This window comes from Scyliorhinus torazame, chromosome 18 (assembly GCF_047496885.1).
Source record: "Scyliorhinus torazame isolate Kashiwa2021f chromosome 18, sScyTor2.1, whole genome shotgun sequence".
NCBI lineage: Eukaryota > Metazoa > Chordata > Chondrichthyes > Carcharhiniformes > Scyliorhinidae > Scyliorhinus > Scyliorhinus torazame.
In genome coordinates, this window is record NC_092724.1 from 148,375,873 (window position 1) to 148,500,923 (window position 125,051).

A 125,051-nucleotide genomic window follows, 5' to 3' on the forward strand; every position below is an offset into this window, starting at 1 on the left:
CAGAAGCAAGTTGCATGTCAATTTTGGAACTGAGGTTTGTTTGTCATGCCTGCAGTCCAGAGGGAAGCAGAAGTTACAGGAGAGAACAGAGGCTGAGTGTCAACCTGTGTCCAAGACTGAACTGGAGAGCAAGAGCCATAGTACGCTAGTCAAGTCCTGACCCTGTCTTTGATAAGTCTAAATCTAAAACCTATTAAAGAATTCCTGAGTTACTCTGCCAAACTGTCTACTGATGCCTAAATTAAAGTCTCAAATGACCACAAGGTTAGATTTTAAGTTCAAATAATACCTAGAAGTTCAAATAATACCTCACATTGGGAACAAAGGTTTCAGCTGCCGTTTGGAACTTCCAATCTAAACCTCTTCATCTCCTTTTCCACCTTGAAGAGCCTTCTCACTATCCATCTGTTGACCAGACTTTCAGTCACCCTCCTAATCTCTTTTTCCTGATTTTGTGTTTGTTCCCTAGTGTTTGTGAAACACCCTGGGATTTTGCCATATGTTAAAGCAACTGCAGAAATGTAGTGTGAGGTGTGGTGATGCAAGGCAGGCTAATTATTGGTCAGCATGGAAATAATTTGCAGAAATGTTTGCTCCTAATCATTAGTTGAAATTTGTACACCTTGGTGGTGTTTTTGTTTTATATTTGCATAGTGTGAACCAAAAACACAAACGCTCCTTATGGTAATATTCAACAATTAATTTTGGGTTTATTTGCCTCCTGATCTCATCACATTGTTGAGTGGTAGCTAGATACAATATGTTAAACCAGCAATAACAAGTATTGATGGGCAATACACACCACAAACTGCATAATCTCCTGGAAGAGGCAAAGAAAATGGAGAAAAATCTCAATGCACAGAAAATTCTGGGGAGTTTCGATATGACTATAATTAAATAAATCAAGCAATGCATCGGGAGGCTTCTCAAAATCCCAACCACAGCAGCAACTGGTCTTTTATCACTGGAAATGCCTTCTTCTGTCAGGAGCTGATTGGGCAGGACTATACCACAGATTGTGGGAGCCCAGTGTAATGTGAAATGGGGGTCCCAAGCCTGCAGCCGAACCAGCTCAGCTATTTTTCCAGAGGTGACCTCTTGATTAGCTGCTTCTGGTCTCACCGTCCAATAAAGGATGGCAGATGGGATGGAGATTCTGCGAGTGCAACCTGAGGGCAAGTGGCTCTAAGCCTGGAATCTCACCAGCACCTTATCAAGGGCAATTTGGGAACGGCAATAAATGTTGGCCAGCGAAGCCCACCTCCCATGAATTAATTTTTTAAAAATGTTCCTACAAATGTAGTGCAGACTTCTTAAACTTCATTCAGGAGAACATTTTTTGATGGAGCAGTTCTAGATTTAGTTTTAGGAAATGAAGCTGAACAGATGGAAGGGATACCAATGGGAAAATATTTTGATGGTGATAGTGATCAGAATTCAATTTTAATTATGGAAAAGGACAAAGACAATAAAACATTTTATATGATTTAAAAGCAAAGTGCTGGAAAAACCCAGCAGGCCTGGTAGCATCTGTGGAGAGAGAATAAAGTTAATAATTTGAATCCGATATGGCTCTTCAGAACTGAAGAGGATTAAAAATGTGTTGGGTTTTATGTTGTTGAAAGCGGGGGCAGGGGTGTCAGATTGATCAAAAGGGAAAGTCAGGGATAGTTTATAGTGCGGAAGAGATTAAATACTCATGGTGTGTTGGAAAAAAGGGGAAAGAGAATGATAAGTAAAGAATGGTAAGTTTGTAAAGAAACAAAGCATTGGTCCAGAGTTGGTGTTAATAGTAGAATAAAGGTCAGCATTGTCTGAAAGCAAAAAGTTGACAATAAGATACAAACTGGGAGTGGGAGAGTTTGGTTCGGGGGGAGGGGAATGTAAATGAAAATTGTAAGACAGAGTTCATGGTCTGAATTTGTTCAACTTGAGTCCAGCAGGCTGTAAATTGACTAATTGGTTCAGGAAAAAGGAAGGCATGTTGGAAGTGCCGTGGTGGAAGGTAGCATCATCAGAACAGATGTGGCGGAAGAAATGGAAGAATGGGATGGAGTCCTTTCAGGAAGCAGGGTGCAAGGCAGTGTAGTTGGGATAACTGCAGGAATTGGTGGGCTTTTAAGGAATATTGGTTGAGAGCCTATCCCCCAAAGATGGAGACAAATAAAGTCAAGGAAGAGAATCAAAGTGTTGGAGATGGGCCATGTGAAGATGAGAGAAGGGGGGGGGGTGGGGGAGTGGGGGTAATTGGAAGTAAAAAGATTATTTTTTCACATTCTGGCCGAGAGACGGAAGTGGCAATGATGGTCATCCATGTACCAGGAAAAGAGTTGTGTGAAGGGGCCTGTGTAGAAGTGGAACAAGGAATGATAGACATACCCCACAAAACGCAGGCATAATGGGGGCCCATGTGGCAATTTAATTATACTTTCAATTTAGTTATTTGTACTTTCTTTTCATAATACAGTCTATTCTACATTGGGGAGGCAAAACTGGGTGACCACCTTGTGGTATGCCTCTGCTCTGTCCGTAAACATGACCCTGACCTCCCTGCAGTTTGTCACTGATGCACGATCAATAACTCCAGAAGCGAGATTGGAGACAATTGAAGGCTTTAATACGCTAGATGTTTCCCCCAGCAGCGCAGGTACAGAAGAAAGCTGCTAAGGCGGCACGGGCTCTTATACCCTGCCTTGCAGGGCGGAGCTAACATACAGGCTTAACCAATGGGAACAAGTACATTCTCCACCAATGGTATTCCGGCATTACCAGGTACCGTAATCCTTCTAACCACATTCACCCCCTGTTAAAAAAGAGTCCGGCGGGGGTGGTGGCTTCGTATTACAACATGGTAAAGTGGTAGAAGTTACAGCTATGAAAGTACTGTAATACCTCCGTACAGCGTTTTGCCTTATTACATCTTAACTATTTACAACAGTAATGTACATTTCAAAATGAAGCAATTAGTCGACCGGGGCCCCTAGTCGTCCTCTGCGATCGTCGTAGCTTTGGTGGTGATGTCAGTGGAGGTTCGGGCGTCTGTGATTCCGGGAGCGTGGTTTCGGCTTCTGTGGCAGCTTCATTACCCCTAGACGGGGCCGGTGGAAGGACCGATTGACCTGGGAAGGGGGCGGCTGTGGGGTGCGCCGGTGGGCGGGAGGGCCTAGACGGGGCCAGTGGAAGAACCGATCTACCTGGGAAGGGGGCGGCTGTGGGGTGCGCCGGTGGGAGGGAAGGTGGGATTGTGGCGGAGGTGTGGGGATACAGCGGACCAGGTCCCGTAGGGAGACCGTATCCTGTCGGCCGTTGGGGTAAGCCACGTAGGCGTACTGAGGGTTAGTGTGGAGGAGATGGACCCTCTCGACCAATGGGTCCGATTTGTGCGCCCGCACGTGTTATGGAACGTGTTATGTTATACGTGAGCAGGATGGGTCCGGGAGCTGCCAGCCAGGTCGGGAGCGATGTCCCAGAGGAGGACTTCCTGGGGAAGACAAGGAGACTTTCGTGAGGTGTTTTTGGTTGGTCCTGGTACAGAGCAGTGACCAGATGGAGTGGAGGGCATCCGGGAGGACTTCCTGCCAGCGGGAGACTGGGAGATTCCTGGACCGCAGGGCCAGTAGGACAGTCTTCCAGACCGTTCCGTTCTCCCTCTCTACCTGTCCGTTTCCCCGGGGGTTGTAACTGGTCGTCCTGCTCGAGGCAATGCCCTTGCTGAGCAGGAATTGACGCAGTTCGTCGCTCATAAAAGACGTGTATGTACGCTCACTGTGTATGTAGGCGGGGAAACCGAACAGCGTAAAGATACTATGGAGGGCTTTTATGACGGTGGTTGCGGTCATATCGGGGCAGGGGATGGTGAATGGGAACCGGGAGTACTCGTCAATCACGTTCAGGAAGTACGTGTTGCGGTCGGTGGAGGGGAGGGGGCCTGTGAAATCCATACTGAGGCGTTCAAAGGGACGGGAAGCCTTTCTCAGGTGCGCATTCTCTGGCCTGTAGAAGTGCGGCTTGCACTCCGTGCAGATTTGGCAATTCCTGGTGGCTGTCCTGACCTCCTCGATGGAGTAGGGCAGGTTGCGGGTCTTGATGAAGTGGAAAAATCGAGTGACCCCTGGGTGGCAGAGGTCCTCGTGGAGGGCTCGGAGGCGGTCCACTTGTGCGTTGGTACATGTGCCGCGGGATAGGTCATCAGGAGGCTTCCCGGGACGATACAAGATCTCATAGTTGTAGGTGGAGAGTTCGATCCTCCACCGTAAGATCTTGTCATTTTTTATCTTGCCCCGCTGTGCATTATCGAACATGAAAGCAACCGACCGTTGGTCAGTGAGGAGAGTGAATCTCCTGCCGGCCAGGTAATGCCTCCAATGTCGCACAGCTTCTACTATGGCCTGGGCCTCCTTTTCGACTGAGGAGTGGCGGATTTTGGAAGCATGGAGGTACCCATGGTGCGAGGTGCGAGAAGGCCACGGGTCTGCCCGCTTGGTTGAGGGTGGCCGCCAGAGCTATGCCGGACACGTCGCTCTCGACCTGGAAGGGGAGGGACTCGTCGATGGCGTGCATTGTGGCCTTTGCTTTGATGCGGCTGAAGGCCTGGCGGGCCTCTATCGACAGAGGAAAAACTGTGGATTGGATCAGTGGACAGGCTTTGTCCGCATAGTTGGGGACCCACTGGGCATAGTAGGAAAAAAAACCTAGGCAGCGCTACAGGGCCTTGGAGCAGTGCGGGAGGGGGAACTCCACAAGGGGGCGCATGCGTTCAGGGTCGAGGCCTATAACTCCATTACGCACTACGTAGCCGAGGATGGCTAGGCGGTCGGTGCTGAACACGCATTTATCCTTGTTATACGTGAGGTTAAGGGTTTTTGCGGTCTGGAGGAATTTTCGGAGGTTGGTGTCGTGGTCCTGCTGGTCGTGGCCGCAGATGGTGACATTATCGAGGTACGGGAATGTGGCCCGTAAACCATACCGGTCAACCATTCGGTCCATCTCTCGTTGGAAGACCGAGACCCCATTAATGACAACGAAGGGAACCCTTAAGAAGTGGTAGAACCGCCCATCTGCTTCGAAAGGAGTGTATTTGCGGTCATTAGTGCAGATGGGGCGCTGGCAGTAGGTGGACTTAAGCTCCACCGTGGAAAAGATCTTGTATTGCGTGATCCTGTTGACCAGGTCGGATATGCGGGGGAGAGGGTACGCGTCAAGCTGCATAAACCTGTTGATGGTCTGACTGTAGTCAATGACCATCCTATGCTTTTCCCCGGTCTTTACAACCACTACTTGAGCTCTCCAGGGGCTGTTGCTATCCTCAATGACACCTTCCCTCAGTAACCGTTGGACCTCTGACCTAATAAAGATCCGGTCCTGGGCACTGTACCATCTGCTCCTGGTGGCGGCTGGTTTGCAATCCGGGGTGAGGTTCGCAAACAGGGAAGGCGGATCGACCTTGAGGGTCGCGAGGCCGCAGACAGTGAGGTGGGGTATAGGGCCGCCGAATTTGAAAGTTAGACTTTGGAGGTTGCACTGAAAATCCAACCCTAGGAGTGTGGCCGCGCAGAGGTGGGGAAGGACGTAGAGTCGGTAGTTTTTGAACTCCCTTCCCTGGATCGTGAGGTTAGCTGCACAAAACCCCTTGACCTCGACTGAGTGAGATGCGGAATACAGGGCGATTTTTTGATTAACTGGGTGGACGGGGAGAGAACAGCGCCTTACCGTATCGGGGTGTATGAATCTCTCCGTGCTCCCAGAGTCGATTAGGCAGGACATTTCATGCCCATTGATAAGCTCCGTCGTCGTCGGAGCAGTCAAGAGTGTTCGGGGCCGAGACTGGTCCAGGGTCACTGAGGCTAATTGTGGCAGCAGTTGGATGTTCTCTTGGGGTGGTGTGTGGTCAGCCGAACTGGGGTCCTGGGAGTCCATCCAAGATGGCAGCGTCCACTGGTCGCACATGGCTGGGGGTGCACAAAATGGCGGCACCCATCCATCGCACGTGGCGTCCTTGGGACAAGATGGCAGCGCCCGGAGGCCACACGTGGCCCTGGAGGAGGAAGATAGTGGCGCCCGCTGGCCGCACGGGGTCCGTGGAGAGAGTTGTGGTGGCGGTCCGTATTCGCCTCCGGAGACCGCAGCGACCGCCCTGACCTAGCATACCGACTTGAAGTGGCCCTTTTTGCCACATCCCTTGCAGATGGATGAACGAGCCGGACAGCGCTGTCAGGGGTGCTTGGCTTGCCCGCAAAAATAGCAGCGGGGCCCCCCGGGGTTGCCAGGCCGTCTCGCAGCACAAGCTTGTGGGGGGGTGGGAGATGCCTCGGGGTCGATATCTCGGGACGGCCGAAAACACACCCACGGGAGAACAGAAACTACAAATTCTGCACTCGAGCCCAGAAATCTACACCCTCATCGGTCAATAACTCCAGAAGCGAGATTGGAGACAATTGAAGGCTTTAATACGCTAGATGTTTCCTCCAGCAGCGCAGGTACAGAAGAAAGCTGCTGAGGCGGCACGGGCTCTTATACCCCGCCTTGCAGGGCGGAGCTAACATACATGCTTAACCAATAGGAACAAGTACATTCTCCACCAATGGTATTCCGGCATTACCAGGTACCGTAATCCTTCTAACACAGACGACCACAATCACTTCCGTCCATCCCCTTGCTCTCATGCTCAAATTTCTCTCCTCTCCCCAATGCAAACTGGAGGAGCAGCACCTCATCTTCTAATTAGGCACTTTACAGCCTTCTGAAGTCAACATTGAGTTCAACAACTTCAGAATATGAACTCTGTCCTCCATTTTGATCCCTCACCCCCAGAGTGTGTGTTTGTATCTTGTTTTCATGCTTTTGCTTTCAGACTTTGCTGACCTGTAACATCTATTCTTGACCAATGCTTTGTTTATTTGCTCCTGTAATAAAACAGCTAATTTTCAGTAATCTATGTTTGTATTTTGGGATGTAAGGTATGGATAAGGTGTAAGAATGGGTTTACATTTTAGACAGTTAATGTTAAACAAAGATGCTTGCATGTCTGTAGGTTTGGGTTTAATTTCAAACAGTGTCTGCATTGCAATGAGAGATTTTATGATGTGAAAGTAAACAGAGCTTAAAGAAGGACTAGGCTGTTGCTTAGCAACCAGGGACCACATAGAACAAGAATTTGAACAGGTCCTGGTGGGTGAAGTTAAAGTAAACAGCAGAGAATGTGCTTTGAGTTAAAGAGACAGATGCGGTTATCAGTTTTAAAGTGGAGATGCCAGTGATTTGAAGTAATCCTAAAATTGGTGACCTTAAGATGGCCTTTGAAGCAGTGGTGTTCTGTTGGCATGGCTGAGTACCTGACAGATTGTGTGGAAGCTTGAATGCACGTGGCAATTCAAGAGAGAGGAATACGGAAAGGAGGGATTGAAATTGTGGAAGTGGATCTGTGGTGAAGGCATCAGAAAGGAAGTGTTGTTTTGGAGAAGAATCTTTTCGAGAGTGGAGTTTGGAAACACTTGTGTGGAAGCCAGAGTTCCAGTGAGACCAGTTGACTCACAGTGTGAGAAGCATCTGGGGAGATTTGGTGAGAAATCCACAGATGTTGTATTGGGTGGTGTCTACCACATGGTTTCAGATTGAGGTGTGCCTGACCACAGTTGGCCTGTTGGTTTACAGGAACTATGGACTTACTGAGAGCGATAAGATAAAAAAACCTGTGTACATCTGTTACCGTATAGATGCGGTGAAGTAGATTTTAAAAACAAAAACATTTTATTTAAGGCATTTTTGAATATATATATATATATATATAAAATCACAAAAATACAAAAGCCAACTGCAGCTCCAGGTAACAATCAACCCCCTACCCCATCCCACCTCCTGCACCCCACCAGCAACAACATCCACCTACCTTGCTGCCACCCTGGTACCCGCCTCCCTTTTCCAACTTATCGCCCACCCCTCCAAACAAAAAGTAAACACCCTTGCTGACGACTCAATACTCCTTAATACAGCCTTCTTCCACCCCTCGAATGGTGCACTTAATGTTTTCCAAATGCTGAAACTCTGCCACATCGCTCACCTATACCCTGCCTTTGGCAGCGCTGGGTACTGCCAACACAGCAAAATCCGTGTCTCAGCTATCAGGGAGGAAAAGCCCTGGACGCTGGCCTCTCTCCCCAAATATATTCCCGGATATTCTGACACTCCAAATATCGCCACGTCTAGACTCGGAGCTACTTCTACCCCCAAAATAAAGATTACATCTGAAAATCTCCTTCTACACCCCCTCAACCTTGGACATGCTCAAACATATGTACATGGATCACCGGCACCCCCGCACACCACCCACATCTATCCTCCAGCCCCGAAAAGAACCAACTCATCCTGGACACCATCATGTGGGCTCTATGCACCATGCTAAATTGGATAAGACTTAGCCTAGCACATGACAGGGGCGCATTCACCCTTCGCAGAGCTTCCCTACACACTCCGGCCCCCAACAACCACCCCCCCCCCCCCAACTCCTCCTCCCACTTGCGCGTGACCCTCTCCACAGGAGCACACACCCTCTTCATCAGCTCCCGGGATGAAATAGTATTGTATCATAATCAATCTTCATGTTTAATATGTATTTTATTATTTTGTTAAAAAGCTAATTGGCTGCCCTGTGACTCTGCTCATCCATATTTCTGAAAAAATAAAGGTTAGTCTATTGAGCCAGGGTTCCATTCTGGGACTTTCTTGCCTATCAGTAACATCAGCTGGGATCATAACAGCAGTGCTATTACCACTCCCTTTACTTTTTGTTTCATGATATTTTTGGTATTTAACCTCCTCTGCCCTCTAACCTATCCCTTACTTCCATTTTGTTCCACTTTGACATTGCTCCCCCTTTTTAAAACTTCATAAAACCCATCACATTTCCTGTACTCTTCAGTTCCAAAGAAGAGTCATATTGGACTTGAAGCATTTCTCTCTGCACTGAGAACAGACCTGTTGAGTTTTTCCAGCACTATCTGTTGTTACTTCAGATCTCCAACAGCTGCAGTATTTCATTTTTAATTAGAGAATTATATTGTAGAAAGGCCAATTTTACTAAGCTGAGTTGTGAGTTGGCAAAAGTAGATGAGAAACAGCTACTTTAAAGTAAATCAGTGTCAGAGCAGTGGAAGGCATTCAAGCTAGAATATAGAGGGTTCAGAACAATCATGTTGTCCCCCCAAAAATGAATGGAATTCTAAATGATCACCCCACCCCATTGAAGTTAAAGAGCATAAAGAATAGGATAACTCAAAAAAGGGATGAGATGGAGAAATATTGCAGAAAGTCCAGAGAAATATAGAACATGCAAAGGTGAAATTGAAAGGAAGTTAAGAGTGCATAGAGTGGGCTTGAAAAAATATTAGTAGGTAAAATCAAGGAAAGGGCAAATATGTTTTATAAATAAGGTCAGGTGACTAAGACCTCACTATATATTTTCATATATATATATATATATACAAATAAGCTTATGGATATTTCTAATATTTTAAAAACTGGACAAAGATGTTTCAAAATAGCTAAAGCTAAAGCTAAAGCTATTGTTTGTCTGTGACCCTCGAACAAAAGGGGCTACCATGGAGTAGCGCCTTATTATTGCACCTTATTATCCCTGAAGAGACACTAACAACCCCCTGTGGGCTGCAGAGACCAAATTCAAGGAGAACGTTACCAATGCCATCTACATTTCATAAGCCAGGCCTGGTCAACCGGAACCTATTCGTATGCTGAACCGTCCTTTCAAGTCTTAATGGTTTGAACATTTAACCATCTTGCAAACCCAGATGGAGCACACACAGCCTTTGTCAAGGACAACGGGTGCCATACGATCGCGCCCGACCGGGGGACGCGACAAGGCCATTAAATCTCATGAGACGCCTCTTGCGAGATTTGTGACACTTGAGATGCCTTGTGAGACTTTAAAAAAAATTTAGAATACCCAATTAAAGGGAAATTTAGCATGGTCAATCCACCTACCCTGCACATCTTTTTGGGTTGTGGGGATGAAATCCATGCAGACACGAGTTTGAATTTGCAAACTCCACATGGGCAGTGACCTGGGGCCGGAATCAAACCTAGTCCCTCGGCACCGTGAGCCAGCAGTGCTAACCACTGCGCCACCATGCTGCCCTAACTAGCGAGATGTAACAAGATCTCACGAGACTTCGTGATCTGGATCTCGCCCACATTGTGTGGGATCGAGATTTGCATATTTAAGTGAGCATATATTTAAATATATCTGCACAGAGTCTGCCAAGGCCCAGGATCAAATGCTCATGCATGGAAGACCTTCATGTGGTGCCCTTTAGCACTGCTCCACACAAACATGAACCAGGCATTACGGTACCTGGAGGGGCGTACCCCGGCCTGGGTTATCAATGTCTGGCAATGGTGGAACCTTGGCACTCCTGCTGCCACCCAGGCACCTTGGTATTGCCAGCCTGGCACTGCCACCTGAACACCCTGGCAGTGACATCTGGGCACATTGCTATTGCCACCTTGCACTGCCAGGGTGCCCAGGTGGCTCTGGAAGGGGCAGCAATACCCAGGTGGAAGGCTGTTCTTGCCAGGGTCGGGCCTAGGGGTGTCCTGCCCTTATGAGGTGTGGCGAACAGGGCTTGAGGACCCCCTGACAAGTAAATTGGGGCCTGGAGGGGTGGGGGGTTGTCTAGAGGCCATGGTGAGGATTTGAGCGATCTGTGCAGCATTTAAAATAGGCGCCCCGATCCGGTGGGGATTTGAGAGACCTGGGCAGCATTTAAAATAGGCGCCCCGATCTCTACCTGTACCGAGGAGCAGTGCAGGAAATGAACGTAAGTGCAGCCCGGAGGGGTGTTCCTCGCCAAAGCCAGAAAGAGTCCCGCTTGATAGCGGGGTCGCTCTTGGCGCCAAACACCCCGCTAAACTCACCCAAAACGGGACTCTTTTTTTTCTGTTTAATCACACTCACTGTGAAGAGTTGGAAGTCATGTGACATGAACCTCTAGCTGGTAGGACAAATTATATTGTCTTGCTGTATTGCAAAGCTCCGTCTATCATTTTATCATCCAAAGTAGCAGCACAGGAAATTTGCACTGCTCAGATTGAATACCTGGCCACATCTACACTGTTTCAGCTGGAAACTACATTTATGCATGCTTATCTCATGTGAAGTCAACGCCACTGGAAAAGTGAATCATACAGTATCGGTTTTCAACCTACCAGTCTCCATGAAGGAATACCGTAAGATGACATTGGAATATCATTAAAATGAGACGAGGCTGCTCGTCAAAGAGGAAAATGTTGTCCAAGCACTTTCTACAAAAAGAAAGACATTTGTATAGCACCTTTCCCAATTAAAGCACATTCCAAAATGCTTTTAGCCAATTAGTTTAAAAAAAAAGAATTCTTTGGCATTTCGCAATCTCTACTGTGCAATAGTTCACGTTAACGTGCATTGAAGAGACATGTTTCGCTACAACTTCCGTTGCATCTCCAAACTTCATGTGCGAACCAGTTTGCCACGAATCTGTCCAGACGAACTCCTGACTTTATAGCCCTTAACCCACCACTCTCCCTCCCTCTGGCTCCGTAAATGATTTAATTTATAAATATTGAACAGCGTTGTGGCAACTCAAAACGTGTGTCTCTCGCCTCCAGGACTGTGGATGTATTTTGTTTTGCCGGTGGTGTGTGTGTGTGACCCATTCACTAGACCTGTCGCCCATCAATCATTGCTGTTTACTGCGGACTCCCTCCCGGATGTCCTGTGCTGTTCATGTTGCGAGACGGCTCTGCAGTGCTGTCCAGGTAATGCTGCCCCGTCCCCGGCAGGAAGATGTTGCCCTGTGTGTTGTTGGAGGGGGGTAGCGTGGTGCAGGATGGTTTGGCTGGGGGTGCAGGGCGATGTTGGAGTGTGTGGCAGCCGCTGCTACATTGTATCGCAATGTCGCGCGCGGCGACTGGATACACGGAGCAGGCGCGAGGCTCCCCGGCCCAGGCCCCGCCCCCGGCCGCCGCCTATTGGTCCAAGCCTCTTGCCGACCGGTCCACGTGGGCGGGGCTTTGCGTCCGATTGGCCCAGCGCGCCGCCAGTCAAAGGGACGCAGGGGGAGGGCGTGGCGGATTGGCGAAGAAGGGGCTACAAAGTAGCGGCGCGCGGGGGCCCCGGCTCGCTACAGTCAGCCTGCGGTTTGGTGCATTGTGATTATCGGAGAGCGCAGCTCAGCAGCAGCGTCCGACCCGGCCGCAGCGGCACCGCCGGCCCTGTCAGCCGGGATCCTGCTCCAAAACCTGGCCGTTGTGGCCTGGGCCGCCTGCGGAGAGCTTGACCGTGACTTTCACACTTGACTGGCTGCTGCGATGCTCGGGGGAAGGGGGGCAGTTTAACACGTGCTGGGGGATTTGCTGCATGCTGGAGTTAAAACGTGCGCCTTGCGAGCGATTATATAAATCGTCAGCCCGCGTTACTGATCGAAATCTATAATCTGTGCACCCGGATCCATTGCCCTGCAGGATTTGTGCTCCTCAGCACTTAACTGTCAATAACTAGTCAGCCGTCTGAAGGTGAGGGAACTATATTTATAGAGTTTTATTTTAATAACTCAGACATTCTTTTAAGATAACGAGAAACGGTCGCGATTTCTGAAGCTGTTGGGGTTTTCTCCCCGTGTGGCATGTGGACCTTGGTTTCAAACCTGTTTGAAATTCGTTTCAAACCCTGGTCACCTTTTACCTTGAGACATCTTTATTTCTTATGGGGTAGTGGCCTACAAGTCCCTGTCAATCCTCTTCAACTCAGTAAAATCGTTTTTTTATACATAGTGGCAGTCACCTTGCCTCAATTGATGAGAGTCAGAAGTTAGTGGGTTCAAGTAGCACACTAGGCCTCAAGTAATCTGCACTGTGGGAGTTGATGTCCAGAGGTGCTGTTCCTCACACATGAGATGTTTAGTTCAGACCCTCACTCGTCTGTTCGGGTAGGCATGGTCGGTCCTACTGAATTAAATAGTAGCTGGTTCTGTGTCCAGTGCAATATTCCACCCTCAATCATTACCACTAAACTAGATTAACTGGGCATTTTATCTTATTTTGGATCTTCCTGCTTTGAAAAAGTCAGCCATATTTGTCTAAACAGCTACTTGTGATTCTTCGCAATTTATTGTAATATGAAGTACTTTGGTGTTCAAATGTTATATTTATCTTTTATTTAAATTTATTTTGTTTTACCACTGCGAAATAAGAGGTGGTTGGTTCTTTAACTTTTTCAGCCTTTTGGAACAGGTGTAACTGATTTGTAATGTAAATTTTTTGGCTAATTGAGAGAAAAAGTTCTTAAGTTTGTGGTCCAATCTTTTGTACCTATGTTGAGCCCTCTAGTGTCCTTGTGTGTTTTGGTGGTTAACTACCACCTTGTATGATCTTGAGCAGGGAGGGTCTCCAGGTTTAATCTCTGGTTTATATTGAACAGCAATCGCAGCCAGGGTGCTGGTAGGGCAGCACATTTGACCTCCATTTTGCTGTGAGGCAGGGAGGTGGCTATCTGCCCTGTAATCTTGCTGAAAGTGTGTGGGCAACATCAAGTCGACTGATTCTCTTCTAGTGGTGAAGCTAACACTTATGCGAGGAATGGAATTAACTATGTGATGGTCTCAGTACAAAAAGAGGATAGTCGCCCTATTGAGTCCATGCCAAGTCTGCAAGAGCAATTTAGCTTGTCACACTCTGCTGCCCTTTCCCTGAACCCTTTGGAAAGCCCTGATTGAATTTGCCTCTATCACCCTCTCAGGGCATTCCAGTCACCACGTGCTGTATAAAGGAAATTGTTCCTTTTGATGTCTTGGACCTTTTCCCATTCGCCTTAAAGTTGTCTCATAGAATTGTTTTACAGTGCAGAAGGAGGCCATTCGGCCCATCGAGTCTGCACCGGCTCTTGGAAAGGGCACCCTTCCCAAGATCAACACTGCCACCCTATCCCCATAACCCAGTAACCCCACACAACACTAAGGGCAATTTTGGACACTAAGGACAATTTATCATGGCCAATCCACCTAACCTGCACATCTTTGGACTGTGGGAGGAAACCGGAGCACCCGGAGGAAACCCACGCACACACTGGGAGGATGTGCAGACTCCGCACAGACAGTGACCCAAGCTGGAATCGAACCTGGGACCCTGGAGCTGTGAAGCAATTGTGCTACCACAAGGCTACCGTGCTGCCCTCGCCTGTATCTGGACCATTTCACCAATGAGAGTTCCTTGGACGACACAGTGGTTAGCACTGCTGCCTCACGGCGCAGAGGACCTGGGTTCGATCCTGGCCCTGTGTCACTTTTCCTGTGGAGTTTGCACATTCTCCCCGTGTTTACATGGGTCTCATTCCCACAACCCAAAGAATTGCAGGGCATGTTGATTGGCCACGCTAAATTGCCTCTTAATTGGAAAAAAAATAATTGCGTACTCTAAATGATTTCTCGCTTTCTACTGTCCAGATGCCTCATGATTTTCAATGCCTCTATCAAATCTCCCCCTCTACCTTTTCGAATCCGAACAATCCCAGCTTCCCCAAACTATCCATGTAACTAAAACCCCTCATTCCTGGAATTGTTCACGCACATTTTCTCTGCACCCTCTCCAATGGCTGTTTCCTCTAAAATTTTAATTTGGCACAAACCTTTGCCTTCAATGGCGATGCAGGTGGGTGTGGTGGTTGAGGAAAGAAAATGCATTGCTTTCTTCAGTTTCCCTTTTGGAAGGGAGATGTGTGAACCACTGATGGGAAAAATGCGTTTGACTATATTTATTGAACAAATCAAACTGATACAGAACTGATTTCCCCTTTTAAAAAAAGGAAATGGTTGAACTGGAGATTAAGAATTGAATAAGATGAAGGGGAAGAGAGTGGATATGAGTATTTGACAGGAGGGATGTGTTCTACTGTTTGATTCCTGTACTATACAGTTGTTGTTCCCCATTCTTATCAATTTTTTCCTCAAAGCTTTGGAGTTATATCTGATTGCTTTGAGCAGTGGAATCTTTAGCTATTTGGAAATCCCAGTGAGCTCTGAGTGTTGGCTGAAGTAATGGAAAGCTGGAAAATAAGCTATGACTAATAATAATTAATAATAACGGAATGCAGCAAATCATTTGGTTCAATTTTTTCTAAACAGTGTCCCAAAGTATGTGGATTTATAAAGCTGATTTTGGGAACTGTTCGATCTTATCTAGAGGTGTATGGCTTGGGTGACGTTCTATGCAGTTTTATTTTTCTCGATTTAGCCTTGTGCCCAGCTGAGAAGGCAGGTAGGCAACTTGTTTGGGAATCTCTGCCGGTATTTATTTGAAATTAGTTGTCGGAGGGTGCACAAGAATCGCCTGGGATGAGTTTTCCTGCAGATAAGGCATGGTCTCCACTCCATGCTTTGTGATAGTTCAGGAGAGCAGCAGTATAGGTGAGCCTATGCATTGCAATATTGGTACACAGCATCTTGAATATTGTACCTTAGTTCAAATTGGACTTCAAATTAATGTTGCTTGTATCAGTGGTTATTGTGCAGAGTGTAGTATCATTGTAGAGCTTTTCAATAAAGAATTTCTTACATTTCTTATATCAATGATCACTGCTCGTCAGATTTTTATGCAACCAAAATGTTTGGTGCATATTTGTATGGAGAACTTCAACTCAGTAGCTTGTTATTTTATATAGAAGCAAAAAGGATATTGAAGGCTATTAACACAAGATATTGAATAAATTGTTGAGACTTGTTTGGGCTTGTTTTCTCTGGTTCAGGGAATAATCTAATGTTTCTTAAAGAAAATATGTTTGTAATACATTTCAAATTGTTCATTTACACATTCCTTCATACATTGCTTCCCCTATCTCAGTTATTAACTTCACCTCCGAACGTTTTGTTCACTCAACTTTGGTCTCCGACCTCCTTCAGTAGCAAGTTCTCAGCTGTCTGCTTCCTGTGTGTCTCAACTGTAAACAAGTTCTTGTCGATCGTACCTCAGTCCGCTTCTCTAGCCTCACTGCCTCTGTTTCTCTCCTCTGTGAATTGTCTTGGGACATTGTTCTTCATACTGTGGATGTTAGGAAATGGAAAATGCTGAAAATACTCAGCAGGTGAGGCAGCATCAGTGGACAGAGCAACATTAATACTTTTCTGGCAAATGCATAGTCATTGATTTGAAACACTAACTGCTTTCATGGTGCCTCTCCACCTGATCTTTGTACATTCTCCATTGCTCTCATTCTGGTCCCATACACAACCACCAATGTTTTTGTTACACCAAAGCCTTTAGACGTTTGGATTCTACTCTCCAAATTCCTACACTCCACCTCCTTTCTCAGTTTTGAAAACGTCTGAAAAATCACCAAACGTTTTCTCACCCCTTCTGATTTCTGCTTTCCTGGTTTAGTCTGTATTTCTTTTACATCAAATCTTTGAAGTGCTTTTGTCTTTTCCTCTGTTATGGGCGAGGCGTTTTCAGAACCCCAAAATGTATCATGGAGTTCAACCAACCTCACCCTTTAATGTATTTGTTGCTTTTCCTGGTACACGGCTTTTTCCCTAGGTGTGGGATTACAATTATGGACACGTGGGTTTTTAAACACAAAACACTGTTTATCCATGAACTCAACTTAACATCTTAAATAAACATTGGATCTCTTAACACCCCTTACTTCAAAGATAACTCAGAAAATATTGCAACAGTAAATAACTCTTTAAAATGTTCCTTCAAACTTCCAAGAGACTTAACACCTTTTAAACAGTATCGCATCAGCTTAAAGGATATATATAGTTTCTGTAGAATGGCAGAGATATATTAGCTTGGTTGCCTTCAGCTCCAGCAAAACAGCCAGGCACTTTTAAACTGCTCTCAGCAAAAACAGCCAGGCATTTTTCAAACTGAAACTAAAAACCTGCAAAACACAGACTGCAAAATGGCTGACCTGAGCTGAGCTCCACCCACTCTATGACATCACTGTTTTCTTAAAGGTACATTGCTTACACATCCATTTCTTAAAGGCACTCTTGCATGACACCTCTTTTCCCCCCCCACCCCCCAGAAAAAAAAACCCCATCAACTTCAAGATGGTTTCATTTTTCACTTTTGCACCATCCACTAAGAAATGCACACAGTAAATATACATTTTCATTTAAAGAAAACAACACACGCAAACAGGTATAATAATATAGTCCATTTTTCTTTGTTCTTCTTCCTCCAACCAAAATCCTTCTCGATTGACAGTCTCTTTGAACAAAGTCTCTGCACGATCCATCCATTCCTCTACTTCTCGGCATTTCTCTTTAGAATCAGATACTTTAGTTCAATCTGACCACAGAGTCCCTTGCAATTCTCCAATACAGGAGCATTTGTGATCACCGCTTTCAGGCAGTCAAATGCCTGTTGAAAGTCTGCTGTCCATTGAATTTTTTTACGTTTCTTCAGCAATTCCATTAGTGGAGTAATCACGCCACAAAACTTTTGCACAGCTGTTCGATCAAATCCACTCATGCTAAGAAATCGCATTATTTCCCGTCGTCTTGAGGGTATCAGAAACTCCACATGGAAAGTGATTCGGGCTTCTCCAAGTTCACTTTCGGCTAGGTTAATCACCAAACCCGCCTCCTGAAGTCGATTGAAGAACTCCTTACGATGTTTTAAAGGTTCTTTCTATGTCTGGAAGTTGGAAATAAAAGCAGATTGTCCCACTTTCTCAATGCAATCCTTCAATGGTGGGACAGGATAAGAGTCTGTTCTTGTAACTGCATTCACCTTTCTATAGTTCTCACACAACCGTTGGGTACCGTCTTGTTTAGGTACCATCAATATGGGTGCGCTCCATTGGCTGCAACCCACTTCAATTATGCCATTCTTCAGCATACTCTCAATCTTTCTGTTAACCTGTGCCAATTTTAAAGGATTAAGTCTATATGGATGTTGTTTGATAGGAACAGCATTTCTCACATCTACATCATGTATAGCCATTTTAGTACTTAGCAATTTATCTCTACAAACTTGCCTGTGTGATATCAATAACTCTTTCAGGTCAGTTTGTTTTTCCTCTGGAAGGTAATATAACAATTCATCCCAATTTTTAAGAACATCCTCATTTTCCAATTTAATTTGAGGTATGTCAAATTCACAGTCATCTGGATTTGGTTTGTCACTTTGAGTTAGAATCATTAAAACCTCCTTTTTCTCTCCTTCCCTTTCAAAGTACCTTTTAAGCATATTCACATGACACACTCGGTGAGTCTTCCTTCTATCTGGTGTTTTTACCACATAATTCACATTTAATTTCCTTTCAATCTGATACGGTCCACAAAACCTAGCTTTTAAAGGCTCCCCTACCACTGGTAACAACACTAAAACTTTTATCTCCAATGGCAAAACTACGATCTTTGGATTTCTTGTCCGCTACCCGTTTCATCACATTTTGTGCAACTTTCAAATATTGTCCAGCCAATTCACCTGCTCTATTTAATCGTTCCCTAAAATTTGACACTTAATCCAATAGTGTAATTTCCGATTTCTCACCCACCAATTTTTCCTTAATCAATTTAAGTGGTCCTCTTACCTCATGACCACAAATTCGTTCAAAAGGACTAGATTTGGTAGACTCATTAGGTGCATCCCTAAATTGCAAACAATGCGAATGGAATTCCTTTATCCCAAACCTCTGGACAATCTTGACAATACGCCCTCAACATTGTCTTTAATGTCTGATGCCACATTTCTAACGCTCTCTGCGATTCTGGATGGTACGCAGTTTATTTAAATTGTTTTATTCCTAAGCTATTCATAACTTCTTTGAATAACTTTGAAGTAAAATTCGTTCCTTGATCCTATTGAATTTCTGTGGGTAGTCCATATCTAGTAAAGAATTTAAGTAACTCCTCCACAATCCTTTTAGCTGTAATGTTATGTACTGGAATGGCCTCTGGAAACCTAGTAGACACATCCATTACAGTCAAAAGATATTGATTCGGACTTCCGGTGGCGGCAATGAGTGAGTGAGCCGCACATTTGGGGGCTCTCACTCCGGCGGGATTTGAGGACCTGGTTCCCCGGCTTTGCGGGGCTGTGAAAGGACGGCCACGGGGGGCTAAGGAGCGAGCAGAGCTGCATGGAACTGCGGGAGAGCAGAAAGCAGCGCAAACGGATGGGACAAAGACAAGGTGCAGGGGAAGCTGACCCGGCAGCAAAGATGGCGGACCTCGGACCCGGCGATCCAGGAAGGGCTGGAAAACATGCTGCAGGTGATAAAGAGCAGTTTTGAGTCGTTGAAGCGGGATAACTTGGACCCACTTCACAAGGCAGTGGATCAGCTGAACCAGAGACTGGATGCCCAGGACGAAAAAGTTAAGGAGCTGGGGCAGGTGGTGGAGGAGCAGGCGGACGCGCAGACTATTGCTGCGCTAGATGTCGACGGGTTGAAGGAGAGACCGAGAAGACTGCTGGACAGAGTAGAGGAGCTGGAAAATAGAGCCCGTAGACAAAATCTGAGGATCATCGGCCTCCCGGAGGGGGCGGAGGGAGCTGATGCCACAGCGTTCGTGGCGGACCTGTTGATGCAGCTGATGGGGGCTAAAGCCTGTCCGCGATCGCGGAGCTGGAGGGGGCACACAGAGTACAGGCAAGACAGGTGCGTCCGGGGGGCACCCCTGTCCGATGGTGATTAGGTGCCACATGTTTGTGGAGAAGGAGCGGGTGCTGCAGTGGGCTAAGAGCAGCACGTGGAATAACAGTGTCCTTCGCATTTACCAGGACCTAAGCCAGGAGGTGGCCAGGCGGCAAGCAGCCTTTAAACACGTTAAGGAGGTGTTGTTCAAAAAGCACGTGAAGTTTGGTCTGCTCTTCCCGGCCCGTCTTTGGGTTACGCATCAGGGTTAACACCACTACTTCTCCGAGCCCGAAGAAGCGATGGACTTTGAGGGATCAGGGGCTGGTCTTGAAAAAAGGACCCATGGACACAAGCTAGGGTCCGAGAATTACTGGTTGAAGGGACGCCTACTGTGCCTGGACTGCAGGTCGACTGTGTACTGCTTTAAAGGTGCCTTGTGGTGCAGCCTCTCGTTGCTGTTTGATGTTTACATCTTGTTTGATCTTTCCCATCTTCGTGAGACTGCTCCAGTGGGTCGGAGTGGGGGATGGTGTGCTGAGGAGTGGGGAGATGAGGTTGGGGAAACAATGGAAGTGAGACAAGGGGGCGCCGGAGCGATGAGTCACCGGGCTAGCAGATTGGCTAGTCAAGGGAGTTGGGCGGGGGGGGGGGGGGAGAAAGAATACAGCCAGTGAATGGCGGGGGCGGGGTTATCAGTGGATGTTGCTGGGGGAGGGGGGGGGGGAAAGAGTTATTTTGCTGATGTGGGGGGGGGGGTCTGAAGTAGGTAATGGGAAGAAGGTCGGGGGTGGAGGCAGCCAAGAGGCGAGCCAGGAATGGCACGGCGCATGGGCCGGGGGTGCGCTCAAGAAAGGTTATGGCTGACCGGGGGCGGGGGGGGGGGGGGGGGGGGGGGGGGGGCTGCGCTCCCCCAACCAGGCTGATCACCTGGAATGTCCGGGGACTAAATGGGCCAGTTAAAAGGGCACGTGTGTTCGCGCATTTGCAGGCTCTAAAGGCGGACGTAATTATGTTGCAGGAGATACTCTGAAAGTCTGACCAGACTAGGCTAAGGAAGAGCTGGATCAGCCAGGTCTTCCACTCTGACTTGGATTCTAAGTCCAGGGGGGGGGTAGCAATTATGATTAATAAGCGGGTTCAGTTTGAGGCGGAGGGCGTGGTCGCAGACGGCGGGGGCAGATTCCTTATGGTAAGGGGAAAGCTGGAGGGGAGGAGAGTGATGCTGGTGAACATGTATGCGCCGAACTGGGACGACGCAGACTTTATCAAAAGAGTGTTGGGGAAGATCCTGGACCTAGACTCGCGTAAGTTGATAATGGGGGGGGGGACATTAATACGGTCCTTGACCCGGGGCTGTACCGGTCATGTCCCAAAACTGGCAGACTCCCAGCAATGGCAAGGGAGCTCAAAGGGTTCATGGAGAAAATGGGGGCTGTGGACCCATAAGAGAGCCAGACAGCCGACTGGAAGGGGCTACTCGTTTTATTCGCATGTTCATAAAGTCTATTCTAGGATTGATTATTTTATCGTGAGCAGGGACTGTGTAGGGGAGGTAAAGAATACGGAATACTCGACAATCACTATCTCGGACCATGCCCCACACTGGGTGGACCTGCAGGTCGGGCGGGGGGGGGGGGGGGAGGGGGGAATTACCAATGCCTGCAATATAGGTTAGATGTAGGACTGTTGTCGGAGGAGGGGGATATGTGAGGGACTTCGGAAGTGTATGCAAAACTACTTGCAGGTGAATGATACGGGGGAGGTTTCAGCAGCGCCCCTATGGGAGGCGCTGAAGGCAGTAGTGAGGGGGGAGCTGATCTCAATTTGGGCTCACAGGGTCAGGGCGGACAGATCAGAAATGGACAGATTGATTAGGGAAATTCACCGGATAGATGAGGAGCATGCGGGGTCCCCGGGGGAGGACCTACTCCGGGAGAGACTGAGATTGCAGGCGGAACTGGGGGTGCTATCCACGAGTAGGGCCGTGGAACAACTTAGGAAGGCGAGGGGAGTGGTGTATGAGCATGGGGAGAAGGTCAGTAGATTGCTAGCGCAGCAACTCCGGAAAAGGGAGGCGGCCAGGGAAATAAGTAGAGTGGTTGATGGGGAGGGGAGCAGAGTGGAGGACCCGGCAGGACTGAATAAGGTATTTCGGGACTTCTATAGTAAGCTGTACAATTCAGAACCCCCGGAAGAGCCGGAGGAGATGAAAGGGTTCCTGGATGGACTAACCTTCCCAAAAGTAGACAGGGGACTAGTGGACGGGCTGGGGCCCCCGATTAGAGCGGTGGAGGTATTGGGGGGGGGCCTAAAGGCCATGCAGTCGGGGAAAGCCCCGGGACCGGATGGATACCCAGTAGAGTATTACAAGAAGTTCTTGGAGATAGTGGGACCGGTCCTGACAAGGGTTTTTAATGAGGCAAGGGACAGAGGGACCCTGCCACCGACGATGTCGCAAGCCACCACCTCGCTGATACTGAAGCGGGACAAGGACTGGGAATCCTGTGGGTCATACAGGCCAATCTCCCTGATCAATGTGGATGCCAAGGTCCTGGCGATTAGAATTGAGGACTGCGTACCGGAGGTGATTGGGGACGATCAGACAGGGTTTGTGAAAGGCAGGCAGCTGACAGCTAACTTGAGAAGATTGCTTAATGTGATCATGCCCCCGACTGGCAAGGAGGTGGAGGTAGTGGTGGCAATGGATGCTGAGAAGGCCTTCGACTGGGTGGAGTGGGGCTATTTGTGGGAGGTGCTTGGACGGTTTGGGGAGGGACTGGTTAATTGGGTCAGACTATTTTACCAGGCCCCAAAAGCTAGCGTTAGGACGAACAGGATAATGTCCGATTAATTCGGACACCGTGGGACCAGACAGGGGTGCCCACTCTCCCCGTTGCTGTTCGCGCTGGCCATAGAGCCGTTGGCGATGGCGTTGAGAGCTGCGAAGGGGTGGAAGGGAATGACAAGGGGGGGGGGGGGGGGGTGGAACATAGGGTGTGTCTCTATGCGGAAGACCTGCTCCTGTACGTGTCTGACCCACTGGCCGGGATGGAAAATATAGTGGAAACATTGAGGAAGTTCGGCTGGTTTTCAAAGTACAAATTAAATATGGCCAAGAGTGAGATGTTTGTGGTGCAGGCAAGGGGCCAGGAGAATAGACTGAAGGAGCTGCCATTTTGGCTGGTGGAGGAATGTTTCCAGTACTTGGGGATACAGATGGCAAGAGACTGGGGCAGGTTGCATAAGTTAAATTTGACTAGGGTGGTGGAACAAGTGAAGAGGGAGCTTCGGAGATGGGATGCACCCCCGCTGTTACTGGCGGGGAGGGTGTAGACTGTAAAGATGACAATCCTCCCTAGATTTCTGTTCATTTTCCAGTGCCTCCCGATCTTTATCCCACGGTCCTTCTTCAAAAGGACTGGCAAGATCGTCATGAGCTTTCTCTGGGCAGGAAAATCCCCGTGGGTGAAGAAGGCGATGCTTGAAAAGAGCCGCAGCGAGGGGGGACTGGCATTGCCGAGTCTGATCAACTACTACTGGGCGGCTAACATAGTCATGATAAGGAAGTGGATGGTGGATACGGGGTCTATCTGGGTGCGAGTGGAGGCGGCTTCGTGCAGGGGCACCAGTTTGGCAGCCCTGGTCACGGCTCCCTTACTGCTGTCGCCGGCCAGGTACTCCACCAGCCTGGTTGTGGGGGTGGCCCTGCGGATATGGGGCCAGCGGAGGAGGCATGTGGGAGGGGGGGGCATCTGTCTGGGCTCCAGTATGTGATAACCATCGATTCGCCCCCGGGAACATGGATGGAGGGTTTTGAACATGGCGGCGGGTGGGGGTGGGGAGGGTGGGCGATATGTTCCTGGAGGGGAGCTTTGCGAGTTTGAGGGGCTTGGAGGAGAAATTTGGGCTGGTAAGGGGAAATGACTTTAGGTACTTACAGGTGCAGGACTTTGTACGCAGGCAGGTCCCATCCTTCCCACGCCTCCCGCCAATCGGGATCCAGGACAGAATAGTCTCTAGAGGAGAAGGAGGAGAGGGTAGAGTCTCTGATATCTACAAGGTGCTCATGAAGGGGGAAGAGTCCCAGGCGGTGGAACTGAAACTCAAATGGGAGGAGGAGTTTGGCGGGGAGATGGAGGACGGGCTGTGGGCGGAAGCACTGAGTAAGGTAAACTCAACTGCAACATGTGCCAGGCTCGGCCTGATTCAATTTAAGGTCGTTCACTGGGCCCACATGACGGTAGCTCGGATGAGCAAATTCTTTGGGGTAGAGGACAAGTGCGTTAGATGCGCGGGAGGACCAGCGAACCATGTTCACATGTTTTGAGTCCAGGGGTCGCAAGTTTCGGAAGACCCGGGAGTCCAGGGGGAAAAAGAGGCAGATGTTCTGGCCTTTGCTGCCCTAATAGCCCGGCGGCGAATACTGCTGGCATGGAGGGACTCAACCCCCAAGACCGAACTATGGCTTTCGGACATGTCAAGTTTTCTGGGTGTGTTTAAAAAAAAAAAAAAAAAAAAAAAAAAAAAAAAAAAAAAAAAAAAATTACCTTCGCCTTGAGGGGATCTGTACTGGGATTCGCCCGAAGGTGGCAACCAGTCATCGACTTCTTTGCGGGAAAGTGAACGTTAGCGGGGTGGGATGGGTGGGGGAAGAGTAGAGTAGGAGGGATAAATAGGCAGGTAGTGTCTAGGGGAGAGGAGTGGGCATGTGCAGTATGGTTTGATTGAAGTGTTGGTTTTATATTGATGTTTGCACATTTCTGTTATCTGTAACTGTTTACAATGCCAAAAAATACTCAATAAAATTGTTAAAAAACAAATATTGATTCCCACTTTTTTGTTTTAGGAAGCGGTCCTACACAATCGATTAGGACCTTTTTTAGGACCCTTGTAAAAGGTTCTTCAAATGCTGGAATGGGTATTAAGGGTGCTGGTTTTATCACTGCTTGAGGTTTCCCTATCACTTGACATGTGTGACACGATTGACAAAATTTAACTACCTCTTTATGTAGTCCAGGCCAATAAAAATGTTTCTGGATTTTAGCCTGAGTTTTCCTAATTCCCAAATGACCTCCCACTGGTACCTCGTGCAACTCTCAACACCTCCTTTCTATACCCTACCGGCAATACTAGATGAACTTCTGCCCACTTTTCATCTGCCTGCATATGTACAGGTCTCCATTTTCTCATTAAGACATCATTTTTACGGTAATAACACTCTGGTATACTCTTAGATTCCTCTTCCGTATATGCTTTCTGATATATCCATTTTACTTCTACATCTTTCTATTGTAACTCCGCCAATTTTCCTGAACTAAAAATATCCGCCTCATCCTCCACCTATTCTTGTTCTTTTTCAATCATCTGATCAAAAATCGTTTCTGATAATTGCACTTCAACTTCATCTTCACTCTTTTTGATTTTTCCTCTTGTCTTAACCTGTGACTTTGCAACCTTGTTACTACACAATCCGGAAAAATCCTAGGATATTCGTCCTTCCAACACTTCAGTTGTATGATTTTCCACTGGCTTATCAACCACAGTAGGCATCACTCCCACCTGCGATCCAGCTATATCATTATCCAAGATAAACTGTATTCCTGGACAAGATAGTTTATCTATTACTCCTACCACTTCACCACTCTTCACTGGACTTTCCAACCTTCCGTTTATATAACGGTACGCTACTCCTCTCACCCTGAATTCCACATATCACCACCTTTTCTGGCAACATTCTTTCCAAACTACATAATTCCTCCTCTCTTATCATTTAAAGATTGACTAGCCCCTGTATCTCTTAAAATTGTGACTTCTTTACCTGCTCCTCCTGATACACATGAGTAAACTTTACCCACACAAGTAAATTCTTTAAAGACACCTGGCACCTTCTTATCAATCACTTCTTAACAGTCTGTACAATCTTTTGCACCTCCTTCACTTCACTTGGGCTTTCCTTTACCACTTTAACAAACCCCACTGTCTTATCCTGTTTTACCACATCTGCCTTCTCAGTGCTTTTCTTCAACCACCAACACCGTGATATTACATGGCCTAGTTTATTACAGTGAAAACATTTGAAACTTTTCTTTTCCACCCTCCTGGATTTCCTTTTTAATCTGAGGTACACTCTCTTTATTGTCTCCCATCAGATCACCTTTACCTTTACCACTTGAGTATTTCTCATGTCCCCAGTTTCTATCCCTCACAGGCTGAAACTGATGTCGGAAACCAATCTTTGATTTATGAACTAATTCATAATCATCTGCCATTTCCGCTGCTAATTTTGCAGTTTTAACCCTCTGTTCTTCCACATGAGTTCTCACTACATCAGGAATTGAATTTTTAAACTCCTCCAAAAGTATAATTTCTCTGAGAGCTTCATACGTTTGGTCTATTTTCAAAGCCCTTATCCACGTATCAAAATTACTCTTGAGCCTTTCAAACTCCATGTATGTTTGACCAAATTCTTTCTTTAAATTTCTAAACCTTTGTCTGTAAGCTTCAGGCACTAGCTCATATGCACTTAAGATGGATTTCTTCACCTCCTCATATGTTCCAGATACCTCCTCCGGTAGTGATGCAAACACTTCACTGGCTCTACCTACCAGCTTTGTTTGAATCAGTAATACCCACATCTCCTGTGGCCATTTCATTTGTTTAGCTACCTTCTCAAATGAAATGAAAAAGGCTTCCACTTCCTTCTCGTCAAACCTTGGCAATGCTTGGACATATTTAAATAGATTCCCACCAAGCCTTCGACTATGACTCTCTTTCTCACCAACCTCATCACGATCATCCAACTGTACGTTTCCCTTTACGTCTGCCAATTTTAACTGATTGTCATGTTTCATGGCCATTTTCTGAAGTTCAAACTCGCTCTCTTTATCTTTGTTCTGATCGGGCTATTTCTTTTCTCCTTCTCTGTCCTTTCCTTTTTCCTCTCTCTTTCTCTTTCTTTTTCCTCTCACTCTCGTATTCCAGCCGCTTGAATTCTTTCTGATGTTTAGCACAGGGATAAATCGCTGGCTTTGAAAGCAGACCAAGGCAGGCCAGCGGCACGGTTCAAATCACGTAACAGCCTCCCCGAACAGGCGCCGCGACTAGGGGCTTTTCACAGTAACTTCATTTGAAGCCTACTTATGACAATGAGCCATTTTCATTTCATTTCATTTGTTTAATTTGCAACTGAATTTTTGCCATTTCCAATGAGTCAAACTCTATCTCCGGCAACTTTAAATGCTTAACCACTGCCATAATTACCTAATCTTTTCGCGTTTTGTCAGGTAATGTTAACTGCAATGTTCTTGCCAAATCTAACAGTCTGCTTTTCGTTTCTGTCCGTAAGGCACTACGTGTGACATTCTCCACTCCCAAAAACTTCTGAGCCTCTGAAAGAGCCATTGTTCACAACACTCTCCCCGCTTAAACTAAAAACCACACCAGAAAAGCAACAATCCTTCAGTGTCTTTAAGTTCACAAAAGCTAATCCAATAGATAGACCTTTATCCCGGACGAGCCCCCAATTGTTATGGGCGAGGCATTTTCAGAACCCCAAAATGTATCATGGAGTTCAACCAACCTCACCCTTTAATGTATTTGTTGCTTTTCCTGGCACACTGCTTTTTCCCCAGGTGTGGGATTACAATTATGGACACGTGGGTTTTTAAACACAAAACATTGTTTATTCCATGAACTCAACTTAACATCTTAAATAAACATTGGATCTCTTAACACCCCTTACTTCAAAGATAACTCAGAAAATATTGCAACAGTAAATAACTCTTTAAAATGTTCCTTCAAACTTCCAAGAGACTTAACACCTTTTAAACAGTATCACATCAGCTTAAAGGATATATATAGTTTCTGTAGAATGGCAGAGATATATTAGCTTGGTTGCCTTCAGCTCCAGCAAAACAGCCAGGCACTTTTAAACTGCTCTCAGCAAAAACAGCCAGGCACTTTTCAAACTGAAACTAAAAACCTGCAAAACACAGACTGCAAAATGGCTGACCTGAGCTGAGCTCCACCCACTCTATGACATCACTGTTTTCTTAAAGGTACATTGCTTACACATCCATTTTTTTAAAGGCACTCTTGCATGACACCTCATTGATGGTGATGAAGAACAAGTGAATATTTTGGTTTGGGACTCTATTAGATTTGGGACACTTTTTTTCAAGCAATTTCTGATTTTAACGTTCAGCGTAACTGATTAAATAATTTCAACCTGAATAAAAGGAATAGCAGTTTAAAACAAACAGGCAATTTTTAAAATTAATAAATTGTGACTCTTTTTCTCTCTCTCTCTCTCTCTCTCTCTCTCTCTCTCTCTCTCTCTTGCCCCTCTTCCCGGTCTCCTTTTTTCCCCTCCCCAACACGCACAAGTAACTCTCGTTTCATAAATCCTGGAATTCTTCTACTTTTAATTCGTACATGGAGACGAGAATCCGTAGTTGGGAAATTGGAAAGAGAATATTGGAAGTGACTGAGATTTGACCAATATCTGATGTACATTGATAATAGTTATTCGGAAGAAATACCTATTGAGGGAGCTGTCTGTTTAAATCAATGGTTCTCAATATGGGTTCTGTGGAGACTCTCCAGCAATTTCACAAAATAATCAATAATGCTTCTGCTGAACATATTTTACAACAGTGCCATTACATACCACACAACAATTAGTTTCAGATAGGATTAATTTTATTAGCATTTATGATGGTTAGCATGGATGAAGCCTCTTGTTGCTTTTGCTTTGAAAACTCTGCAGTTTTCATTTAGCTTCTGGGGTGGTGCTTTGATCCTGACAAGAACAAGCAAAAGAAGTGGCGGCTAGAGGTGGGGCTGGCATAGCGGGTGAGGTGAGAGTGATGTGCGCATATAGTGGCTACACACAGTGGACTGAATGTCTTACCCAGAAGGGGAGCACACTTGGAGCAGCATGAAAATTGGCAGTTGATGGGTAATGTGTGAGTGCTTCTGCTACTATTCTCCATTTTTGGGATGAGACAGGCGATTGTAAATTTTAGACCTTTTTGTCATGGAAAGAAAAGCATAGATTTAGCTCGTGTTAGTGCAGCATTTTTTCTTGCTAGAGTGGATTCCCAAAGATACTATTATTAAAATATACTGTGCAACATTTTCATATTTTGATGAGGGGGTGGGTGGTATGTGATTAATCTATCCTTCAACCAAAAAATTGAGAACCATTTTTAAGCCATTGGTCTGAACCTCACTGTGTATATCAGTGTCTATCAATTATCAGCATTTAGTAACATTCTGATATAGTGTGCTTATAGCTATCTGGTTAAGCCTTTTCAGTTAAGTGGGTGGTGTTCTGCTGCAAGCAGCAGTGAATTGAACCATATGATTCATCAAGGATCGTGAATCATCAAGGATCAAAAATCATGACATTTAGTGAAATAACAAAATGTGGAAGCTCTGAGCAAGTCGTGCAGCATCTGTGGAGAGTGAGAGAAGAGTTAATGTTTCAGGACGCTTGCCTTTTATTAGAATTGGACGATGTCTGGATGAACAGCTTTTGGAGAAGTACAAAGCCAGTGTTGCTTAGTGATTTAGAGCACAGAAGCAATGGACTAAAAGGGTGATAGTGCAGTGCAGATGATGGGACAAGTGAAAAAACCCAAAGGTGGGTATAATGGAGTATAAATGATGGAGATATAAATAAGCAGGGGATAGCAAGCATGGTAAATCTGGTGAATTGGAGAGATTGTCAATGCTCCAAGGAAAGCGGATCACAATCCTAGTCGTGTATCGAAAGAGAATTCCCATTCATTAAATTTAATTCAAAATTGCATTGAACAGAAATTTGATTGTTCACATAGTTTTCTGATCAGACATGCAGCAGTTATTGTGCAAATAAATATACATTACCATTATATCTTGTGGAATAACATTTTCCTTTGTTAAGCAATAACATTGAGACTTTTCATGTAGAAATTAGCAGATTTAAATTCCTCTTTTTACCCATGCATTTTGATGTCGTGGGCTAATTATTGATATCTGAAACTTGTACACATAATTTAAAAACTGAAAAGAAACCAATTGCAATCCAACATTCCAATTCTCATGTTTTAATGGTCGGTTTTAGAACGTAGCAGAGAGATTGCCATGGCTGGTTTTCAATAGTACATGATTTATACACAAAAGAAAACTCTCTGCAATTCCTCTTATCGCTGCCTGGGTTCATGAAAAAAATAAATGTTTCTCTCATTGTGGTTTTGTGTAGCCCCTCAAGATTGCAGCAACCCTAACATGATTGGCCTCTTAAAACCTTAATGTGACTTAAAGATAAAGTTATTCCTTATCTAGAAATGGGGAACATAAAATAATTCACATTTCACGTTTCTTTTAAAAATAGTGAGCTGTCATGTTCTTCAATTGTATACTAGGAGTAAATGAAAGGTTGTGTATTATGCATATTCGAAGATGATGACTCTCTTCTGTCCTGTGGCAAATTTATCCCAATTTGGAAATGAACGGCATTCACTATTTTTAAATGTTAAGTTCATGTTACGTTGCTCAATTTGAAGTACTGTATTGCTTCAATTTAAAATAAAAAAACAAATTCATCCACATTGAAAGAGCTTCTGGGTCAGGAATCTCATCTTGGAGTGAACGGAAGGATCAGTTTGAAAGGATATAGATATTACTTGAGTGAAATACTGTTGTAGTAATTTAAAAATGGAACATTAGAACATCAGTCGAAATAGCATTGCATGATGATATTGGGAAATGTACTCTAGTGAATTGTCAGACAAGCGTGCACAACTTGTAAGGCTTTTAAGCAAATTAATTCAAAAGTAATCACTTGGAATGGCACAATGCAGCATTTTTACATATTGGTTGTGTATAGGGTAAAGGAAGCAAGAGGTAAACTAATTTAAAGATATGTTTACTTATTTAAAGAGTTTACAGCCATCAGTAAATTTATGGAGTGAGGTAACAAAGTGTGGAAAATATAACATGAATCCTCTCAAAGCGAATCGATATATAGCTAAACTCTAAAGGCTGGCATCTTAAATAAAATAAATAATTGAAATTGGAAAATATGGTGGCTAGCATATATTAAGAGGAGAGTTGTGAGAAAGGAGCAGATGCCATGGGGAAATAAAGGGGAATATTAGTTTGAAAACTGAATGTTACATCAAATTCAGCAAGTAAATTGGATGTAGAACTGTGGAACTTTGAATCGGCCAAATTGTCTGTCTTGTCAATATCTCGGCTGTGATCTTTTCCTGACCTGTCATCTGATATTTGAACATGTTCACGTTGTGTTTTTGTGTGATGCTTGAAAATAGTGTGAACGAATGACTCCCATTGATCCTTTACCCACTCTCCTGTCACGTGAGGGAGATATTAGAAAATTGGGGCCAGAAATGAGGCCACAATGTGGCAGACAATTTGAGGATTAAGCAGACTGAGGGGGGAAAAAAACCTACTCACAGAGTCCAAGGGATACGTCCACACCTGACTGCGTTACATTGTCCCATTGAGACGTAAACGCGTTAGTGGGAATTCGCGGGATGGCCTGATTCAGCAAGGATGATTCACTAGAGATCCATTGTCTTTTGGGACCCTTATGCCTGATCAACCATTAGCCCATTACATAGTTTGATGGTCTCTTTGTCTGCCAGTGGGAGGTTATAGATCGTTTCATATCAATAGCATGGCTCTGTTCTTTAGCATCACTGGGATTTGTTATCAGACAACCAAGATAACCAGAGGAGCTGGGTGGAGCTTGGAGAAAGAAAGATAGAATGCTGTTCTGAACAGTTAGGAGAAGGCTTTGGCAGTCGACCAAAAATGTCATGAAAGTTGCCACTGAGGTATGCTTTGGAAAAGGGTTCAGAACGAATGTCCGTACCAAAAGAAAAACTGCTTTGTAAATGCAAGTATTGCCATTGTCTGCCTGTGAAAGTCGCATGAGAGCTGCATGTTCTGTTACTGTTGTTTAATGGGAACAAATGTGTTAAGGTTAAGAAACTGCATGTAATCTGTTATTGTTAGAGTTGAAGTTTTAATATTGATTTTTCTTTTAATAAAGTTGATTTTTAAAATATCCGAGCCCTATTTCTTAAATGATCACTTTTGGAACATATTGATCTTTCCGCACTGTCGTAAGACTTGGTTATGGCTCTGGTCTAGTCTCTTAGCCACTGTTAAGAGCTGACTAGGCGTCCGTGACACTCCATAGTTTCCCAACCTTTCAGTGGTATGATTTGAAAGATGATTAGGATCTCGGCCTCATTTTTGCACATGAATCCTTGTATTTATGAAGATAATCTGTTTGGCTGTTCAAAAATGGGCTGAATTTAAAATGGGCTGAATGGCCTTCTTCTGCACTGTAAATTCTATGAAAACTTAATCAATACGTTGCTCTATTTAGTGACTAATCTATTGGATTTATTTTCCTAGTGATTGATTTTGAAAGCACCGCACTTCTAGCTACTTCATTGTTGTGTTTTTATTTCATAGTCTTCAAAATTGTCTCCCTGCAGCTTTTTGCATTTAATTTGCATTTCTTAGTTACAACGTTTGCACCCATCTGGTCGATTACATGCAACTCCCAGTCTTTAGAGAACCTCTGTATTCTTTAAAAGAAGCAAATTATTTAAAAACAGAAACATAATTCCCCTTTTTCTTGTCTATTTTTTGTCATTTTAGTGAGTATCGATATCTCTCTGGCTTGAGTGAAGAATTAAAGATCCCGACCTCTGAGAATGGACTTTGTAAAATTAAAATCAATATTTTTTATGAAAGGAAATACTTTTGGGTTGGAGAGTGTGTATTCTTTTTACATAGCTGTTAATTGATGCAGATTCAAAGGCTCAGCAAGCTCTCTCAAACAGCAGTGCAATAAATGACCAATTCATCTGTTGTGGTGATGATACCTGTGCCATATGTCTCTTCAGAGACTTGGACAATCTACAGCAGGCACCTTAAAAGCACTGGGGAAGAACACCTGTGGTCCCTTCGCAAGATCCTCCAAATCTTGTGCCAAGGGAAATGGTCTAAAAGCAGTGTCTTCTCCCAAACCAAAATGCCAGCATCGACACTTTAATCACTTGAAACCAGCTCTGCCCGGTGGGACATGTCGTTTGTTTGTCTGACATCAGACTCCCGAAGCAACTGCTCTATTCGGAACCCATTGCAGCAGGATACTCCAACGCGAACAACAGCAATGCTTTTGGGATGTCCTCCAAAGGATTGCTGAAGAGATCTAAGCTACCTGCTGACACATGACCAACCAGAATTGAGAAGTTTAATTCGCAAACGTGCCGAGAACATGCAAAGGTGAAGTTGAGGCATCGGACGGCGAGCATGCAAACCCCCCAACAGCACCTCGAACCAGCCCTGCATGTGCCGGAGTCTGTCGATCGTGTACTGAACTTATCAATCGTTTTCAAACCTATTGAACCGAAGTGGAACAAAGTCGCCCTCAATCCTTTTTTAAAAAAAAAATATAGTTTTAGAGTACCCAATTATTCTTTTTTTCCAATTAAGGGGCAATTTTTAGCATGACCAATCCACCTAACCTGCACATCTTTGGGTTGTGTGGGGTGAAACCCACGCAGACACGGGGAGAATATGCAAACTCCACACGGGCCGGGATCGAACCTGGGCCCTCTGCGCTGTGACGCAGCAGTGCTAACCACTGTGCCACCATGCCGCCCACAAGTTGTCCTCAATCCTGTGGGATTGCAAAAGCGGGAAAAGAAGGTGGTGAGTAGTCTTTACAGCACAGAAACAGATTGTTCGATCCAACTGATCTATACAAACCTCCCCCACCCGATTTCATCTCCCCATCAATAAATGCTTCTGTTCCTTCCGCATGTTTAAATGCATCAAATGCTATTTGCTGCGGTAGTGACTTTTGACCTTCTGAATGGGAAAAATAGAAAATTGTATATTTGCTTTATGGTTGCTGGTTATCTGACAGAAGACCTGCATCAGAGGCTCAATGAGAGATGGTTCGTTCGCGAGCCCTTTCAGATGAGTTCCACTTGAAATATTGAGTGAGAAATCTGTAAATCAACAAAAGAATGACCTTGAGGCAAGCAGAAGGCCAAAGGCCAATAGTTGGGATTTGAAAGTGCAGGAAGGGTTGTTTTTCCCCAGGGGTGGATACAGAAGGAGATCAGGTTGGGGTATGAAAGTGATTGTGGGTACAGAATGATACAAGGAAGTGAAAAGAGATGGCCTTACCTACGAGTGATATGGGTTAAACAGCTGGTTTGTGATGCAGAACAGTGTCAGCAGCGCGGGTTCAATTCCCGTACCGGCCTCCCCGAACAGGCGCCGGAATGTGGCGAATTGGGGCTTTTCACAGTAACTTCATTGAAGCCTACTTGTGACAATCAGCTATTATTATTATTATTCTGAGATTAGCAAGACCAAGGCTGGCTGTGAATTTGGATTGGGGAGGTTTTCAGGATGGAGAGATTAAAAGAGGATAGCAAATTAAAAAATTTTTTTTTTTTTTTAAATTTGGAGTACCTAGATTTTATTTTCCAATTCCGGAGCAATTTAGCGTGGCCAATCCACCTAACCTGCATATCTTTGGGCTGTGGGGGTGAAACCTACGCAGACATGGGGAGAATGTGCAAACTCCACACGGACTGGGATTCAAACCCGGGTCCGCAGTCCTAGTGCTATCCACTACGCCACATGCCGCCCCAAAGAGGATAGCAAATTGAGGAGATTGAGAGCATAATGAATTAAGTGGAGAATGACATATTGAGAATGAGAAATCGTTGGTGCAGACGCTGAGGGAGGGAGACCAGTGAACATATCTTGGTAACAATTTTTATTGGACTCAAGTTGGTGATGCTGTAATTTTTTGGGGGGGATTGAGATGAGGCACGGAACAAGACAAGATAGTGAAAGGAAAACTAGGTGCCAGAGGAGTACGGGGGTGAGGCTATGCCGATATTTGGTGATTAAGTGCCACGCTAGCACCACAAGCCTTGTTTGGGTTAAGTGGTGGAACTTAGCCAGGTTTCCCATAAGGCCGTAATGTTGAGGCAGTATTGTCAATACATTCATGAATTGCAAGGGCGTTGTTCCCAAGTGAGTTGAGGAGGGGGGGGGGGGGGGGGGGGGGGAGGAGGGGAGGAGAGAGAGAGAGAGAAAAAACAAAGAGATATGAGAATCCATAGTGTCGGCAGTGAATTGGACAGGAAGGAGATTTACCAGATTAACCCCCAATAGTGTAAAGGTCGATGAGAAAGTGGGATGGGGCAGTCGAGGTTATTGCTCAAATTAATCCTAAAAAAATGAAGAATAATGGGCTTTATTTGTTTTACTTGCAGCAATTCACAGACTGCTGTTGTACAGTATCGTGTTTGTGCCACATGTCCAGGCATTTTGCAATTTGATCAGTTTTAGATGTTCCTACTTGTCTCCCTTCTTGCAGTCAGGTGACCTCTGAAACATTTGTTTTAAGTTTGGCACTTCTATGTTTTAAGTATCTGGTGTTTGTAAAGTTGTTAATGAATGTAGTAAAAAGATTGCTATCAAACACGTGTGAATGTCAGAAAGTCTTTACAAGTGAGATTAATTTTGATCTCGATGAGACATCGACAGTATGGAAACATCATTATTTTCCAGCTTTTAAAGTCACTATGTGTTTTTTCAGAATCCCCAAAGGATTTCTTTATTTCTCTTCAGCTCATTGCTATCTGTCTGGCTCCCATAAGTAGCCAGCTGTTATGAATTTACCATGGGTTGAAAACATGACCTGGTTTTGAATTGGTCAAGTGTTCATCTTTGCCTTGTCTTTTTGATTTGGGAATGATTTGAATAGTTTCTGCAACATTTTCTCCATGTGGAGAGCTCTCCCATACACACTATTCCTAAAACACTTGCACCCAGATTAATCCCAGTGCTTATGTTGTGAAATCTGGAGAGTTTGAACTGTTGTTCCAAACCTGCCGATCAACATCCAAGTCGCTGCTCCTAACCTGGTCTTCTCTACATTGGGGAGACTAGGCACAGACTGGATGACTGCTTAGTGGAACGTCTTCTCGGTCAGCAGGCAAGTCTCCCTGTCGCTTTACATTTCAACTCCGCACCTTGCTCTCATGCCCACATGCCTGCTGCAGTTACGTTGGGAATAATTTGGCTAGACTCAAGTAATTAACCAAGATGTTATTGCAATTACAACTACAATTTTTCCTCAAATGAAGGGATTCAAAATGGATTTACTAAAACATACACAACAGCACTGAAGAAGTTACTGTACTCAAAATGTCTGACTGGAGAGGCAACAACACCTCTTCCGATTAGGCATGTTACAACCTTCTGGACTCAGTCTGAACATTTTTCTCCATCTTGACCCCTTTTTAAATTTTTTGTTTCCTTTGTTGCCCCAATGCAATTCACTCGTTCTTTAGTTTTTGCTTGGACTGAGCACTGAACTTTGTTCTCCTATTAATACTTTCTGCTATCTCACCTTTATGCTACTATCAGCACCTTCTTTAGTTCTTAATGCTACCATTAACAGTCCCTTTGCCTTGTGTCCATGACATCTTTGTCTGTCTCTCCTTGACTCTCGTCTATCCCTGACCTTCTATTCTGCTCCACCTCCACCACCCCCTTCGCCAACCATATAATCCATCACATTTCTGCCCTTCAGCTCTGAAGAAGAATTGTACGGGCTCCCGATGTTAACTCTGGTTCTCTCTCCACGGATGCTGTTAGACCTGCTGAGTTTATCTAGTATATTCTGTTTTTATTTCATATTTCTAGCATCTATGGTATTTTGCTTTTATGGAAGTTTTTTATACTGACTGCTTCTGAAAATAAAATCAAGACGGGTCTGCTGGACTGGGTGCATAGCTGCAACATGCAATCTTTATCATTTTTCAGGCTGCTTGCCTTGGTGGCAGGCATTGCACTAACATATCAAAAAGATTAACTGCATTTTGTAAGTGAGAACTAACTTGGCCTTGATTCTTTTCTTAAACACTTTGATTCCACTTTCTGGCCCTTTCTTCGGCAGAGCAACCACAAATGTGTGAACAAATGTAATACTTTGTGTATTTTTATTTTCTCTTTTAAATATCCCCACCACTATTCTTCCACACTTCTCCTTTCATTATATTGAAGCACAACTTCTGTACTCGGAATGTGCCCTGTGCATTTTTCTGCTATACAATTAACTTCATGAGGTGACATGATTTCTAAATTGATATTGGCCTTAAGTAAAATCTGGATTTGTGCAAACCGATCAGTTGTAGATAGTCTTTTCAAACAGTCAGACTGAAGTAGCTAAATAAATATTGAATATTAGTATGTTTGTAAAAGGAGTATCTTGTTCTCATTCCGATTTATGTTGGCGAAAAATCTGTCCATGCTATTCATATAGTCATCATAATTACCCTTCATTCCCATAGATGGGTGCACTGAATTTGGTCCAAGTTCCAGAATTGACGGAACAAGTTAATTATATTGTAAAATTAATTATGCTATAGCTAATTTAGTCTTTTTTTTTTTTGCTGTTTAAAAGTACATTGTGCAATTTTTACTTTGCTTTAGGACTCTACTAAGGTTTATTTAATGATGTGATGGATATGCTTCAGTAGCTGAAAAATGATGAGATTTAAGTGTCTATACATGGTAATTGGTCAGACATTTTGAGTACAGTAACTTCAGTGCTGCTGTGTATGTTTTAGTAAATCCATTTTGAATCCCTTCAATTGAGGAAAAATTGTAGTTGTAATTGCAATAACATCTTGCTAATTACTTGGGTCTAGCCAAATTATTGCCAGCATAACCGCCTTGGCATAAACTGCTGCTCGTGACATTTCTTAAAAAAATACAATAGCGAGATGTTTCGATCCGAAGTTGTAATGAAGAGAAGGCCAAAAACCTCTGGTACAAAAGATTGCAGTTTAATAGTATTAGATATGACTTTTCAATAGGGGGTTCAGTGTAGAATGTGATAGCTCGTTTCTATTATTCTACATCTTGTAGAGATGTGGGGAAAATGTATGGCCACAGTTGTCATGACTCTTTGCCAATCAGACTAAATTCTTTGACTTAAATCAGTGCATATAGTTGGACCTAATACTCAGAGGTGTTAATCCCTATGGGAGATGCCAAACCATGCCCCCTTTTTCATGTTAATAGCTGCAATATTCCATTATATTTAAAGGTTCCACAACCAATGGGTGAGGGGATAGAGTGGTGGGTAAGTGGATGAGGGGGTAGGGTGAGGGATGATGTGAAACTCAATGACTGGCTGGTAACAATGAAAGAAACCAAGTCTTTTCTTCCAGACAGAATTTTATTCCAATCCACGTAAAACTCCATCCCAGATAATCATCACCTGTTGGCACTTCATATGCACCCACTGATGCACTTAATCGTTAACCTAATTATTAACTTATTGACTATTAACACTATCCGAACGGGGTGGGTGGAGGGGGGAGCATAATAAGAACTGGTGTTAATCCAACTTTTCCTGGATAACTTCAATCAGAAGCCAGCTGAGCTCTCAGACTTTAAACTTACTTTCTCAGGGTTGCAGGGGAATTGCCCATCGGATGTCCAAACCTCCTGGGCAACTTCTCCGTAGTCATTGCATGGGAACATCCGAAGGGTCCCCAGCATATCATTGCGATGGGGAATACTTTTAGGGTTCGGCCATCTGGGGATTGGAAGTAGTGTGACTACTTGTGACTCCTCTCTGCTACTCACCTTGGTTAATTTCTGCATTTCAAGTGCTCTAATCCTCAAGATAGGAATACATTGCTAAGTTTGACTGGGTTCAGTGGAAGATCGTTTCACAGAAAAATGGTGCATGCTCCGGTTGAAAAAATGAAATAGCAATTGGCAAAAGAAAAACATTAACGCTGTGTCTTAACTCGACTAACATTGTGAGTAAATGTTATATCTATTTGGTACACTGTGATCACTTGGTATGGCACTGTTATTGCAAAGAGAATAAGGTTAGCTCAACCTTGTATTGATTAGTTCATTGTACTGCTAGTGGGAACTAATTTAGCTCATTAAATTTTTTGTGTTTTAGTTATGCACCATGCCTATAGTAGACAAGTTGAAAGAAGCCCTGAAGCCTGGGAGGAAATATTCTACTGATGAAGGTGACCTCAACAAACTGCTTGCAGCTTCAGCAAAGAAGGTTCTTCTTGAGAAAATTGAATTTGAGCCTGCCAGCAAGAACTTTTCCTGTCAGTTAGAAACCCTGAAGAGTAAATATGTCATTTTGAACGCAAAAGCTGAAGGGGCAACTGGCCAGAAAAATGCTTGTTCCACCCCAACAAAAAAACAAAGTATGTATATCCAACCTATTTGATTACCATTTTATGACTAAGTGCATCATGAGGTTCAGTGAATGTGGTGGGCATGGGTGTCTAATATGGCTTTGAGCCTCTACAAGGCTTAACGTCTCAGCAGCCAAAATGCTTTTTACCACTCTCGTTATTTTCTTTGTTTCCCACACAAGCGGGCAACATTTACCATTGTTCCCCAAAAGGAAAATTATAAAACCTCCTGTGCTTGAAACCCCATCACATAAATTTGTGTAGGACGCATCACGATAAACTGAGTTTCAAGTGCCTAAGGCCACCTAAAACCAGGAACTTCAAAACACACTCCTGCATTTTTAGTTTGACCAACGCTTTATTTGCTCTTATTATGTCTTCCACTTTGGGATCATTCATTTTTGTACTCCACTCTAAGACATCAAAACTCACGTCCGGTCTAGTCTGTCTACCTAACCAGTTCAGTTGCCCAATTAAACTTCGAAGTTGCACTTTTGAAACCATTGCGTCTTTTTGTGAAACTCTGCCACGACTAATTGCTATTGGGCTGATGCTTTCCAAATAAGATTGCTGACGTAAAGTTGCCCCTAACTTAGTCTGTCCAATTTCCAGTCCAACATATTTAAATGCACCGGAAGCCTGACTTCCAACCCTGAATTCTTTCCTCAAACCAGAGATTACAATAGCTTCAAAATCACTAGTCCCACCCCACAAAAAATCATTGACATTGCATCATAAAAATGCCAGAAAAATTTCCTTTATAGTGCCAGTAGAACATTGCAGGATCTGCTTTCAACTGGCAACAGCCTAACTTTAACAAAACTGACCTTACCGAAAAATACCAGACTCTAGATGCATCATTTAATCCATATACACATTTGTTCAACTTGCAGAGTATCCCTTCTGTGTTAGCTGCTTCTTTAGGAGGACAGAGAAAAATGTCTCTGGAGCTGATGCCCCTGCAAAAAGGCAGCTTTTATATCTCTAGATTTGCATTCCCATGCCTTTGTGGCTAATAGAGCCAAGAAGATCTTTAAAATAACCTTTCCTGCTGTCGGTGAATCTACCCTTAAATCCTGATCTTCTAAGTTTTCTTCAAATCTCCTTGCCACAAGCCTGGCCTTTGCCTTACAAGTTCCATCCGGAAGAACCTTTTCCATGCAAATCCACCTGTGGGATAGAGCTCTTTGTCCCCTATCCGGTACTTCCGTGTATACCCCAAATTCACTCCAACTATGCAATTCTTGCTGTTTAGCTTCTTTAATAACTTTTTCATCTAATTTATTTGAAGCCACCAAAATCTCACGTGCATGTGGGCTTCTACTCCTATTAGTATTTGTAGACTTACTCGTGTTCCGAGATCTTGATATACTACGTCCCCTCTCCCGCCTGGTATCTCGTTCTGTACTGCTACTGCTTGATCTTTCCCTTCTGCTGTGGGATGCCCTTTCAATAGTTCCTGCGGACCTGTTCACTATCCAGTTCACTATCCAATGTACTATCTGAACTGGCACTGCGTTTCTGTGCCCCCCATTTTTGAACTTCGTTTTCCCAATCCATTGTCTTGACTCCTTCCCCTGAATGCTGTACATTCAACCAATGTTTATGCTTTCCAGTGGCCTTCCCTGCTCTACTAATAACAGTTGCATCCTTCCATTGACTAGACCCTTCAGGCAAGTATGTCACTTTTGTACCAACTGTTGGCAGTTGCCTTTTCGGAAAAATGGCCTGTTCTAATTCACCAGAAGTGTTGTGTTCCTCCACAGAAACCCTGTCTATCTCAGTTAATTGGTCCTCATAGTTCTGTAACACATGCGTACCAGATGACTCTGGTTCCTCGTCATGTCTGTCTGCTCTGTCTAAGTTTGAAAATTTGTAATCTGTACCCATTATCCTTGATGAATGTACCCGAACAGTTTGATTACCATGTTGCAAAATAATTGTTTTGCCATCTATGCCTATGATCTTCCCTGGGCCTTTCCATTCATTTGAATTGTCACTCTTCTAGTATACCATGCCTCCTTGCTGAAAAACGGCATCTGATGGCTGTACGTTATGTCTTAAAGCTCTGCGAATTCTTTCAGAGACTTCTGCTTCCAAAAAAGCTTTTCTACTGCGATATAATGCATTTAAATGTTCAGCAAAACCAGAGCTAATTGTAGTCCCCTCCCAAGCTGGAGGCTGGTCATCCAAAATGGACGGAATTTTAGGATTTCTACCAAACACTAATTGATAAGGACTGTAGCCTCCAACCATCTGCAATGAATTTTTTGCATGTACTGCCCATGCTAAAGCTGAAATTAGCCTGCAGTTTGGTCGATCTGCCAAAATTTTCTGAAGCATGTCATCAATGACAGTATGATTTCTTTCACAGACACCATTACTAAATGGGCTTTCTGCAGCCATATTCATTACTCTGATATTCATGTTTTCACACATCTCTAAACTCATCATTAGCAAATTCTCCCCCATTGTCCGTAAGGAATTTTGCCGGTGGACCCATTCCTGTCCCTATCGATTTGATCCAGAATGACTCTCTTTTCTTTACTTCGTACAATCGTTGATTGACTAAATCTGGTTGCTAAATCTACAAAATGCAAAATAAATATATTATTTGCTTTATCCCAGATCTTAAGGTCCATGGCCACAATGTCGTTAAAATCCCTGGCCAAAGGTAGGGTTACTATCTGTCGTGCTGGTGTCCTTCTGTACTTCCTACAAACTTCACAGCGGTCACTAACCTATTCTATCAGTTTAGTATAGTCGTCATCCCTTACCCCCTGCATTCTTTAATAAATTTTTCAGCCTCCGAAGTGACGGATGTGCAAATTGCCTATGCAGTTTTAATACCACAAGCTTTTTATCAGCTAAAGTCCCATTTTCAACTGCCATTAACACATCCTTTTTTTTTTTTAATGAATATTTTATTGAAAATTTTTGGTCAACCAACACAGTACATTGTGCATCCTTTACACAATATTATAACAACACAAATAACAATGACCTATTTTATAAACAGAAAATGAATAAATAATAAATCACAAAAATGAAAACTAACCCTAATTGGCAACTGCCTTATCACAAGTAACACTATCCAAAAATATAATTTAACAGTCCAATATATAATTATCTGTAGCAACGACCTATACATATTATACAGTATATATTAACAACCCTGAGAGTCCTTCTGGTTCCTCCTCCCCCCCCCCCCCCCCTCTCTCTCTCTCTCTTCCCCCCCCCCGATCCTGGGCTGCTGCTGCTGCCTTTTTTCCATTCCATCTATCTTTCTGCGAGGTATTCGACGAACGGTTGCCACCGCCTGGTGAACCCTTAAGCCGACCCCCTTAGGATGAACTTAATCCGCTCTAGCTTTATAAACCCTGCCATGTCATTTATCCAGGTCTCCACCCCCGGGGGCTTGGCTTCTTTCCACATTAGCAATATCCTACGCCGGGCTGCTAGGGACGCAAAGGCCAAAACATCGGCCTCTCTCGCCTCCTGCACTCCCGGCTCTTGTGCAACCCCAAATATAGCCAACCCCCAGCTTGGTTCGACCCGGACCCCCACTACTTTTGAAAGCACCTTTGTCACCCCCATCCAAAACCCCTGTAGTGCCGGGCATGACCAAAACATATGGGTATGATTCGCTGGGCTTCTCGAGCACCTCGCACACCTATCCTCCACCCCAAAAAATTTACTGAGTCGTGCTCCAGTCATATGCGCCCTGTGTAATACCTTAAACTGAATCAGGCTTAGCCTGGCACACGAGGACGACGAGTTTACCCTGCTTAGGGCATCTGCCCACAGCCCCTCCTCGATCTCCTCCCCCAGCTCTTCTTCCCATTTCCCTTTTAGTTCATCTACCATAGTCTCCCCTTCGTCCCTCATTTCCCTATATATATCTGACACCGTACCATCCCCCACCCATGTCTTTGAGATCACTCTGTCCTGCACCTCTTGTGTCGGGAGCTGCGGGAATTCCCTCACCTGTTGCCTCGCAAAAGCCCTCAGTTGCATATACCTGAATGCATTCCCTTGGGGCAACCCATATTTCTCGGTCAGCGCTCCCAGACTCGCGAACTTCCCATCCACAAACAGATCTTTCAGTTGCGTTATTCCTGCTCTTTGCCACATTCCATATCCCCCATCCATTCCCCCCGGGGCAAACCTATGGTTGTTTCTTATCGGGGACCCCCCCAAGGCTCCAGTCTTTCCCCTATGCCGTCTCCACTGTCCCCAAATCTTCAGTGTAGCCACCACCACCGGGCTTGTGGTGTAGTTCCTCGGTGAGAACGGCAATGGGGCTGTCACCATAGCCTGTAGGCTAGTCACCCTACAGGACGCCCTCTCTAATCTCTCCCACGCCGCTCCCTCCTCCTCTCCCATCCACTTACTCACCATTGAAATATTAGCGGCCCAATAATACTCACTTAGGCTCGGTAGTGCCAGCCCCCCCCTATCCCTGCTACGCTGTAAGAATCCCTTCCTCACTCTCGGGGTCTTCCCGGCCCACACAAAACCCATGATGCTCTTTTCGATCCTTTTAAAAAAAGCCTTCGTGATCACCACCGGGAGGCACTGAAACACAAAGAGGAATCTCGGGAGGACCACCATCTTAACCGCCTGCACCCTCCCTGCCAGTGACAGGGATAGCATATCCCATCTCTTGAAATCCTCCTCCATTTGTTCCACCAACCGCGTTAAATTTAACCTATGCAATGTGCCCCAATTCTTGGCTATCTGGATCCCCAGGTAACGAAAGTCCCTTGTTACCTCCCTCAACGGTAGGTCCTCTATTTCTCTACTCTGCTCCCCTGGATGCACCACAAACAACTCACTTTTCCCCATGTTCAATTTATACCCTGAAAAATCCCCAAACTCCCCAAGTATCCGCATTATTTCTGGCATCCCCTCCGCCGGGTCTGCCACATATAGTAACAAATCGTCCGCATACAAAGATACCCGGTGTTCTTCTCCTCTAAGTACTCCCCTCCACTTCTTGGAACCCCTCAACGCTATCGCCAGGGGCTCAATCGCCAGTGCAAACAATAATGGGGACAGAGGGCATCCCTGCCTTGTCCCTCTATGGAGCCGAAAATATGCCGATCCCCGTCCATTCGTGACCACGCTCGCCATCGGGGCCCTATACAACAGCTGCAACAATCTAACATATCCCTCTCCAAAACCAAATCTCCTCAACATCTCCCACAAATAATCCCACTCCACTCTATCAAATGCTTTCTCGGCATCCATCGCCACTACTATCTCCATTTCCCCCTCTGGTGGGGGCATCATCATTACCCCTAACAGCCTCCGTATATTCGTGTTCAGCTGTCTCTCCTTCACAAACCCAGTTTGGTCCTCGTGGACCACCCCCGGGACACATTCCTCTATTCTCATTGCCATTACCTTGGCCAGGATCTTGGCATCTACATTTAGGAGGGAAATAGGTCAAGAGGACCCGCATTGTAGTGGGTCCTTTTCCTTCTTTAAGAGAAGCGATATCGTTGCTTCAGACATAGTCGGGGGCAGTTGTCCCCTTTCCTTTGCCTCATTAAAGGTCCTCGTCAATACCGGGGTGAGCAAGTACACATATTTTCTATAGAATTCGACTGGGAATCCATCTGGTCCCGGGGCCTTTCCCGCCTGCATGCTCCTAATTCCTTTCACCACTTCTTCTACCCCGATCTGTGCTCCCAGTCCTACCCTTTCCTGCTCTTCCACCTTGGGAAATTCCAGCCGATCCAAAAAGCCCATCATTCTCTCCCTCCCATCCGGGGGTTGAGCTTCATATAATTTTTTATAAAATGTCTTGAACACTCCATTCACTCTCTCCGCTCCCCGCTCCATCTCTCCTTTCTCATCCCATACTCCCCCTATTTCCCTCGCTGCTCCCCTTTTCCTCAAAAGGTGTGCCAGCAACCTGCTCGCCTTCTCCCCATATTCGTACTGTACACCCTGTGCCTTCGTCCATTGTGCCTCTGCAGTGCCCGTAGTCAGCAAGTCAAATTCTACATGTAGCCTTTGCCTTTCCCTGTACAGTCCCTCCTCCGGTGCTTCCGCATATTGTCTGTCCACCCTCAAAAGTTCTTGCAGCAACCGCTCCCGTTCCTTACTCTCCTGCTTCCCTTTATGCACCCTTTTTGATATCAGCTCCCCTCTCACCACCGCCTTCAGCGCCTCCCAGACCACTCCCACCTGGACCTCCCCATTATCATTGAGTTCCAAATACTTTTCAATGCACCCCCTCACCCTTAGACACACCCCCTCATCTGCCATTAGTCCCATGTCCATTCTCCAGGGTGGGCGCCCTCCTGTTTCCTCCCCTATCTCCAAGTCTACCCAGTGTGGAGCGTGATCCGAAATGGCTATAGCCGTATACTCCGTTCCCCTCACCTTCGGGATCAACGCCCTTCCCAGCACAAAAAAGTCTATTCGCGAGTAGACTTTATGGACATAGGAGAAAAACGAGAACTCCTTACCCCTAGGTCTGCTAAATCTCCACGGGTCTACACCTCCCATCTGCTCCATAAAATCTTTAAGTACCTTGGCTGCTGCCGGCCTCCTTCCAGTCCTGGACTTCGACCTATCCAGCCCTGGTTCCAACACCGTATTAAAATCTCCCCCCATTATCAGCTTTCCCATCTCTAGGTCCGGAATGTGTCCTAGCATCCGCCTCATAAAATTGGCATCATCCCAGTTCGGGGCATATACGTTTACCAAAACCACTGTCTCCCCCTGTAGTTTGCCACTCACCATCACGTATCTGCCCCCGTTATCCGCCACTATAGTCTTTGCCTCGAACATTACCCGCTTCCCCACTAATATAGCCACCCCCCTGTTTTTCGCATCTAGCCCCGAATGGAACACCTGCCCCACCCATCCTTTGCGTAGCCTAACCTGGTCTATCAGTTTCAGGTGCGTTTCCTGTAACATAACCACATCTGCCTTAAGTTTCTTAAGGTGTGCGAGTACCCGTGCCCTCTTTATCGGCCCGTTCAGCCCTCTCACGTTCCACGTGATCAGCCGGGTTGGGGGGCTACCCCCCCCCTTGTCGATTAGCCATCCCCTTTTTCCAGCTCCTCGCCCGGTTCCCACGCAGCTGTATCTCCCCCAGGCGGTGCCCCCCCCCCCCCCCCCCCCCCCGCCCATCCCCTCCCATACCAGCTCCCCCCGCTAGCGTAATTACTCCCCCCATGTTGCTCCCAGAAGTCAGCAAACTCTGGCCGACCTCGGCGTGACCTCGGCTCGCACCGTGCGACGCCCCCTCCTTCCTGCTTCTCTATTCCCGCCATGATTATCATAGCACGGGAACCAAGCCCGCGCTTCTCCCTTGGCCCCGCCCCCAATGGCCAACGCCCCATCTCCTCCACCTCCCCTCCCCCCATCACCACCTGTGGAAGAGAGAAAAGTTACCACATCGCAGGATTAGTACATAAAACTCCTCTTTTCCCCCCTTTTTAACCCCCCCCACATTCGCCCCACCACTCTGTTCAAACGTTCTTTTTAATAACCCGCTCATTCCAGTTTTTCTTCCACAATAAAAGTCCACGCTTCATCCGCCGTCTCAAAGTAGTGGTGCCTTCCTCGATATGTGACCCACAGTCTTGCCGGTTGCAGCATTCCAAATTTTATCTTCTTTTTATGAAGCACCGCCTTGGCCCGATTAAAGCTCGCCCTCCTTCTCGCCACCTCCGCACTCCAGTCTTGATAAACGCGGATCACCACGTTCTCCCATTTACTGCTCCGAGTTTTCTTTGCCCATCTAAGGACCATTTCTTTATCCTTAAAATGGAGGAATCTCACCACTATGGCTCTGGGAATTTCTCCTGCTCTCGGTCCTCGCGCCATCACTCGGTATGCTCCGTCCACCTCCAACGGACCCGCCGGGGCCTCCGCTCCCATTAACGAGTGCAGCATCGTGCTCACATATGCCCCGACGTCCGCTCCCTCCACACCTTCAGGAAGACCAAGAATCCTCAGGTTGTTCCTCCTTGCATTGTTCTCCAGTGCCTCCAACCTTTCCACACATCGTTTCTGATGTGCCTCATGCATCTCCGTCTTCACCACCAGGCCCTGTATGTCGTCCTCATTCTCGGCTGCCTTTGCCTTCACGACCCGAAGCTCCCGCTCCTGGGTCTTTTGTTCCTCCTTTAGCCCTTCGATCGCCTGTAGTATCGGGGCCAACAGCTCTTTCTTCATTTCCTTTTTGAGCTCTTCCACACAGCATTTCAAGAACTCTTGTTGTTCAGGGCCCCATGTTAAACTGCCACCTTCCGACGCCATCTTGGTTTTTGCTTGCCTTCCTTGCCGCTGTTCTAAAGGATCCACTGCAATCCAGCCACTTTCTCCTCCTTTTTTCATCCGTATCCAGGGGGGATTCCCTTTTGGTTTACCGCACAGTGTTTTTAGCCGTCAAAATTGCCGTTGGGGCTCCTATCAAGAGCCCAAAAGTCCGTTTCACCGGGAGCTGCCGAAACGTGCGACTCAGCTGGTCATCGCCGCACCCGGAAAGTCCCCCATTAACACATCCTTAACCACTCTACTTGAAATATTATTTGTCAGTAATGGAATACAATAGTGTCCCGACTGTGTAAATTTTCAGGCCACCGTCTTTCCAAAACGTTGCCTTATCCTGTTCCATATCCAGTTTCATGTGTGCTTTCTTCATTGACGGTCTGCTCAGAAGCAAAGGTATCTCACTTGATACAACATCCGTGCTAATGAAATGATTCACTCCGGCAATCTTGCAAGGGATCACCACTCTTTTCAGCGACTTCAGAGTATTATCATCCCCAAACCTGAAACTTGTGGAACTTTCAAATTCCTTAACATTGTTACGATTTTCAGCATTCAAAGAGTCCAGGTAACATTTTAACCAGTCAATTCCACACACAGTAGATGTGCAGCCACTGTCCAATACAGCACAGTTGAAGGATTCTGCAACCAACACCCTCATTACCGGCATAAAACTGCTTGTCAGTAGGACAATGCCTTCTTTCTGGTCACTATCTTTTTCCTCTTCTGACTCTTCCGTGTCATGTGTCGCTTCAAACATTCTATTATAACGTGTTGGGCAGTTGGAAGCATAATGATATTGAGAGTCACATCGAATTATCATGCCCCGTGCATTTCTGGGGTTCATCTTCCTATTGTAGGTTCTAACTGGGTTTCTGTCTTCATAATTTCCTTGTCCGGTCTCCGTCTATAGTCTTGAGCCCTGTTCTTGCCATACGATTTCGCCATCCTGTTACTTCCATATTCTGCCTTATTGCAGGCTGACCTATTTGGGTCATCCGAGCCATCGGAATCGAATGTTTCCCCAGAAACTTTTGTAAAGCTTTTGTCATCTGTTCACATAATGTTCAGTAAACTGAACTCCTGTCAAAACCAGGAGCCTATCCATGTGTTCTCACTCTAGCACAGTCAAGTAATTGAAAGGCCAACACAGACTAGAAATTCCAGGTTGTGTTTCTGCAGTCTTTTAAATAGTCTGCCAAATTCCATTATATAGTCTTCCATGGAGATATCCTCAATTTTCCGGAACTTATCAAAATCCGACCATGCTTCATACGCACTAACAAGTCATCTTTCTTATAAATCTTATCCATATAATGTAATAAAGTCTCCAGACCTTTCTTCTGAGTCTAACTCTTCCAATTCCAGCTCAGAAAGCACTTTGTTTCGGATTTTGCTGTCATATGGTAGAGAAAGAGCCAATGCCATATCTTGTTTTCTCTTTCCCAAAGCAGTTACCTTAGTCCACATAACTACTGCACTTCTCCATTGGTCGTCCGATTCCCTTTCAGAAAATAAGGGAGGATAGTCATATCCAGCCATCTTTATCCTCGGTTCAGCCATATATCCCTTTTTTTTTTTTCTCTTTTTTTTTCTCACTCACTCCTTGGTTTGATCTGGAAAGTTGTATCTTTCAACCCTTCACATTTACACAGCAACCATCCTCTACTACCAATTGTTAGACGTTTTAGTTGCTGTGATATGAAGAGTCTAAAGTTCTGTTCCTTTTTCACAAACACACATTTATTTCCTTCCAACAGCCTTTGCACAATACTCTCACTATACATCACCAGACAGAGGCCACCTGAAGCCCCTTTACATATCAGTGTCAATTAATGGATACTTAACATAAATGAGACAACTAATTGCAATGTCTCTTAACCCATTACTTCACATGGTGTTGGTCTTGCATCCTACAGTGTCAGAGTTTTTGATATGGAAAATATCAACCAATATTCATATTCCTTTAAATGAATTCCCTGAAGGAAAGCTTCATGTTCTTTATCTTGTGACTGAGAAGTTGGCTAATTGTAAAATTTGTAAACTCCATGCCTGAATGATGTTTAACTGCGATTTTGCAGTGTGGAAATACTGATGTGACGGTGAACAGGAAAAGTCTGATCCTGAGTTTTAGTTTTCAACTTAAAACCTATTTTCTAAGAGCAGAAAATGTCTGTATTGAAAGACTGAACAGTACGTTAGCTGGCTTGTTCTTGTACATGAAGCTTTTTATTGAAAGACTAAACAGTATGTTAGCTGGCTTGTTCTTGTACAAGAAAGCTTTTTATATATTAGTTCTTGTTAGAATAATGCTCTCCTCTGAATATTTAAATATTTACACCTGTTCCTTTAGCTGCACATTGGCTGTAGCTCAATTTTTATAAAGCTACCTTGTCATTGTCAGCTGATCGACTTCAGATCACTATTTATCTGTGGAAATGAAGTTGGTGTAACTGGAAAGGATATATTTGTCATTTATACATTGTATTTTCAACACTTCCTTGTATCCAAACAGCAGCATGTTTTTTTTTGTACTTTTCAGTCTGTGGAATCAGTGGCACTCCAAATGATGGCATCCCTGCCCCTCAGAAAGTTCTGTTTCCTATGGAAAAATTGTCGATGAAATGGGTACGTGTGTGCCGCGTCGGAGCTGGACTCCACAACCTTGGAAATACATGTTTCTTGAACTCCACTATACAGTGCTTGACCTATACACCACCACTGGCCAATTATCTCCTCTCGAAAGAGCACACCAAGACATGTAAGTTCTATGTTTCTGTATCTGAAATATTTGAAACCTAGTACAGGTACCAGGACCCTTATCCGACATTCGAAAGTCCGCAAGAAGGAAAGGGCAATAACTTTTTTTTTGTTACACCGATCAGTGCGTATCTATTCAGGAAGTAAAACAGGTTATGGCTTTTCAAGCATAACCATAGAATTCCTACAGTGCAGTTCGGCCCATCGAGTCTTGCGCCGACCCTCTGAAAGAGACCCTTCCGAGACCCAATCTTTTCCCCCATCCCCATAACCACAGAACCCCACCTAACCTGAACATCTTTGGACTGTAGGAGCACCCAGAGGAAACCCACGCAGACACTGGGGGAACGTGCAAACCCCATAGTCACCCAAGGCCGGAATTGAACCCGGGTCCCTGGCACTGGGGCAGCAGTGCTAACCCTAACCCTAACCGTGCTGCCTTCAGTAGAACTGTGGAAAAACCTGTATTTGATCAGAAATGAAACCGCAAAACGTAGAAAAGGCTGTTTTATTTCGAACATCCAGCATCTGCACCACAGGATTGAAAATCTCCATATCCTGTATATGTCCAATCCCGAGCTACCTGGATACAGGGTCTGGTACCTATAAATTGGTGCTTTTATTGACTTTCCAATGTTAAAAATGAGTGCTAAGTTCAGAAGTAGTGATCCAATGGCATTTGTTGCATATAACCTTTGTATTGAGGATTTGGTGTTTATTTGGTCACAGATCTGGAGTGAGAAGTAGTAAAGGTCAAACTCACAAGCAACCTATAGAATTCTGAAGGTCTACTCCCAAGTTTCTGATAACTGACATTGTTGGTACTGATATGCTAGCACTGATGTAGCTGTTCTTGATCTGAAACAAATGTCCTGCATTTGGAATGCTGGGTCTTGGGGTGGCGGTTGATTGGAAGGTGCTAAGCCGGATTCCTCTGGGAAGCGGGAAAGCTGTCAGATGACTGGTGATGTTTTCTACTGACCAACCAATGTGAGATTTGAAGCAAGTCCGTCATCTGCCCTGTCAGCAGTTGGAAATGTCCCGGCCTTGGGATACCTGCGGAGATTGAGATAACAGCACAGATTTCTGATAACTGTATGCTGCTTTACAGCAGCTGAAGGGGAAGACGCGATGTAATAAGCTCTGCTTTCTTACAAATTATTTTGGGTGCACAGATTTATTTATTTTTTGTCCTTACTGAAATAGATGCTGATATCATTGAATGTCGCAACTTAATCATGGGTGAAAACTATTACAATTTGGATAGATTTCAAGTTAACATCTGAATGACTGACTGGTTCTCCTTTGTAATAGTTTTAACTGTGGAATATTTTATTGAACTTAATTTCTTTTTGGTTGTAAAATTTGCTTTGAGTTTGAGTATGAAATCACCTCTTCCAAAATGTGCAGTGTTGCTAGTAGTTACTGGGAGAATTAAAGATGGACGATGGAACAGATTTGAATCCCATTTGCAGTTCCCTAACTCATTCTTTGCAGTAATGAATAGAATCCAGTGTCTCTTTTGTTTATATAGGGTGATACTTTTATATCAATTAATTGATTTATCCCAAATGCCACTGCATCCTTCATCAGTATTACAGTTAGTAAATTGATGACCAGCTAAGTGGGACAATTCAGTCAACCTGGAGCATTCCCCCATTGACTTAACACTATTCCCCCATTGACTTAACACATCCAATCCCGACTGATGACATGAATGTGTTTTTATTATTAGCCCCTATAATTTTGGCAGTGAATGCAGCTCCTGCAGTTGCCAATCCTATTGCTAATAAAAATGTAATCTCATGCAGAATCCACGAGATGGCTGTGGGGGGGAACTGATGTCCAGCTGATATTCATCCACAGTGCTGAGACATGGTGGATTAATCCAGGCCTATTCTTGCCTGGTGTGCTCTGTTTCCCCACTCCTTGCCTCTTTCACCTTTTGACAAAATTGTCATAAATTGTCCTGATTAAAAATACAGATGGATGTTGTTTCTGTTGACACCGTGGTTAGCACTGTTGTTTCACAACGCCAGGGTCCCAGGTTCGATTCCCGCTTGGGTCACTGTCTGTGCGGAGTCTGCAAGTTCTCCCTGTGTCTGTGGGTTTCCTCCAGGTGCTCCGGTTTCCTCCCACAGTCCAAAGATGTGCAGGTTTAGTGGATTGGCCATGATAAATTGCCCTTAGTGACCGAATGTTAGGTGGGATTACTAGGGTAGGGTGGAGGCGTGGGCTTTGTTGGGGTACTCTTTCAGAGGCCGGTGTAGACTTGACGGGCCGAATGGCCTCCCTCTACTGTAAATTCTATATCTGTTTGCCGTAAACTGTCAGCTGCATATTGTAACTTCTCTGCAAGCTGTAGTGCAAATGCTGGAAAATTGGGTTCTGATATTTTCCTGTGGAGTGTGCAATGCAGAACTAAATTTTAAAGAAACGAATTCCTTTTTATTTTTTCACATTGCCCTATACGAACATATAAATTGGGAACAAGAGTAGGCCTTTGGCTCACTGAGTCTGCCCCACCTTTTAACAAGATCAAGACTGATCTGACTGGCTTCAACGCCACATCGTGCTTACCCTCACTAACCTTTGACTTGCTTGTTAGTTAAGGATCTCACTAACTCTGCCTTAAAAATATTAATTGACCCTGCCTCCTCCACACTCTGGGGAAGAGTTCCAAAGATTCACGAGCCCATGAGAGCAAATATTTATTTCATCGCCTCTAAAGTGGAGACACTTAAAACTGTTCCACATCCACCTTCTTCAGTACCCTCAGAATCTTGTCTGTTTGTGTGATTAACCTGTTGTATTTGTTGCATGTTTAATTATAGTTACTCTTTTTTTTATTAATAAAATGAATTGTGTTTTTTTGGGTGGTTTCTACAAATTTCAATTGTGTTGCGACTCTGGGCCAAGTGGGGCTGGAATTGACCCGCACTAGCCCTGGGGGTCGTTAATAAGGAGACCAAAACTGTACACCGTACTCTAGATGTGGATCCCATCAATACTCTGTACAACTGAATATTTCAACATAAACATTTTCAATCCTAGAGATTTCTGATCCAGAGATGGAGGAAAAGATCTTCATAGTTTTTGCACAACCTTGGTGTGAGGTGACTGATGTGGGACAGAGTAAAATCACTGCATTTTCTGCAGTGTTCATCATTAGAAGTTGGCACAGTTTTATACTAGGTTCTGTTGGTCTGAATTGTAGCAAAAGCAGGTTGATGCAGCATGCAGAACTTGGCCTGAGGCAGTACACGAGTTTGGCAAAAAACAGTGACTTTATATAAAAAGAAACTTGCTTTGACTTTGTAATCTTCTGTAAATATACAACTTGTGATCTGTCCATTCCCAGTGCCCTAATTCAAAAATGAATCGTGATATAGAACACAACTGAAGGCCATAAAATAGGAGTGCATTGAACAGAAGAAATCCATAGCTATTGCATTAGTAGAAATACATTGATCAATGGAAGTTGCCAGCATTTGACTGTGTTGTTTTAGGGGAATTGTTTCTTGATTTCAAGAAGTGTGTGAAAATATGGCATGGCAACGTAAACCGTTTTGCAGTATACTGATTAATCCATCTTGGGAGTTAGACACTGGGGAAGGAAGCTTTTAGACACTGGGGAAGTAACAAGAGATTAGAAACGAGTGCAGGATTGATCCCTCTGTCGAAGAGCTGAGTTATGAGGAATTATTTGAGAAACATGCATAGAAAGCAGGAGTAGGCCATTTGGCCCTTTCGATCCTGCTCTGCCATTCATTATGGTCATGGCTGATCATCAAATTCAATACCCTTGATCTCTTTAGCCCCAGGAGCTACATCTAATTCCTTCTTGAAATCAAACACTGTTTTAGCCTCAACTACTTTCTGTGGTAATGAGTTCCACAGGCTCACCACTCTCTGGGTGAAGAAATTTCTCCTCGACTCAGTCTGAGAATTTCTCCTTGTCCTCAAACGGTGACTCCCTAGTTCTGGACTCCCCCACCATTAGGAACATTCTTTCTGAATCTATCCGGTCTAATCCTGTCAAAATTTTAGAAGTTTCTATGAGATCCCCTCTCACTCTTCGAAATTCCATGAAGATAATCCTAATCAACTTAGTCTCTCCTCGCATGACAGTCCAGCCAACCCAGAACTCGGCCTGGTAAACCTTGGCTGCACTCCCTCCATAGCAAGAATATCCTTCCTCAGATAAGGACACCAAAACTGGTGTGGCCTCACCAATGCCTGATGCAATTGCAGTAAAACATCCCTATTCCTATACTCAAATCCTCTCACTATGAAGGCCATATTGTGACTTCTCTGCAAGCTGTAGTGCAAATGCTGGAAAATTGGGTTCTGATGTTATTTTCCTGTGTAGTGTGCAACGCAGAACTAAATTTTAAAGAAATTAATTCCTTTTTTATTTTTTTCACATTGCTCTATACGAACCTATAAATTGGGAACACGAGTATGCCTTTGGCTCACTGAGCCTGCTCCACCTTTTGAAATGAAATGAAAATCGCTTATTGTCACAAGTAGGCTTCAATGAAGTTACTGTGAAAAGCCCCTAGTCGCCACATTCCGGCGCCTGTTCGGGGAGGCTGGTACGGGATTTTAACAAGATCAAGACTGATCTGACTGTGGCTTCAACTCCACATCGTGCTTACCCTCGATAACCTTTGACTTGCTTGTTAGTTAAGGATCTCGCTGGTTTTGAGGGGCTGGTTTAACACACTGGGCTAAATAGCTGGCTTTTAAAGCCGACCAAGGCAGGCCAGCAGCACGGTTCAATTCCTGTACCAGCCTCCCCGAACAGGCGCCGGAATGTGGCGACTAGGGGCTTTTCACAGTAACTTCATTTGAAGCCTACTTGTGACAATAAGCGATTTTCATTTCATTTCACATTTGCCTGCTGTACCTGCACGCTTACTTTCAGCAGATAGGACACCAATGTCTCGCTGATTATCCACCTCTTTCAATTTGCACCATTCAAATAATAATCTGCCTTCCAATTTTTGCTACCAAAGCAGATATTGTTACATTTATCCACATTATACTGCATCTACCCACACACTCAGCCTGTCCAAATCTCACTAAAGCATCTCTGCATTCTCTTTACCACTCACCACCTCGCCCAACTTTCTATCATCTGGAAAGTGGGAGATGATACATTAGTTCCTTCGTCCAAGTTAATATATAATGTGTACAGGTTGTGTCCTTGCCCAGGTTCCTGCGGTAGCCTGCTAGACGCCTTTCAACCGAGCAAGGCGATATCCTGAAGGTGAAGAAAAATCGGGAAGTGCTGGCAATATTCTTGTCTGGCAGCATCTGTGGAGAGAGAGAAAAACAAAACCGTTAAAGTTTCGAGTCAAATATTACTTCTCTGTTTGAAGAAGAGGCATATTTGACTCTCCGCTGTTTCTCTCTCCACAGATGCTGCCAGATCTGCTGAATATTTCCAACACTTCCCGTTTTGATTCTGAAAATGAAATGAAATGAAAATGAAAATCGCTTATTGTCACAAGTAGGCTTCAATGAAGTTACTGTGAAAAGCCCCTAGTCGCCACATTCCAGCACCTGTTCAGGGAGGCTGGTATGGGAATTTCTGGATTTACAGCATCCACAGTTTTGCTTTTATATCTGAAAGCTGATGTGTAGTGATGTGTAAGACTAATGGGACAGAAAAAGTATACCCAGTATATTCTCCCAAATTCAATTGCAGAACAAGGAGGCACAAGTTAAAACCGGTAAACATAAATTTTAGAACTGTTAGTGGTGATCAAAGTGTGTAGCACTCTTTGAGATTTAAGTGATGAAGATGATAGATTAGAAGCGCTCGTTCCAGAAGGCAGTGTGACAGGCCAGTAAGTTCAAAATGCAGGTTGGTGCAAATCAAGATTTTGAAAGGGGGTGTCCCTCTAATCATAGACTGTTTCCTTCCCATGTTTGCTGCTGACAGCCAAAAGCAAATGAGGAAGATAAACCATTTCTGATCAGAGGAGCAGCTGGTGGCAGTGATTGTGCTGAAGGCTTCCGGGCCCGAGGGACAGCAGGGAGGGCAAAGACGTGGCAGAACAGTGGTGAGAGAGAGGGAGTGAGTGTCTGTCTTACTCTGTCTTGTGTTTCTCTCTCGCACTCACCCTCACCCTCACCCTCACCCTCCCCACATCTCGGCTGAGTGGGTGAGAGTGAGTGACTGAGCATCCTGAGATTGGGAGAGAGTTGGGTGCACACACTGATTGTTTCACGTTCTGGTTCCTTTTTATTAATTTTTTAAAAAAAAATTATATGACACATTGTTTTACTTTTTCTCATTGTTTCTTAATACTTCAGCTGTTTTTTTGGAATTCTTTTTTTTGTACCAAAACTTATATTCTCTTTCCAAGATTGGCTCATTAGCAGTTTTTTCTGACTCGAGGGACCAATGTACCCAACCTAGCAGTGAAACTAGCAGTTACCTCGGTGCTTATCTCTGGAAATCCTTCTATCAATCTTTCTGACTCCTTTTTCCCTTCTTGCAATTTGTCCTTCAATGACCTCTCCTCTCTTAACTCCATTCCATGCCTCAGTGTTAATTCCTCTTCTGTTTTACAGAACAGCACCTTGGTAATGTTTCTTGTATGATAAAGGCCACCCGTACTAAGTTTTATTGGGTAAGGCTATCGTGCAAAAAATTCATTAAGTGGATTTCTTGCAAAAGTGTAGTCTTACAGAGCAATAATTGAAATAATGGAAAACTAAGCATGCTTGTTGGTCCAATTTATTTTCCATTCAAGTATTGTCCGTTGGGCTTACAATTGATCCATTGATACGCCGATTTTACACAGTTGTTGATGTGGGATTCTTCTTGGGTCATGAATATGTGAAATATGCTCATGTTTGGTTTATTTTGCAGGTCCCCAGGCTGGGTTTTGTATGATCTGCATCATGCAGAACCATCTGATACAGGCCTTTGCCAACAGTGGAAATGCTATCAAACCATTGTCATTTATTCGTGAACTAAAAAGTAAGTTATTGTGATTTTTTTTGTTGTTGTTGTTGCTGTAATCCATTCTCTGACACCCATGATCTATAGTATAGAATAAGCAATTCTGTAACTAAATAAGATCTGATAAGATGGCATTCATTCAAACTTGTTATAACTTGTACTTGTGGAATGTTGTTTGGCAAAGCACAAGAAGATGTGTGATGGGTTGTTTCTAATGATCAGATTAATTTGTCATAGGAACATGGAAGCGGGTACTTGTCGGCCAGCCTTTTGAACCTGTTCATCAGTTGGGTCATGGCATTTTCGCAGCACCTATCCACCTTGATTCCTAAGCTTGTCCATCAGTCTATGTTTTGAGAGTTTCGAATGACCTCGCCATAGCAGATCTTTGAGAGAAAAACTGGCCAAGCAATAAACTTTTTTTTTGAAAAATATTCTATTGAGGCATTTATATATTTACGCGTCAAACACAATCACAAAACCAGCCAATGGGGCTGCAAATAACCAAATCAACTAAATACCTAACACTCTACCTTCCCATTTTATCTCTTAACTGTCTGAACGTCTGCCATCTCTGGACAGATGCTCTCCAGGCAAACTTTATCTTTTCTAGCCTGAGAAACTCTTGCCAGGTCACTCACCCACATCCCCGGTTTCGGCCCCCCCCCCCCCCCCCGCTCAGAGTTCCTCCATTCTAATAATATCCGGCTCCGGGCTACCAGGGAGGCGAAGGCTAAAACATCGGCTTCTCTCGCCCCGTGGACACCCGGGTCTTCTGACACTCTAAAAATTGAATAGACTCCCCATCTAGCCCCCCCCGGACCAAACTGGTGACTCCCATAGATCGGTGCCCAAACCGAGGCCCCCTCCAGTCCTGGGGCTGCCACCACCACCGGGCTTATGGAGTACTTGGCCGGCAAGAATGGCAAAGGCGCTGCCCCCCTCCAGCAGCACCTTCTTCACCGGAGCGGCTTTACCTGCCCAAACAAACCCCATAACCAGCGCCAAGCAATAAACTTACTGAACACTGGTGTGATGCTGTAATTTGCTATGATGGCAGTAATTTGGCGAGAGACTATACTATACTGATGAAGTGAATCTCTTAGACTTTACTGACTGTGCTTAAATTCTATGCAACTGCCATGTAGCTTTATAATAATATCTTAATAATATCTTTATTATTGTCACAAGTAGGCTTACATTAACACTGCAATGAAGTTACTGTGAAAATCCCCTAGTCGCCACATTCCGGCGCCTGTTCTGGTACACTGAGGGAGAATTCAGAATGTCCAATTCAGCTAACAGCACATCTTTCAGGACTTGTGGGAGGAAACCGGAGCATCCGGAGGAAACCCACGTAGAAACGGGGAGAGCGTGCAGACTCGGCACAGACAGTGACTCAAGCTGGAATTGAACCCGGGTTCCAGGCGCTGTGAAGCATCAGTGCTAACCACAGGTTAGCTGGTTCTGTGCAACTCCCTCCATTATAGCTTACTGTTCTTGGCATCCCTCCTTAGAATCTTGCTGTGTAAAAGACCATTATGTTACTGCCTTTTCAAGCTGCACTGGCTTTTCACAGTAACTTCACTGAAGCCTACTTGTGACAACAAGTGATTATTATTGTTAAAGCACTCCCATGAACGTAGCCAGATTTGGATTTCAAATTGTCAGTTTATGTCTCCAAAGTAATTGAGGTTCCTTGAGGTCCACAATGTTATTCCTGTAATACAAAGGCACCTATTGGAATGATTGTTAATATTAATTACAGAAATAGCAAGACATTTTCGATTTGGAAATCAAGAGGATGCACACGAGTTTCTGAGATATACCATTGATGCTATGCAGAAGGCGTGCCTGAGCGGTTGCACCAAGTATGTTAATTTTTAAAAACTTTTATTGGCTTTAAGTGGGGCAGAGCGAAATTCAACGTGATATTTGCGGAGAATATATTTTTTCTTTATGGTCCGTATGCCTGTTTAATAAGTGAATTATAAATGTGTATTCGCTTGTTGTGCTATCAAAAGCTTAGACCTGTAAATAAGTACTGTTGTGGCAATCTTTGTGAAATTTGCTGACTTGTTTTGAATGCCAGTTTGCAGTTGCAGGACTGAGTGGAAGGGTTCTGAGGATCCTTGCTTATTTTCTTTCTTGTATCGACCTAAATTGAAAATTTGTTTCATTATCAGGCTGCATGCATAAGAAGTCATGTTATACATCAGAGTTCATCATATATTACTAATGTCTTTTGAAGGGGTGGCGCAGTGGTTAGCATTCCTGCCTGACGGGCCGAGGACCCGGGTTCGATCCTGACCCCGGGTCACTGTCCATGTGGAGTTTGTACATTCTCCCCGTGTCTGTGTGGGTCTCACCCCCACAACCTAAAATTGTGCAGGGTAGATGGATTGGCCATGCTAAATTGGCCCTTATTTCGAAAAAAAGAATTGGGCACTTTAAATTTTTTAAAAAAACATTGGCGAAATTCTCCCCCAACGGCAGGATGTCCGCTGACTGGCGCCAAAACCGGCGCCAATCAGACGGGCATCGCGCCGGCCCAAAGGTGCGGAAGGCTCCGCATCTTTGGCGGCCTAGCCCCAACATTGAGGGGCTAGGCCGACGCCGGAGGGATTTCCGCCCCGCCAGCTGGCGGAAATGGCGTTTGTTTCCCCGCCGGCTGGCGCGGAAATGCGGCGCATGCGCGGGAGCGTCAGCGGCCGCTGTCAGTTTCCCAGCGCATGCGTGGGAGCGTCAGCGGCCGCTGTCAGTTTCCCAGCGCATGCGCAGTGGGAAGAGTCTCTTCCGCCTCCGCCATGGTGGAGGCCGTAGCGGAGGCGGAAGGGAAAGAGTGCCCCCACGGCACAGGCCCGCCAGTGGATCGGTGGGCCCCGATCGCGGGCCAGGCCACTGTGGGGGCACCTCCCCGGGGTCAGATCGCCCTGCGCCCCCCCAAGGACCCCGGAGCCCGCCCACGCCGCCTGGTCCCGCCGGTAAATACCAGGTTTGATTTACGCCGGCGGGACAGGCAATTTCTGGGCGGGATTTCGGCCCATCCGGGCCGGAGAATCCAGCGGGGGGTCCCGCCAACCGGCGCGGCCCGATTCCCGCCCCCGCCCAACCTCCGGGAGCGGAGACTTCGGCGGGGGCGGGATTCACGGTGGCCAACGGCCATTCTCCGACCCGGCGGGGGGTCGGAGAATGACGCCCCATGTCTTTCAAGTGTTAGGAAAGCAGAAGTAGTTTTAGATGTGCTATATTTGGATTATTAAACATTAGAAACAGATAGATGTAAGTGAGTTTAATTTAGTGTTTTTGTGTAAGGAGATTCTAGTTAGATTAATGTTGGACATGTTAGGACAGCACGGTAGGACAAGTGGATAGCACTGTGGCTTCACAGCGCTAATGTCCCAGGTTCGATTCCCCGCTGGGTCACTGTCTGTGTGGAGTCTGCACGTTCTCCCCGTGCCTGCTTGGGTTTCCTCCGGGTGCTCTGGTTTCCTCCCACAGTCCAAAGACGTGCAGGTTAGGTGGATTGGCCATGATAAATTACCCTTGGTGACCAAAACAAAGTTCAGAGGGATTATTGGGTTACAGGGATAGGGTGGAAGTGAGGGCTTAAGTGGGTCGGTGCAGACTCAATGGGCCCAATGTCCTCCTTCTGCACTATGTTCTATGGACAAAGGTCTTTTTTGCATCTGGGGCTTTAGTCAATTCAACCTGTTTCTATTGAGGTGAGAGGGTTTACAATGCGTAAAGCTGGGAGAACAAAGAACAGTATGGCACAGGAACAGGCCCTTCGGCCCTCCAAGCCTGCATAAGGAAAAAGATGTTGCTGAGCAGCCAGGGGAACCTTTTAGGGTAGGAAGACTCTTTGTGATTCTTTTTAATTGATTCATAGCAGTTGGTGACAGGAAGTCCTTGATGAAGCAGCTGATGAAAAGCATTCCTGGAAAGCATTGTTGGGTGAAGTTTAGAAACACTTGTGACAATCATCTGGGGGAAATTTGCGGAGAAATATACGAAAGATTAAGTGGAATCTGCCATTTGATTTCAGAGTGGGGTGTTATCCTTGAAATCTGTGTACATTGTGAAGATAAGGAGGAGTGAAGGAAATTTATATTATAACCAAACTTGTCATATTTACATGGTTTTTTTTGTTAAAAACCAATTGTCAATCCTGTGATTCTGCACCTCCACATTTTTTTTTTAAAAAAGTAAATTGTTACCGTCTTCTGAGCCCGGATCTATCCTGGGAACTTCCTGCCCAGTAGTAACACCAACTGGGTTTGTAATGCAAGTCTGAAATGCTGTATGGAACCTGCTATTGCATCAGTGTAACATGACCAAGAAGCACTTGGTTGTTTCCGTGCATAATGAACCTCTGCACCAAATCGAGTTGTGGCTGAAATGTAAGGTACCTCTGATTGTCCTAGTTCAGTGATGTGCAGCTAGGAAACAAAAACCTTTTAAAGCAAAAATCTAGTGTTCCCCACTTCAGTCCAGCATTGTCTTCTATTTCTATATTTAGGTGCACAGTATAATTCAATGCACCAATTGATTGTAATACCGCATTTTCTGTCTCCTTCCTTCCAACTCTCCTAGATTGGAACGACAAACACAAGCTACTTCATTAGTGCACCAAATATTTGGAGGGTATCTTCGGTCCAGGGGTAAGTAGAATGAAAAGATTTTAACTTACTTTCCATGTAGTTTCAGCAGCAAGTTCAGAATGTACCTCCATGCCGAAGGAGAGTTATTTAATATTTCGTGTGTAATGAATGAAAGGATTTGTTGACAAACGCTGGACTTGCCAGTGGCGCCTATACCCCATGAAATCATTTTTTTAAATTATCTGCAAGATGGGAGTGAGAGCCAACCATTGCATTGTATTTCCTGGCAGAGTGAAGCATGTACATAAATGTTGTGAAGACTTGTGTACAAATTCATCATTTAAAAATACAAATTGTAATTCCTGTCAGATACACTTCCCAACATCATTAAACATACTGAGTAAATTCCTGGTAGCAGAATGAGTCCCTTTACATTATAAAGCGATAAATTACCTGCTAATGTGCATAATTTCCAATAAAGAGAATTTATAGTCTCAGCTGAGTTGTCACTTCAAGGTGCTGAACCAAAGTAATTGGGACAAGTTGCCAGCTGGATTTGTGTATTTTTTGGTAGCGAATTGGATGTTGGCTGAACTGCAAGAGTAGAGTGGAATGATGGGTCATTTGGTGTAACAATAACTAAAAGAGAGCACAATTTAACTTGACGAGAGAGAACATTTTAAAAGCAAAAACTATGTTTAAATATCAAATTAAGAATTTTCTAGTTGCTATGTTACAGAGAAAATTCAGTGACTCAACTTTGTATCAATTGCAAAAAATGTTTTTTTTTACCATTAAAAGCTTTTGCGGACTGGATAATTGCTGGCTCAAGATTTTGTCTTTCATTGGGATTTGTTAGAGTGATGTTGGTATCATTAAAAGTATTTAAGTGCAATTTGAAGCCATAGACTTACAGGTTAATAAAATCTAGCACCCTCTTTTGACCCTTGCCTTCATTAGCTATTCATAATGCAGTATTGTAAAACAAATGGCACTGGGTAGGAGGTGAAAGATAATTCATTTTTTCCAGCATAATTATGTTTACAGAAAATCTTTGGAAATTTTGGTTGAGAAGATAAAGCAGAATCGTTGTGAAACTAATAGGAAGCCTCAAACTAAAGCAAGTATTTATCCTCCGTCTGAATTAATATCCATTAATAATTGTGATATTTTTCTGTTTTGATTTCTTCCCTTCCTGTCCCCAAAGTTAAGTGTTCTGTGTGCAAGAGTGTATCGGATACATATGATCCTTATTTGGATATTGCCCTTGAGATAAGGGTAAGTGTACCTTTCTTAAATAGAAGCCACAGTTATCTTGTAAAGTATTCTGGGTGTAAATGCAGGCATTGGTCTCACTTGTGTGGAATCAAATAGCAACATTTAACTTTCATTGAAGTTGTGTGATTGTTTCATTGGATTACAAATAGTAATAACAAGAAACTTTATCTTTCTACTTTGTCTTCCTTGCTGCCTTTTATCTTGATGTATGATATGCTTATTTGGTTCTGAAGAAAGCTGTTCAGTCTAAGGGCAGCATGGTGGCACAGTGGTTAGCGCTGCTGCCTTGCAGTGCCAGGGACCTGGGTTCAATTCCGGCCTCAGGTGACTGTCTGTGTGGAGTTTACACATTCTCCCCGTGCCTGCGTGGGTTTCCTCTGGGTGCTCCAGTTTTCTCCCACAGTTCATAAATGTGCAGGTTAGGTGGATTGGCTACGGTAAATTGCCCCTTCATGTCCAAAAGGTTAGGTGGGGTTACGGGGTTGGGGTGGGGGCGTGGGCCTAGGTAGGGTGCTCTTTCCAAGGGTTGGTGCAGACTCGATGGGCCAGGTAACCTCCTTTAGCACCCTAGGGATTCGATGATATAACACCAGCTGGACCATCTAACTGACATTGGGCAAATATATTTTATTATTGCAATCATCATTTTCTTCTCTTCCCCTTATTTACAAAATATGAAATTATTTAGCAGCAAGGATAATATTTGGGAGGTCTTGTGGAGCCAGGAGCAAAGGGTGAGCCTGAAGCTCTGGTTGAGGAGGTTCATTCATATTGTGTTCAAACAGGTTGAGTATGAACTTGGAAAATCCTTCCAATATACCCTAATGGCAGGTAGTAAGAACGGGGGAGATTCCTAGTCAGCCATGTGATAATCTTTTTATTGTCACAAGTAGACTTACATTAACACTGCGATGAAGTTACTGTGAATCGCCCCTGGTCGACACACTCCGGCGCCTGTTTGGGTACCCCGAGGGAGAATTCAGAATTCACAGCTGGTATGGGAATTGGACCCGTGCTGCTGGCCTAGTTCTGCATTACAAACCAGCTGTTTAGCCCGCTGAGCTAAACCAGCCCTTTGGAAAGAGTTGGAGTCTCTGCCATCGTATGCATGTTGCAGTCTGGAGCTATGGATAAAGTCCATGTTACCACAGCAACTCAGACACGAGTAAACTGTAACAGAAGGCAGTTATATAGGAGCAAAATTACAAGACTGACTTCGCATTTGCACATTTCATCTCACCTGGTTTACACAAATGTGCTCCCGAACATTTTTCAAATGCAGTTAGTCCAAAATGCATTGCGTACAGATTAATCAATACACAAATGTTGCATTTGTTGAAATATCCTTTGAATATGTTGTGTAGAGTGTTTGAGTATGTTATGTTTTGTAGAGTGTATTGGAGGTGGATCTATACACTGTTAAACAAGTGAATGGCTGTTTTATTAATGTTTTGATCTGATCCATATTTAATTGTCTTACAGCAAGCACCTAATATTGTCAGAGCCCTTGAGCTCTTTGTAAAACCTGATTTTCTCAGTGGAGAGAATGCTTACATGTGTGCAAAGTAAGTGTTTTTCAAAATTTTTCCAACATAGCAAGTCCCAGCTACCCTCAGTTGGTCTAATGATTGGGGGAGTAATTGATTGTAAATTCGCTGGATATGGGGAGAAACATTCATCCAGCATGATTCTCACCCCGTTCACCACAAAGCGTTGCTAGGTGGATACTCGCATGGAATTTGGATAAGGAAGGGTTGGGTTTGAGTTCAATGCAGGCCACTGAAAATACTGTCAAGGCTCCAAATCTGAAACAAATCTCCATTAAAGGCAACATCTGAGGCGGGCAGAGAAAATTGATGCAAAAAATATTTATTCCGTAAACTTGTGACAGTTGTGAACTGGTGACCTATTGACCCTTGACCTCTGCTGCTGTTCATCATATCTTGTAGTTCAAATTTAATTAACTTCAAATCTAGAACTTCTGCATTTAGCCCACTTCAGCTCTTGTCCTGTGTGTGCATGTTGCCACAGCAACTTGGATTCTCTGGAAGCATTTAAGTGTCCAAGTGCAACAGTACAGTGCATGTCCTTCAGTACAAATATTTTGCCATGGTTTCATCTTGGGAATATGTATTTATTGCGTAAGGTACCACATGTATTACATGTGAATTATACATTACTCCCCACACTTACACTTCCCTTTTCCTTCTCTGGTTCCTATTGTGTTTTTAAAAATTCATTTATGGGATGTGGGTGTCGCAGGCTGTGCCAGCATTTATTGCCCATCCCTAATTTCCCTTGAGGAGGCAGTTAAGAGTCAACCACATTGCTGTGGGTCTGGAAATGCATGTAGGCCAGACCAGGAAAGGATGGCAGATTTCCTTCCCTAAACAATATTAGTGAACCAGATAGGTTTATGACAATCGGTAATGGCTTCATGGTCATCATTAGACTTTTAATTCCGGATTTTTATTGAATTCAAATTTCACCATCTGCGGTAGTGGCATTCGAACCCAGATCATTACCCTGGGTTTCTAGTTTACTAGTCCAGTGACAATACCTCTGCCTTGTAGGGCGGCTTGTAGCTTGGACTCCCAAGTGTTCCTGTTCCATTTATCTTGTTGTGATTTGGTAATTTGGTTTGTTGATGAAATCAGCATCATTATTTTCTATTAATTTAATTGCATTCCTTTGGGAGGGGGCACATTATTTAATGATTCTACCCTGGTTAGTAGATGGATTCAAGAGAAACTGAACAAAACCTATTATTGTCTTTGATTTGTATATTAAATTTTGCAGACTTTTTGAAAGCTCATTCATAAAATGTGGGAGTTGCTGGCAAGGCCAGCATTTATTTCATATCTCAAATTGCCGTTAACTGAAGTGGTTTGCCAAATCATGAGAGAGTAATTAAGTGTCAAATCTCATGCCATGGACCTGGAGTCCCACATAGGCCTGAACGAGATGGGTCCTCTAAAAGATTTGCACAAGTCTCCAGGTCATTAATCCAGCCTCTGGGTTACTGGTCCAGTTATATAACTACAATATACAATACTATTGCATCAAGGATTCATGAGACTTGAGGTCTTTTTATCCTCACTACTCAGCTACTGCAGAATTACATTTTCTTTAAGAATACCCAGTTCTTTTTTTCCCCCCCAATTAAGGGGCAATTTAGTGTGGCCAATCTACCTACCCTGCATTTTATTTTGGGTTGTGGGGTGAGACCCACGCAGACACTGAGCAAATGTGCGAACTCTACACTGACAGTGACCTGGGGACGGGATCAGACCCAAGTCCTCAGTGCCGTGAGGCAGCAGTGCTAACCGCTAAGAGTTACATTTTTAAAAATGGACACGTGTTCAGCGCAGCAGTGGAAGTTGTTACGACAAGCGGAAGGTTAATTTAAACAGCGTCTCTCTCCGCCCCTCTAAATGGAGGGATGTTTTGATTTGTTTCCCCCTTTGTATGTGATGCCATGTTTCTGAACCTTCAGTTTTGGTAGGATCCAATTTTCTATTCGTAACCAACAGCAAACATGAGATAGGATGAACTTGGAAAGGTTAATTTATTTGCAACACAAATTGTGGGAAGATGTTCACAATGCCTCCTTCGCATTCATATAGTAAAAGTGGGATAGTGAAAATAAATATTGTTTCATGTGGGTTCCGTAGTCCAGAATCAAAGTCTAATGAGGTACTCTTTCACGAAGGTTGGCAAGGTAAAACTGATGCTGGATAGTGGTGTTGACTTTGCACGATTAGATAGGCATGCCGAAATGAATCAATATTCCAGGCGATAGTACAGAATCTCCAGCAGAAGCAGTGTAGATGGGGCCAAGCAGCCAACCTGGGCCAGAGTTCCTTATCTGTGAGGTTGCTATTCAGATGTTAAAAAGACAGACTGAGACTCCACAATTCAGCGAGGCAACATTGCTAGTTCCACAAGCCAGAGGTCCGAATCACATGACTTCCATCTCTCCACACTGTCTTTGACTAAGGTTGTGTATCTCTCGTCTGTGTCCCCGAGATTGTCAAATGTCTCGACCATTAAGAATTGAAAGGAAGGTTATGGAACCCTTTGTCTAAGCAGACTCCAGTTGGTCAGCCCGAGATATGAAGAGCAGATGGCTTTTGAGTTTGGTCGGTGCAACCCAAAGGGGGTTGTTGGTGGCTCCTTGGGGATAACTAGGATATTCAAGTTTCTCCGATTTTTCCAGGTAGCTCCTTTTGGTCGAGGTCATAGAGAGGCATAGATTCAATGATTTTGCGTCTTTGTCCAGTTTGGAATTTTTAGAGATAGCAACGAGCATATCGCTCTTGTATATTTTATTTGAGAAATATGCAGGGTGACGTCTTAGATCCTCAAAGTATACATGTAGGAACAATATACAGTAATTGCAAGTAATTCCAGTTTTGTTTTCTTCTTTCATGGTATGTGGGCACTGCTGCTTTGAGAGAATATGCTAATGAGTAAGTAGCCAAGTTGTAAACCATGTGACCAGCAGACATTGTTCAGAGGAGCTTTCAGTTTAGCAAGCAGCATGTAATGTGAAGCAGGTGTAGCTATACTTAACAATCGCTCCAAATCTTTGTGGTAAATCTGTCTTCTGAGCAACCCTGAGCTACATCTTCAAATAAACCAAACCTACATTTAATTTACTAGTATTGACTGAGATTGGCAAGTTTGTATTAAGAAACCATAGAAATACAACAGGCATCACTGGCAAGGCCAGCATTTGTTGTCCATTTCTAATTGCCCTTCAACTCAGTGGCTTGCATGACATTTAGAGGGCAGTTCGGGGTCAACCACATGGCTGTGGGTCTGCAATCACATGTGTGCCAAACCAGGCAAGAACAGCTGATTTCCTTCCCGAAAGTATGGGGTCTGAAATGGGCCTAGGTTTATCAGCCTTGGAGGAGTGGACAGTAATATCTCTGACTTTGCTGTAACTGCTAAGATTATTTTGACTCAAACAGATAACTTCCCTTATTTAGGTGCAAGAAAAAAGTTCCAGCAACAAAACGATTTTCCATTCATCGAGCATCAAATGTGCTGACCCTTTCCCTAAAGCGATTTGCAAACTTCAGTGGTGGCAAAATTACAAAGGTGAAGTAGTTTTCAATTTACTGCTGAGGTTTTTAGTGGTTATCAAGCCTTGTTATGCTGCAAAATATGCCCGTCTTTCAGAAACATCCATAGCTGCATGAGGTAGTATTGTAGTTCCTTCATAGAAATATTGTTGCAGAATTTCTATACATTTGCTGTTTTGCAAAATTTCAGTCATGGTGAAAGATTTCTCCAGTGGAGGGAAATAGTATAGGAATTACTGTAAATCTTGTAGATTTTAAATTACAAAAAATTCTGACTGGTCGTTCCTGTGAAAGTTTCAACAAACTAGTATGGATTAAGTAAGAAGTTGCTAAATATTATTTGCTGAAACATTTAAATTTATGTTTTAAATTTGGAAGCAAACTGTTAACTGTGAAAACTTCACTGTCTCTGTTTTAACAGGATGTTGGTTACCTTGAACACTTGAACATGCGTCCATATATGTCCCAAAATAATGGCGAACCAGTCAATTATGGGTTGTATGCAGTGTTAGTACATTCTGGCTACAGTTGTCATGCTGGACACTACTACTGTTATGTCAAGGTGAGAAGTTGCATTGTTAACTAATTCACAAAAGAACTGAACCCAAACCACTCCCTCTTTTTAAAATGTTGGAAATTCCGACCAAATTGGCCTTCTATTTATCCACCGAGAACTTTGTGTCACAATTTGTTCACCATTGGTTACTAATCTAGTTTATTAATAGCCCTATACTAACTATGCTTATAACCTGAATGTAATTTTATTGTGTGTTCCTGATTTAGAAATGATAGAACTAATCCACGTCCAAGACAAGGCTGACTGTTATTTCAGAAATAAAACTTGTATTTTAAAAATATTTTTAAATTAGTCTAGACCAGGTTTAACGTTTTGAGGGTTTCCAGGTATAAAACCCTTCCAATTAGGAAAAACTAACATTTTAATTTTGAACACCTAGGATCCTCTTGTGCTTGACCTGTAAGGTACAAATGATGAGTATTTGTAAATTATGCAAAATTTATTAAGTAAAATGTAGATATACTGAACAAAAAGCAATAAAGACAGCCTGGATACTTTATCCTCAAAGGCATAGGATTCCTTGAACGCTGGCAACACAGCTGAAGTCTGTTTTATTCTGTCTCCAAAGTAATGATTAACTATATCTCAGAAGTATATAATTGAAGTTATAGTAAAACTGTGCCAACAAGGGCACTAATTCACCAAGCTTTATCTCGGCAACACACTATTCAGCACTTCCCTTTTTGGAATGGTCCGAATTTACCCCGTCTATTGGCTATAGGATGCAAATCATCTTGTCACCCCATCTTTGCCGTCCCTGACTTAATGTTGTAAACTAAACCACTCTTCCTTAGACCTCAAAAGTTACATTCCATTACAAACAAATGACTTGTTTCCTCTTGATGCTAGCAGACATCAATAAAATCGCATTATCTTGACAACATATTTTTTTTTCAATTTAGAGTACCCAATTAATTTTTTCCAATTAAGGGGCAATTTAACGTGACCAATCCATCTAGCCTGCACATCTTTTTGGGTTGTGGGGGCGAAACCCACGCAAACACGGGGAGAATGTGCAAACTCCACACTGACAGTAACCCAGAGCCAGGATCGAACCTGGGACCTCGCCGCCGTGGGGCAGCAGGGCTAACCATACCAGCCTCCCCGAACAGGCGGCGGAATGTGGCGACTTAGGGGGTTTTCACAGTAACTTCATTTGAAGCCTGCTTGTGACAATAAGCGATTTTCATTTCATTTTTTCATTTTTATCCCACTGTGCCACCATGCTGCCCGTTTGTCAACATATTTTAACCCAAGCCCCACTAAAATTATTAAAATCAACAATTAAGACCACTTCCTACCTTAATATCAGAAAATAAAGGTTTTCTACTGGTACAGATCAATTAAAGCAATGCATGGTTTGTTTAAACAAAAGGTGTCATCCCAGGTTCAATGCTGTTAACTATTCATTCAAAACAGAAACCCTTTATCAGACTTCAGTACCATAGCTTCGCACAAACAATTGCTTTCCTGTTCCCCAATGATCTTGATTGTTAATTGTGCATCAGTTCTTGAAGTCCTCCCTATACAAAACCCCTAGAAATATTATCAAAATCTTGCATGGGATTTAATCTTATTTAAAACAGATACTTTTGAGTATAATGCTCCTCAGTGGCACATTGTGGTTAAAAATGAAATGCAAACCGAATAAAATAGAAATACACATTATCCAGCTCTAAAGAAATGGACAAAATGCGTGATCCCTCTACAAAACTGTCTTCTCTCTTTACAGATATTGATGGATCTGCACTTTTATTTTCAGTATACTGTGATCCTGTCAATTGATGATGTACTGTAAAATGAAAGATGTTTGCAGAAGGCCTGCTGTAGAGGGAGTGCAGCAAGCATTTACATTGCTGGGATGGTGGGACTGACGTGCGAGGAGAGATCGAGTTGGTTAGGATTGTATTCGCTGGAGTTCAGAAGAATGAGGGGGATCTCATAGAAACCTATAAAATTCTAACAGGACTAGATCAGATAGATGCAAAAAGGGGGTTCCTGATGGTGAGGATGTCCGGAACAAGGGGGTCACAGTCTGAGGATGCGGGGTAGACAAAAAAATGAAATGAAAATTGCTTACTGTCACAAGTAGGCTTCAAATGTGGTTACTGTGAAAAGCCCCTACTCGCCACATTCCGGCGCCTGTTCAGGGAGGCTGGTACAGGAATTGAACCGTGCTGCTGGCCTGCATTGGGCTGCTTTAAAAGCCAGCTCTTTGGCCCTGTGCTAAACCATTTAGGACAGAGATGAGTAGAAATTTCTTCACCCAGAGTGGTGAGCCTGTGGAATTTGTTAGTGCAGGAAGTCGTTGAGGCCAAAACATTGCATGTTTTCAAGGAGGAGTTAGATATAGCACTTTGAGCGAAGTAGATCAAAGGATATGGGGGGAAATGCAGGATTAGGCTACTGAGTTGGATGAACAGCCATGATGATAATAAATGGCGGATCATGCTTAAAGGACCGAATGGCCTCTTCCTCCTATTTTCTATGTTTGTATGTCCACTGATCACATTGTAAAAAAGAGCACAACCTTGATCCAAAGTAAAATATGCCCTATGATTAATAGTAACTTGATAAAAATCACGCAAGCAAATTTTAGTAAATAATGAAAACTTCAGATTACATTGATTACAAGACTTGATGGTTGATTGTTATTTTCTTTCAGGCCAGTAATGGGCAATGGTATCAGATGAATGATTCAATGGTTCACTGTAGTAACATTAAGGTGGTGCTGAACCAACAGGCTTATGTACTTTTCTACTTGAGGTGGGTGTTATTGCATTTTCTTATTAATTGGGGTTTCCCTCTCACAATAGTTTGTTGAAACTTTCCTACAAATTGCATCATTTGAATGTGTAATCACCAAGTAATGGTTGGAATTTAGTCAGCGATGATGTTATTTGGGATCCAGTTAAAACATGGCACTGGTAATGAATAAACGTTTGCATGTCAGGCTTTGGCAATTTTGGGAGAAAGCTATGATGGTGTAAATCAGGATAAATAGAAAGCAGGCAGAGTGGAAGTGGATTAGAAAAATGATTAAATATTAGAAAATATTCAAGTGGGTTGAAGGAGAGTATTATCTCAATCTTTCAGGAGAGGACAAGTTATACACAAAATAAACATTTTCAATTTGCTCCTCTCCCTTCATTCATTTGTGCCCCTTCCTCCCGTTTTTCTTTAATTTTACCATCTCACTTCATGCTTTGTTGTGTCTCTGGTCCTAGTTTGAGGATGACTGGAGAAAAAAAACTGGATGAAAGCTCATCTTTAGTTATTGTTTTGCACTTCCTGGTAGGTTGTCAGAGTGGAGTCTGGAATGCAAGCCCGCAGTTGATTTATATCCATAGGCCAGAGAGAAATCCAGTCATTTGTGTTCTCAGAATTAAGGGGAAATGATGAACACTTCTGGGACAATAATCAAGATGGGTAGTGGGTAGATCCATCTTTGTTTTTGTAAATTTAATTTCAAATTTTATTCTAGAATAATTGACTAATAGTGTCTATACTATAAATCAAAGAGGGTATTTTAAAACAAAGGAAAAGTTGAAGTGAACTGTTTCTAGCAATGATAGATTTGCCTACTTAGTTGATGAAAGTGAGAAGGATATTAAACCATTGCAGTACGTGTTGGTATTTATCTGTCACTTCTAATCAATGGCTCACTCATTGTGTCCATAATATGTTGTGCTTCTCAACAAACGGCAGTTTTATTTGGTGCTTCTGTTCATTTGATTTTTTGTGTAGCATTGTACAATATTAATTAGTGATTCTTTGTTTCACCTGAAGAATGCCAAACTCTAAGAGTGGTGTAGATGATATGTCGAAGCACAACTCGATACAGTCTCTTGTCAAAACCAGCAATGGCACAACCATGCCCAAGAAACCGATGCTGAATGGATATTTGGGCTCCCCTCAGATGACCAAGGTCAGCTTGTTAATAATGTAATTAATAGCATGTTCCATTGTAAGAAATTGTGATGTCTACTATCATGCATTGTTATTGAGTATGACTGAGAGCACAAAGAAATGGGACTGAAGAGATGGGAGAGGCACAATGGGCCAGATAACCAGCTATAATGGGACTTCTATAATTCATTAGATTGACTATGTGTAGAAGAAAATCTAACCCATCCCAAGTATTTCTTTAAAAAGATATTACGATTCTAATGCACCCCAGGTGCTTTATGCCAGTCCCAGCACCAATATATTCTTCCAGGAGCAAGTCCAGAGTCCATATGAACAGCAGAGTAATTTGAGGTAGTGGGCTGCGGAGTGAATAGTGACTCATTTTACTGATGCATATCGGAAATAATACCGTAATCGTTCGACCTCGTCAACTCATGGGCAAAATAAATTCTGACATTTTGTATCTCGGGTTACAGCTAGTAATCAGACTTATCAAACAATAGAATTAGGGAAAACTGTCACACAGCAGATGGGAAAATCCAATGGATCACTGAAGGTACCAAATCTGTGCTAAAATTATTTCTAGATTTCCGTTACATTCAGTTTGGATCTTGAGGTGAAGTTTATACATTAAAGTGGATATTTATGGAATACTCCACTGTTATGGACTGGCTCGAGATGGTTGAATACTATTTCCTTCCTTCTCACCTCCTCGATGTTTGTTGAGAGGGAGTGTTTTGAGCCTTTTGAATGTTGTGACTTTTAGTAATAGATACATGCAGGCTTTTGGTTACCTGAAATATAAACGCAAGGAACAAAGATTCATTCTTTCTCGTTCTCGCTCTCTCTCGTTCTCGTTCCCGCTCTCTCTCTCTCGTTCCCGCTCTCTCTCTCTCTCGTTCCCGCTCTCTCTCTCTCTCGTTCCCGCTCTCTCTCTCTCGTTCCCGCTCTCTCTCTCTCGTTCCCGCTCTCTCTCTCGCGTTCCCGCTCTCTCTCTCTCGTTCCCGCTCTCTCTCGTTCCCGCTCTCTCTCTCTCGTTCCCGCTCTCTCTCTCTCGTTCCCGCTCTCTCTCTCTCGTTCCCGCTCTCTCTCTCTCGTTCCCGCTCTCTCTCTCTCTCGTTCCCGCTCTCTCTCTCTCTCGTTCCCGCTCTCTCTCTCTCTCGTTCCCGCTCTCTCTCTCTCTCGTTCCCGCTCTCTCTCTCTCTCGTTCCCGCTCTCTCTCTCTCGTTCCCGCTCTCTCTCTCTCGTTCCCGCTCTCTCTCTCTCGTTCCCGCTCTCTCTCTCTCGTTCCCGCTCTCTCTCTCTCGTTCCCGCTCTCTCTCTCTCGTTCCCGCTCTCTCTCTCTCGTTCCCGCTCTCTCTCTCTCGTTCCCGCTCTCTCTCTCTCGTTCCCGCTCTCTCTCTCTCGTTCCCGCTCTCTCTCTCTCTCTCTCGTTCCCGCTCTCTCTCTCTCTCTCTCGTTCCCGCTCTCTCTCTCTCTCGTTCCCGCTCTCTCTCTCTCTCTCGTTCCCGCTCTCTCTCTCTCTCTCGTTCCCGCTCTCTCTCTCTCTCGTTCCCGCTCTCTCTCTCTCTCGTTCCCGCTCTCTCTCTCTCTCGTTCCCGCTCTCTCTCTCTCTCGTTCCCGCTCTCTCTCTCTCTCGTTCCCGCTCTCTCTCTCTCGTTCCCGCTCTCTCTCTCTCGTTCCCGCTCTCTCTCTCGTTCCCGCTCTCTCTCTCTCGTTCCCGCTCTCTCTCTCTCTCGTTCCCGCTCTCTCTCTCTCGTTCCCGCTCTCTCTCTCTCGTTCCCGCTCTCTCTCTCTCGTTCCCGCTCTCTCTCTCTCGTTCCCGCTCTCTCTCTCTCGTTCCCGCTCTCTCTCTCTCGTTCCCGCTCTCTCTCTCTCGTTCCCGCTCTCTCTCTCTCGTTCCCGCTCTCTCTCTCTCGTTCCCGCTCTCTCTCTCTCGTTCCCGCTCTCTCTCTCTCTCGTTTTCTCTGTCCCTCTCTCCCCGAGTTTGGATGAAGGCAAATTAGCCTCATAGTGCTGTCCGTTGATTGAATTTTGGAATAAAAACTCAGTTATAGGAGGTGTAACTTCACATTTTGCATGTCTTTTCAAAGGAGGACATTAATGCCTTCAGCGCACAAGGCAAGGAATCAACGCATGTAATCCCTTGCAAGATAATTTTACACTGGAAATTGGCATTTTCACTTCATCAGACATTCAGTAAAAAGATCTTGATCAGGGGTGATGGTTATACATTTTCTTGGTTATACATTTTCTTGGATTTGAAATCTGAAATTTAGATGAAGAGATGTCACTATCTTTCACAATTGAAACCACCCATCACACAAATGTATAGGATATTCCAGACTTTCTGTCTGAAGCAAAGCAGCTGTCCAGTGGAGACATTACCTTCCCACCTCATCCATCAAGATAAGCTGCATCATTTTTAGGATCAACCAAGAGTCTTTTAGCATTTAAAAAAAAACTTCATGGACAACATTACTCATTAGTGGCCAGCTGATTGATTTTACACTTTCAACAAAAACATTGGTCAGATTGGATTTTATAGATACACTGACGCAGAAGTTACACTCACTTGCTTTTAAAATGGTATCCATTCATGAAACAGATGTTTTTTTTATTTCTTATGCACAAAGACAGGCTACTTAGGATAAACAGTAAGCAAATTAAATTGGCACTCTATTAAAATCCCATATAGGAATGTTTAAAAAAAATAAAAATAAATAAATAGCATTGAAAGTAGACCGATCGCTTGATGGTAGACAGACCGCTTGATGCATCACGGGCGTTTGAATAAGCTTCTTTTCTTAAATGATTTTACAGTTCTTAGAGGAGTCGCAGAGTCTAGGAATTGACATTTTCACTTTAAATGAACTTGGAAGGTATTACATGGGTTGGTTTCTTGGATTTCTCACCTTGCATCCTGAAGCCACTGACTATTGATGAGCCATGGGACTCAATCCTCTGTAGGGCAACTATGGCCAGCTGTACAGTAGCCATTGCGTCCTGATCCAGTGTCAAGATGAATGGCTCCGGGCTAAGATAGTGCCAACAAACTTGCAGCCGGCCAATTTGTTCTCATGAATTTTCGAATTGTATTTCTGGTTCCTGTGTCCAACATGCTAATGTAAAATATATTCTCATGATTGTGCCTGTTTGCAGAAACCAGAGTATCTGCAAGCAAAACTGCAAGCTTCTGGGAATGTTGGTGTGTCAGTCTCGAGAAACACCATTAACCAGTCACCCAGGCTTCCAGCGAAACCAACGTATGCACCAAATTTCCTCGATGAATCATTGAAGAAGCTTAAAAAATCCTTACCTCAGCTGCAACCAAAATCCTCTCAGGGCCAGTCAGCGAATAGTTCAAGTAGCAGCAGAACATCAGGAACAGAAATTGCAAAGGCAACTGCACCAGAAAGCAAGGAACTGCCTGCATCTACCTCATTCAAGTCATTGGTGGTGGCAACTGATGGATCTGAGCAGAAAGGAAAAGAAGACATCCAGAACCAGCAGAAAGACTTTGGCAGCCCCAAGCGTGGTTTGAATGGGAGCAATATTACAAAAAACGGATTGAATAACCAACATTCGGAGCCTGAAGAGTCTGACTCGGAATCACAAACGCACAGCTCGGCTAATGAGAGGACTGAGAGTAGTGCCGAGGATCAGGGAGTGTCCAAGATAAAACCCCAGCTGCTTGCAGAAGAGCAATCCAGCACAATGTCACCACCTCCAGCTAAGAGGCTCGCACTGTCAGCCAAAAAGGTGGGTGTGTGTTGTGGGGTGGATGAATTGTGGTAAATCTAAATATAGATACATTCTCTCAAACTTCATTGTTGTGCAAATTAGATGTATAAATTAACATTTAATCATGCCAGTTGTGTGTATGTCGTGTGCCTACCTCTGAACCATGTATTGTGTGAATGCAATGTTGATAGTACTTGACCTTTCCATTGTTAGGAAAATATATATTTTTAAACACTAGCTTTTTGTTCCAAGCATTTGCAAGTTTGACGTTGTTAATATTAAGTTGGTTAGTGGGTGGTTCCTCTTAAACTCGCCACAGACAGCAACTTCACCTTCATTCTTCTCATTGAGGTAGATTCCATAACTTATCCATTATCTTAAATTTTCATCACACTATTGATGGTTCTAAACTCTTACAGGTAATGCCAGAAATCATCATCCCCCCCCGGCTGTCATTTTTTTTCCCCCCACCTATTTTTAAACCTTTCCGCTCTTGATATCAGGGAATGTGTCATGGCTTAATTATTTCTACTGGAAAATGAATAATGTTTTGGGTTATTTGACAAATCCTTCCATTTCCATTTTTCCATGACCAGCACCAACTGTTATTCAGTGCCTCATAACACACAATTGAGTTTGAAAGTTACTTTGTGAGCTATTTAGCGGCATGAACCCAGATCCAGTTGCATGTGGCGTATTGATAACTTGTTGCTGTCATCATGAATGTCTTTCTTGATTTGGCATTAAGGAGTTTACAAAAAGCCAGCAACTAATTATATTTTTTGTGGAATGACAGAAAAATGACGCTGAAGCTTGCAAATGTTTCAAAACTGTGATTGATTAAATAGCAATACTTAATGTGACTGCCAATTTCATTGAAAGTTATTTTGTTTATCTGTATTTTGTTGCTTGCACCTCGGGAGATTGTATGGGTTAAGTTTCATCATTGACTAGATAAATTGTACTTGACTGGAGAGGACAAGGGGAAAAACAATGGATGAGATGGACCAAATTGTCTTTCCTCGTTCCATATTTTATGAACTGTACCCATTTGGGAAAGCACTAATTGGATGTCAGTAATTGCTTAATTAAAATTCATTTCGTATCAAAGAACATTAACCTATTTATTTTAATAATACAAAGTATGAGGGACTGCATTCCATCTGTTCAAAACTGTAAAAATAAGTTCACCCAATGCAAAATCATAATGGCCACATCTTTAAATGCAAGCTATTACTTTCTAGGTTCAAGCCCAATTTAAAAAAAAAAAAAAAAAAAAACTAGTCCTTAATCCTCAAATATTCAACTCTGGGTTTGGGGTATAGATCAAAACATTTTTTCCCGATGGTTGAAATGGGATGAATACAAAATGCAATGTCGGGTTAAGAAAAAGCAAAATGAACGTTTAGTACACTACATGAATTTGTGATGGAAACATAATATGTTAGGTAGTTGAAGGAACGAGAGGTAAGAGGATAGGACAACATGACAGGGGCATGGGACTAGGATGATTGGTCATGTGAACAATGATCATCAAATTTAAACAGGTTGGACCAAACTGTTGCAAGTGGCCATTTTTGCTTCATTTTGCATCAAGAATTGAACCTATTATATAAATCATAACTCTGCTGTTTAGAATTTTGCATTGAAAGGAGCTCTACAACAAACTCCAATAATACAGAGAGATAGAAACAAGAAACCAAAGTAAAGTCTGCTGACTAAAGAGAAACGTTTGTGGAGTCCAGTTCAATTTTAGGTGCTTAATGACCAACAAACGTTGAAGGAGCCTCCTGCAAGCGCTCTGTTACTCCTGTAAAGTCTTACAACTTTTACCTAATTAAAAACAAGTATATAATCATAAAGATTTTTTTTTTTCTGGTGCAATTTGCATTATTTAACTTAATGTGGTATCCCAGTGCTTCGCTATTGATCATTGCAAGTTCCCCTGAGTTGGGAATAGGGTTCCTAAATTTTTGCTGCCTTTTTAAGGTGTTGATTTGTGCTTAGTGCAACTCATGGCCATTTTCTTTTTAAAAAAATATTTTTTATTCTCCTTTAAATATTTTCTATTCTCCTTTTTTCACATTTTCTCCCAAATTTACACCCAACAATAAACAATAATCAATAACGAATGTAATGTCAATCCCCATATCAATAACAACGATCCCATCCTCCCACCAAACCCCAGACACTAGCCCGCATGTTAACATGAACAAATGACAAAAGGAATCTGGAATCACCCATAGTCCCCATTAATACATATAGTCCCCCAACCCTCTCAGCCCCCAACTCCCCTCATGTTTGATGTGATCCAATTCTCGAAAGTGCATAATGAATAACGCCTATGAATTGTAGAACCCCTCCATCCTTCCCCTCAGTTCAAATTTGACCTTTTCAAGCGTCAGGAATTCCAGTAAGTCCCCCCGCCACGCCAGGGCACAGGATGGAGGGGTTGATCTTCACCCTAACCGGATCTGCCATCCGGGCGATCAACGAGGAGATCAACGAGGCGAAGGCTACAACATCTGCCTCCGTGCCCGTTTCCAACCCCGGCTGGTCCAACATCCCGAATATGGCCTCCCGAGGGCCCGGGTCACTCACTGGCATTTTCAACCCCCTCGTAAGTTGCCCAAATGATTATACTAAATGTGTATTCAGAACAGTGCGTCAGTTGGCTATTTGAGCATGAGGGATGTTACAGTATCCAGAATCTATGCTTTTCCAGTGTAGTTTAATGACGACAATATTTAGATGCAGGAGCCCTAACATTACTTTATCCTCCAGAACACACTTTTCATATTGATAGAATGTATGAGAGGCTGCACTCCACTGTACACCTGTTCAAAATTGTCCAAATAAAGCAACTCCAACAAAATCTTAAGGGCCACATCTTTAAATCCAAGATAGTACTTTTCAGCTTCAAGCCCAATTTTAAAATAAAATCCAACCCTTGACTTTCAAATATGCAACTCTACGTAACCAGAATTATGACTGGATTGGAGAATAGATCAAAACTTATTTCTTTCCAGTGATTGAGTGGATATAGATCAAAGATTAAATGTCAGTTTAAGGAAAGAACCTAATTTTCATCATTGCGACAGTCATCTCTAAACTTATGCCTCTCGGGGCCAAAAGTTGAACATTGGTTCTTCATGATCTGTGAAATTGGGCTTTTCATGACCAATGGCAGTCTTATGGCACACCTTGCATTTGTCAATCAGACACCAGGTTTGATCATTGAGAACTAGGGGCTGTTTAGCACACTGGGTTAAATCGCTGGCTTTGAAAGCAGACCAAGGCAGGCCAGCAGCACGGTTCAATTCCCGTAACAGCCTCCCCGAACAAGCGCCAGAATGTGGCGACTAGGGGCTTTTCACAGCAACTTCATTTGAAGCCTGCTTGTGACAATAAGTGATTTTCATTTCATTTCATTATACTGAAACTAATTCAAGGTATGAGAGGAATTAAATGTTAATACCAAGCCCAAATTTTATATCTCTGTACTGAAGGCGATGTTTGCTGGATTGCTTTTTTGACAGAATTGTTAATTTCATATTAAACTGAGTGATCCGCTATCGAGAGCTTTTGTGTTTAGTTCCATACTTGGATACTGAAAAACTTGTGCTGAAAGTATAATTTTTTAGAAATTGTTTATTCTGTTGGCCTTGTTCTTTGTTTATGTCTAGTATTTCTAGTCTAAAACTGCAAATGCTCTTTCCTGTGAAGTAACTGGTAATTGTTTTGACATTTTCTGGTCTGTTGTATTCCTACTTTGCTTCCCTAGCTGTCTAACCATGAAAACTTTTTGATTCTTCTTTGCCATACCCTCTTTTATGTTTTCTGCACTCATGGATACTTTTTAGACCACCAAGTTTTTATTTATGTCAATAACTGCAGGCCACGTACAACTGGAAGGAGACAGAAAATGAACCATACTCCCCATTACCCTCATCAGCCCACAAAGCAAAATTAATGAAAAAAGGCCACATATTTTCTTCTGCAGACAAAACTAGGTAAGAGAAATTTGTACCACTCAGTAAAGCTTTACATCATCAAGATGAAGCCATGCTGGTTGGAAGAGGCAGCTAGGTAGCTTTAATCAATAGTTCCAATAAAATCACTTGTTTCTCATTAATTCTCATCACTGATCCCATACATAATAGACAGGGTAAGGAGCCTGATGTCAAGGGGATACAGTCCAAGATTATTGCTGCTGTTATTTAGGAGGGTCATATGTACCTGATCATTGTTTGTGGCCTTGAAATGAACAATTTTAATAATGCCTAATATAGGCATTCAATGTACAAAAGCCATGCCAAGGTGCTCCACCAAAGTGTTTTAGACAAAAACTGACGAGCAGCCAAAGAAGACAATATAAACAAAATACTGGAAGTACTCCGGACAAGCAGAATCTGAGAAGAGATGGCAAGTTAACATTTTGATTTAGTTGCTCTGTCATAATATAAAGATTAGCTGGGATAAAGTATTGATTTTAAAGAGGCTCTTAAAAGAAGATGAATGAGGTGAAGATGTATAGAGGTTTATGGATGGAATTCCAGAGCTTAGTCAGCAGTGCTGCGGTAAAAAAGACTTTAATTTGTACAGTGCTTTTCAATTCTATTGGATGTGCCAAAGTGCTGTACAGTCAATCCGTGTTTGTGCAATTACTGTTGTGATATAGGAAATACAGTAGCCATTTTGTCCATCGTAAACTCCCGCAAACTCCGATAATGACCGGATAATCTTTTTATGATGGTTGATTGTGGCTAGATATTGCTAACACACTGAGGATAACTCCCTTACTCTGAAACTACTGGCATGGAATCCAACTTGAGGGTCTTGATACCAAGACGGCACCTTCAACACTGCAACAGTCCCTCAGTACTGCACAGAAATGTCCTCTTAAGATTGTTGCACTCGAGCCCTGGAGACTTGAATCCACAACTTGATTTGTGGCGAGTGTATTACCTACCTACCTACCCAGTTGACACTGGGAGGAGTTTACACAAGATCAGATTTGCAGGATTGACAGTTCTTGGGTGGAGGTGGAGTTGCAGGGCTTGTAAAAGAGGTAGGAAGGGCACGACCATGAACTGATTTGAATGCAATGGGAAAACTGCAGTCAGTGTAAGGATCAGTAAGAACCCGAGTGATTATGTCCTGGTGCAAAATAGAATTTGGACAACAAATCACTCTAGGTTTTTGACGGTTGGATGAAAGAAAAGCATTGGAAAATTCAAAGCAGATTTGAAGACTTAAGTGGTCAGCAGATGTTGCAGAGATGAGGTTGGTGATCTTTCCAATGGAAGGTATATGGAGTTAGAAGCTCACCTGACAGCACGTCTTTTGGGACTTGTGGGAGGATGCCGAGGTTGTAAACAGTAAGATTTAAACTGACACTGTCTGGGGTGCGGTTGGAGTCGATAGCAAGAGTATAGAGTTTGCTACAGGGAACAAATCTGATGTCCGAATTCTCATTGTTTAACTGGAGGAAATTACTGCCATTTCTGACTTTTTGTTTTTGCAAAGGGACATTATAGAGTTTTAAATTTTCGATATGAGGGGGTCAGTATCTTGGGGGGCAAACTATTTGCAGTGCTAGGTGGCATGATTTCAATCACAGACCAAGAAAGACAAATTCAGCAATGTTTTAACACCTATACCTCCTTCATTGCACTGGGCCAATAACCTGGTATTTCCAACCTAATGCCATTATGTCTCACCTGGACAGCAAATGAAGAAAATAATTTCTTAATTGCACCATATCAATCATTGGGTGGCACAGTGGTTAACACTGTTGCTTCACAGTGCCAGGGTCCCAGGTTCGATTCCTGGCTTGGGTCACTGTCTGCAGACATTCTCCCTGTGTCTGCATGAGTTTCCTTCGAGTGCTCCGGTTTCCTCTCACAAGTCCCGAAAGACGTGCTGTCAGGTGAATTTGGCATTCTGAATTCTCCTTCTGTGTACCCGAACAGACGGAGGAATGTGGCGACTGAGGGCTTTTCACAGTAAATTCATTGCGGTGTTAATGTAAGCCTACTGCGACAATAATAAATATTATTATTATTGAAAATATTGAATGATGATGAAAGGTGGGAAATTAATTAAAGAGGTCTTGATCCTCAAAATGAAGCCATGATTTCGTAGAAACGACCAGTCGAGAATCATCCACTTAGCCAGAGTGTTAATAGGATACAGTCAGGGATGATGTATGGCAATTTAAATAATGCTGCTGGGTATCCCATTTAAGAATCTTCAGAGCCGTACTGCAATACATCCTGACATATGAAATCACTGCTGGTAATTGCAGAATTTTATTTTTACGCTTGTGTTCTGTGATAGATGAGGTTGGTTTCTGGAGTATTTAAGATTCCAGGTCCCTCAAGTGCTCAGCCTCACAGGGTAATAATAATGAAATCACAACTCCTGTGCCCAGCATTTGCAAGACTGCGGATCGTGTCCTATAACAATTGTTGGGATCGGCATACCATTTGAATATCTTGTGTTGCCCTTTTGGTTCCATTGAGCAATCTTAGAATTGACAGAGTAAGTGGAGACCTGCAGGCAACCTCTAATTACTTTTTCATTATGTTCTACTGGAATTATGCTGGCTCAACTCTGGTACTGGAATTATGCTGGCTCAACTCTGGTGCAAAATGTAGGCCAATGTACTGGAATTCCTCCAGTACTACAGTTCTCATGAATTTTGATCAGGATTGTAAGCCTATTTTTTAAAGAGCCAAGTATCACTCTTTAGACTTGTTTGCATCACTTGTTTCCTTCATCAAGAAGTGTTTTGGACACTGAATTAAGTAACATACATCAGAACAGGTTTGAAGTAATGTAACAAAAATAGAATATGTTTAAGAACATAGAACATAGAACATAGCACATACAGTGCAGAAAGAGGCCATTCGGCCCATCGAGTCTGCACCGACCCACTTAAGCCCTCACTTCCACCCTATCCCCGTAACCCAATAACCCCTCCTAACCTTTTTGGTCACTAAGGGCAATTTATCATGGCCAATCCACCTAACCTGCACATCTTTGGACTGTGGGAGGAAACCGGAGCACCCGGAGGAAACCCACGCAGACACTGGGAGAACGTGCAGACTCCCCACAGACCGTGACCCAAGCCGGAATCGAACCTGGGGTCCTGGAGCTGTGAAGCCACCGTGCTATCCACTTGTGCTGCCCACGGTAAAGCATTTTTTTTTTTAAATTTAGAATACCCAATTCATTTTTTTCCAATTAAGTGCCAATTTAGAATGGCCAATCCACCTAGCCTGCACATCTTTGGGTTGTGGGGGCAAAACCCACACAAACACGGGAAGAATGCAAACCACACGGACAGTGACCCAGAGCCGGGATCGAACCTGGGACCTCGGCACGATGAGGCTGCAGGACGAACCCACTGCGCTACCGTGCTGCCCTTGTTTAAAGCATTTTTGCTATTGGGTAGCTTTGCTGAATTTTGTCTCCAGTATTTTTTGAGCAAGTCGGCCTCTAATTTGCAGTATTTCCAAATAAACTAACATCATTGTGATTTTATTTACTTCTGTTTCCACAATATCAGGATTTATGATTTACAGTAAGAATTAATACTTGAAATTTTTTTGTTTTTGACCCATATACTCGACGTGTTTCCAACGTGTTCGAAGCCGTAGATTTCCACTGAAGAAGCATTATTATTCCATGTGTGCATAGAGACATGGAATCAATGGTTATGAATGTTTGCTGGCATCTTTTCGGGGGAAATTAGGGATTGGATAATAAATGCTGTCCTTGCCATGGATGTCCACATTTCATAAACTTGGCATTTTAGGTGCTAAGTGAGTATGGTTAAAATTTTGTGGCTCAGAAAAAGACTCTTTGGGTGCAAGAAGTCCATTCTGTTTCTCTAGAGCAGTCCTGTCGGCCCATTCTCCTGTGCTGTAAAGTTGAGAGAGAATTGCTATGGAATAAGTTGCATGTGAATTTTCTGAAATGCAATCCTTAATTGTTTATTTTACTTTTAGGACTTTCCCACCTACTCCAAAAGTGCATATCTCCCAACAAACAGGATTTATTTCTCAGTCTAAAATCTCCAAGAAATCATGTAGTTCTAGTTTCTTGCCGTCGCAGCTACTATCATTGGAAGCAGTTCGGCTGCCCTCTCCTCTAATAAATGGCAGTGCTACCTCATTGGAAAACCATACTTTATCTGGTAAAAGTACTGGTACGACGTGCACTTCCAAGACTGAACTAGCAGATAAAACACACAAACATTGCATTGCTAGCTCCATGGAGCCATGGAACAGCAGTGAAAAAACAAAGAAGAAACATAAATCTTTGAAAAGGGATGCAACTTCTTTTGATTCTGAATCATTCAACCAGACAAAGTGTGATGAAGCTGCCAAGACTAATAGTAAACATAAAAGTAATAAAAGGGAAAAGCAACGCAAGACAGCGGAGAAAGACTGTGTTTGTGACCAACTACAGGTAGGTCATTGGATCTTAACACCGTTGAATCGATATCTTCATTTTCTGTTAATTAATGGATCAGAGTTTTCTAAGCCAGTTAATCCTTCCTCCTTCAGATGAGTCGAATGACCAATGTGACGGTCAACCTGCTTCAATGATTATTTGTCCATGGACCTGTCATGAAATGCCTATGAATGTGCTGCTTTTTTCCCTCCATCTCTGTTGAAAATGGATGAAACTTAAATAAGGAATTGCATGAACTGTCTCTTTTCCTCCACCCCACCTAAAAAATATTGGATGGTTTTGCAGTCCTTGAGACTGCAGTGACCCACCATGACCATTGGCAATATAATCTAGCACCCGCTTCCGTGAAAGATTATTCCACAGCAATAAATAAATAAAATTGGAAAGTGCCTCTATCGGAGTCTAGAATTCAGAGCAGTGTGGATCAATTTTGTTATTCCGTCTACTGGGAGCTGAAAGAATGGTGGCGCAGTGGGTTACCCCTGATACCTCACGGCGCCGAGGTCCCAGGTTCAATCCCGGCTATGGGTCACTGTCCATGTGGAGTTTGCACATTCTCCCCGTATTTGCGTGGGTTTCGCCTCCACAACCCAAAGATGTGCAGGCTAGGTGGATTGGCCATTCTAAATTGCCCCTTAATTGGAAAAAAATGAATTGGGTACTCTAAATTTATAAAAGAAAAAAGAATTTTATTGGTACCTGGAATGCCAATATATATTTAATACCGATTCCAACGAGAAGTTAAATAATATTGGGCAGCACAAATGATTAGCACTGTGGCTTCACCGCCAGGGTCCCAGGTTCGATTCCCTGCTGGGTCACTCTGTGCGGAGTCTGCACATTCTCCCCGTGTCTGCGTGGGTTTCTTCCGAGTGCTCCGGTTTTCTCCCACATTCCAAAAGATGTGCAGGTTAGGTGGATTGGCCATGATAAATTGCCCTTAGTGACCAAAAAAGGTTAGGAGGGGTTATTGGGTTACGGGGGTAGGGTGGAAGTGAGGGGTTAAGTGGGTCGGTGCAGACTCGATGGGCCAAATGGCCTCCTTCTGCACTGTATGTTCTATGTTCTAATATCTTGTTGAAATAATTTTATATACCAGCTTTTACATGTGAGGTCGCTGTTAATTGTATATCATTTGTATTTAATTGTAAGCAGATGGTGGGCATTACCTGGGGATTCATTTGTGCAGCTATAAGTATATCAAGTGGTCAAATATTCTCATCAGAGTTTTTTGTTTTGGTGAAGTGGCTCGAATGATTTGGTACAATTTTTGTTAAAGCTGGATCTTTGGTTGCAGGAGAAATCCTTCAAGAGGAACATTTCAGCACAAGAGTTGATCCCAAAAAGAATCAAGAAAAAGAAGCATAAAAAATGTGGAAAAGTGTCCGATGAAAACCACCTTGCTGAGTCTGCTGCAGAAAAGTATCTAATATTTCTAGTTTGGGGGTTTATTTTCTGATTTGTTGTAGTCGTGGTTGTTCATTCCCTTGACTTAATTTCTCTCTCCTGGTCAGTTATTGACTCTTATCTCTGGAATGCTAAGTTCAAAATAGGTGCATAAAGCCACCTCTAATTTTGCTGTAGGTACTTTGAATCCCAGGAGTGTTGAAATATTGAAATATGTGACCTGGAGTGGCAGAGCTCCGTTCTTACAACTGTGTCTGGGCATTTCTTCTTTGAGCTTTGCCTTTGATTTATCCTTGTGGTCGTCAACAAAAGACCGTGCCATCTCTGGGCAGACCATATCCATTTCTAACTTTTGAGACATGTGGTTAGTATTGGCTCTGTTTACCATAGTGCTTATTCCAAAGTAAGAGAAGTCTATATTTCCCACTAGTCCCCAACAGTTGAGACCAACCTCAATAATAATTTATTGTGATCAACACCCTTGTGTCTAAAATATTTCCCATCTCATATATACCTGCCTACTGATGTATTGTTACTCCTCTCACTGGAGATGTATTAATGTGCCATCACTTCCTGCAGGACAGAAAATTGTTATTCAAACTGTACTGTAGGTCAGAGGCTCGGAATCCTGCAGCTAGTAACTCACTTCTTGACTCTCTAATGCCATCAACAAGGTACAAATCAGAAGTGTGATAGAATACTTTCCACTTGCCTGGGTGAATGCAGCTCTGAACACTCAGAAGCTCAACACCATCCATGACAAAGCAGCCCCCTTGATTGGCACCCCATCCATAAACATGCACTCCCTCCACCACTAATGCACAGAAGCAGCAGTGTGTTACCATCTTCAAGATGCACTGCAGGAACTCACCAAGGCTCTCTAGCACCTTGGAAACCCATGGCCGCTACCTTCTAACACAAGGGCAGGAGACACCCGTGAACACCACTGCCTTGAAGTTCACCTCAAATGCACCAACTTCGAAATGTGGCGCTGTTCCTTCACTGTCACAGCGTCAAAACCTGAAGCTCGCACCTTAACAGCATTGTGGCTGTACCAACACCACATGGGCTGCAGTGGTTCAAGAAGTCAGCTCACCACCACCTTCTCGGGGGCAATTAGGGATGGGCAATAAATGCTGGCCTAGCCAGCGACACCTGCATCCCATGAATTTTTAAAATTAATTACATGGGTATTTTCTGCACTTGCCAACTGCACAAAGTGGGTATTTGATCTACAGAATTTTTCATTCCCATGTGCCATGCTGTACCAGAAAATATCAACTGCAAACTGTTTTGTAGTTTAGGAATAGAATCCAAATCCAGTTGACTCATTCTACTGATGGCCCACCCGATGAGCACTAGTCTTGCCTAAACCGAGGATCAAACATTTGGACTTGACTTTTGTGCATTTCCACTGCCTATTGGGTAAATTTGCTGAAGCTCAGGAGTCCAGCGAGTCCTGATTGTGGAAAAGCTCAAGGGCTTTTAATGTTACTTACTCCATACAATTGAAGTTGCACAGTGAAACTCATTGGATCTGTGGATCTGCACAAGGGGGGTTTCCTGTAAATGAATAGATCTGTACATTGACAGGATTTTTGAAAGCCGAGTTCTGTTTTTAATGTAATAAATTCTTGGCATTAATCCCTGTTACTCAGTTGTTCAGGATGGAATGAATGGCAGGGTGAAGATCTGGAAAGGCTTAAAGAATTGGAACCAAAAGAGAGAAATCATAAGATGAAAGACATTGAAAAAAGTGAGACAAAACACAGGAAACGAAAGAGAAGCACAAGTTCAGATGAATGTACAAATTCTGACCCTCCAGTGGATCAGTCTACGAAAAGCAAAAGTCAGCAAGGTACAGTATTTCATTGCAACTCTGGATCTTTTAAAACTCCTTTCGAAAAGGAACAGACTTTCATTTGTGCAGTTTCCATGTGGCCACCTTATCTGCAAATATACATGTCATAACTAGGTAACTGTTCATCCAGGACATTTATTTGTCTTCCCGTTGGAAGTCATTTGATGGAGGAACTAAATTCTGGGAACGATCCTCCCAAACAATTTCTAAGTTAATTCAGGGCAGGTTTTTCAGGGAGTTTCCCACCAGCTCTGCTGGCGTGTTCCCCACTGCTATTCAATGATACGTAGTCACTTTTTTGGACCCTGGGAGTTTCTCACTGTTTTAGCCCTCGTTTTGTTTAGCACTGGGGAGCTGAACTGAGATCGGGCAGCCATTATGAAAGGGTGCCCCGATCTCAAAGTGAGCTTGAGTCCCCACACCCGCAACCCATGGGCAATGTCATCCACCACACACATGGACACTACCTCCCTCTTCAGGCCCCTCTTACAGCACCTCCTCCCTTCCAGGACCCTCACCCACTCAACCTACTGGAGTCTCCCACTTACCTGCCCTGCACTCTTTCTCTCTCTTCCCCCCCCCCCCCCCCCCCCCATTTCATGGGCATGCCCCCCCCACACCCCTTGGACTTGGCACTCTGCTGACTTGGCATTACCATCCAGGCACCTTGGCAGTGCCAGCTGGGCAGTGCCAAGGTTCCCTGCATTCCAGGGGTAGGTTCAGGGAACCACTCTGCACTTTACCAGATTATCCAGGGATCTCCAATGGCCCAGGTGACCACCCAGCTGGTCCACATTTGTGTGGACCAGCCTTGATCGACGCCCGCCTGCAGCCTCCTTGGGGAGGTCGAAGAATCCCGTGCAGGTAAGTCGTAAGTAGGTTTACGACCTACATCCGCGAGCGTCATTCGGCCCCGCCCATTTGTGGCGCCGTTCCGACTTGCGTCGGGACTTCGGAAATCCCTGGAGGCGTGGAGCCTGTTAGTAGGCTCACTGCAAGCCTCTCCCCGTATTCTCTGGCCGTGCTGCCCTTAAATGACAGCACAACACAACCGGAGAATCGTGCCCTCTGTCCTGTTATTGCGACCTATTAAATTTGTAATATATTTTTCATTTGCTTTGTGCATTTCTTTCTAGTTTTTACAGCTCCAATTATTCAATTGAAGATATAATTTGGAGTATGAAAATGCTATTCTGAACACAAAACCATATTCCAGCACAATATTAAAAAATAGAAACAGAAGTAAACCTATAATCCCTCAAGCCTGTTCCTTTAGTCAATGACATTGTCACTGATCTACTGTAACTCCGCTTTCCTACTGTGTCTCCACATCCCATAATTGCATTGGTGTCCAAAAATTTGAAAACGTTAATTGAGCAGCCACAACCTCCTGGGGTAGAGAATTCTAAACATTCATAACCTCTGAATGAAAAGAATTCTCCTCATCTTAATCCTAAATGGACAGGTCCTTTATCCGGAGACTGTAACCCTAGTGCTAGACTCTTTCCCATGAAAGACAGATTTTGAAAATATATATAGTGCCTTTCCGGGTCATCAAATATCTTCTGTGATTAACAGCTAATGAAGCCCTTTTGAAACATGGTCACTGATGTGAGAAACGCAGCAGCCAATTTACACAGAGTTCGCTCCCACAATATGATAATGACCAGATAATCTGTTTTCGACAGGTAAACATTGGCCAGGATAACGCTCCTAATTTTGTTCAAAATGGCGCTGTGGAATCTTTTCTGTCTACCTGAGAGGAAAGGCGGGCATTGGTTTGACATTTTTCAGCTCCAACTGCAATACTCCAGAAGCTGGGAGTAGGCCCATGATTCGCTGGCTCATTCCAGTGTTTGAATGAGGGGATTGTCCTACATGGAGGGATTGTTCGGAATGGGTCTATATTCTCTGGTGCTCTCAAGAATGAGACACAAAATCAGTAGTCTTCTCCGTATTGGTTTGTCAACCTAGAATTTTGTGTCTGGAGTGGGACTTGAACCTACAATGTTCTGACTTGGGCGAGAGTGTCAAGTCATACATGAACGCTCCTGGGGAATGGCGCCTCAGCATTGAGGCCACTCTATCAGAGTAGAATATGGCTGTGATATTGAATTCCTCTGGACTGTGCTTGCTTTCCTTATTTATAAAGACGTTCAGCAAATGGGCAGCAAATGTTGGCATCGTCAGCGAAGCCCATATCCCATTAAAAAAATAATGAATTAAACAAAAAAAAATCTAGCTACACTGAGAACTTAGAACACTGAGTGGCTCCATTAATTGTTTCTCCCTTTTAAGGTCAGATAGATTTGAAGATGCTATCCTAAACCTGTCAGATGAACTGGAGAGCTTTGTTGATTCCTATCTGAGTCTTCGTGTGCCTCATCGGCAGGATGTAAATGATTCATACTCATCAGGTCAACTGATAGGGAATTCCTTATGGGTTTGAACTGTTTTTGTTTTCCACCCTTGCTTCCTTCCAACCCTCCTTTTTTTTTAAATGAAAAAATCTATTCTTCCCACTTGGATTTGTTTATTTAATCGCCTCGTTTTGAAATGCTGCAAAGATGAGTTCACACAACTCGCCAGACAGAGATTCATGGCCAATCCTTCATGAGCACTGGGGGTACTCTTACCTTGTTTCTCTATTTTAGATGGTCATCAAAATTATGGTAATAATTTCTCTATGTAAATGCTGATTCTGTTAAAGCTGGCATTTAGGTTTTGATTGTCTGTCATGGAGGTGCTCACAACAGGTGGTCACAGGTTGCAGCAGAGCTTGGCACAAATGTTGCAAAAGAAATACTGACTCGGTGCTATTGTATCTCTGTTCAAGTTCCAGTGTTCATATGGGACAACCTGGTAACAGAAGGGTATAAACGCTCTCAAAAACACTCTGGTGAGGATGGACCTGTACCTGCTGTCGTGCCCATTGCAAGCTTAGCCTGGGATGGAAAGAAACAATCCAATGTCGTTCAAGAGCTCTTGAAACATTCAAACAACAAGGCTTATGGAGCTGATGGTAGGGAAAATTATTTCAGTTAAAGCTATTTTATGGCTTTTGAAGTCTTCTCTCTTAGCAACTAAATTTACAACATGACTGCGAGCAAGTGACGGACAAAGGGATTTTAAAAAAGTTTCAGTAAAATACTATACGCAGTGTTAAAATGTTTTGGTAGTTCAATGTTTCTTGCAAACCTGCGCTTGAGGGACCTTCAATAAAACTATAGTCTGGAAGTTTCTTACGGCTCCTCTTTTTTTCCCCACCTCCTGCCAACCCAACCAAAGGGCACTGATTTCAATGGGCTATAATTCCACTTTGTTTTCAGGCCAGACCCTTTGCCCAGTACCCATTTATTTTTTCTTTCCAATTGAGGGGCAATTTAGCGTGGCCAATCCACCTAGCCTGCACATCTTTGGTTGTGTGGGTGAGACACACTCAAACGTTGGGAGAGAATGTGCAAACTCCACATGGGCAGTGACCCAGGGCCGGGATTGAACCCGGGTCCTCAGTACCGTGAGGCAGCAGTGCTAACCACTGCTCCCCCTGACCCGAACCAATCCTGATTGAATTTCTCCTATTCAATGAAGAGAAAGTGAATAGGTGCTCACGCCAAACAGATTAGATCCGTCTTGCGCACGTCACTGTGCAGTCAGATGCATGTCCTGGAGTTTATTTTTTAGTGTTGTGGTGGGGGAGGGACACTTTGCAGTACCATCAAGCAGATTGTTTATGTTGGTGAACTCAACAGTTTTGGTTGACCAAATACAATTCACATTGCTTTGTGCTTTCTGATTGCATTCGGTGCCCTCTCCAAAACCCTATAAGGATAAGACACCGAATAGTCACTTTCTAGTATCTGATTGGCCTCTTTGGTAAAGTTGGCCAGGCATTTATTTTTTAGCCGGGTGATTGCGACAGTTACAATTTTTTTGTGAATCTTAACTGATGGACATGCCTTGAGAATGTTTATTTAGCAGTGACGTTCCTCCCATTTTTTAAATGTTTAAGCCATAACGTGAAAAGATTTTTTTTTTTCTTTCTAATTCCTCTGCATTTCTGAATCATGTTCCTCCTTTGCCTATATTCTGTGCTTAGTGCTGACTTGGGATGGGGCAATGTCAGCTGTCAGTGAAGATGCTCTATGCGATACAAAACAGGCAGAATATGAACAAGTAGTCGACGAATGGGATGAAGAATTCGACAAGGGGAAGGTAAGAAGTTATCTTGAGCATTCAGATTTCCATAATTGAATTCAAGTACGTAGCTACATTGACATTAAGGTAGTTTAAATGTTTGGAACTTCTGACTTTATCTAATCTGTCCAGGGTGTTGAACCCCTAATCTGTGGGCTAAACTTGGCTCGAGAAGTAGCTCCTATCAATTTTTATTTTTATTTTGGGAGTGAGGGGGATACGAGAGGCAAACAGTAAAACTGTTGCTTCTTGCAGTATTTGTTTTCTCCCTCCCTTCAATAAGAACCTGTGATATCATGAAATACTGAAGGAGAAGTGAGCACCTTTTGTCCTTGGTGCTCATCTTTCTTGCGTGGCTCTCTGCTGGAAGTGGGAGAGATGTGGCTTGGACATTCTGTCCTGGAATAATTCAAAACCTCTTTTATATTAAAAAAAACCCCGGTTTACACTGCACTGCCGAACCTGTGTACAGCAGCACCCTCCGAATATCCTACAGAAGGTCACAACCCAAGAGGCTGTCGGAGTCGAACCTGAAGCGGGTGGGAATCATCTCAAACTTTCTCGACCAAGGTTGTTAAAAGCTTTGATGTTCCTCATTATTGGTCCCGTCTGGAATGCTTGGATATTTGTTGGCAATGGGATGCAGTGCAGTCAGAATTTGAATGTGTTTGGCCCACTTGGAGGTTTTCTTTTTTTTTTTTTTTGTAGATTTACAGATAATGGTGCACGTTCTTTTAATTTGGTTCTGCAAAAGAAATTATTCCTGCTTGGGTCACGGTTGACATCAGCATTTTGTACTTTTAGGAGAAAAAATTGAAGAAATTTAAAAGAGCGAGGAGAAGAAATTTTAATGCTTTCCAGAAAATGCAGAACAGATGGAATTTTTGGTCTACTACTCATTCAGGAAGGTTTTCCAGGTTTTAGAAGTGTAAGTATTATCGTATAGTGCTGCTGCTTCTCCACACTCTCCTCATTTGTGTTAAAACAGTTAATGGAACATTAATCCCAGTAGTACTCTTCAATGATTTTTAGCCCATTGTCACAGTCCAGCTGACAATTAAAGCTCCTTTATTAGAGCCTGAACAGTGTCTCTGGACGTTTTCAGAGGTTGCCCATATTCTAATGCAACAAATCCCATTTGTATATCGCTCCCAGTCTGACCACACTTTTTTTTGTTTCAGAATTCTCATCCAGGTGTCCAGGTCTCACTATGGAATCTCCCTTCCTTATTTAGTTACTTAGCCCCAAAACCCTCCCAAGACCTCGGCAGTCCTCTAATTCGCACCTCTTTAAGCACGACCATTTGCGACTGTGCCTCCGGCTGTCTAGGTTCCAAACACAGAACCTAAACCTCTTCTTTTTTTTTTTTTTTTTTTTTGCTTCTCCATCTCTCTTTTCTCCTTTTAATGTGCTCCATGAAACCTAACTGTTTGACCGCGTTATCGTTGACCTGTTTTAACTGTGTATGATTTGGTGTCAAATTTGTCTTGATAATCTTGTCCAATACCTTGGAAGGTTTTGTTAAAGGCACTATTTCAGTGCAAATTATTGCTGCCTTGGAAAACTAATCTAATCTGTTCTTCACTGGTATTGATTTTACTGCTTCCCACAGAGTTGTTTTTGTGGCTCTGAATAATTGTTGGTCAGTTTAGCCCTGCTGAATGTACCAGATAATGGAGATTTCCATGTTGACAACGTGGCTTTCTTCTCCCCAGGCAGAAATGGGAGCCTGGAAGTGGGCCCCACTCCCAATTCTTGGACAGTCAGTTGTACCTTTCCCCATTATTTGCATTATATCTCCCCTCCCACCCAGGTTCAAAGTCCTGGATTTGCTCCAGAAATTGCCCTTTAAAGTCTTTTAGTGTGCTTGCCCTTATCGGGGCGGTTGTCTCTCTGTGGAACTTGGTGCTTCTGCAGTAACAATTCCACAATATCATTTCATAGAATCATAGAATTTATTGTGCAGAAGGAGGCCATTCGACCCATCGAGTCTGCACCGGCACTTGGAATTAGCACCCCACTTAAGCCCACACCCGAAACCCAGTAACCCCACTTAACCTTTTTAAGGGCAATTTAGCATGGCCAAAATACCTAACCTGCACATCTTTGTACTGTGGGAGGAAACCGGAGTACCCGGAGGAAACCCACGCAGACACGGGGAGAACGTGCAGACTCTGCACAGACAGTCGCCCAAGCCGGGAATCGAACCTGGGGCCCTGGAGCTGTGAAGCAACCGTGCTAACCACTGTGCTACCGTGCCACCCACACATTTGAAGTTGAGAATTTATATTGTGGGTATCCTTTCCTCATTTGTGAATTGTTTGCAAGGCAGTCAGTTTGATTCCAGATGTCTGGTGGTTGGATTTTGCATGTTTATTAATTTTCAAATAATTAAAAATAACTTTTATCAATTCTATTCAATCGAAATAGCAGATTTTGTGTAATTCATTTCAAATTGGTAAATCTTTTGCAATTTTTATTCAGTTTGTTAAAACCAGATCAAACCTCGAATACACAATTAATGTTATTTCTGTATTTAAGATATTTGGGATGAAATGAGAAGTGATTAATCTTTTAACCATTGCAATTGCTTATGTGAACTACAAAACTTCAGCACAATGTAGTTAAATTGGAATAGTTAACAAAGGAAAATATGTATGGAAAGAAAATTGTTTAAATTAACGCATATCCTCAATAATTTCCCTTACTTTTGCAGTGGAATACGACTTCAGTTAGTTGAAGAAGCCCACCGGAGAAGAGGCGCTGAAAGCTGTTAAGCAACACAGACTTTAAGTTCAGTGTCGTTGTTGTTGGTTTGAACCTTAAGACTGATGCTGAAGCAGTTCATGTTGGCTACAAACCCAAATTGAGATGTTTGGAGGAGCGGTTCAATAGTATCGACAGAGCTATAACATGAGATTAATCTACCTGTGAACTGAGGGTCTGCAGTTGAGTCTGGATTAAATGTCGACAATTTAATGAAACTATCCCATCCCAACAAACAAAAAAGCAAAATCTGGATTCCGAACTCCATGGAAATGCAGTGTGTTAGATTGTTTCTGGTTTGTGCGATAAAATGGAGAATCGCATTGCCATTATATTTTCTCTTGCCCTTGGGGGTATGAAAATGGAAGTCCTATATTTCATTGTAGCAGCTAGTCATGATATTCAGTGAAAACACATTAACCAAAAGTTGTGTGCATTCTTAGCAGTTAGTTGGTCTTTGGAAATATCCCATTTTGCTATGTTCAAATTAAGAGATAATAAGCCAAGACCCAGCTTTCTGGAGGTTCTGCACTGTTAATCTGCTTCGGTTAACTGCCATGTTTGCAAATTATGTTTATTTTTTGATTAGTTTTATAAACAGCATAGAATGCAGGTATTGTTTTTTTTTTATTCCATCACTTAACACCAAATAACATTTCTCACTAGCTCCCAATTTTTCCTTCCAGTTTTCCTTATTTTTCTCTTGCTTGATGGGTGAAATATAATTATTCTCTTTTTCCCATTTGGAATAACTGATTTTTGGATGTCATTGTGCAAACCATTCTTAAACAGTGCAAAATAACTAGCCTGCCTGTCCCTTCCCTCTCCAGAGAGTGTACCAGTTGACAGTTTAGCTTATTGTGAAGCAAGTCTGCCATCTCACTTTATTTAATGCCATTTATCAAGTCTGTTTGACAGTTTGCAAAAGAAGTGCCTATAAAACGCTATCATTCTGTACAGCTTTTGAGAGCAGCAGGGATCAGTCTACAAGTTAAGGTACTGCATTTTGAGCCTGAGTCAAAATTGTTCATTGTCATGCTTTTAATTTTCATTTGCATAATATCAAGAAACAATTACTTTATTTAGTACCCAAAAATGTTTGTTTCCAGGGAATATGTTAGAATAAGGTCCTGAATGTCAAGATTAGTTGCTTAGGAAATTAACTTTTCCAGTGTTTTAAGATTACTTCATGGGGTGATGTACCCCTCCAAATTTTTAGTTCTCGCCCTGTGTGTTTGGATAGTTCCAATTTCATTCAGTCATACTTCTGCAATATGTATATTCACTGTTCAAGATTCCCATTACTTTTCCCAGCAGAGTACTGTTCTACTGAAACGGCATGCGGAATTGGTACTCTGAAATGAAACCAGAAACTGAGGACTACCAAACATATTATGACATTACTGCATACGTTAGTCAGTGATTTACTGACTATACAGAACTTGTTGCTTTATAAAGCATCAATTTAGAGTTCACCTTGCCTTTTGTTTGCTTTAAATCTTCAGCTCTTAAAACCAAGACACATTGTCTTTCATTGAACAACAAATTCCTGTAAAAATACCAGTGTAAGTAACTAAATCCTTAGGTGCTTCAGGATATTGGTTATAAAAAGAAAATATTCAAGTTACTGATGTGAAATATGTTAATATTAGAAAAGGGTGTAGTTAAAATATGAAAAGCAACTTTCCTGTGGAAAAGTGTCGCTTATAATGGTTGAATTATCAAGAGTTTACATTTTGTTTGTAAAATTGTATTTTAAAAAGTTACAAATTTGAGTACCAGCCCAATTCGTATCTTGTTTAAATTGCATTGAAATGATTGAATGTTGTGTTTTGGGAATTCTGAGGAACCACAAAAAATAATCTGCTAAGTTAATGTTTGAACAAAAGTATTTAGTTCAATTCAATGGAATGTGATTTAAGTTTACAGTATGAACTGAAATGAGATTAACCTGGTTAACTGCTTTTGTAAGGAAGACGTTTTGCAACTATAGAACTATTTTTGAGCTTTGCTGATATCAGACTTAAATCAATTACAATTTGAGGCCTATCATCCCAACTTTGGGGTTGGGGGCGCGATGGGGAGGAAGTAATTTCTGCTCATTTTTAAATATTGCTTTCTTTGATTCTGTGAAATGGTTTTATATTCATTGAGCACCCAGTGGTAATCTGATGCCTCCATTGCAGCTGAAGTTACAAGAGAGACATGCCATGGTTAACTAAGGTCTTGGATAATATGCATCTTGTGCTTCAATTGAATTCAGGAGTCCAGCAATATTCAGATTTGTGCTTTTACTGGCAATTCCACCATCAAGTAATATTTAACTGTTAGATTCTCAACAGAATTTGTGAATGGAATTACTGGAAATCGTATCACAAACCTAGCCATATAAATTTACAAATAAACCAGTTAATATGTTGCTATGTGGTTACCATTTACCCATGCCATTTCAACTATATAAGTTAAGAAAATGCATCTAACAATGGTTTGGCTTACAGTAGAGGTAAAATTAATCACATGTCTAGCTACTGTGACATTCCTTAAATGAAAGCATTCACAATCGAATTGTGATTATCCTGCAACAATTGGGAGGGTTTTCTTTTGTGAAACAACAGGGTTGCATCCCAATCATTTGCTAGTATAAATTTTAGGACAGATTTGAGTAATAAGGTTTTGTCTCCTGTCAATCATTGCAAACTGAACAAAGAGGTTCACCATTAAGAAAACAGTCAGTTGCTTCAAAAATTCATTTTCATTGAGGCTTCCTTAGTTTCATAAAATCAAATTACTGTGGTTGCTGGAATCTGAAGAGTCATTCCGACTCAAAACGTTAGCTCCCTTCTCTCTCCACAGACACTCAGACCTGCTGAGATTGTCCAGCATTTTCAGTTTTTGTTCCTTAGTTTCATATTGGGTGGCTGATGTGGGAGGGATTTGTTAAATGAAGGGAAATGCTGAGGCATCTCCATTCGGTTTTGTGGTTCGGTGGACATTTCAATGCTTTAATCTGACTGAAGCAGGTGTCCTCTTTCAGGTCATGCGCAGCAGCCTTTGTGAATGAAACATTGAGTAGTAGGTCAGTGAGGCTACTGTAAATCTAAATTTTTGTTCTGACCAGTCAATTGTGTATTCACACATTTGAGCTGAAAATTGTTGTGTAAATTGAAAGCTGAGACCAGAAATTGATTCTGAAATAATAGCTGGGATAGAAGCGGTGTTCCCTAAGCCTGGCCCTTTTTTCCTTTCAAAAGTCCAGTTTCAATTTTCAGGGCTGAAATGCATTTATTTGCCAGCTCTTTTAAATTTCAACTCGTGGAAGCGGTGGCTTGGAGAATGAAGGGAGCTGCACTCAAGCTTGTGGTGTCCAAGACACTGGTTTGAGGGCCATTTAGCCGATCAAATCCCTGCCAGATTTCTGCACAGCAATCCAGTTGGCCCCAATCCCCTGCTTTATCCCAGTAGCTCTGCAAATTGACTTCACTCAGATGTCCTTTTGAAATCATTTATTGTGCTTTCCACCACCCTGGTAAGCAATAAGTTCCAGGTCATTGACATTCGTTGTGTAAAAAGGTTCTTCCTCACATCTCTTCTTGCACCACCCCCCTATATGATCTCTTGCCCATAACCTTGTACACCTTGACCAGAATCAGATATTCCTTCAAACTCGTTTGCTCCAGGGGGAACGCGTTCAGCTTCTCCAACCTAGTCTTGTAACTAGAATCGTTCTCGTCTGCACCCTCTGAAGGGCACTCGCGTCCTTCCAACTGTGATCCAGAACTGGATGCATAATGTTCCTGCTTTTGTACTCTCTGTACCCCTGGTTGATCCCAATTGCATTGATCATTCCCCATGTCCTGCCACTCTGACACCCACTCAGGTTCCTCAGTCCCAGTTTTCAGCAATATATTCACTGAATACCTGTGGCATTGCTGGTGTGTTAATGAGCAGCACTGTTTAACAGCTTTGTCTCTTTCAGGCTACTATTTAAATATTTCCTGCAGGGAACTGCCCAAGTAACAAAGTTGGGGAATGGCAGGCTGTACACTCTGAGGTTAATTGGAGAGCAGTTTTCACTGTTAACTTTCCGGCCCCAGGTCAGAAGAACCCGGCATGAAATAACTGTTCTTTAAAGTTTGTTCAGCACCGGTATTCTGGCATCTGGAATGTGTCACGTACACAATGGACTTAAGGTTTTAAAAAATGTGTTTACATCTGATGAACAAAAATAACCTATAGATTACATATTTTGCTGTTCTCCGTTCAATATTGCTTTACGCTTAGGGTTTCTTACTGTAACGAGTAGATCTAAATTGGGATTATGCTTCAAATTGGATATATTGTGTAAAACGAATTTGTCTAGTTCCTTAAATGGAGGGGCTCCAAGTGGAGGAGCAAGAACTACAAGCAACCCAGCCTCCTGGAAGAAAGACTTTTAGGTTTAGATGAAGCTTCATTTTTAAATTTAGGGTTTATATTTAATTTGTAAAATCCGGCTTGGTTATCGCACTGTTCAAATTTTAATTTGAGTGTTGAAGCTTCTATTAACCAAGAGCGATATAGGTAATTTCTAATACCATTAAAATGTCCCCATATAATTCTCATAGTTGCAAACAAATTAATAAATGGTATGAAACTAAAAACACATTTCTCTTCCTCCCACTCCACGCCGCATAACTCTGCACACCCCGATGCACGCTCTCAAAAGCTGAAATGATCTAATGTTGCAAACATGATACTACAAAATTGAAGAAAGCAGAATTATTTTCTAGACAATCCTATTTTAAATCTTTGTACAGAAATTATTCATCACCTCTAAGTGCAATATCCAGGACTGAGCACCTTGTCTCAGTGTGTCGCGTTTATACTGAAAATATTATCAGATCTTGTTCTGACCTGATGGACAGAGATGGGTTTGCCTCTTTATAAAGTACCAAATTACAAAATTTAAGTTTGGGTATTTGGTTCTGAACTACGTAGGAAATGCTCATCTGATACCAGAATTGGTATGGAATATCCTGTGCTTCCAATAAGCTCAGAATTGCGATTTTCTTAATATGTTCTTATGTTGGTGTCTCAGATTCCGTCACCTCTGACCCATGACCCATACTGAAGGCCATTTGGAATGGTGGCTGTCAATTGCCAGTAGTTATTTAAAAAAACTAGATTTTATTTTATTTATATATATATATATATATATATATATATATATATATATATATATATATATATATATTATATATAAATATATATATATATATATATATATATATCTATGGGTCAAGTAATTGACAAATATCAATGCAGTTAATATAGGACACAGTTTCAGGGTTTCAGCTTTGATCATATAACCTGTTATTGTAAATTTCAATATATATATATCTATTTTAGTATTCTGATTTTCCCCATGTAATCTTGATGGTTCTGAACACTTTCTCGCCTGAAGGTTTCTTCCTTCTGATGTGGAGTTCAGTCTTGGCATTGTGTTTTGCCATCTGCCTTTTATTGATGAAGTACCTGTTGAAAACGTGTGCAATAATATCTGTCTTTCGTGACGTGGATAAAATATACGTACATTTATATAAATTTCTTGTGTTTTTGTGTTTTCATCCACTTTTCTTTTTAATATGTCAACCATTTATGATAACTGCATGATTTATCCCAAACATATTTGCATTCCTCATTACTTTCAGAATGTATTTGAAAATGTTTCACTAATTTGGTCTGCTGTTGTTTCGACCTGTAACAAGCCTTTTGAAGAAAACAAGCCAAAATGTACAGTTTAGAAATAAAATTAAAAAAAATAGCCATAGTTTAGAAGTTATGAATGAGATCTGAATGCAAGTAAATTTAATGATTTTTATTTCCTTCCCCCTACATAGAGTTTTAATTAAAATTCAGGCCAATTGACGCCGGAGGGTGGTCATTAGATTTTTTTTTGATTGGTTGTTTTAATTACCAGATATCATTTTCAATTTTAACTGAGGTGAAAGATGTTTCATGCACTGGATCTTGATAAAGTTGCTCTTTAGATTAGAGATGATACGAGTACAATATTTGACCAACATATACAGCCTTTATATACAATATTGTGATGTTTTTTTTTAAAGAAAAAATTGTCAAGTCATATAACTAACTTGACTATAAGATGGTTTTATCTTTCTAGCAGCTTCAATAGCTTTAACAGAGCAGTCTAACTAACAATTTAACTCTCTTACTGTCTAGCTTTGGAAAGTATATTGTGCGGACCGAGAATAATATTAAAAATCAAAGCAGCACAGAAAATGAAAAATTGCTAAAATTAATGGTTGCTGGCTTCAGGCCTACACAGTGGAGACTTAGCAGCTGGTTGTATTGATGAAGCCGGACATTGTGGAAAATGGTAAACTGAACACATTTCCTCCGCAATATCAAAATTTGTCCAGGTAAATTCACCGGTTACTCAATATACAAACTTGTCGCAGTGGAGAGCAACAAAATGCCACTTTGGTTTCCAATGGTTCAGATCATCGAAGCAAAGCCTTCCTTCCACAGTCTCTACCCTTGGATGCTGAGATTACAACACCTTTCTATTCGGGAAGGCTTCATTCCCCTCTGATCATAGTTTTTAAATTAATTTTCAATTTCTGTGTGTGTTTCCTCCCACAGTCCAAAGACGTGCAGGTTAGGTAGATTGGCCATGATAAATTGCCCTTATGACCAAACCGGTTAGGAGAGGTTATTGGGTTACGGGGATAGGGTGGAAGTGAGGGCGGTGCAGACTCGATGGGCCGAATGGCGCTGTATGTTCTATGTTCTGTTGTGAAACTACATGGAGTAATTGGGAAGAATGGCATAGAAATATTTTTCAGGGGAGGCTAAATGAGGTGCGAAGAGGATAGAAAATTAAATAAAGATGGTGGAGGTAGGAATGAGACTCATGTGGAACTTAACTTTGGAATTGTGCAGTGCGGCCTGTTTCTGCATTGTGTGTTCTATTAATTCACCTCCAAGTTTCCCTCCAGGTCACACACCAGCCTGACTGACGTGTATTGCTGTTCCATCATAATCACTGCATCAAACTCCTGGAACTTGCTAGACTGGATTCTCTGCAGACCCACGCTGAAATCGCGGCCAGCGCGGGGGCAGAGAATCCACTTTCACGCTGTAATCAGGCCAGGTGCCGGTCTGGCGATTCTCCGGGCCCCGAAAATCTGCTTGACCGCGGAGTACGCCACACGGCTGGGGGCCCATTGACAGAGGCCCGCCCAGCAACCTCCATTCCCGACAGGCCGAGTTCCCGACGGCGTGGAACTAACCACCTATTGCCGGTCGGGGTGCTGGTGTCCGTGGCCGCCCTGATCGGGGGCGGGGTTTTCAGAGGCCGGGGGGGGCCTTCTAGGCGGCCGGGGAATAGATCTGCGAGGTTAGATGCTTGGGCGCGCGGCTGATCGGGGGGTGGGTTCTCCTTTCTGTGTGTGGCACCACGGTCTGAGTCCGCCATGGCGCACTCGCAGCCGCTGGAGGCCTTCGCCGTGCACATACACGGATTCTGAACCGGAAGTGCGGGGGCCCATATCCGCAACTAAAGCTGCGAGATTCACTCTGGGTACCCCCCTGTAGGGCATTGAATTAGGTCAACCTTTTTATCACAGCTCCAGGGTCCCAGGTTCGATTCCCCGCTGGGTCACTGTCTGTGCGGAGTCTGCACCGTCTCCCCGTGTGTGCGTGAGTTTCCGCCGGGTGCTCCGGTTTCCTCCCACAGTCCAAAGATGTGCAGGTTAGGTGGATTGGCCATGATAAATTGCCCTTAGTGTCCAAAATTGCCCTTAGTGTTGGGTGGGGTTACTAGGTTATGGGGATAGGGTGGAGGTGTGGACTTGGGTAGGGTGCTCTTTTCAAGAGCCGGTGCAGACTTGATGGGCCGAATGGCCTCCTGCACTGTAAATTCTATGTAAAAATCTATGTAAACTTCGTCCCCGTTTCAAGGGCAGCTAAGGATGGGAATAAATCCGAGCCTTGCTAGCGATGTTTGTATCCTGGGAATAGTTTTTAACCTTCATGTTGAAATTCTGAAGATTGAAATATTGGGCTGGATTCTCTGATCCTGAGGCTAAGTGTTGACGCCGTTGTAAATGCCGTTGTGTTTCACGACGGTGTCAACAGGCCCCCCAGGAGCAGCGATTCCGAGCCCCTCAGTAGGCCAGCACGGCACTGGAGCGACCCCCGCCGCTCTTGCTGCCGATAACGGCCTCAAATGGGCGTTGGGTCTGCGCATGCGTGCTGCGACCGGCGCAATTGCGCGCATGCGCGGTGGTTTCCTTCTCCGCGCCGGCCCAACATGGTGTAGGGCTACAGTGGCCGGAGTGGAGCAAAAGAGGCCCCCAGCCCGAGAGGCCGGCCCGCCGATCAGTAGGCCCAGATCGCAGGCCAGGCCACAGCGGAGGCCCCCCCCCCCCCGGCGGAGGCCCCCCCCCCCCCCCCCCGGGGTCGGCCCCCTTCACCCCCCAACCAGGCCATCACCAGAAGGATGCACGCCAAGGCGCCGGCGGGGCTCAAATTTATTTTGCGGCCACTCGGCCCATCCCGGGCGGAGAATCGCCCCCCCCCGCCCCCCCGACCGGCACCGCCGCCAATGGCGCCGATTCTCTGCTCTCCGGAGAATTGGCGTCGGGGCAGCGTCGCGCGATTTGCGCCTGGCCTGGCGATTCTCTGGCCCAGTGTGGGCTGAGAGAATCCCGCCCATTGTTTGCAGTCTTGGTTACAATTCTGTTTGTCTTCAGGAAAGAATGCAGCTCAGATTCACAGATGTTTTGTCGAAGATGAATCCCTTGACGACACTAATTTGGAGGATAGTGCTGCTAGGATGGCTTTCCTGGTGCAGAGGATTTACCCATTGTTAACCTGCTTTCATAACTGTCCACATTCAATATGGATGTTGCAAAGTTGTTTTTTAAGCACCTGAACATTTTCAATAAATGTTCATTTAAATAAGAATAAAAGAACAAAATAACAAAAGAGGAAAACTGAGGTACATAGGAAGTGGTGACTCTGAAGCTAATTGTCAAATGAGTTGATGGGAGAGGACTGCCTTGAGATCAAGGCAGTAGTTGACAGGGTCAGTGTTGGGATCCGCGCTCTTCCTGAAACATATTCATTTTTTAAAAAAAATTTAAATATTTTTTACACATTTTCTCCCACATTTACATCCATCAACAATAAACAATAATCAGCAAGATATGTCAGTCCCCATAATAACAACGATCCCATCTACCCCCCCCCCCCCCCCCCAAAACCGCAACCCGCATGTTTACATAAACAAATGACAAAAAGGAATCCGGGATTACCTGTAGTCACCCTTAATCTTACACAGCCCCCACCCCAGGTCTCCAGCTCCTCCTGCCCGCTGCCTCTTGTAAAACTCCTCCCCCCAACCTCGGTTCCTTCCCCCCCCCAACTTTCCACCCCGGCTAGACCACTCGGACCCTGTTCTGCCAGGCTCCGATGGCCGCAGCCCCCCCCCCCCCCCCCCCCCCACCCCCACCTCACTCCCGTTCACTGGCCAGCACAAACCAGCCAGCGTGGAGGCCCCCGCCCGGGTCCCTTTCCCACTTGCCCGGCCCCAGGAAAGCCCGAAGATCCCCTTTTAGCACACAAACCCCGCATATCCACCTACACCCCAAAGAACTCTCATTTCAAGTGAAAGTCCCGTCCCTTCCCTTGACCAAATATATACCACCTTGGCTCCTTTAATCTCTACACCCGCGTGCAGTGATACAAAAAAGAAGAAAATACAGTCATGAGGTTACATCGGCACATGGCCATTCCTCAATTTGTCAGTTCTGCCACAGTCCTTCTGCTTTCGCAAACTCCTCCGCTGCTTCCACCGTTCCAAAATAAAAGTCCCTGAGCTTGTAAGTCACCCTCCGCTTCGCTGGATATACAATGCCGCACCGCACCGTGCTAATGTACAGTGCCCTCTTCACCCGGTTGAAGGCAGCCCGCCTCCTTGCCAGCTCGACCGTAAAGTCCTGGTATACACGTATACCAGCTCCAGCCCACTGCACCACCCGCTTCTGCTTGGCCCAGCTCAGGACCTTCTCCTTCACCCTGTACCTACGGAAGCACAGAGTCACTGCCCTTGGCAGCTCACTCGCCTTTGGTACAGGCCTCCACGGCCGATGAGTCCGATCCAGTTCATATCAGGAGGGATCCTCTCCCTCCCCCAATAGTTTTGCCAGCATCGCGGCAAAATACTCAGTCGGCTTCGGTCCTTCAACTCCTTCGGGCAGCCCCACAATCCTCAAGTTCTGTCGCCTGGATCTATTTTCCAGGTCTTCCATTTTTCCTCGCAGATCCTTGTTCGTATCCATCACCTTCCGCATCTCTTTCCCCATCGAGGCAAGTTGATCACCGTGCTGCAATAACATCTTCACTTCCTTCAGCGCCTCCCTTGCTCTCGCACCTCCGCCACTGTGCTCGCCACCTCCACCAGCACACTCAAAACCTCCCTCATCTCCTTCCTCACCGTCTCCATGCATTTCGCAATCTGCGCCAACTGCTTTTCAAATTCCGCAGCCATCACCGTGGTTATTTCTTCAGACGTAAGCAGTGCGGCCTTCCCTGGTGCTCCAGCCTCCATTTTTCCTGGTGACCTTTCCACTCCCCGACGGACCTCCAGCTGGTTTTTTTTCGGCCGTTTTTTTTGCTCACCCTCGACAATTTCCTTTGGGTTTTTTTCCCTCCTGTGTCTTCACAGTGCCTCCTCCGTGCCTTCTCCCTGCTTCTGCCGCCTCCGTGGACCCTGGGACCGGGCTTAAAGCCCCGAAAATGTCGTTCCCGAGTGGGAGCCCTCCATTGTGCGGCCGCCTCCCGCCCGCCGTCACCGGAAGTCTCCCTGAAACATATTCATGACCTGACCTTGGTGCATGACCTAGATCTTGGTGCACAGAGGATGATTTCAAAGTTTGCAGATCATGTAGAACTTAAAAGCAAATTAGTGTGGATATTCAAAAGGACGTAGGTCATAAGAATGGCTTATGAAATTAAGTGTGAAGTGATTTAATTTTGGGAGGAAGAACACAGACACTACAAAATAAAGTACAATTCAAAAGCGGGTATAGAAGCCAAGGGACCTCCGTGTATATGTACATAAGTGAGCCGCAGAAGAGGTTGACAGCGGTAAATAAAACACAGCATCCCAGGCAGCACAGATTACAAAAGGCGGTCTGCTGAACATGTATAAATCAGTGGTTTGGCTTCAACTGGAGCATTCTATTTAGTTGTAGGCATCACATTTAAGGCAAGGTATGCTGTGAAAGTGTTAGAATGTAGGAAAGATTCATGATAATAGTTTCAAGGATGAAATATTTCAATAGTGTAGACAGTTTGGAAAAGTGGGAACTGTTTTCCTTGAAGTAGAGAGGTTTGAGACATATTAAATCGTGAGGGGTTTGGACAGAGCAGATTAGGAGAGGTGGAAGGATCAAGAAGAAGAGGGCACTGATTTAAGATCATTGGCACAGCAGTTGGTATCTGGAATGCACGGTCAAGAGTGTGATGGAGGAAGGTTCAATGCAGGCATTCAAGAGGGAATTGGATTTGAAAAGGAAGAATATCCAGGACTATGGAGAGAGGGTGGGCAGGTAATTACTGAGAAATTACTCCTTTTGAGATCCAGCGCAGATACAATGGATCAAATGACCGCCTTCTGTGCTGTAGCTATGTGCAGTACCAGTGCCATACTTAGAACCAAAGAAGATGGTTGTGATTGTTGGAGACCAACCATCTCGGCCCCAGGACATGGCTGCCTGAGTTTCTCAGCGTAGTGCCCAAAGTAACCACAGCTGCTTCATTTGTAGTCTTTCCTCATTCATAATGTCAGAAGTGAGGATGTTTGCTGATGATTGCAAACTAAGTACTATTTGTAACTCCAACTACTGAAGCAGCCCATGTACATAGGCGGAAAGACCTATATAATCAGGCTTGGGCTGGTAAGTGGCAAGTAACATGATGAACAAATGATAATCTCCAACAAGAGGGAATCTAGCCATCTTCGCTTGACACTCAAAGGCATTACTATCACTAAATTTCCCCACCATTAATATCCTTGGGTTACCATTGACCAGAAACCTAACTGACCAGTCGTCTTAATTACTAGGCTTGTAATTCTGGGGCAAGTAACTCATTTTATACCTCCTAAAACCTGTCTACCATCTGCAAGGCACAAGTCAGGAATACGATGGAATACTGTCCACTTGCTTGTGTGTGAAGCTCCAACAACGGTCAAGAGGCTCAACACCATCCAGAATAAAACATCCCACCGTGTTTATCATAAACAAGATTTAGCAGAAACTCACCAAGGCTCCTTTGACAGCACCTTACAACACCATGATCTCTATCACCTAGAAGGTAAGTGTAGCGAACGTGCAGCAACAGCACCCCCCCCCCCCACCCCCACCCCACCCACACACCAAGCTGCATCTGACTTGGACCTATATCGCCATCCCTTCACACTGTTGCTGGATCAAATTCCTGGAACTCCTCTTTAACAACACTGGGTGTACCTACACTACATGGACTGCAGCAGTACAAGAAGGTTGCTTGCCATCCCTTATGGGCAGTTGGGGATGGGAAGTAAATATTGGCTTGCCTGATGCCATCATCACATGAAAGAATTAAAAAACTAGAAATTTGTTTATTGGAATCTAGTGAACCCCTACAGTGCAGAAGGAGGCCATTTGGCACATCGTGTCTGCAGCAACCCTCCGCAAGAGTACTCTACTAGGCCCACTCACCTGCCCTATCCCCATAACTCTGCGCGCTGATCATGGCCAATCCTCCTAACCTGTACATCTAAGGACTGGGAGGAAACTGGAGCACTCCAAGGGAACCCACGCAGACACTGGGAGAACGTGCAAATTCCTGAGTGACCTAAGGCTGGACTCGAACCTGGGTCCCTGGTGCTATTATGCAGCAGTGCTAGCCACTGCCATCATGCCGCCCTTTGCAGTGGTTTATTTCCTGTTTAATAGTAGGTGCTAAAGAAATGGTTTCTGCATACTTTATAGAAACTAGGAGCAGGAGTAGGCCATTCTGCTCTTCAAGCCTGCTCTGCCATTCCACATGATCATGGCTGATCTTTGATCTCCGTGCCATATTCCTGCTTTCTTTCCATATCCCTTGATGCCATTAAAATCTTTTTTTAAAAAAAATTATCTCTTGAATACATTCAGCGACTGAGCCGCCATAGCCTTCTGTGATAGAGAATTCCACAGGTTTGAGACCCTTTGAGTGACGAAATGTTTCCTTATCTCCCTCCTTTGACATCCTGAGATTGTCTCCCCAGTTCTAGATTCTCCAACTAGGGAAAACATCCTGCATCTAGCCTGTCCAGCCCTGTTAGGATTTTATACAGTTCAATCAGATCTCTTGCCGTCTAAACTCAAGTGAATACAAGCCCAGTCGATCCAATCTCTCCTCATAGTCTTCTGATCGTCCATCCACTTAATGGTTGATCCTTATCGAAAATATTCTTTAATCTGACAAATTTTCCTTCATCGTCAATTTCTTCTAATCGCCAATCCCTGTACCAGCCTAGTGAACCTCTGCTGCACTTCCTCTATGGCAAGTATATTGTTTCTCTGGTAGGGAGACCAAAACTGCACAATACTCCAGGTGTGGTCTCACGAAGGAGGCCCTGTATAACTGCAGTAAGACATCTCTACTTCTAAACCTGAATACTCTTGCAATCCTCTTATGTTCCAATACTCGTTCAAATTAGTGTTCTTTGATTTGCCTTTTAAAATACATAGAGACCAATTAGGAGCAGGTCACTGCGCAAAACATTCTCTGCAATTCAGTAAGATAATGGCTGATGGGTTTGTATTCTCAACTCTACGTTTGCCCTACACCCCGATAGCCTTTACTCTCACCCCCCCCCCCCCTTCCCTAGCTCATCATTGCTTTGAAAATATTGAAGGCCTTGTGAGGAAGAGTTTATTAAGCTCATGACCCTCTGAGTGAAAAGGTTTCTCTTCATTTTGAACAAGCCCTTATTTTTAAACTTTAACCCTAGTTCTTGATTCCCCCGCAAGAAGAGCTATCCTTGGCAGCCCATAGTTAGCACTGCTGCATCAACCCTGGGGATCTGGGTTCGATCCCGACCTTCGGTTACTGTGTGCGTGTGGAGTTTGCACATTCTCCCCATGTTTGTGTGGGTCTAACCACCATAACCTAAATATATGTAGGGTAGGTGAATTAGCAAAGCTGAACTGTTCCTTAATTACATTTTTTTTAAAAGCATACTTTCTCCATCCACCTGTCAAGACCCTCAGGATTTTATGTTTCAATCAAGTCACCTCTTGCATTTCTAAACTCCAGCAAATATAAGCCTAGCCTGTCTCTAACCTTTCCGCATAAGGCGAAACCTTTCCTCATAAGACAATCTGTCCATTCCAGTTTTTAGTCTCATAAACATTTTCACAAATGCATTGGAGCGATTTTCAATCCTTCCTTTAAATAAGGAGGCCAATACTATACACACTACTCCAGCTGTGGCCTCACCAATAACTGACACATAACCTCCCAACTTTTGTAGTTCATTCTTGCAATAAACAACATTCCATTCACTTTCCTAATTACTTCTCTGCCTGCATACTCTCCTTTTGCAATTCCTGCACCTGAATTCAACAAACTTGCCATTTTAGGCAATTTCACATTTTCACATTATTCACCATTTGCCAAATTTTTTCCCTCTAACTTTATCACTCTATATACCTTTGTAGCCTATGTCCTCTTCGAAGTTTTCTTTCCTTCCTATCTTTGTATCAGCAATTGATAAACCAAGGGCACGATCTAACTGCCTTATTGCGCCCGACACAGGACGCAAAGAGGTCTGTAAATCTCACGCGAGGCCTCCAGATTTATGAGGCTCGTTACACATTGCGAGATCTCACGAGGCATCGTGATCTGGATCCCGTCCACAATGGGTGAGTTACAGATTTTCATGTTTAAGTGTGTAATTAAGCTCAATTAAATATGTTCACACGAGTTACCCAAGGCAATATAAATGACATGGATGTAGGATAGAAGTTACTTTAGCCAAATTTGCAGATGACACTAAAATAGGTGGGAAAATAAGTTGCAATCACTACAAATAAATATGGATAAATTAGGTGAGTGCGCCAAAATTTGGCAGAAGGAGTTTAACGTGGATAAGTGTGATGTTATCCCTTTCAGTCGGAAAAATGGAAAGGCAACTTCCTATCTAAATGGAGAGAAACATCAGTGTTTCGGTGCAGAGCGACCTGGGTATTCTCGTGCAGGTAATGAGGAAGACATGGCATTTTGGCATTTATAGCGAAAGGAATAGAGTGTAAAAGTAGGAAAGTGTTGCAGCAACTGTACAAGGCATTGGTGAGACCACACCTAGAGTACTGGGTACAGTTCTTGGTCCCCTTATTTGAGGAGGGATGCAGTTGAGGCATTCGGAGGAGGTTAGGTGGATTGGCCGTGATAAATTGCCCTTGAGTAACCAAAAAGGTTAGGAGGGATTATTGGGTTACTGGGATAGGGGGAAGTGAGGGCTTAAGTGGGTCGGTGCAGACTCGATGGGTCGAATGGCCTCCTTCTGCACTGTATGTTCTATGTTCACTAGATTGATTCCAGAGATGAAGGGTTTGTCTTATGAAGAGAGATTGAACAGTTTAGGCCGATACTCTCAGGTTTAGAAGAATCCGAGGAGATCTTATTGAGATATATAAGATGATAAAAGGTATTGACAAAGTAGACGTAGAGCAGATGTTTCCTCTTGTGGGCATTCTAGAATGAGAGGTCATAGTTTTAGGAAAGGGTAGCAGATTTTAAACCGAGATGAGGAGAAATTACTACTTGTGGAGAAATTACTTCTCTCGTGACTCTGGAATTTACTACTCCCAGAGTGCAGTAGATGCCAGGACTTTGAGTAAATTTAAGGAGGGGAGAAACAGATTTTTAATTAGTAATGGATTGAAGGGTTATGGAGATCGGGAAAGAAGTGGAGTTGAGGCTGAGAGGAGATCAGCTATAATCATATTGAAGAGCAGAGTGGGATTGAGGGGCTGAATTGCCGACTCCTGCTCCTAGTTTTTCTTATCCACAGAATGTTATTTCAAAGAACTCCAATTGATTGGCTAAACATGATTCCCCTTTCACAAAACCATGTTCATTCTGCCTGATTGCTGTGAATATTTCTAAATGCCCTGTTATAATGTCTTCAGTAATAGTTTCTAACATTTTACAGATGTTGAGCTAACTGCCTATCGTTTCCTGCTTTCTGTCTAATGGAGTTCCAGTCGCTGTTTTCCAATCCAGTGGCACCTTCCCAAATCTAGGGAATTTGGGAAAATCTTACAAGCCACTTCTTTTAAGATGAAGTACATCAGGATCCGAGGACTTGTCAGCCCACAGTGCTAACAATTTACTCGATAACATGTCCCTGGTGATTGTATTTTCTGGAGATTCGCCCTCCCTTCCATTTCCTGATTCATAGCTATTTCTGGCATGTTACTTGTATCCTCAAGAGTGAAGACTAATGTAAAATACCTCATTTTCTTAGATATTCTGAGTCAAAAGTTATAGTTTAATTTTATTTTTTTATGGGGAAATGCAGTTCTGTTCACTCCAGTTGATTAAAAGCCACAATTGCAATCCCCTTGGCGCATGTATTCTGTTTTTCAGGTATAAACCAGTTTGAGCACACAGGTTAGGTTTTGCCATAGTTAGTCAAGTTATTGACTTTCAGCATTAATCTTAAACCTGTTCTTCCAGTCTTCAGTTTCTCATTGTCTATCCATCTTTTATGCTTCTCTTTGGCTGTCAGGTGTATGTGTTCTTCACCATCAGTTTATTTTACATTTGAAAAGATTTTAATTCTGACAAGTGGCTAAAACGCTTTCAATATGAAGTTGAGTTTCAGAACTTGCACTGATTGGATTATTTAATTGACTGCCTCTGGCTTTCTAAAATTCATTTTGAGGATAGTTATGGGAGAGCATATGTAGAGATCTCCATTTCCCTTCACTTTAAAGATTAGGCTTTTCCACATTTAATAACTGATCTGGCCTTTGCTTGCAGTACTAGGCTGCAGCCAGAAGATGGTGATACTGCACAATGAAAACTGATTTGGAAAGTTCTTTTAATTCTACATTCTCTAATTCCATTTATGTTCCTTTTTTAATAAATGAGACTCCAGCTTGTTTATCCTTAATATTTTGGTTGTGGTGCAATAAAAAAATTAAGTAAAATATTTATTGTGAAACATCTCCATTCGAACAGCCTCCCATGATAGAAGTGAGATGAACATGGCACAGTGGTTAGCACTGCTGCCATGCAGCCAGGGATCCAGGTTCATTCCAGCCTCAGGTGACTCTGTGTGGAGTTTGTACTTTCTCCCTGTGTCTGCATGGGTTTCCTTTCACAGTCCAAAGATGTGCAGGTTAGGTGGATTGACCATGCTAAATTGTCTCTTAGTGTTCAAAGGTTAGGTGGGGTTCCTGGGATAGGGTGTGCATTGGGCCTAGATAGGGTGCTCTTTCAAAGGATCGGAGCTGACTCTATAGGCCTCCTTCTGCATTGTTGGGATTCTCTGAACACCGCAAAGGAAGCAAAGGCTCAAGAACAAACAGGTCGCAGTTTATCTTTACCTTCTCACCAGGTAAATTACTGATCACCAGTAGTTGTGCACTGCTGGATTCACCAACTCAGAAGTATCCAAAAACATGCTTTGTGTATTTGAGTGGGGTAGCATTCTTGAGTCAGAAGATTGTCGGTTGAAGTCCCAATCCAGGGTGTGAGCACAGAAATCACGGCAAGCTCTCCAGTGCAGTACTGAAAGTGTTACACTGTCAGAGGTGCCATTTTTTGGATGAATTGTTAAACCTAAGTCCTCATCTGCTCTTGGCACGGTTATAAAAGATACGACAACACTTTTTTCGAAGACAGGCAAGTTATTCCTGTGCCCCGACCAATATTTATCTCTCAATCAACATCACAAAAAACAGATCGTCTCATCATCACATTGCTGATTGTGAGGGCTTGCTGTATGCAAATTGGCTACTGTGATTCAGACATTACAACAATGATTGCAATTCAAAGGTACTTAATTGGTTGTAAAGGGCTTGGGGATGACTTTAGATTGTGAACCATGTTATGCAAATCCAAGTCGGTCTTTAATGTTACTCACTGCAAGAGTATGCCTTCAACCAATCCACCTCGACATGAGTGGGTGTGTAAGTAACCATCATTGTTTGAGAGTCTGCATGACCTTTTATGAATTAGTTTGTAAGAATCTTTCCAGTTCATTCTGTGGATGGTTTTAACTCGTTCAGTCTACCTGGTCACCAGGATTGTACATTGTGCCTCTTTTACTTTCTCTTACGCTGGATAGTCATTTTTCATTGATCTACAGTGGAGGTGAACTGCAACTCAACTCTGATGGAACATCCTTTGAGTCCTTGTTATTTGTTATCTCCTTTTGGTGATTCATGTCTATAAATTTGTCTGGGGTAGAAATAATGGGCTCATTTTTGGGCAATTGGTGCAAATGCTGCTGACCTCTGTGGCAGGGTTCAAGTTCCAATCTTTAGGCATTTGGGGGGAATATCCCGGCGAAAAATGCATCGGGCGCTAAGTGTCTGATTTTCCCGACTTGGGGGTCATCTGAGCTCTACGATCTGCATTTCAATGGTTCCATAGCACCCCCTCTCATTCAAGCCAGGACAATGACAGCTAGAAGATCAGTTCCCAGATGTTCGGAGGGGGCCCCTCACTCGATTGCTGGATGCCATGGAGGAGAGACGAGCCACAATTTACCCACAGGTTGGCAGAAGGCCCTTCAGCAAGGTCACCAATGCTGCCTGGGTGATGGTGGCAGCACTGGTCAGTGCCAGCAGCCTGACCAGAAGGAGTGGGCTCAATGTAAGAAAAAATTCAATGACCTCGTGCAATCTGCAAGGGCAAGTACCTCCCATCTCCCCTTGGCACTCCACCCTTCTGTAAATCCCTGCAATGTCACATTTAACCCCGATGCCGCCACCTCACAGGTTCCCAGCATCCAACTTCCCAACATCATCCTCCAAACCAGAAACCTCCAGAAACCCTCTGTTTATGTGCAATCCCTCCATACTCGCACTCTTCCTCAGAAACCCTCTCTGTTTATGCACAGTGCTCACACATGCCAGTTGTTCTCGACCTCTGACGTGCCAGGCGTCCGGCTCACAACCCATTTTGTGTCCCTGCAGGAGCAGATTGCCACAACTGCAGAGAGTGAGAAAGAGAGAAGACCGGTGGTGAAACGCCTGGCCTAAGGACCTTGGCTCCTTTCAAGGAGAGGGCCATGCGATCACAGGGCAGGAGCAGGGATGGGCCTGCACAGACCCAGGTTGGCCTGCGACAGAATAGTGAGGAGCCACTGGACCTTCATCCAGATGACCAATCTCGAGTGGGTTTTATGTTGTTCAAACACTTGACCAGGCCATGTGCGAAAACCATGTCCCATGCCTTGCAGGAACATCAACTGGTGAGTCTTGGCTGTCAACTAGCAGTGCCCCACCCCACCCCCCCACCCCCCAAACCTGGCCACCTCAACAGAATCTGAGGAGATCTCCAAGGAGGACATGGATGAAGAGTCACAGCTATTACCTGCACCATCGCCGAGGCAAACACCTTGGTGGGCGAACTTAGCAGATGGGCTTCTGGATCACCATCTGGTGAGCGCCGCACAGCTTATTATGCACACCAGGTGGAGACAGGAGTGACCCAGGAATTGGACAGTCAGAGACCTGCTTGATCGTAGGACTCAGCTGTTTCCCCCACCAGGTGCCATGCCCCTGGACATGTTCGACACTCAGATGCTTGAGATACAAAGGCAGAGCTGGGAATACCAGAACGGTATGCAAAGCCAAATGAAGGAGTCCCAAAGCCTCCTGTCGCAGTGGATGTTGCCGGCGTTGCGTGGCACCCAGGCCACCACAAGAATGGCGTCCGCAGTGGAAAGCCTGGGGCAAGATATCCGAGTCATGACTGGAGCACACCGAAAGGTGGTTCAGTCCCTGAGGACCATAGCTGAGGGATTTAACAACACCATGGTTCAGACACTGGCAGACCTCCGGGACTAGCAGTGCCGGATGATGTTGAGGCTGCAGCTCACTCTTGCTGCCCCTCCATGGAGTAACCCAGGGGCCCACAAGCAATCGGAGGGAGGCGGAAGTGCTGGAGCAACTCCCAGGGCCTTCCACCCAGGCAATCCTGAGTGACCAGCACTTCTGAACCCCCTCTCCCACTTCCTGATAGTGGCACGGTGCATATCAGAGCCTGCAGGCAAAACAGGGTGATGTAAATTTTAGTGCCCTCTGAAAGTAGGTCCATGTTCCCGACCCTTGAGAGGATGCCCGCCTAGGGTACTCTGGCAACAGGGCATGGAAAGCAGCAGGGAACCTCCACTTATGATGTGCATCCTGGGAATATTACACTGAGGGTAGTGGGAGGGTTCGCAAGAGTAAAGAGTTGTAGGAACAGTGGGTTCTGGTGAAGTTTGAGACCGATAGGGGTCAGAATTAAATATCAAAATTGCACTTGTCGCCTTATTAAAACCTTTTGTTGTTCGCTCCCTTGATCCTTCTCCTGGGATAAATCTTCAGCCTATCTGGACACAGCTTTTCTCAGAGAGCTTCAATGTAAGGGAAACAGTTAGGCTTCAACCGAGAGTAACATGTATATTGGAAGGACTCTGGCATTAATCAGCAAACTCTAGACCCCCGCCCCAATTATGCTCAGATGCTACGAGACAAAGGGGTGTAGTTCCGAGTCTCACTTGCACATGACCCGTGAATCAGCATACTGGCAACAGAAAGATGGGAGTCCGACATAAGCAAAAGCTGAGGAGCATCAGAGTTTTCCTCACTGCGAGTCGTCATCACCCTCGTGCATTGACCGGCTAAGCAGGCACAACTCCCACGGCCCAGCTCCCTGACGACTTGGTTTTCATACAGACCTCATCCTTTGGTTGTGGAGTGGTCTTGAGGTTCTGTGTGGGGAGTAGCGGAGCTGTTAGACAACATGGTCCTATTGAGTGAAACAGGAAGTGATGACTGCATCTCTGCTCCTCCTGCCCATGAGAACCCTGCCTAGCCTCCATCCTAAGGCACCTTTTTGGCCTCTCCTTCCTGGACTTTCTCCTCCTCGGAGGAAGGGGAGGCACGATGGCACAGTGGTTAGCACTGCTGCCTCAGAACGCCAGGGGCCTGGGTTCAATTCCAGTCTCTGGTGACTCTCTGTGCGGAGTCTGCACTTTCTCCCCGTGAGTGCGTGGGTTTCCTCTGGTTGCTCTGGTTTCCTCCCACAGCCCAAAGATGTGCAGGTTAGGTGGATTAACCATGCTAAATTGTCCCTTAACGTCCAAAAGGTTAGGTGGGGTTATGGGTATAGGGTGGGGTGTGGACGTAGGTAGGAAGCTCCTTAGAGGGTCGGTGCAGACTTGATGGTCGATTGGCCTCCTCTGCACTGTAGGGATTCTATGTTTTCCTCCTTCTGGTCGTTGTTATCAAGGATGTCATTCCGCTGCTGTGCCAAATTATGTAGGGTACAGCAGACTAACCACTATGCTGTTGAGGCAGCAGAAGGGCATCTTGAGCAGTCCGATGCACCGCTCAATCACAGGCCGGGTGGCACTGCGGGCCTTGTTGTAACTGACCGCCGCACTGGCATCATCATCAGCCAAAACCTCAGGAGGGTATCCCTTGTCCCCAGGGAGTCATCCCTGCAGCCTGGGGTGACTCTTCAATATCGCAGGGATTTGAGATTGCCCAAGTATGTAGCTATCATGCACGCTTCCTGGAAAATATGCACACACAGACCACCTGGACATTCAGTGAGTGGAACCCCTTCCCGTTAATAAACAGGCTCCCTAATGCCACGGGGCCTGTAGAGCCGAGTGCCATCGATGGCCCCTCCACCTGTTGCTCACCAGCTGTGATGGCAAATCCCACAGCCCTCTCATCCTGATAGGCCTGGTTAGGTCCGGTTCAAAAGTAATGGGGTCTGATGCCCTGGCATGGAGTGCGTTGTGACCTCGTGGATGCATTTGTGGGTGGATGAATGCAAAGTGCCGCGCAGGTCACCCATTGAGCCCTGAAATGATCCCGTGGTGTAGATGTTAAGGGCTACCATGACTTTCACGGCCACAGAGCAGATGCCGCACCGTCTCCCTGCAGGCAAGCCTCCTGTGGCACATGTTATCTGACAGCTCCATGAAGGACACCTGGGTCGTGTAAACCCTCGGTCTCCTTCTTCGGCTTTGATCCCCCTGTTCGGCTTCTGTTACCTCTGGCCCTTGAGACTGTCCTACAGTTCCCTTTCATCTTGGCGCTGGGTTCTCCCTGCGTGTGGCTTCTTGTTGCAGCTGTAGTCTCTGCTCCTCCAGTGCTGTTATAAGCAGAATTTCCAGCTCCACTGGTTCTGCAAGAGATGAGAGGCAAAGAGAGTGTGAGGATCAAGGGGTGGTGTCCCAACCGGTGACCTTCAGAGCATCCCGTCACCCTTTGTTCTCCCGATCCTGGAAGCAACCATTGCTACATGTGACTAGTTGGGTGCTACAGGATTTGGTCCTCGGACCCCATCTATTTACAATATATATTAATGACTTGGATGTAGGGATAGAAGGTCAAACTTGTAGATGACACTAAAATAGGTGGGATAGCAAGTTGCAATGAGGAAATAATAAATTTACAAATGGATATCGATACGTTAGGTGAGTGGGCCAAAATGTGGCAGAGTTTAATGTGGATAAGTATGAGGTTATCCATTGCCACAACATATCCGGCAGCTAGTGCTCTCTCGTGTGTCGGATGCTCTTCCAACTTCATTACTTGACTGGCCCTGATCAATGCCATTTATCTTCAGTCGCCTGAACCCTCCCGTCTGGTTGACCCCTACCTTAAACATAACATCACAGGAGGTTCTGAGATGCCCATCCCTCATGGACAGGGTTGACTGGATGCTTATGTATACCTTGAGGGCTAATGGGTCCTCAGTGGCAGGCACTGGGGTCCCCTCGATCCTCTGCACCCAACTTTTTTTCCTTGAAACCTGAGTCTTCACCCATATCCTTGACTTTGAGAAAGAGGGCGGTTGACATTGTTAAAGGTTAACTCGATGGCCCGCACTGCTGCCTCATGGCGCTGAGGACCTGGGTTCAATCCCTGCCCCGGGTCACTGTCTTGTGTGGAGTTTGCACATTCTCCCCAGGTCTGCATGGGTCTCACAACCCAAAGATGTCCGGGTAGGTGGATTTGCCATGCTAAATTGCCCCTTAATTGGAAAAAAATAATTGGGTACGTTTTTTTATTCTGATGGCCAATTACTTTGACAAGCATGCATCTCAATGTCAAAGGCATAATTACTCTCCAAATAGTACAAAAGAACTAGGAGTGGGAGTAGACAATTCAGCCCTTCGAGCATGCTCTGCCATTCAATACTGATCTCCGCCTCAACTCCACTTTCCTTCTCGATCTCCATAACCCTTCAACCCACTAAGAAATAAAAATCTGTGTATCTCCTCAAAATTACTCTAGTCTCCTGGGGCAGTGAATTCCACAGATTCACGACCCTTTTGAGAGAAGTAATTTCTCCTCGTCTCTGTTTTAAACCTATCCTATCTATGACCTCTCATTCTAGGTTATCCCACAAGAGGAAACATCCGCTCTCTGTCTACTTTGTCAATACCTTTCATCATCTTGTATACCTCAATTCGATCTCCTCTCATTTTTCTAGACTTGGAGCGTATAGGCCTAAACTGCTCAATCTCTCTTCGTAAGTCAAACCCCTCATCTCTGGAATCATAGTGAACATCCTCTGAACTGCCTCTAATGCAACTGGATACTTCCTCAAATAATAGGACCAAAACTGTACACAGTATTCCAGGTGCAGCCTCACCGACGCCGTGTATATTTGCAGCAACACTTCCCTACTCTATCCCTTTTGTAATAAATGCCAAAATTCCGTTTGACTTCCTTATTACCTGCTCTATCTGCATACTGGTTTTCGGAGATTCATGAATGAGGACACCCAGGTCCCTCCGCACCAAAGCACTCTGAAGTTTCTCTCCATTTAGATAATGTGCCTTTCCTCTAGGTAGACGCCTGGTGCGGGACATCTTTTACCATGGGTATGCCGTTGCACATCAGCAGGCATATGGTCCATGACAGTGGGTAGGTCCAGTTCTAGTGACCAGGGAACCTCGATGACGGAGGATCTCCCTACTGCTATAGCCTTCATCTGCCATCGCAATCATTGATACCATATGTGTATCTTCGGCCTGATCCGCCATTGAGGAGTGCATTGATTGTACTTTGTCTGGTTCGTCCCCTCTGATATTACTGTCTTGTGTGACCCTGCCAGGAGCTTCAGACTCCTGTCGGCATTGCTCTCTGGATCATCGGAAAGTTGAAGACACTCCACCGCAGCAAGGTGGCAATCCAAGGAATTTGTGTAGCTCCTGCACAAATATATAATCTGTTCTGAATGCTTTATTTTATTGAATTTAGTTGGGTGCATGAGAAATTTGTTCAAATTTCATGCAAGGGAGAATGGAATCTTCTGTTTTAGAATTTCTATATTGGAATACTCTGCTTCAGTATGTTAATGCTTCAAAATCCTTTCCTTCTTTATTTGGTTTAATAGTTTTCAACTTTCCATTAGGCACACACTCTTATGAAACGAGCAAGACACAATTTGCTGTCCCCCACCCTGCATTTGTTCATCTCATTTGCATGCATTTGCAGAGTTTTGTGATACCAAACGCATAATACTTTGGTGATATTCAAGCATGCAAGGCTGTGAAATTTTTGAATTTTGTTACGTCATATCCCTACGCACGCTCACACACATACACATTTCATGCCCAGATTTCCAGTGTTACAACTGCAGGTACTGGCAGATAGGAACGGTTGACCATAAAGTTCACATGCTCCTTTGATGTAATGGGAGGATTCCATGATCTAGTTTGTGAACTAATAATGTGTGTTAGTCGTCCGTATCTGAATGAAGCTATGACATAGCGCCTGATCTTCAATCCCATTGTTCCCACCCCTGACTTTCATACTTGATCCTGTAAAGATTTTAAAATTCCTTCCTTGTAACGGACACATTGGTGCAGATTTAGGAGTCCAGTACCGTATTCCATTTCATTCTGTTATGGGCTTATCCTTTAAGAAAAATAACCTCCAGTTGGCATGTGATACAGTAAAATCCAAATGTCAAGATGTAGACTAACCGGTGTAGAATCCAACATTTTCAGTGAGGTGAAAATCGATAATGGTGTGAGTGAAGAAATAGGTGCAAGCTGGTGCCTTTAAAGGGCTTTATGTTATCTTAGTTACTGACATATTATAGAAGTACTTCAACTTTAGATACGTTGAGTACATTTTCTTGTAAAATTTTGATGATTTGCACTTAGTATATTGACCTAGTTGCTGCAGTACTGCATTGCTGGGATGCCAAGATAAAGATTAGGCAAGGTCAGGCTTGCAGCATTGAAAGGCCTGCACCTATTTCTTTTGTTTAGTTAATAATTAGGATTATTTTGAAAGAGTGTCAGTATGATACCTACCTACATAGCTGCCCTGCATTCTTGGAAACATTGAAACTGAACGCCCATTTTTGAGCACCATGATGCAACGATTGAGCTATTGATTCAATCATGCAGTGTTTAAAAGCTGAACATCTCGAGTAAAAGGAAAGTTATACTCTCTATCATGTGACTCTTTAATTTGGCTTTCTTATCCCTGACCAAGGTTTTTCTTTCGGTGTTGGCAATCATGAAAGAGTGAACTAGTGACAAAATTGATGGAGGGATTTGATCTGCAGCAGTTTAAAGATGCTGCTAAAAGTACTTGACTAATCAAATGAAGAATCTAAAGAACTTCAAAGTGGAAGCGATGTGAAGTATTGAGGATGCATCTAAATACTTTCTAGCATGGTAATACAATAAAAGCTCCTTTTGGTCAGGTCAAGATATGCAATACCCTTTTTGAGACTTAAAAAAGACCTACTTCCCATCTAATAAAACATGACTTCGGCTTATCGGCAATATAATGACAATGGAAAGATTCTTACTATTTAATAAATTATGTGAGGACATATTTTAAAGCTGACATAGAGCAAGCAGAGAGGGGGGTTGTTACTTTGTTCAAACATAAATCTATTATGATGGAGTGAAGAATGCAGGCTCGTGTGCTCCTGACCTCAAGTCTGTGTTGAGTGGCATTTATACACTTTATTGCACACTCCGACATCGTGACTGCTTCATGTGCAATGAGTTGCTGAGAGGTGCAAGTGTGGTGGATAGAGAACCTCAGCACTTTTAAGATTCTATGAATCGTGCTAAAATAAATGACTGGCTAATCTGATTTTTGGTGGTGGAAGTTGGATGAGGATCCCTTTGTCAACTTTCTTGCAATACCTATCTGGACAAAAGGTCTCAGTTTGAAGATTCATCTAAAGGATGGCATCTTCAACAATGCCACTTTGCTCCTTTAGTGCACTGGTGAGTCAACATTTGTATTGAGGGGGGGGGGGGATTCACATTCTGAGTAAGTACTGCTTTGAGAGCTGTTCCTGCCAGGAAACCATAGGATTTGAGTTAGGCTACCCACTTCACCTTTCCAGATGCAGGAGATATTTTTAGAGGTTCAACTGTTCTCGTAGAGCGTGGCATGAAAATGGTGCTCTTCAGTTATGGCAATAATTGTGGTTCATATGTGCTAAGCCTTCGAGAGATGTGCTTGGTATGATATTCTCGTTTAAAGGGTATTGTAATGTATTTTTCCGTGTGTATCTAAAGTTGTATAGAAGATTGTAAATAGTAAATAAAGATATGCAGGAGGAGTTGAGCACATTGATTTTATGGTTCTACGGTCATAAATCCAAAACTGATATTCTGTAGCACTACAGTAATAGCAATAGAGAGCTTTCACCTTTTTTAAAGAAAGGATGGTTTATTACTTTGATATTTTGTATTGAGTGATTGTGCTGTTTTGCTTTGTTTTCTGAAATTGCTCCTTTTACATGACAAAACATCAACAACGCAGCACTTCCTTATGAGGGATGTGAACTAACATAAAAATCAATGTAGCCCTGAGAAACTTCAATTATCAGCTTGCTTCTATTCAAAACCAATAATCATTGGCGATGGTTTGTTTAATCTACCAGGAAAGCATGTCATTACTGATCTAGCAATACAAGATATGAATATTTTATAAGGCACTTGGAAATGGGAGGCATGGAAAGTGATTCATGACCCAGAGCAAGAGTCCAATGTTTAGGATTGGACATTTGAGAATATACAAGGTCCCAATTGTATTTGTGTTCCATTGTCAAGATTTCTTTCCTGCCCTTTAAATGTTTCTGTAACCATATACCATATTGTGAATTACTAGATTAATAACAATTAAAATATCAATTATAATTAATCGATGAGTATTTAAAATCCACTTTTACTATATTTAGATAACCAAAATACTATTCATATTGCATTTTAAACTTTACTCGAATGTGTCATTTAAAGGTTTACAAATTAAAATCGAATTGTATAAAATAAAATGGTTATTTCATTTTTCCCTTCCAGACGCCACCATGTGCCATTGCAAAATGGCATTGAAGATGGGGAAAGGTAGGACTGGCCTTTGAATTTCCCATCTTTCCATTTTGCCATTTGTACATTATTGAGACTGGAGCTTGACATATGGAGCATGAGTCTGAACCAGACCCAAATTCAGCTTTTTAATCTCTTCCTCCCTCTCTCTCTCTTCCCCCCCCCCCCCCCCCCCCACCCCCCCCCACTCCCCTCCCCACAGACCGCCTCCCAACTCACCAACTGAAGGGTGGGTAGGTGACCGATCAGTCTTCTGTTTATAGCCCCTTATAAGTGGCCATCAGGATGATTGTTAATATCATGCTGATTGATTTGTCCTCTGATTGTGTTTCACCCGCTCCCTGTAAATGTTCTGGCAGAAATTGGAAACTTGTGAATTGGAAATTTTTTGAACCATGTCATTGCACAGCACAGAAGTTAAAACTTCATATCAGGCTCTCGGACTATTCAACATGTCACATTTCGAAATGGATTCTTACTATACAATGTCCAGTTCTCAATAGAAAATTTTGTAGCAGAAAATGTTTAAATCAATGGCTGTTCTTTATTAATCATTGACAATAGGACAGTAAATAGAGTACAAAAGTAAAATGCTGCATGTTCTGGAAATCTGAAATAAGAACAGAAAATGTTGGAATCACTCAATGGGTCAGGCAGCATCTATGTTGAGAATAAACATAAAATATCGCAGTTGCTGGAAATCTGAATGGAGAGAAACATTTTCCTCCCCCAGTAAACTGAGTTATTCTGTCCATTAACTTCTATTTCTTAACTGGTGTTTGTTTACACTTTTGTTTTGCTGATAACATTTGTTAGCAGAGGTACATGAAGTATTTGACTTTCATTCGCTCTTTATTTTATCACATTTACAATATGGTTCTGAGAAGTTTTATTTGCCCCGTTGATCAATTTTGACAGCCAGTTTCTTCACCAAGAGTAAATGAGACTGCAATGGGGAGGCACTTGAATTTTATAGACATTGAATTTTATAGCTTTAATGGAGAACCTTCCAGACTGATTTGAAGAACAGAGCCAGTGGTGAATGGGTGGTGCAACACGGGCTCGTTTGTAACCCTGCTGCGAGCTGGATTCCAATCAGCTGAGAGTGAAACCAGTCCAGATTGGACTAGCCCTGTTTTCCGACCCTTGCTCCACTCCACCGCAGTGCTAGGATTAACGACCGCTTGATATTGTTGTAAGAGATTTGTATGTTGTGCAGAATAGGGATTCTTGGGAGATCAGGAATTACCACCCAAATTTCTGCTAACTGCAGTGCTCCATTTGAAGATTAAAAATGGACAAGGAAACATCCTGCTGATTACCACATACCCACACCCCCTCATCTGATGAATCGGCACCCTTGGAGGAAGCACTGATGGTGGCCACTGGATGGAGTCTTCAATGACCATTCCCAAGACTGTCTTGGGAATACCACGACTGACCGAGCTTGTCAAGTTTAAATGATATGCCTGCTAGACTGGGTCTGCAGCAGGTGGCGAGGGAACCAACAAGGGGGAAAAAAACATACTTGACCTTATCCTTATGAATCTACCTGCCATGGATGAATCTGTCAGTGACCGTATCACCACACAGCCCTTATAGAGACTAAGTCCTGTCTTTCTTAATTCATTTATAGGATGTTTGCATCGCTGGTTAGGTGGCATTTATTGCCCATCCCCCGTTGACCTTTAGAAGGTAGTGGTGAACTACCTTCTTGAACTGCTGCAGTCTTGGTCCCTGAAGGTGTAGGTACACCTACAGTGCTGTTAGGGAAGGTGTCCACCTGGTGGTGTTCCCATGTATCTGCTGCGATTGTCCTTCTAGCTGGTAGTGGGTTTGGAATGTGCTGCATAGGGAACTTTGGTGAATTCCTGCAGTGTATATTGTAAATGGTACACAACTGCTGCTACAGTTCGTTGGTGGTGGAGCATTGAACGCGGAAGGGGTAGCAATCAAGCAGGCTACTTTGTCCTGGATGGTGTCGTGCTTTTTGAGTGTTGTTAGAGGTGCACTCATCCAGGCATATTCCATTTCACTCCTGACTTGTGCCTTGTAGATGGTGGACAGGCTTTGTGGAGTCAGGAGGTGAGTTACTTGCTGCAGCACTCTTAGCCTTTGACCTGCTCTTGTAGCCACAGTATTTATATGGCTAGTCAAGTTAGGTTTCTGATCAATGGTAACCCCATGGATGTTAATAGTGGGGGATTCAGTGATGGTCATGTCAAGGGGCAATAGTTAGAACCTCTCTTGTTGGAAATGGTCATTGCCTGGCACTTGTGTGGCGCGAATATTACTTTCCAGTTATCAGCCCAGGCCTTTATATTGTCCAGGTCTTGCTGCATTTGGACATGGACTGCTTCAGTATATGAGGAGTCACAAGTGGCGCTGACCATTACGCAAACATCCTCACTTCTGACCTTATGATGGAAGGGAGGGTCATTGATGAAACAGCTGAAGATGCTTGGGCAGCACACTACTCTGAGGAAC

At 43.7% G+C, this 125,051-nt stretch overlaps 1 protein-coding gene across 1 annotated transcript; it reads left to right on the forward strand.

Annotated features, from left to right (window-relative positions):
- The first annotated feature begins 12,132 nt into the window (after positions 1 to 12,132).
- usp36 (ubiquitin specific peptidase 36) lies at positions 12,133 to 100,483 on the forward strand. Its single transcript, XM_072483570.1, has 21 exons — positions 12,133 to 12,561; positions 38,685 to 38,946; positions 49,778 to 49,996; positions 56,885 to 56,995; positions 58,746 to 58,848; positions 61,574 to 61,641; positions 62,789 to 62,859; positions 64,342 to 64,424; positions 67,857 to 67,968; positions 68,374 to 68,514; positions 71,195 to 71,295; positions 72,319 to 72,457; positions 75,601 to 76,200; positions 80,080 to 80,195; positions 84,201 to 84,663; positions 85,967 to 86,091; positions 87,735 to 87,934; positions 90,774 to 90,959; positions 92,037 to 92,152; positions 92,939 to 93,062; positions 94,851 to 100,483. Exons 2-20 carry the CDS (start codon positions 38,694 to 38,696, stop codon positions 93,056 to 93,058), a joined length of 3,327 nt encoding a protein of 1,108 aa, XP_072339671.1. The 5' UTR covers positions 12,133 to 12,561; positions 38,685 to 38,693; the 3' UTR covers positions 93,059 to 93,062; positions 94,851 to 100,483.
- The last annotated feature ends 24,568 nt before the right edge of the window (positions 100,484 to 125,051 follow it).

What these genes read in the sequence shown, in the direction of transcription:
- usp36 (XM_072483570.1), top strand. Translation starts at nt 38,694, where the DNA reads ATGCCTATAGTAGACAAGTTGAAAGAAGCCCTGAAGCCTGGGAGGAAA. An exon ending in ACTACTACTGTTATGTCAAG is followed by an intron (nt 68,515 to 71,194) that starts GTGAGAAGTTGC and finishes ATTTTCTTTCAG; the next exon opens with GCCAGTAATGGGCAATGGTA. An exon ending in TATGTACTTTTCTACTTGAG is followed by an intron (nt 71,296 to 72,318) that starts GTGGGTGTTATT and finishes TTTCACCTGAAG; the next exon opens with AATGCCAAACTCTAAGAGTG.